The sequence below is a fragment of the Suncus etruscus genome, chromosome 19, assembly GCF_024139225.1.
Source record: "Suncus etruscus isolate mSunEtr1 chromosome 19, mSunEtr1.pri.cur, whole genome shotgun sequence".
Taxonomy (NCBI): Eukaryota; Metazoa; Chordata; class Mammalia; order Eulipotyphla; family Soricidae; genus Suncus; species Suncus etruscus.
Genome location: NC_064866.1, coordinates 8,710,834 through 8,855,012, shown reverse-complemented (window position 1 = coordinate 8,855,012; position 144,179 = coordinate 8,710,834). Strand labels below are relative to the sequence as shown.

At 39.8% G+C, this 144,179-nt stretch overlaps 1 protein-coding gene and 2 non-coding genes across 3 annotated transcripts; 2 read left to right on the top strand and 1 right to left on the bottom strand.

Annotated features, from left to right (window-relative positions):
• The first annotated feature begins 37,826 nt into the window (after positions 1–37,826).
• On the top strand, positions 37,827–37,933 carry LOC125997661 (U6 spliceosomal RNA). The gene has a single exon (XR_007491700.1). It is a non-coding gene; the product is annotated as a U6 spliceosomal RNA (small nuclear RNA).
• Positions 37,934–59,822: 21,889 nt separating this feature from the next.
• Positions 59,823–59,927, top strand: LOC125997687 (U6 spliceosomal RNA). The gene has a single exon (XR_007491724.1). It is a non-coding gene; the product is annotated as a U6 spliceosomal RNA (small nuclear RNA).
• Positions 59,928–81,321: 21,394 nt separating this feature from the next.
• On the bottom strand, positions 81,322–139,666 carry NGF (nerve growth factor). The gene is made up of 3 exons (XM_049765800.1): positions 139,645–139,666; positions 90,751–90,874; positions 81,322–82,102 (listed from the first exon to the last, which is right to left on the bottom strand). Exon 3 carries the CDS (start codon positions 82,088–82,090, stop codon positions 81,362–81,364), a length of 729 nt encoding a protein of 242 aa, XP_049621757.1. The 5' UTR covers positions 82,091–82,102; positions 90,751–90,874; positions 139,645–139,666; the 3' UTR covers positions 81,322–81,361.
• Positions 139,667–144,179: the final 4,513 nt, after the last annotated feature.

The window sequence follows — 144,179 nt, the reverse complement described above, 5'->3', positions numbered from 1 at the left end:
CCTTCTAAAATAATCTCACACTCTTGCCAGCTAGTCTCTAGACAAAATATCATGTCTGATTATTTTTCCAACCTGATACCTCTTCCTAATCCCATTTCACTGATGGTAGTCTTCTTCTGAAGTTCCCAAAGCAGAATACCTCACTCCATTCAAGTTCTGTGTAGATCAGGGAACTGAATTCTTTTGCATTAGAAAATGTTTCCAAAGTGAATCTACTTATCCCAGTTCCTGTGACTTGTTCCTTGGATTGGAGTAGGGAATCAATTGGCTTCAGCCAAATAAGTTTGGGAAACCTGTAGATTTTTATCCTTAGAGACTTCAAGAAGTACAATTAGTAGTGTACAAAAGGGTAGAATCTTTTTCTTTGTAGAATCTTTTTATTTTCTTAACCTAATGGAGAAGTAGTGGATGATAAGAGGAAAATCAATCGGGTATAAAGGAATGAGGGACTAAGCTGGAATTGTAGCAATAGAGACAGAAAGTCAAGAGAAAATGCAAATACTTTATAAAAGAAGAAATGGCATCATAGAGTGACTTTGGAATCCTGAACAATAGAATTAGAAATGCTTACAAAACTCTCTATTTTAGTTTAGAAGGCAGACCATGAAGAGAAGTTGTGGGCAGGGAGGAGAGGGAAGACAGTATGTATGCTTATGTCCTTGTTGTCAACCAGTAGAAGATAACCCTGGGGATAAAACATTCTGAGCATTTAGAGTTGGTCTAGGGCCATCTGTGGTTTTTTTTTTTTTGTGTGTGTGTGTGTGTCAAAAATTTCTGGATGTGGTGCAATTAGCTCATGTCGTTTATATGAGCCAGTCTAATAGAACAAACACATTTTTTTGTGTGTTTTTTGGACTCAGGAAAGTTCAGGAAATAATTATTAAATAAGTAGCCTTGGAGCCAAATGGCTTGAAAGGTTTTGTCTTGGGGGGTTGGTTTCCCATTGTGAACTTTTCAAATGTTTAAACACCATAGCTCCTGTTCTGGGGCTGAAGTGGGTTGACATTCAATCTATAAAGGGCCCTAGATTTTACCCATCGGTTGACTTTTGCTCTTCTCTGATGCCCTAGTGTCAATGAATCAGCTAGACTATTTTATAAATAAAATAAAATATTTTATCTAACCAAATCAAATTTTATTAAAATATCAGCTGTCTTTAGCTCAGGGATTGACTTATTTTTTCTTGCAAGAATATTCTGTTTGTTAATTTATTGTGGATCCTGTGAGAAGAATCAGCTTTTGCTTTCTTTGGGTCATTTCTTGCTTCCCCCTTGTCCAATCTTTTACCTTTTTATTTTTGTCTGATTTCCCATCAGTTTTTATTTTATAAATGGGAACCACCTCACAGGAAGTTTGAATGGTAAGCAGCAGGATTGGGATGATCATCTGTTTCTGCTGTCATGCACTTATCTCCTCTTCATTCCTAAATATCATTCAAGGTCATAGAAAATCATGAAGCTGCAATTTGGTGATTAAAGACTGATGGGGAGTTTGATCAGTTCTCTCTGTTCTTCTTTTCTCATGAGAAATTTCTGGCTAGTTCTATCTAAGCCAGTGCTCCTTTTAGGAGCAGCATCAAGGGGCCAAGGTACTAAAAGCACCATAGGTAGAAGTAGTAGCCCCATGATTATGACTCCTCCTCCAATTCCATATACTATTATCATCCGGATGATCAGACCCAGCCACAGGTGGGAGGGGTCTGCAGTTGGGAATAAAGGTGTTACCTGGGGAGGATGGAAAAATTAAAAAAAGGAAGCAAGGGATCATGGAGGGCAGCAGGAAAGAGACTGCAAGAAAAGCTTAGCTTAGAAGCCATGTTGAGAAATGCATATGGCGGATAGGGCTGTCTCCTGAAACTTCATCTGACTGCTTGTGAATCTCTATGCCATTCTCCTGCAATCTTCAAACCTGCTGGCCAAGGGACTAAAAGTGCTATGCTGAGAAAGACTTCACCCCAACACTAGGACTTTATATTTTATATTTATACAACACATGATCTCAGCAATAGTTCTTTAGCTAGAAAGATGCTTTGTATACTTTCTCTTTCTGCAGCCTCTTCCTTCACGTTTGTTCCCTGTACTAAGTCCTGCTGTCCAGATAAACAGAAATCTTGAAGAAATCTGTGGGACTTCTTGTTGATGATGATAGACTTTCTCTGTAACTCTGCCATTTTAAAGAAAACAAATCTTTTTCTGGTGGATATTTAAGACAGTAAAGAAAACTTAATATAAAGTGACTAAACATTTGAGTGTGGATTTTGTCTTGAGACACACACAAATCCCCCTAAATGAAATAGTCGCTATGGTGTAGTGCTTACCAAGTGAAAAGATCTTTACCCAATTTCACTTAATTCTTAGAAAAACCCTATATGATGAATGATCAGCCCTATTTTGCACATCAGAAAAGATAAAAGAGATAGGAAAAAATTGAAAGCTTCCTGGAGGTTCCCCAGCTAGAAAATGAAGGAGCATGACTGCCAATCAAAACTTGGTCACATCAGGGACTTATTTTTAGCTTTTACACATAGAACTAGCAGCACATATAAGCTGAAATGTTCCCATCTAACTTCCTAGAACACACACCTGGGTTATATCCTGCCTTTCTTTTTCCTTTCCCTTAGGGTTACCCTTCATTCGCAACATCTATTACCTTCGAGATTACTTTCCAGGTCCAGGTCTTGGAAATTTGGTTAAAAGCAAAATTGAGCAAAAACTAAGAAAAAAATCTTAGTTTCTTAGCTGATAAACTTATAGTTAACGGTTCAAATTCTTATCCTTCTCAAGCTAGAATCCTGGGATTCGGATTAGTATAGAGCTAGTTTAGAATTTCATTGAGCAAACTAGACTCCAGTTGCCCAACTCTGTAGTTAGCAGGGGTTTAGGTTGGTACTAAAGAAACTGTTCCTCAGTAGGTAGTGACAACCTTGGATCTTTTTTATAATTAATATCTTTATTTAAATACCTTGATTACTAATATGATTGTACTTGGGTTTCAGTCATGTAAAGAACACCCCCCTTCACCGGTGCAACATTCCCATCACCAAGTCCCAAATCTCCCTCCTTTCCACCCCACCCCCACCTGCACCCTAGACAAGCTTTCTACTTCCCTCATTCATTCACATTGTTAGGATAGTTCTCAGTGAGAACCTTGGTTCTTGATATGACTAAGCAACCAGACAGAACTCTCCATCAAGAGTGAGAATGTGGAGCTGGAGAAATAGCACAGCAGTAGGGCGTTTGCCTTGGATGCAGCTGGCCCAGAAAGGACAGTGGTTTGAATCCCAATGTTTCATATGTCCTCCAAGACAGGACTGATTTCTGAGTGCATAGCCAAGAGTAACCCCGGGGCATCACCAAGCATGGCCCCTCCAAAAAAAAAAAAAAAAAAAACAAAGAAAGAAAAAAAAGAAAAAAGAGTGAGAATGTGCTTTTATTTTATTTATTAAACACTTAAAGATTTGGAGATTCCTTATGCTTTCAAGATGTCAATTGTTCTTAAGTTAAGGAAATAAAGAACAAATTGACCTGCTTTAATGCCACTTGGGGATATTTATATAGTTGATTGGAGATGTGTTTGAATGTGGGGCTCAATGCAGAGGACCATGGGCATTGAGCTCAGGGTGGGGTCTAGATATGGAGAACTGAGTGCAGAAGGGGGTGCAGAGAAGGACCTGGGAAATGAGTGCAGTCTAAGCCAGGAGAACCCAAAGCAGTGCCCACAGTACCCGTGAATGGATCCTCTGCAGCCAGTGCTCTCTAAGTGAGGACAGACATCTCCCTATGTACGCAGCAGATCGAATGCTCCTCGGAGACAGATGGACAGCCAGGGCCTTGTGAGTCATATAGGCCCTGGTCTCTCAAGAGTTCATGAGGAATCGAGCTGTTTCCCCAGGCCACCCAGCTAGTCAGGGGCAGAGTCAGGCATACTTCACCTTCTCAGACTCCTGGCTTCATGAACTCTCTTTGGACCCTGGCGAAACCACACAGAATCTTTTTTTTTTTTTTTTTTTTTTACATACCAGAAATAATAGTTTATTGAGGAGCCATCAATGCAATAACATCCACACTTGGAATAAGCACAGAATGAAGCAGCCAGAGTTACAGAAATTTATGTTCTGGAAATACAATAGTGGCATAAAAATAATAGCATGTTATCTACCTATATAAGCAGAAAATTATATCACAAAATCCAGATATATACCAAAATCTTACCACCAATACTCCTGATCTCAAGGAAATTTGCATTCAGAGATTTTTTAATGGCTACTGAAATGTAGACTGACCTTGAAGTTTCTCAGCCTGACCACACAGAATCTTAGAGTGGCATTTTTCTCTCTCTTTATCTCTCTCCCTCTCACACACACATACAATCACACACACACACACACACACACACACACACACACACACACACGTGTTTGAGTCATCATTTGCCTGGTTGGTGATCTTGGTCTTTGTCTGAAGTCCTCTCATATCTATAAAATGAAGGTAATAGGACAGTAGTGAATTCTGTGGTGACAGATTATTTAAACCAGGAGAAAAGAAAAGAAGGAGGGAGGGAAGGAGGGAAGAAAGGAAGGAGAGAAAGGGAGAGAGCGAGCGAGAGAGTGAAGACAATGCTTATAGATAGATGAGGTGCCCTGCTCTCCCCAGCCCTACTTCACATGACAAGCTGGCAGGACTGGCAGAGATAGCTAGACAGCTACCCGCAGGAACTTACCTTGAACTTGCCACTGAAATGGCAAGAAAGCCAATAAAAATCTGTGACAGGTTGTTTGCAAACCTTTAGACACAGCACAGAGCTCATAAAATGGAAGAGAGTAATTTCTGCCTCGAAGCTGAGTCCTGCACCCAGAAATCCATGCAGAAAAGGAGGTATTTAGCAGCCATCCTGCACTAGGTTGATCTAGTGCACCCAGCAGTGCTCCAGGTGAGGCCTGAATGTCAGCATTTCCATCTCTGCCTTCAGAAAACGATCACTTTTCCTAATATTACGTAGTTTGATTTCACAAGACATTTGTGCGTTATACTTTGTATCTGTGCCTCACTATTGATTTAGTTGGCTGAGCCAAAGGTTTTTAATTTTCATTTCTGTTTTTGTTTATTTCTTTTTTAATTTTATTTAAACACCTTGATTACATACATAATTGTGTTTGGGTTTCAGTCATGTAAAGAACACCCCCCATCACCAGTGCAACATTCCCATCACCAATGTCCCAAATCTCCCTCCTCCCCACCCAACTCCCGCCTGTACTCTAGACGGCTTTCTATTTCCCTCGTACATTCTCATTATTAGGATAGTCCAAGAAGTAGTTATTTCTCTAACTAAACTCATCACTCTTTGTGGTGAGCTTCCTGAGGTGAGCTGGAACTTCCAGCTCTTTTCTCTTTTGTGTCTGAAAATTATTATTGCAAGAATGTCTTTCATTTTTTTTTAAACCCATAGATGAGTGAGACTGTTCTGCGTTTTTCTCTCTCTCTGACTTATTTCACTCAGCATAATAGATTCCGTGTACATCCATGTATAGGAAAATTTCATGACTTCATCTCTCCTGACAGATGCATAATATTTCATTGTGTATATGTATCACAGTTTCTTTAGCCATTCGTCTGTTGAAGGGCATCTTGGTTGTTTCCAGAGTCTTGCTATGGTAAATAGTGCTGCAATGAATATAGATGTAAGGAAGGGGTTTTTGTATTGTATTTTTGTGTTCCTAGGGTATATTCCTAGGAGTGGTATAGTTGGATCGTATGGGAGCTCGATTTCCAGTTTTTGGAGGAATCTCTATATTGCTTTCCATAAAGGTTGAACTAGATGGCATTCCCACCAGCAGTGGATAAGAGTTCCTTTCTCTCCACATCCCCGCCAACACTGTTTATTCTCATTCTTTGTGATGTGTGCCATTCTCTGTGGTGTGAGGTAGTATCTCATCATTGTATTGATTTGCATCTCCCTGATGATTAGTGATGTGGAGCATTTTTTTCATGTGTCTTTTGGCCATTTGTATTTCTTCTTTGTCAAAGTGTCTGTTCATTTCTTCTCCCCATTTTTGGATGGGATTAGATGTTTTTTTCTTGTAAAGTTCTGTCAGTGCCTTGTATATTTTGGAGATTAGCCCCTTATTTGATGGGTATTGGGTGAATAGTTTCTCCCACTCAGTGGGTGGCTCTTGTATCCGGGGCGCTATTTCCTTTGAGGTGCAGAAGCTTCTCAGTTTAATATATTCCCATCTGTTAATCTCTGCTTTCACTTGCTTGGAGAGTGCAGTTTCCTCCTTGAAGATGCCTGTAGTCTCAATGTCCTGGAATGAATTTAGTTAGAGAAATAGCTACATTTTGAACTATCTTAACAATGAGAATGTATGAAGGAAATAGAAAGCCTGTCTAGATTACAGGCGGGGGTTGGGTCAGGAGGAGGGAGATTTGGGACATTGGTGATGGGAATGTTGCACTGGTGATGGGGGGTGTTCTTTACATGACTGAAAACCAAACAACACAATCATGTATGTAATCAAGGTGTTTAAATAAAAAATATATTAAAAAAAAAGATGTCTTTGTTTTCCAGTGATACTGAAATTGCCTTCCTGGTGAAAGTAAATTGTTAAAATGTCTTTTTTCTTCATGGACCATTTGATTTTTTTCTTTCAAATAATATCTTCATTTAATCACCTTAATTACAGACATGATTGTAGTTGGGTTGCAGTCATAAAAGGAACACCCCCCTTTCACCAGTGCAACATTCCCATTACCAATGCCCCCATCTCCCTCCTACTTCCCATCTGTATTCAAGACATGTGTTGTCCAGGATTACAAGTGGTTCTGTTAGAATTTAGATTTTGGAAGGATAGTGGTTTCATATATCTCCTGTCTCAGTGCTGCAGCTTTTATGGGAATTTAGTACTTTTCAGGTATTTCTTACCAAAATAATGAAACAATATTTTCCCTTTTATTTAAACATCATGATTACAAAGTTGTTCATGATTGAGTTTCAGTCTTACAGTGTCCACCACCCTTTAGCTATGAACATTTCCGGGCACCAATGTCCCTATTTCACACACACACACACACACACACACACACACACACACACACACACCTACCTCTTGACAGGCATTTTACTCCTCTCTCTCTCTCTCTCTCTCTCTCCATTTTTCCCTTTTAGACAATGTGGTTTGCACCATTCTTAATGAATGGATATCATGCACATCATGTTATCTCTATTCAATACCCAGTTATTGTCCAGAGTTATCAGTTCTATCAATGTCATAGTAGGACCTTCTTTACCCTAACTGAACTGCTCTACTCTCTGTCCCAAGCTTCCTACCATGGACTGCTGCTCTTGGCTCTCACCACTATATTGACTCTGGAAATTATAACCATGCTATCTTTTTTCACTTATATACCACAAATGAGTGAGCTTATTGTATTTTCATGTTGCCTTTCAAAAAAAAAAGACAATACACACACAACATGAATTAGTTCATTAAGTATTTAATTTAAGTATGAACATGCAAAATAAAAAGTATAGTTCTACTTTTGATATTATCTACAAACAAAAACAAAGCAAAACAAATTCTGTGCTCTATTGAGTATTAGGGAACTCCTGAGTCACAGAATGATTTTTTTCCCTGAAGATTCCTCTTGGGGCTGCTACCACTCTTGCTTTCTTCCATGTGCCAAATTGATTCTTGGTCAGTACTTTCAACTAATCCCAGAATTTAGCTAAGCATAGAAATGCTCTTATAAAATTCTCCACTTAGAGTTGGTTTAAGGCACAAAATAGCTTGCTATCACCTTACCAGTGTTCTCTTTAATTCTGGCTCAACTCCTTTTTGCATGCACCTACACAAGGCTAGATATATAGAAAGAAAGCCCGTTTCAATGTTTTCTGTAATTTTTTTTTGCTTTTATGATATTTTATAAGCACCTGCATTCTATGGTCTATGGCAGTTAAAGATTTATAAGGTTCTATTAGAAAAGTTCAGGATGAAATGACAATATTCTCTTCTTTTTCTATTCCCCTGCACATCATCAAGTCTGCCCAACTCATTTGATGAAGCAGATGTATGTTTGCAGTTTAAAAAGAGTATCTTCACATAAAACCTCTTTCCCAAATTTTGTTAATGTGCTTCCTTTCTTAGCTTAATGGTGTGTGTGTGTGTGTGTGTGTGTGTGTGTGTGTGTGTGTGTGTGTGAGAGAGAGAGAGAGAGAGAGAGAGAGAGAGAGAGAGAGAATTAGAGAGAAAGACTTAATATTTGGAAAAACAGAAAGAATGGTTATAGGTTTGTCTCTGCTTCCTTTCCCTTTCCTTTTTATCTCACTTCCTTGAATTGAGTAAGGGAGGTGGAAGGACAATTCTTTCGCTGCATGATGACCTCTGACCTTTAACTCAAAATTAGCTTGTAGTTATAGGCATTTTTTAAATACATCTATTTTCTGCCAACTGTTATAGAGAGAAGGTAATCACCACTGATAACTATAAGAAAAACACAACACAAAAGCACACTTTTTTTTAAGGGGGAAAAGTAAAAGAATCTGCCTAATGAAGGTGTAATTGTGTCTTAAAGTATTAGCAACAATAAACTACTGCTAGACAAACGGATGGATTAGGGAATATTACAAAAGAGAGGTGATAAAGAAATTTATTCCTAAGGGAATGGGATTCCAAAAAAGTGCCAAGGTTCACATTACCAAGAAATGATAATATGAGAAAAAATATGGGAGGAATAGCAGGGCCTTGTGAGCAGTAAATATAACATATAGAAAGGGTTTGCTTGTTTCATACTACTTTATAAATGTCTGTTTGAGAAAATTGGAATAAGGTCAATTATCATTCTGTATTTATTTATTTATTTATTTATTTATTTATTTTGGGGTATTATTTTGGGGGGGGGGCAAACCTGATGATACTCAAAGGTTACTCATGGATATTCGCTCAGAAATCGCTCCTGGCTTGGGGGACTATATGGGATGCCCGGGATTGAACCAAGTCCATCCTGGGTCAGTTATGTGCAAGGCAAACACTCTACTGCTGTGCTATCATTCTGGCCCCTGTAGTTAGTTTTTTTAATGTTTTATTTTATTTTGGGAAAATGTGTGGAAAATGCCAAGGGCAATATAAAAAATGAACTAATCACTCGAAGAAACAAATGTTACTATTTTTTTAGAAATTTGCTCTGGACTTAAGTGAAGGTGCCAACTAGTTCTAGGGGTGATGCGTTTCTAGTGTGCCTCGCACCTCAGTTCTCATTCCCCATCCCACCTTCTATGGGGATACTTTGTTTTGAATTTGGGGAGCTCTTCCAGTATCTAGACTCAATGTGATAAGGTAAGAAACTACATTTTGAAGATAATTATAAAAATTTTGAGGGAAATAGGCTTAGGCCAAGATCGAAGAGAAATACATGTCCTAGATCTGACATAAGTTACCGTTGTTGTCTTTGGGTTTGAGGCTATGGCTGACAGTGCTCAGACTTTACTCTTGGCTCTGTGTTCAGGGATTACTTCTGGCGGTGCTTTGGGGATTATATGGAGTGCCAAGAATCAAGCCTGGGTCAGATTTGTGCAAGGCAAGTACTCTATTTTTTGGTACTATCTCCGGTTCCCTAGATCAGAAGTAAATCTAGGATTTGGAAAAGGGATACAGATGAAAAGAAAATTTGGGAAAGTCTAAGATCTGTAACTATGACTATTAACATGCAAGTGAATCTGAATCTAAAAAATAAGAGAAAGGGAAACTACTTTTGTTTTATTATTTTTTAATTAATATCTTTATTTAAACACCTTGATTACAAACAGAATTGTGGTTGGATTTCAGTCATGTAAAGAACACCCCCCTTCACCAGTGCAACATTTTCATCACCAATGTCCCAAACATTTGTTTTATTGTGACCAAAGTGAATTACAATTTCACAGTAATATTTAAAGTACATTGTGATAATAAATCAGGGCCATTCCCACCACCAGTGTTGTCCTCCCTCCCTACTGTGCCCAGAAGGTGCCCACTTTGCACCCTGGACTGCTAGTGTAGCTGGTCCCTTTTGTAATGAACTTGTAAATTGGGAATCTTAATTCTGTTGTTGATGACTTTGGGTTTGGTGTTTAGATCTGATCATTTTTGAGGGAAATTACTTTTAAAAGTAATGTAGTTGCCCTGGGTACTTTCCATGAGTTCAGTTTCCCAAACAGAAGGAAGGGGCCAAAGTTTGCAGAGATGATAAGAAGAGTGTCAGCAGTAGGTAGGGCTGGAGAGACAACTCAAGGGTTGGACTGCAAATGTGAATCCCTAATGTGTATGTATTCCTGAGTAGTCCAGGGTCCTTGACCACTGCTGGTAAGTCCTTTCTTTTCTATCTCTCCTTCCAATCAAAATGAGTTGACTAAGAAGAAGTTTAAAAATAGTGCTGAGAGGGCAGGAGAGATAGCACAGCAGTAGTGCTTTTGCCTTGCATGCAGCCAACCCAGAACCAATGGTGATTCAGTTCTTGGCATCCCATATGGTCCCCTGAGCCTGCCAGGCTCATATATATAGTGCTGAGTATTAAACAACAAAATCCCGAGGGTAATATTAATTAAATCATATATATTTCAAGCTTATGTACATTTTGATATTTGCATATATTACAATCATCACCAAAAGTCAAATTTGCATCTACTTCCATACTACTGATATCCTTTATATATATATATATATATATATATATATATATATATATATATATATATACAAAAATTAAAGAAAAATTTGGAGCCACACCTGTTAGTGCTCAAAGCTTACTTCTGACTCTTCTCAGGGATCACTCTTGGCAGGCTTGAGGGACCATATGGAATTCTGGGAATGAAACCCATGCATGACAAACACCCTACTAGTGTACCATTGCTTCAGCCTCAATACTTCACCCTTTTTGGAATCTATTATGCTGAGTGAAGTAAGTCAGAGGGAGAGAAAGACACAGAATGGTTTCACTCATCTATGGGCTTTAAGAAAAATGAAAGACATTTTTAACAGTATCTCAGAGACAAGAGTAATATGAGGGCTGGTAGGTGCAGCTCATGACATGAAGCTCATCGCATAGAGTGATGAGTGCAGTTGGAGAGATGACTACACTGAAAACTATCATAACAATGTGAATGAATGAGGGAAGTAGAAAGCCTGTCTCGAGTACAGGGGGGGTGTTCTTTACATGACTGTAATTATACAACTATAATCATGTTTGTAATCACGGTGTTTAAATAAAGATAATTATATAAAAAATAAATAAAAAATACTTCACCCTTTTAAACTCAATTTCATTCTCCTATCCATGATTAGAGTAAAAGAAACCAGGGTCGGAGTGATAGCACAGTGGTAGGGCATTTGCCTTGTATGCAGCTGACTCAGGATGGATGTGGGTTCGATCCCCAGCATCCCTTATGGTCCTCCAAACCAGGAGTGATTTCTGAGCACAGAGCCAGGCATAATCCCTGAGCATTACCGAGTGTGGCCTAAAAAGAAAAAGAATAAAAGAAGTCACAGGCTTGCATTTAGGGGAATAGCTGGTAAAATGCGAATGTAAAACCTGAAGAACCCAGGTTCATAAATTTCTATTTTTGCATTTTTTTCTCCATCCAGAAGATCTTTTCTTCTTTCTTTTTACACAGATAAAAATGCAGAATACTCAATTACAGCCAGGCTGAAGACTGACCAGGAGAGAAGCGAGTTGATAAGAAAGCTCACAGCATCACCCAGTAAATCAAAATCCCAGAGCAAAACATGATGTCCTGGGAAAGGGACTCATATAATAATTCAGATGTGATTATGCAATCTTAAAAGCTTCAAATCATGGGATGGAGAGATGTTGACATTTTCAAAATGGCAGGACAAGCATATTCAGGAATTTAGAGAAGCTCTTTTTCTTTTGTTTTTTGTTTTTTGTTTTTGGGCTACACCCGGTGACCGTCAGGGGTTACTCCTGTCTATGCGCTCAGAAATCGCTCCTGGCTTGGGGGACCATCTGGGACACTGGGGATCAAACCACAGTTCATCTTAGGTTATCGCGTGCAAGGCAAATGCCCTGTCTCTGCACCACCGCTCTGGCCCTGAAATATGTTTAATTTCTTAAGCAAGAGGTATAAAATGTGGAATGCAGAGATGCCCTAGGGGATAAATTTTTGCTAATACGTTTCCTCCACCTGCATCTTCCAGTTCTTGGTGGCAGAAACACCAGATATGAACCCAAAGAGACAGCCCTCTGTCTCAGGGGGCAATTCAGCCTGGTACTGTCAAAGGGAAGTGATTTCAGATGGACTTTTTCTCCCAGTCTCTTAAAGATCCCTCCCATCTTCAAACTTCTTTATTTTTTTATAATAATTTTTATTTTGACCAAATTGAATTACATATCTTTCACAGTAATATTTTAGGTATATATTAACATTGACATACATGGAAGCTGAATTCAATAGATCCAGCTAGATTGGCAGGCTACATGAAAGGATACAATCTGTTGAGGTTCATATAGCTGATAATGGCCAGGGTAAGATCAGAGTCAAATGAAATGACTGACCCTTAAGAGCTTTCTCCTTTATGGCATCCATCTACTGCTTAGCATCAATCTTTACTTGTGCCCTAGATAGATAGATAGATAGATTTTTTTTTATCTACCCAACAAGACTGCATTCACTGAACATTTATTGAGCATTTATTGTATGACAGGTACTCTAGTCATAGCTTTATTTTTTGATAGAAAGATGTTTAAAATTTTGTTCTTGGAAGGAGTGATCTTGTAGGGTAGTGAGGGACATTACACAAAGAGACTTCATGACAAGAGGAACAGGCAGTTTGCTATGGGATCATGGTAGATGTTGCTGTTGAGATCTGGAGGATTGAAGAAGATTCTAAAAAAAAGGTAGATGCATTCTATGAGAAAGAACAAGACTTGGGGCTGGTGCGGTGGTGCTAGAGGTAAGGTGTCTGCCTTGCCAGCGCTAGCCTAGGATGTTCCCCTGGCATTCCATATGGTCCCCCAAGCCAGGAACGACTTCTGAGCGCATAGCCAGGAGTAACCCTTGAGCGTCACTGGGTGTGGCCCAAAAACCAATAAAATAAAATAAAATAAAATAAAAAGAAATAAAATAAAAAGAAAGGACAAGACTTATACTTTCTTTTTAGTCTTCATGGATCATTATGCATTATGACAAAATCCATCAGAAATCCATTTTCATAGTAATCCAAGTTCTTGCAGTTTCTGATTTTAAAATCTGGGCACAAATTTACCTTGCTTTTTGTCCTTGTTAGGAAAGATAGCAGGATATCTCTTTTCTCCTCCCTCCACCCTTTTGTAATTAAAAGTAAATTTCTCATGCCACTCAGTTCTCCTGGATTCTTCTTCAAAGATTCAATGCAGATTAGAATTCATGTTTGAGCTAGGTCGGATCACTCATTGGAAATGAGACACCAATGAATCACATCAAGAGATATAAGTTTCTGTTGCTTACCCCAGTTGAAGACTGGCTAGCACCCAGGCTCCTGAAGGGTTGACTGAAAAATTTGGGACAAGAATGATGGCATCTTGGGATGCCAGAGAAGCCTCTGAGACAACATGGTAGTCCCATAGTCTTCACAGGAAACTCAGAATGAAATAAAATTGCTATAAGAAGGCTATAAAAACATTCTTTTCCGTTTGATCTTGCTTCATGATGTATAGATTAGTGGTGGGGTAGAATTAATTTAGCTCCCTGGCTGTTTGTGCTGGATTGGTTAGGACTGAGATTTTATCTGGGATACCATCAGGTTAGAAGTACCAAGATATTGTATTTGGGGCAATATCTATGGATTACTTCCATAGCATCAAGCACCCATTAACCTATACTTGATATCTAGAGCAAAGAGTCTGGACAAAACCTGGTTATCCAGAAGAAGATTGAAGATAGCAGAGTCTTTGGAGATACTAGAATTTAAAATCACTCTTTAGATGGGGGGGTGTAGTGATAGAACAGGGGATAGGATGATTAATTTGCAAGTAGTCTAGTCAGGTTTAATTTCCAACATTTTGTATGGTCTCCTGAGCACATCAGGGAGTGAATTTTCAGAAAGGAGCCAGGAATGACCTGGAGAAAAATGGTGTGGTTCCCAACCCCAACCCTGCCCCGCAAACCACTATTTTTTATTAGCCTGCTCTCCTGTTAATTTATTGCAGAGGGACAGTCTTGTGGTCATTGAAACTAGAGACGTTGATGCAGAGTTCCTACTCAAAATGGCAACTTCCCTGCTAGTCCTGGAAGAACAGTCTTCAGGCCCTAATCATGTACACTTTATCTTTATGATCTTGGATCTCGTCCCTGTCACCCTGGAACCTAGGACTTAAGGAGCCTCAGAACTCGAGTCAGTGGGCAAGAGCAGTGGCACAGCAGTAGGGCATTCGCCTTGCACACGACTGACTCAGGATAGACCTCAGTTCGATCCTTGGTGTCCCATATGGTCCCCCAAGCCAGGAGCAATTTCTGAGCGCACAGCCAGGAGTAACTCCTGAGTGTCACTGGGTGTGGCCCCAAAACCAAAATCAAAACCAAAGCAAAACAAAACAAAAAAAGAACTCGAGTCAGAATGATAATTTATTTTTTCAGATAAAAAAGAGAGGGAAACAATCATCTTCTACCAGACACAATGTTCTTGTCTTCATCATGAGAAAGACTACAAGGCTGCAGCACAGTGTATAAAGAAAGCAACCAGGTTTATTAAAGCAATAGCACACCTGAGGCATGGATGAGGGTACTCCAAAAAGAGAGTCATACCTACCAGGTCTTCAGACAGGTTTTCATGAGTTAGTTTTGGCATGGAATATTCATGAATGGTTTAGTCTAGTGTGGTGTTCTCTGAGGGATGCTGAGGTTGAGCAGCCATGTTGGGATTACTTGCTTGTTCATTCATTACAAGAATCGTTAATATCTACTTATGCAACTAGGGAGCATGTGAAATAATATGCATTTTGGCCTCCATGAGGGGAAAAGGTGAAATCGGGCTTCTCTTTCTTTGCACTGCACTAATAACTAGTTTTGCTATTTCCTTATACAAAGCTGCCAACTATAAAAGTCACAAGGGTGCTAGTTCTGCAGCTCATAATGACCTCAGCTAGTAAAGTGAATGCCCAATTCTCTAAGGTGAAAAGGACTACATGAGGCTGACAGATGGTTGGAATAAGGACCCTTTAAAGCTCTATTTCAGAGTTCTGATGCTCCATAGAATGACTGAGAAAGTCCACTTTTACTTTTTCTTTTTTTGTCACTTGTCACTTTTCTCTGTCACACTGTAACTCTTAGGTTACTGTGTGTGGCCATAGGCAATTTTATCTTCCCTAAGGGTGTGTAAAAATTGATTGAAATAATAGATGCTAAAGTATTTGATCAAACTTCATATGATTAAAATTTCCTCCCTTTCCAGAACAGGGAGCTGAAAGAAGGTAAAGGGTTATGCATGATGCCAATTCAGTAACAATATTGTAAATCACAGTGCCTATAAAGGGAAAAGAGAGAGAGAGAGAAAAGAGGGAGAAGGAGAGGGAGAGAGAGAGAATGTAAAGGAAGAGGAGGAAGAGGGAAAGAAAGTAGAGGAGGAGGGAGAGGAAAAGGAAGTTGAAGAAGAGAGAGGGAGAGGAAAGAGAGGGAGGGGGAAAAGAAATAGAGGAAGGAGAGGTAGAGAAAGGAGAGGAAGAGAAAGGAGAGGAAGAAGGAGAGGAAGTAGAGTGAGAGGGAGAAGTAGAGGGAGAGGGACAGAAAAATGCCTGACACAGAAGTAAGTAGACTGGGCGTGGGCAGGAGGGAAACTGGACACTGGTAGCCAAGACATGCACTAACAAAGGAATGGGCGTTGTAAGGTTGTATGACTTAAACTCAAATCATGAATGACTTTGTAGTTGCATATCTCATGGTGATTCAATTAAAATGTATTAATAAACATACTCTCTTCCTTTAATTTTCTTTAATAGCTTACAAAAATAGCGACCCAGTTAAGCATAATAACCAGTCTTATATAACACAGATGTTACCTAGATGAAATAGAATTTAGAGGAGCTTCATTGCCCTACCTCAGACAAAAATTTTATCTTTGTATTTCGTGATAAGGACCATGAGAATGCCGAGTGTGGTGTCATTAGTCATTGTTTTGTCAGTCGCTATCATACTATGCAGATTAGTCATTACGAGCTTTGTAGGATATTTATTTTAAAATCATAACTTCTCAAGGTTGAAGGTCATTTTAGCATCTAGCTTACCAAAATTATTTTGTCAACACACTGACGGATGTTCATCCAGACTCCTTTAGACTCATTTTAATGTCAAGTTTTCTCTGTATTTTATGAATAGCCAATTGCCCGTAGTTCAGCTAAAATTGATTAGGCCTCTTGTGGAAGCCATAGGAAGTCCACCTTCCCCAAACCTTGTTTTCTTGCCTTGAATTCTGTGAAAGAAAGCAGACAGAGGTGATCTGTTCTCTCTTTCATTTGATGACACTTTAAATTTTAATTAATTAATTTGTTTATTTATTTATATAGGTATGTATGTGTATTTTGGGTCCAGACCCAGTGGTGCTCAGGGGTTACTTCTGACTCTGCACTCAGAAATCACTTCTGGCAGGCTCAGGAGACCATATGGGGTGCCGGGGATTGAACTTGGGTCAGCCACTTGCAAAGCAAATGCCCTACCTGCTGTGCTATCACTCTGGCCCCTACACTTCAAATTTTAAAGAAAAAAAAATTTCTTTACAGATTTTATAATCTAGAATTTCTGATGATTTTTACTCTAGCCATTACTAGATCTTCTATAATTCAGTTTGCTCTTCTCTAAGGTTTCTCATATTTTCCTATGGCCTCAAGATATGTACCCAAAAACCAGCTTAGAAAGGTTCTAATAATGTGGCACCCAAAGGCAAATACCTTCCTTGGTCTACAGTGTTTTATGCCATTCATGTAAATTAATTTGTAATGGATTAATGCTTTTTTTCATTTTGGGAATATGGAGTACAGTTAATTTTCAGGTCTGTTTTGTGCTCTAAATATGCCATTTCTACAGACCTTTTTGACTTAGTTCAAATGTAGGGATTCCAGGTTATAAAATATCAGAGTAAGTTTAAGTTTAGAAAATATATAGACTTGAAAGCCAGAGAAGTCTTAAGAATGAATTAGTCCACAAAACAACATTGTGTAGCCCTGTAGCTTCTGGTTTAGATTTGGTATATCAGATGCTATGAAGAATATTGTTTTTTTTTTTTTCTGGCAGTGTCCTGTTTTGAGTCTACTTAGCCAGTATTAGGTAGTAAAGGGGTATCATGAAAGCCATGACAACTTGATCCATTTGGAAGTTGAATGGTTTTTATGGTGATTTAAAAAAATACAAGATATGAAGAACCGAAAAGTGATGGTTGGAGTGATAGTACAGTGGGTAGGGAGTTTGCCTTATAAGATTCTGACCTGTGTTCAATCCCTGGGACCACATATGGTCCCCCAAACCTGCTAGGAGTGCTCCTGAGCACAGGGCTTGAAGTAAGCCTTGGACATCTCCAGATGTGACCAAAAATAAAAACAAGTAAAAAAGTTTACAAAAGCGATATAAAATTTGTAGTTATATCCATCAGCATGATACCAAATATAATTTAAATTTTAACCACTTGGGAACTAAGAGTCAGTACTATTAAGAAAACTTTCGGTCAGGTTAGTAATTTTTAAATTTAATTTACTTTATTTAAAGAGCATGTAGCATTGACCTCAGGGAAGTATTTTTAATATAGGCCTAACTATATCTAAAAAATAAATGGGGGCTCCCACATGGTGGTTCTCTGGGGCTTATCCCAATACTGTGCTTAAAATCACTTTCTGGAAATAGTGGGGTGGGGATAGGGCATATAGTGCTCAGGATCAAACTATATTAGTTGCCAGGGAATCATCTGGGTTGGCTGCATGCAAGACAACTTTGTACTGTCACTCTGGCACTCAAATAAAAATTTTAGCTGTGCTAAGTGGAGCATAGTTTATTGTTGGAATTAAATTAAAAGCTTGTTTATAATATAAAATGGATTAAACATTAGAATAAAAGGTCTGAAATTATAAAATATATAGAAAGAGACCTAGGTGATAAGCTTGTTGATATCAACTTAAGAGTTGTCTTTGGGGATTTAATTCTAATAACAGGAAACAAAACGAAGAATTAATGATTGGGAATGTGTAAAACCGAAAAGCTTCCACAATAGCAAAAGATACTATCACAAAATCTTAAAAGACAATCTGCTAAATGAAGATATTTGTAATTTATATATGTGGAAATGAATTAATATTTATGATATACAAAGATCTCATAAGATAAAAAACAAGAGCAATAATAACAGCAAAATAAGAAATGCAGGGCCAAGGAAGTATATTGAAGGATGGTGCAGGAACCTGTTTTAATCACTAGCACTGATGACCCCCCACAAGTGCTGAGCTGGTAGTAGTCTCTATATTGCAAGGTTGGCCCCAAAAGTAAAAGATAATATGCAAAAATATTCATCATCATTTATTATTAGGGAATGAAAACTAAACCACAATGAGATATTATCTCGTTCTGATGGGAACAGTCTATACCAAAAAACATAAAATGTAAGAAACAAGTGTTAGTGACGGTGTGGAGAGAAAGAAGCCCTGTACACTTTGTGACAATACAAAATAATATAGTTACTATGGAAAACAGTATGAACATTTCTCAAAAAATTAAATATAGAGGTACCATATGATTCAGCAAACCAACTTTTAGGTATTTCCCAATGAATGTACAGATAAAAATTAAAATTCATGTTCAAAGTAAAAACATGGAAAAGAATGTATGTTAACTGTAGCTTTGCTCAAAATACTACCAATATGATGACTGATAAAAATATGGCATGTCAATGAATTAAAAGATTTGTTATATACCCACAATAATATATACTCATCTATAAAAATGCAATCTAGTCATTTGTGTAACATGAATGAAACTTAAGGGAATTATATCAAGTGATATATCAGAGAAAGGCACTGTATAATTTTTTGACTTATTTGTTAAATGAATATGCAAAGCTAATGAACAAATAAAACAAAACAGAACAAACACAACTCTGACAACAGAGTGATAATATTAGAGGCAAAGATCAGGAAAGAAGGGGAGAGGGTTGATTGGTGGTGGTTGGGATGTGGTATATAGTTTATAGAAATGTAAAACTGCATTATTGAACTTACATTGTACTATAAACCAGTTATTTTATTTTGGGGGGTCACAGCCCATGGTGCTCAGGGGTTACTCTTCGTTCTGCACTCAGAAATTACACCTGGGCTCAGGGTACCCCAGGAATCAAACCCAGTTTGACTGCATGTAAGGTAAATGCCCTAGCAAGTGTACTACCACTACGGCCCTGAACAAAGTTATTTGAAAGAATCTCTCTTGGTCTGGATTCTAACTAACATTATATTTTATTTTTTAAAGTCATGGACTATTTAGTGCCAGATATTTCTATAAGAAAACCATCAATAATACCTTTCATAGATACTATTAATGAAACCATTAACTATTTTAATCTAAATAGTTTTATCCTTAGTTTAGAAAACTCTTCCTTTTGTTTGTTTCAGGCCACTGTTCTTGTCTGTTCAATGAATATTATTTGACAAGATACCCAAACAGCTTTGTATCATCAGTTTGTGCAAGTAGGTCCAACAATCTTTTATTCTTAAAATAGAATCTTATCCCTGAGTAATGCTGTGGAGTTTCAAAATTATTAATATATTCGTACTTGAAGCTGTAATCTTGAGAATTTCCCAACCTAACCACTTCCACACTGATTCAATTAACATAGAAAATTTTATTTTGCTAATAATTTAAGTGGACATCTATAGTACATGTACGTAGTATTAGCCAGTGAGAGGTTTCTGGAATCCACCTACCCGAGTGGACTGAATCAGCCAACCTTAAATAAATAATATACGATTTCATTGACTAGTAGGGACATTAGAAATTTAAAGGAGAAGTTTTTTACTTGCCTTCATGTCTAAAAAGGCAGAAAAAAGTTGACTGGACCAAATCTTTCTTTTTTTTTTCTTTAATTAAACATCTTGATTACAAATATGATTGGGTTAGGTTTCAGTCATGTAAAGAACACCCCCTTCACCAGTGCAACATTCCCACCACCAATGTCCCAAATCTCCCTCCATCTCACCCCAATGCCATCTGTAATCTAGACAGGCTTTCCAGTTCCCTCATTCATTCACATGATTATGGTAGTTCTCTGTGTAGTTATTTCTATAACTGCACTCACCACTCTTTGTGGTGAGCTTCCTGAAGTGAGCTGGAAGCTCCAGCCCTCCTCTCATTGTCTCTGAGGATTGTTGCAAAGATGACTTTTATTTTTCTTAAAACCCATAGATGAGTGAGACTATTCTGCATCTCTTTCTCCCTCTGACTTATTTCACTCAGCACGATAGACTCCATATACATCCATGTATAGGAAAATTTCATGACTTCATCTCTCCTGACGGCTGCATAATATTCCATTGTGTATATCTTTAGCCATTTATCTGTTGAAGGGCATCTTCGTTGTTTCCAGAGCCTGGCTATTGTGAATAGTGCTGCAATAAATATAGGTGTGAGGAAGGGAGTTTTGTATTGTATTCTTGTGTTCCTAGGGTATATATCTAGGAGTGGAATAGCTGGGTCAAATGGGAGCTCAATTTCCAAGTTTTGGAGGAATCTTCATATCGCTTTCCATAGAGGTTGGACTAGACGGCATTCCCACCAGCAGTGGATAAGAGTTCCTTTCTCTCTACATCCCCGCCAGCACTGATTGTTCTCATTCTTTGTGATGTGTGCCAATCTCTGTGGTGTGAGATGGTATCTCATCATTGTTTTGATTTGCATCTCCCTGATGATCAGTGATGAGGAGCATTTTTTCATGTGCCTTTTGGCATTTGTATTTCTTTTTTTTTTTTTTATCAAAGTGTCTGTTCATTTCTTCTCCCCAATTTTTGATGGGATTAGATTTTTTTTTGTAAAGTTCTGTCAGTGCCCTGTATATTTTGGAGATTAGCCCCTTATCTGATGGGTATTGGGTTAATAGTTTTTTCCACACGGTGCATGGCTCTTGTATCCTGGGCACTATTTCTTTTGATGTGCAGAAGCTTCTCAGCTTAATGTATTCCCATCTGTTGATCTCTGCTTCTACTTGGTTGAAAAGTGCAGTTTTCTCCTTAAAGATGCCTTTAGTCTCAATGTCATGGAGTGTTTTACCTATATACTTCATGGTATCAGGTCTAATATCAAGGTCTTTACTCCATTTGGATTTTACCTTCATACATGATGTTAACTGGGGGTCTATGTTCTCTTTTTTGCAAGTGGCTAACCAGTTTTGCCAGCACCACTTGTTGAAGAGGTTTTCCCTGCTCCACTTAGGATTTCTTGCTCCTCTGTCAAAAATTAGGTGATTGTATGTCTGGGGAATATTGTCTGAGAACTCAAGCCTATTCCCCTGATCTGAGGATCGATCTTTATTCCAATACCATGCTGTTTTGATAACTGTTTCTTTGTAGTACAGTTTAAAGTTGGGGAAAGTAATGCCTCCCATTTTCCTTTTCCCTAGGAGTGCTTTAGCTATTCAAGGGTGTTTATTGTTCCAGACAAACTTCATAAGTGTTTGATTCACTTCTTTGAAGAATGTCATGGATATCTTTAGAGGGATGGCATTAAATCTGTACAATGCTTTGGGGAGTATTGCCATTTTATTGATGTTAATCCTGCCAATCCATGAGCAGGGTATGTGTTTCCATTTCTGTGTGCCCTCTCTTATTTCTTGGAGCAGGGCTTTTATAGTTTTCTTTATATAGGTAATTCACGTCTTTGGTCAAGTTGACTCCAAGATATTTGAGTTTGTGTGGCACTAATGTGAATGGGATTGCCTTCTTTTTTTTTTTTTTTTGGTTTTTGGGCCACACCCAGTAACGCTCAGGGGTTACTCCTGGCTATGTGCTCAGAAGTTGCTCCTGGCTTGGGGGACCATATGGGACACCGGGGGATCGAACCGCGGTCCGTCCAAGGTTAGCGCAGGCAAGGCAGGCACCTTACCTTTAGCGCCACCGCCCGGCCCTGGGATTGCCTTCTTGATGTCCATCTCTTCCCTATCATTATTGATGTATAAAAAGGCCATTGATTTCTGTAGGTTGATTTTGTAGCCTGCCACCTTGCTATATGAATCTATTGTTCTAGAAGCCTTTTGGTAGAGTCTTTAAGGTTTTTTAAGTAGAGTATCATGTCATCACAAACAGTGAGAGCTTGACTTCTTCCTTTCCTATCTGGATTCCTTGATATCTTTTTCTTGCCTGATCACTATAGCAAGCACTTCCAGTACTATATTGAAGAGGAGTGGTGAGAGCGAACAGCCTTGTCTTGTACCAGAATTTAGAGGAAAGGCTTTTAGTTTTTCTCCATTGAGGATAATATTTGCCATTGGCTTGTGGTAGATGGCTTTAACTAGATTGAGAAAGGTTCCTTCCATTCCCATCTTGCTGAGAGTTTTGATCAAGAATGGGTGTTGGACCATATCAAATGTTTTTTTTGCGTCTATTGATATGATCATGTGATTTTTATATTTCTTGTTGTTGATGTTGTATGTGATGTTGATAGATTTATGGATGTTAAACCATCCTTGTATTCCTGGGATGAAACCTACTTGATCTTAGTGTATGATCTTCTTGATGATGCATTGGGTCCTATTTGTCAGAATTTTGTTGAAGACCTTTGCATCTACATTCATCAGGGATATTGGTCTGTAATTTTCTTTTTTTGGCAGCATCTCTGTCTGGTTTTGGTATCAAAGTGATGTTGGCTTCATGAAAGCTGTTTGGGAGTGTTCCCGTTTTTTCAATTTCATGGGAGAGCCTGGCTAGGATTGGTAGTAGCTCCTCTTGAAAGGTTTGAAAGAATTCATTAGTAAATCCATCTGGGCCTGGGCTTTTCTATTTGGGCAAATGTTTGATTACAGTTTCAATTTCCTCAGTTGTGATGGGGGTGTTTAGATATGCTACATCCTCCTTACTTAACTGTGAAAGGTTATAAGTGTCCAAGAATTTATCCATTTCTTCTAGGTTCTCATGTTTAGTAGCATAAAATTTCTCAAAGTAGTCTCTGATTACCGTTTAGATCTCTGCAGTATCTGTCGTGATCTCCTGCTTCTCATTTCTAATACGGGTTATCAGGTTTCTCTCTCTTTCTTTCTTTGTGAGTTTTGCCAATGGTCTATAACTCTTGTTTATTTTTTCAAAGAACCAACTTCTGCTTTTGTTGATCTTTCAGATTGTTTTTTGGTTTCCCACTTCATTTATTTCTGCTTTCAGCTTTGTTATTTTCTTCTGTCTCCCTATTTTTTGTTCCCTTTGTTGGTCATTTTCTAATTTTATGAGCTGTGTCATTAAGTTATTCAGGTATGTCCCTTCTTCCTTCCTGATGTGTGCTTGTAAAGCTATAAAATTTTCTCTCAGGACAGCTTTTGCTGTGTCCCATAGATTGTGGCAGTTTGTGTCTTCATTATCATTTGTTTCCAGGAAAGTTTTGATTTCCTCTTTGATTTCATCTCGGACCCACTGGTTGTTCAGTAGCAGGCTGTTTAATTTCCAATTGTTAAAGTTTTTCTTCTGTGTAGCTTTGTAGTTCACATCTAATTTCAGAGCCTCATGGTCAGCAAAGGTAGCCTGCAAGATTTCTATCCTCTTGATTTTATGGAGGTATGTTTTATATGTCAGCATGTGGTCTGGAGAATAATCCATGTACATTGGAGAAGAATATGTATCCAGGTGTTTTGGGGGGAGTGTCCTATATATATCTACTAGTCCTCTTTCTTCCATTACTCTTTTCAGGGCTAGTATGTTTTTGTTGGGTTTCAGTCTGGTTGTCCTATCAAGTGTTGACAGGGCCGTGTTGAGGTCTCCCACAATTATTGTGTTATTATTGATGTCTTCTTTTAGATTTGTCAGTAATTGTATTAGATAATTTGCTGGTTTTTCATTGGGTGCATATATGTTTAATAGTCTGATTTCTTCCTGTTGCTCATATCCCTTGATTAGTACATAGTGTCCATCTTTGTCCCTTACAACTTTTCTGAGTATAAAGATGGTGTCATCAGATATTAATATGGCCACCCCAACTTTTTTGAGGGTGTTGTTTGCTTGGATGATTTTCCTCCAGCCTTTGATTTTGAGTTTATGTTTCTTCTGACTATTCAGGTGTGTTTCTTGTAGGCAGCAGAAGGTTGGATTCATCTTTTTGACCCATTTTGCCACTCTGTGTCTTTTAATTGGTGAATTTAGTCCATTGCCATTGAGGGAGATGATTGTCAGAGGATTTAATGTCATCTTTGTAGATAAGTTTGCTGTGTTTGTTGGTCTCTCTTGTCTTAAAGTAGACCTTTAAGTTTTTCCTTTAAGGCTGGTTTTTCATCTGTAAAGTTTCTGAGCTGTTGTTTATTCATGAAGCTATGTAGTCTCCCTTCAAACCTGAACGTGATTTGGGCTGGGTGCAGTATTCTTGATGAGGCATCCATTTCATTCAGTCTTGTCACAATATCCCACCACTGTCTTCTGGCCTTGAGAGTTTCTTGTGACATGTCTGCTGTAAGTCTTAGGGATGCTCCTTTGAATGTAATTTCCTTTTTGATCTTGCTGCTTTCAGTATTCTATCTCTATCTGTAGGATTTGTCATTGTAATGAGGATGTGTCTGGGGGGGTGTGGGTTTTTTTTTTTTTTTTTTTTTTGGTCTCTTTTAGCTGGTACTCTTCGGGCATGCAGGATTTGATTGCATGTAGTTACCTCTGGAAGTATCTCTTTGATAATGTCTTTGACAGTTGATTCCTGGAGATCTCCTACCTGGGTCTCTGGGACTTCAATGATTCCTATGTTGTTTCTGTTGAGTTTATCAAAGACTTCTATTTTCATCTGTTCACATTCCTTGAGTACTTTTTTCATTGCCTGATCATTTGTCTTAAGGTTCTTTTCCAATTTCTTCTGCTGTGTTGAGTTTTTCTGCATCTCATCTTCCAGCACGCCGATTTTGTCCTCAGCTGCTGTTACCCTGCTGCTAAGGCCATCCACTGAGTTTTTCAGTTCAGCTACCGTGTTTTTCAGATCTGTTATTTCAATTTCGTGTTTTCTGATTTCTGACTTTGTGTTCTGTTCAGATCGATCTATGCTTTCTTTGAATTCTACAAACATCTTCCATATTGCTACTCTAAACTCCTTATCTGAGAGGTTAATCAGATGGTTGGGATTTTTTAGGTCATCCAAGCTATCGTCTTCATTCTCTGTGCATCGTGTTTGCCTGTGAGGTTTCTCCATTGTCACACTTGTAGTGTGATTTTTTTCTGCGTGCTGGGTGGGGTTCATGGATTAGAAAGAGTGTGCGGTCGTGAAGTGAAGCAGAGTAGTTGTGCTCTTCTGGAGCCTCTGGGAGAGCTATTTTTCTGGGCCCTTTTCGGCCCACTATCATGAGGTTTCGGAGACAGGAGAGTGGGAAAACACTCACAGGCAACACTCACAGTCGGGAATCACAGGGTGGGCATAGATTTTCCCAGCCTGAAGTCACAATCAGGGAACCTTTCTTTCTGCAGAATACTGCGGATAGCCGGTTTCCATGGTCAGACAGTTCCTTGGCTCTCTGGCCCTTGGGTGAGCCTCTGGGAGAGCTATTTTTCTGGCCCCTTTTCGGCCCACTCCCAAGAGGTTTCAGAGACAGGACAGTGGAAAAACAAGCACAGGCAACACTCACAGATGACAGGTTTTTTTTTTTTTTTTTTGGGGGGGGGGGGTGTGCTTCCTAGGCCTCTGAGGAGAGCTTCAAGTATTCAGGGAAGACAGACAAGCAAAGCAAAGAGTTCCCTTCAAATCGTCAGGGTCATCCAAGGCACAGCAGGAGGGCGAGCCAGCCAAGAACTCTCTGTAGCAGGCAGGATCACGGGCAGGAACCCTGATGAAATCCAGTCTCAGGCAACTGGAAACCGCATGGCCCAAGATCCAAATTTTTCAATAGAAATTTTTTTTATCATCATTACTATTATTATTTGTTTTTTGCGCTACACCTGGTGATGCTCAAGAGTTATGCAGCCATAAATTATAAATAATTAAAATTTATTTTATAAAATAAAATAATTTTTTTCTTTCTTTCTCCTTCCTTCCTCCTTCCTTCCTTCCTTCCTTCCTTCCTTCCTTCCTTCCTTCCTTCCTTTCTTTCTTTCTTTCTTTCTTTCTTTCTTTCTTTCTTTCTTTCTTTCTTTCTTTCTTTCTTTCTTTCTTTCTTTCTTTCTTTCTTTCTTTCTTTCTTTCTTTCTTTCTTTCTTTCTTTCTTTCTTTCTTTCTTCTTTCTCTCTCTTCTTTCTTTCTTTCTTTCTTTCTTTCTTTCTTTCTTTCTTTCTTTCTTTCTTTCTTTCTTTCTTTCTTTCTTTCTTTCTTTCTTTCTTTCTTTCTTTCTTTCTTTCTTTCTTTCTTTCTTTCTTTCTTCTTTCTCTCTCTCTTCTTTCTTTCTTTCTTTCTTTCTTTCTTTCTTTCTTTCTTTCTTTCTTTCTTTCTTTCTTTCTCTCTCTCTTTCTTTCTTTCTTTTCTTCCTTTCCTTTCCTTTCCTTCCTTCCTTCCTTCCTTTCCTTTCCTTCCTTCCCTTTCCTTTTCTCTTTCTTTCTTTCTTTCTTTCTTTCTTTCTTTCTTTCTTTCTTTCTTTCTTTCTTTCTTTCTTTCTTTCTTTCTTTCTTTTCTCTTTCTTCTCTCTCTTTCTTTCTTTCTTTCTTTCTTTCTTTCTTTCTTTCTTTCTTTCTTTCTTTCTTTTCTTTCTTTCTTTCTTTCTTTCTTTCTTTCTTTCTTTCTTTCTTCTTTCTTTCTTTCTTTCTTTCTTTCTTTCTTTCTTTCTTTCTTTCTTTCTTTCTTTCTTTTCCTTCCTTCCTTCCTTCCTTCCTTCCTTCCTTCCTTCCTTCCTTTCTTTCTTTCTTTCTTTCTTTCTTTCTTTCTTTCTTTCTTTCTTTCTTTCTTTCTTTCTTTCTTTCTTTCTTTCTTTCTTTCTTTCTTTCTTTCTTTCTTTCTTTCTTTCTTTCTTTCTTTCTTTCTTTCTTTCTTTCTTTCTTTTCCTTCCTTCCTTCCTTCCTTCCTTCCTTCCTTCCTTCCTTCCTTCCTTCCTTCCTTCCTTCCTTCCTTCCTTCCTTCCTTCCTTCCTTCCTTCCTTCCTTCCTTCCTTCCTTCCTTCCTTCCTTCCTTCCTTCCTTCCTTCCTTCCTTCCTTTCTTTCTTTCTTTCTTTCTTTCTTTCTTTCTTTCTTTCTTTCTTTCTTTCTTTCTCTCTCCCTCTCTCTCCCTCTCTCTCCCCCTCTCTCCCCCCCCCCTCTCTCCTTCTCACTCTCCCTCTCTCCCTCCCTCTCCCTCTCCCCTCTCTCCCCCCTCTCTCCCTCTCTTTCTCTTTTTTGACACTGTGGTTTGCACTATTGTTAATGGAGGGGTGACTTGCAGAGTGAGATACAGTTAAAAGAATAGTTTATGATTGAATTTCAGTCATAGAATGTCCAACACCTATCCCTTCACCAGGCACATTTCTGACTTCTAATGCCCCCAGTTGCCCTTTCCCTTCCTCTTCTCTCTCTCCTACCCTCCCCCAGTGCCTGCCTCCGTTTTCTCCTTTTAGACACTGTGGGTTGCAATATTGTTACTGAAGGGGATACTTTAGCTGGGCATAGCAAAGCAAGACAAGGCTCCAGTGAAGTCCCCCATAAAGCTGACTCTTGCCAGGCCCCTGGAAAGGAGCCTCAACAAGGAGCCATGCAGAAGAGGTCACCCCCAATGGGGGAGATGAACACTTACAGAACAGCACAAGCTGGCCTCCCGAAAGCAGTGCCCACACCCTGAGCACTTACGGAAACCCTAAGCCACTCAACACTACACATTGTGACCAGTAGCCTTCACTTCATTTTGTTTAAAAACTTCTCACATGTCCTACAGACCAGATCTCTGTATAAGTACCCTACTCTTATCTACAAATGAGTCATCTTCCAGAAGTTTTAGTTCGATTACTCTGATGCATTTGTTTTACCTTTTCCTGCCTTGTCCTCAGCTTTCCTGCTCACCCTGAACCAAGCTGTTCCTCCTGAGTTTGGCTTCGAACTTACCCAGAATCTGACACCACATCATAACAGGTATCATGCATATCACATCACTGCCTTTCAACATCCAGTGTTGATCCATAGTGACCATTTCCAATTATCATTGTCATAGTGGTTCCTTCTCTGCCCTAACTTCCACTAACTTCCACTCTGCCGCTATTTGAGACAAGCTTTCTACCTTAGACTTGTTTTTCTGGCCTTCATTTCTAGTTATCTTTGGACATTACTAAAGTACTATCTTTAAAAATATGTACATATATCCCACATCCCACAAATAAGTGTGATTATTCTATGTCTATGCCTCTCACTTTGACTTATTTCTCTCAGCATAATACTTTCCATATCCATCTATGTATAAGTCAATTCCATGACTTCATTTTTCTAACAGCTGCATAGTATTCCATTGTGCAAATATACCAAATTTCTTCATCCATTCATCTATTCTTGGACACTTGGGTTGTTTCCAGATTCTGGCTATATGAATAGTGTTGCAATAAACATAGATTTTTTTTTGCATTGCAAACCTAACTTTGTTTAGACAGTCCCTCCTGGGATCAGCCCAAGGGTGAATTCTTTGTCCAATCTGGCTCCCACTGGGCTGCTACTCTGCCTTCCTAAAAATGTGCTTTCCTGTGTTCTTTATCTATAAAAATAATACTTTCAATGTCACTATGTACCTAAAATATTACTGTGAAAGATTTGTAATCCACTGTGGTCAAAATAAAAAAAATATTTAAAAAATATAATGCTTCTTGTGGTCATGCCAATAAGATGATTATTTTGAACATAGGAGTCCACCATCTTCCAACCATCTGACTAGTTGCCATTTAAGCTTTCCCTTGACCTGTTACCTGTTTTCTCAATTGACAGGTCCTCATTGGCAGAAAGAATTAGACTACAAGTTGGTTTTACAAGACTATAATTTTTGCTTGATGGATTGAGTTATATTTATTTTTTATTAGCTGGTATGTATTGATGTAGACCAAAATAGGGCAGTTTCTATTTTCAAGTCTGATTTAGAAATATTTGGAATTCCTCAGCATAATAAAAAAAGCCAGTTATGATGGTCATAAATCTCTTAGGGAAATATTTAAAATGAACACCTGGAAGTAAAAGTCTCCTCTAAATTATTAGTGGCAGTTTTATCAATCAGAAACAGAAGGTTTTTACAAATAAAATATTTGGGTAATAATCATTTGGGTCATAGGATAGGGCTTCTTAAGGACTCATAGAAATTGTTCTATCATCCACCTTCTTCCCTCTTTCAGACACTTCCAGGATGACCAAGGTGGATGAAGAGAAAGGTGAGAAATTTCCTCTGTAGCTACTACTACCACTCTTGTCACCACTAAACATAAACCACTTGAAACAAGAAAATAAATATAATTTAATGTGATGACTATATCAGTGAATGAATTGGGGAAAGCTACAGAACCCTCATAAAATAGTTCCAATTTCCAAAATGCACAGGATTTGAGGGAAATAATGGATGTGAAAGAAACTAGTGGTGGAATATTTACTTTAATGGTTTTTCTTGAGTATGTAAGTTGGGCCTGAGAGAAGTACAACGATGATACTAGATGCCCAAAATGGCAGATCTTCTTGAATCATGTTTGTTCAAAGTAATCTTGTCTCATATAGTAATGATAATGGGAAAATTCCATTCAAACAGCACTAATAAACAATATACATAAGAAAAGACAACTGGTGTTGTAAAATATCAACCTAACTTTAGCTGTAGGATGGAGAAAAAGAGTCATTGTTAGACTTGAAATTATTGTGAACTAAAGAACGATTAATGTTTCCAGCTATTCACAAAAAACAGGATAGATCCACCCTATGTAGGATGAAGGGAGACAGAACTAATTCATGTAGATCAAAAGAATATCACAAGAACAAAAGTAAAAGAAAATTCCTCAAAGCAAGTAAATGATAAAAAGTTCTGGTTGCATTGACCAGGATATGTGAGTTACTATTGACTTAGAGTTTGGATAATAACTAAACAAAAATAGTCTATAAATCTGAGACTCCTACATAAATTCAGTATCACTTAAGGCAAAGTTCTTTGTGGTGAACTAGAAAAATAAACCCATACCATAGATAGATAAATAGATAGATAGATATTAGAATACCTGCATGTCTTAGATAGATACTGTATTTTCTGGCATAAAAGAAGACTTTTGAAACAAAAAAATGTCAACCGAAAATCGGGGGTGTCTTATACTCCGAGTATATCCTGAAAAATGTTTCAATATGCCGCTAAACAAAAATGTCTGAATATTGCCACAAAAGAAAATTTCTAACTCAATCCTGCACCAATCACTGCCAGGCTGCTGAGACTGCCTTCTCTAACTCAGCCAACCCAAGCAGGCTTTTGATGCATGCCAATTAGACAATGTTCTGGACCCGAATCTACACAGTCAAAAGCCTGCTCAGATTGGCCAGAATCAGAGAGGAAGTCTATTACAGTAGAACCTTTGAACCTTTACTTGTTGTGATCGGCTCACTGTGGTAACATACAGTTGTAGCACAGGAACGTTCTGTCTAATACAGTGAATATAGGCCTAAACCTATGTTTTAACTGCAAAATTAGCAGGTCATCTTATACGCCCAGTCATCTTATATGCTGGAAAATATGGTAGCTAGATAGGTAGAAATAAAGAAAGAAAGGTATTAAGAAGCCTTGCATGTCTTTATTCTGATTTGGGATAGAGGAAATAAAGCAAATATCTTCTAAAACAATGCCTAACCCCCCAATTTACCTTGACATGTATTTGGAACCAAAACTCATGATTGTTGTTTAAATTATAAAAAAGATTTTACAAGATGAATTACCTATTTCAACTAATACTTGTTTCAAGATTTGGTTACCCACTGAGATTGATAGAAGAACCAAACTAAAAGAATCTTTACTAATAGTTGTTTAAATTTAGTACTCAAAATTTTCTGTAGCTAAATTTCTGGGGGCTATGAACATATAAACATAGCACATGGTCTGTGCTAGAATCAAAAATCAAAATTTTCAGAAACAGGAAAAGTTTAAATATATTAAGATGAATATTAAGCTTGAAAAAATAGAACATATACTATATTTAATAAGATAAAAATATTTGAAATGTAACTAGAGTAATATTAGAAAAGCAATGAAATAAAACTTTGAATAAAGATTAGAAAGATACTGGATATGCAGTAAAGATAGCAAAGAGATAAAAATGTAAGTTAAATGTTGGGAATGATGGTATGTAAAGGTATGTCATTATTCTTTTTTTTTTTTTTTAATTTTTTATTTGTAATTATGAGAACAAGGATGCAAAGAAAGAGGACAAGGTAAAGTTACAGTGGAAGGACAATACATAACATAATTCTCAGAAGTCCCCTTGCTGATATCCCAACTTTGAAATTTCATCCAAAGAACATTAAGATTGTAACACACTATAATATTTCTTAACAGCACACAAGGCAATCTAAAGCCATAAAACTTACATAACTCCTTAAACATTACAGGCATAGCATTTTTTTTAATATTTCCATATTCATGCATATTAGCTTAAGTTGACCTCAAATCTTAACTGGGTTCTTTTTAAGGATTAGAGTCAAAGGAGCACAGCAAAAATGGTGTTAGAGTGGCAATTGTTGTTTGCATAGGCCCACCAAAATATGAGGGACATGGAAAGAAATAACCTTGGCCTAAATACAAAAAGACCCGACCCCTGAAGGTTCCTGGCACAAGACCAACTCTAGGCTCCAGGCAAGCTAGATCGTCCAATCCAAGACATTGTCTGTAGTGCCAACACACTTATATTTTTCACACAGTCTCTGTTGTTGGTATCAAGCTTCTGTATTTAAGATCCTGGAATCTGTATATCCAACATTGAAGTCAGGATGTGGAGCGTCCTCTGGTTTCACCTTACAATCAAAGGGCAATGCAGGGAGCCCTGTCCTGTAAGCAAATCGTTGTTGTTGTTAAGTCTTCTCAGTGTTAATGGAAGTCTCTTTTGAGCAGGACAATGTCTGAGCAGTGTAGAGTCTTCCTTGGTAGAGGATTGCTTCCAGGTGATGCTATAGACCAGCCTGGATGTTTTGTGGATGGCTTCCCTGGTTCAGGGGAATGCCCTTTCTTCTGAGGTCTGTGCCAGGTCGTTATGTCAATGTTCAGGGTGTAAGGTCCCTTTGCACTATAAGATTAGTCTGTACCAATCTCTATTAGATAGGATCTTATTTATATGTATAGTATTTTCCCATTTTAATGTGCCTATGCAAAAAAGGAGCAATGCCACGTGGTGTTCTTGGCCCATAAGGGGGTGATAAGAACAATTATGGTTCAATCATAAGCATTAATCTGGGGGACTCTTTCTCTAAGATTCCTTGTTAAACAGCTCAAAAAGAGAAGAAGAAAAGCGGTTAGAATCGTCACTATATAAGACAACATTTAGTAAGAATTATAGCTGTCAGAGAAAAAAAACCAAAATATTCTAAAGAAATACGTGTCCATTTTATGTATCTTGAAACAGTTTGGGGTTGTTACACACAATGCACGGCTTTGGTCTGTGATAACGCTTGTACACTACTGATTAAAAAGAGTAATGTAGATTAGAGATGTTTGGGGGGGATAGAGAGTAAAGGAATAAAAAAGAGCTTTGTAGGGATGTGGGAAAGGGCACGATACATAATAAAGATTCTGGATACGTAAAAAGTAACATAACAATAGGAATACACTTAATATATGAAGTACGCGCGGGGGCGCTAGCACCCGCGCGGTTCTGCAGTTTTGGGATGCAAAGGGCGGGATTTCTCCCCCGCCTCCCCCCAGGGCCCGATTAACCAGGCGTGGCCCTGAAGACCCACCAGGTTTGGGGGGATCTTGGCCCCCTGGACTAGGAGTTCAGCCCAGGGGACCTGTGGCTAGCTGTCCTGCCCAGAGCCCCCCACATACCAGTCAAACACCCAGAAATCCTGGCATGTGGAGTGGTCTGAGCCCAGCCGTGCCTCTGCAGTTTTGGGATGCAAAGGGCGGGATTTCTCCCCCGCCTCCCCCCGGTATGTCATTATTCTAATCAGACATTCACAGGATAGAATATAGTGGTAACAAGGTTCACTATAGACATGTGTCATACAGTGGTATGACAGGGTTATGTTCTGAGAAATACATTAGTAGGTGCTTTTAACATTGTGCAAATGTCAGTAAATAAATTTATATGACTTAGCCTGCTATAATATTAGGTTATAAGATATAACTTATTGTGATCATTGTTGCATTGTTATTGTGAGAAAGTGGCACATGATTATATATAAAAATAATAGGCAATAATTTTCTTTTTTATGTCTTTATTTAAACAGCCTGATTACAAATATGATTGTGGTTGGGTTTCAGTCATATAAAGAACACCCTCCTTCATCAGTGCGACATTCCCATCACCAATGTCCCAAGTCTCTCTCCTCCCCACCCTACCCTCACCTTCCCTTATTCATTCACATTGTTATGATAGTTCTTAATGTGATTTTTCTAACAGCACTCATCACTCTTTGTGGTGAGCTTCATGTAGTGAGCTGGACCTTCCAGCCCTCCTTTCTTTGTCTCTGAGAATTATAGGCAATAATTTTTTTTACCATTAATAGAATGAACCAATTCTTATATAATCAGAAATCTGTACACAAAATAAGCTTAAGTAAAGCACTCAAAAGAGAAAAGTCAATAATTTGCAGAAGAACACAGCTATATTTACATTTGATTTTTAAAATTATGCAGTAAAAATTTAGGAAAGGTAATATCTCTTCTAAATAAAAACCTAGCTTGCATACCCAACAAAATAATTTGTTGCCACAAAACTAAAATAAAAAACATTTTACTCAAACAAAACAGAGAATTTATGCTATAATTTCTCTTTTGATTATATAAATTTTTGTCTTTATAAAAACTAAACATTTACTGCCAACTCACTCTAATCAGAAATAATTCTAAATGTATGCTTCAGGAGGCAAGCAAATAAAGAGCAAAAAATTTAAGATCCATGAAATGGTGAGCAAAGGAAATTATTTAATAAAGTAAAATCATTAACTGCACCAAACAATTATAATATCAAATTTTAGATTAAAAAACTAAAACTAAAACCAGGAACAAATATCCATGTAGATAAATTGGGGAGGGGTTTGTAATTAGTGGTAAAGGATTCTTAGTTTCATTTTCTGCAGGATGGTATCATTAATTTGACTATATTAAGTTATATGTTCATGCTTAAAAATAATCAACAAAAAAAATGAACAAGTCACTGAGAACTATAAATAAGTTGTTAGAAATACTATAATGGCTACCAAACATTCACAAAGTTCAACTAATTTAAAATAAAACCACTAATTAAAGTAAAACATAAAAATAAAATTTTTTGTAATTATCTTTATTTAAACACAGTGATTACAAATATAATTGTAGTTGTATGATTACAGTCATGTAAAGAACACCCCCCTTCACCAGTGCAGGATTCCCACCACCAATTTCCCAGATCTACCTACTCCCCACCCCACCCACACCTGTACTCGAGACAGACTTTTTTATCCATTCATTAATTCACATTGTTATGATAGTTTTCAGTGTAGTTATTTCTCTAACTGCACTTATCACTCTATGTGGTGAGCTTCATGTCATTAGCTGCACCTACATGGGAAGATGGGGGGAAGTAAGGGTTGGGACTGAGGCAGTAAAATATTAGAAATGAGCTTTGTAGGGCAGTATCAAGGTCCCAATACAAGATGGATATTATGGATATATAGATATATGCATACAATACTATCAATATGAAAACAAGGAGAAAAAATTTCCACTGACTGTCCCAACATAAACCAGTGCTAGAACGGCCCGTCCTCCTCCCAGAGCATATTCCCATTAGTGTAGGGAGAGATAGGGAGAAAGCCTGTTGACACCTATAGAGTCCCCCTAGACCAGCGCCCAGGGAAGGACTGAAGTCCAGGGAAGAAAAAACCCTATACCTTGCAAGAGCTGGTCTCCAGAATCAAGGAGGAAATCGGAAGACAGATGTCTGCCCACCCTCCTCTCCATGCACCTCCCCCCTGGAGTACGGAGGGAGGGGGTAAGCCCAAGGATCACTAAGAGTCCACCTGAACCCAATTCTGGCCATCTGAGCTGGCACCCAGGGAGGCCTGGAGTCAGAGGGAAAAGACAAGGATGGCTGGGGGCCTGCCAAGCCTCCCAGCACTCCCCAGGCTAGGGAGAAGGGCTCCAGTATGGGGCCTCCCCAAACCCCATACCTGGCAAGAGCTGGTCTCCAGAATCAAGGAGAAAACCAGAAGCCAGATGTCTGCCAGCCCTCCTCCCCATGCACCTCCCCACTGGAGTACGGAGGGAGGGGGGAAGCCTGAGGACCACTAAGAGTCCACCTGAACCCACTTCTGGCCATCTGAGCTGGCACCCAGGGAAGGCCTGGAGTCAGGGGAAAAAGACAAGGACGGCTGGGGACCTGCCAAGCCTCCCAGCACTCCTCAGGCTAGGGATAAGGGCCCTGGTATGGGGCCTCCCCAAACCCTATACCTGGCAAGAGCTAGCTGTAAAATTACTCCATTGGTAAGGCTGTAGATTGCTTCTTACAATGTGCAGAAATGGAATTCAGGGGTACGCTCCATGGCTGCGCTTTTCGTTGGGCTGGGACATCTTACCGGGTGTGGGTCCTGGAAAGATTACAGTCTTTGGTGTCTGTAGGCTGGCTCAGCAGAAAAGAGGCAGAGAGCATGGCTGCTGTTCTTTATAAGTCTCTGGGTTCCCAATCACATGGCAGAAATTGGCCCCACCTTCGTTGCGCAGGGACATCTTACTGGGTGTGGGTCCTGGAGAGAATACAGTCCTTGGTGTCTGTAGGCTGGCTCAGCAGAAAAGAGCTGAATAAATAAAATTTAACAATCTGAAATTTGAGTTTAGATGAGGCCATACATGGTTGTACTTAAAGTTTACTCCTATGTTCTGTGCTCAGTGGTCACTCTTGACAGTGGTCAAATTGAACTGAGGTTGACCTCATACAAGGTACTTGCTTTACCCATTGTTTTATCTCTAGTCTCTTAAAAAGCAGTTTTATTTTGTATTTTGGATCATACCTAATGATGCTCAGGTACTATTCCTAGCTCTGTGCTCAGGGGTCATTCCTGGTGATGCTCAGGGGGACAAGATGCAGTATCTAGTATCTAACTAGAGCATGCAAAGCAAGTGTCTTAATACCTATACTAGCTTTCTGGCAAAAATCTGAAATTTTAATAAATTAATATATTGCAGTTTAAAATAAATTAAAAGGCAGAGTTACCCAAGGAGAAGCCAATGTCTAGATTTTAGGAAATAGGATAGAAGGAAAAATTTGGTTATATAATGTTTGTAAGGGATACATTAAAATTTAGAGATGCAAGATTAAACTTAAAAAATAAATACATATAAAAGATAATTATCAAAGGAATAGGGTATAATATTGCTCAAAAAGAACATGACTATAATCAGTTTAATTTACCAGGAAGACTAAGAATTCCAGATCAATAGGCATCTATTTATTATTTTAATTATTGTTATTTTGATATTCTAATGAATATTCAGGCTATTTAATATTGATTATTAAGCCAAAAATAAGTGAGAATATAAAATATAAAAATAGCAATTAATAGTCCACTTGAGAAACTCTTAATATATTTATTTTAAATGCTCATGAATATGTTACAGGGGTCCTCAAACTTTTTAAACAGGGGGCCAGTTCACTGTCCCTCAGACCATTAGAGGGTCTGACTATAGTAAAAACAAAACTTATGAACGAATTCTTATGCACACTGCATATATCTTATTTTGCAATGAATAAACAAAACAGATACAAATACAATATGTGGCCCGCAGGCCATAGTTTGAGGACCACTGTAAGAAGGTGAATCAGATAAAGCCAGTTTCAAGAAAGTTGTACCTAAAATACTACTATGAAAGATATGTAAGCCATTATGGAAAAAAAATGTGTTTTTAATTAAAAACTTTCTTTGACTTCCATAAATTATTATTATATCAATTATATTATATGTTATGTTATGTCACTATATTATGTTATGTTAGTTTACCTCATTATGTTAATCAATTTTGTCTCTTGAATAAATTCTTACAATAAAAAAAATAAAAAATAAAAAAATAAAAATAATTTTTTTTAAAAAGGCCCTAGATCAGACAAAAAAGAAGGAAATTATGGACCATTTGGAGCTGAGTAATATAGAAATGATATATATTAAAACTTAAAATGGGGACAGGAGATAGCTCAAGTGTTGGGAACATGTAAGTGGCCTAGGTTCAATTCCTAGCACTTCATGGTTCACAAGAAGCAATAGGAATGAGCCCCAGGTTCTGTACTGCTAGTAAACCTGCATGCCATTGGGTGCAACCTCAATAATTTTAGGTATTTATGAGAGGATGGTAGCTGGGAATTGGGGGTGGTAAGGAGGTGTGTCATGAGTCTCAGTATTTTCTGAATATTCAAAGAAAAGTTAGAGAAAATAGAAAATAGAGAACATTTGTAGCCAAAGTCAGTAACAAGGAGTTTCTGATAAATTATAAGTTTAACCACAAGGACCACATGGTAAGTTTGGTTGAAGGTGTATGTTCTTAAAAGAGGTTGAGTTCAATCCTTGCCATTTTGAAAGATTTGCAGGAGAGTTTCAAAACTTGAGTAGCTGTGCTCGCTTCGGCAGCACATATACTAAAATTGGAATGATACAGAGAAGATTAGCATGGCCCCTGTGCAAGGATGACACGCAAATTCATGAAGTGTTCCATATTAAAAAAAAAAAAAAAACTTGAGTAGCTGTATTTTTTGTAAGACAGAACTCTGTAGTGAGAAACCACTGGGAGAAGAATTAAAATATGGTAGGATAAAATAAAGAGAGAAGGCTCAGATAAAGGTAGAAATAGAAGGTAGAAATGGAAGCAGAAAATTTCACAGAACAAGTTGCATATATTTTTAAAATGGGATAAAGAAAAGATACGTGTGGAATTAGAAAATCTTTCTTGAATCACTTTTTTTGAAGTAGAAAAGGCAGACATGTATCTAAGTTAAATCCTATACCATAAAGGTGACCAATAGAAAAGCAACCAATTCAAAACTCATGAAATTATTATGTGAACAAATAAATCTGATACAAGATGACAACCAGTTACTCAAACAAATTAACATGCATGATTCCCTGTGATTTTTTAAATTTATTTATCTCTCATTTGTCATGGCATATACTGAATGCATAATAGAATCATGTTCCTGTGAAATAAAATATAAAATGTAATTTACTATTTCAAAATGAACTAATGTTTAACATTGACTTTCGAATTTTAATGGCTGTACTGTGATTAGGTAAACTACCATTTATTTATAGCCAGTGGTAGGGACTGAACCCATGTCTCACATATGAAAGGCATATACTTTATTGTTGCATTACATCCTTGAAAAAATTACTATCCTTTAAAAATATACATGGTAATTTAGGTGTTATGGGTAGATCAAGTTGGTGATTTATTCTCAAACTATTCAGGAGGAAAGAATCCATTCTAGTATGTACAACTCTTTATGTGCTTGGAGTTGTTTAAAAATAAAAATACTTATTTTTATAAGAATAATTTTTATTTTGACCAAAGTGGGTTACATATCTTTCACAGTATTATTTTAGATACATATTAACATTAAATCAGGGGAATTCCCATCACTAAAGTTGTCCTCCCACCACCCCGATTCCCAGCTTGCATCTCATATCCCCCACCCTTACCCCCCGGGGTGCTAGTATAAGAGGTCCCCTCTGTGTCTAGGTTGTTGTAGGTTGGGTATCAATTCTGATGTCGTTGGCTTTGGATTTGGTGTTTAAGTCCAATCATTTTTACTACTACTTAGTGCTCAAACAACTGTTTGGTCTTGGTACCCTCCATTATTTCCTCCTCAATTTGAGAGGCAGAACAAGATGGTTCAAGTTATGTGGTTCTGTTTGAAGAAAAGACAAGCAATAAAATGAGGTAAAAATCAAATAAGCCAAAAATAGACAGAGTCCTTAGAGCAGGGGTCTCAAACTCAATTTACTTGGGGGCTGCAGGAGGTAAAGTCAGGTTGAGGCAGGGCTGCATATGGAATTTCACAAAAAAAAAGTCCTCAAACGTCATTACTCACAGTTTTAATTATTTCTTCTGAACATGAATAGAATATTGAGTGAAGATCATGAACAGTTCTTCTGAACATGGCATCTTTTGCCTATTCCTTGCTGCCAGAGACTTGACAGCACTTCTTCTCACAAATCTGAACCACATTTGGCTTTTGAGACCCTCAAGCAGTTGAGACCCTCAGTATGGCTTGAAGACGATCATCATTCAGTCTAGACCTGTACTTTGACTTATTGAAGTTCAATGTGGAGAATAACTTTTCACACAAATATGTGCTCCCAAAAAGACACATGTTGCGCTTGAACATTCGGGAAAGCTCAGGGAAGCTGGGAGGCAATTCTCTCAAAAATTGCACATGCATGTATGCTTTTCCACTAATCTCCCTGAACTTGGCTTTGAGATCAGAGCTGCATTGCAGGTCAATGAGCTCCATTTGAAGCACAGGAGGGGCACCTTGCATATCAAAGGAAAAGGGGTCCACAAAAATTTGGAAAATAGCTCTGTGCTTTTTGAAGTCTGCAAATCTGTGATCAAATTCCTTCTCTAGCTTAAAAATAGCATCAACATATTTCTCACCACTGAATGGTATGCCTGCATCCACAAGTTCCTTGCATGTTGGGAAATGGCAAAGGTTTGTCTGAGAGAGCTGAGATTTCCATCACACAAGTTTTGTGGAGAATGCTCTCATGTTGTCATAGGCAGCACTGTTAAGCTGCCCCGGGCCTTGTAACATCTTGTTTAGTACATTCAGCTTATGTGTGATGTCAACAAGAAAAGCTAAGTCCATGAGCCATTTGTGATCACTCGACTCAGAAACAGCATTCCCATCCTTCTTCGTGAAGGCTTTCACTTCTTTCACTGAGTATGCATCAAAACATTTGGCTTTCTCACACAGTTGATGATAAATGCCACTTGACATGTCAGAAATGCGCTCTGCCACAGTGTTGGCAGAAAGGCTGATTTTGCTAAACTGACCTTTCTTTTCCGGACAGATAATACTTGCAGCTTGTAACATGCATTTTTTTAAACAAACTCTCCTTCTGTGAATGGTTTCCCTGCCTTAACAATCATCTCACTAACCATGTAACTAGCTTTGACTGATGCAACATTCTCTTTGGTTGCTTTCTTGAAGAAATCTTGTTGCCTCATTAGACATGCTTTAAGACTGGCAACCAGCTTGGCTCTCTCATTTCCTTGATATTTTGCACATTCCTCAGCATGTTTAGCTGAATAATGGCGTTTCAAGTTGTATTCCTTGTACACTGCAACTTTCTCTGAGCAAATAAGACATGTGGGGATGCCCCTGTGCTCAACAAAGAAATACTGCGTCTCCCACTTTTCCTGAAATTGTGCTCGTCATCAGTCTTTGTCTTCACTGCAGGCTTTGATGAAGTCATGATGAAGGTATGACAAAATCTAATTCTGTAATAAACTTCTCTCCCTTCTCTCCCTTAGGCCTCCAATTATGCAAGGGACAGCGGAAATGATGTCTGTGCTAGGCGTAAAGTATTCGCGATTATTCACTTACCGAATATTTGCAATAAAAAATCACATTAGTAAGAAAAAATTGCAGAAAATTGCATTAAACATTTGCATACCCCGAATGGAACTGCTCAGGGTATGCGAATATTTAATGCGATTTTTTCCTTACTAATGCAATTTTTATTGCAATTATTCAGTAAGCGAATAATAGTGAATACTGTGATATTTGAAGTCCAGTCACTGGCCACAAAATGTTGTACAGAGGGCTGCAAACAGCTCGTGGGCCACGAGTTTGAGACCCTTGCCTAAGAGGCTCAACATCAGTTTGAGAGATGAAAGGGAAAAAGAAAGAGAAATGCCACAACAATATAAAAAGAAAAATCAAACAAAAAATACAATGAACACTACAGTAATAAAGACAAGCATCACATAATAACCACTGCCCTGAAATATAAGCAAAACAGAGCACAAAAAAAAAAAAAAGAAAAATGAGAACAACAACAACAATAACAAAACCAAAAAAAAGTAAATAAATGAAAAAATTATTTTGTGCTGCTTTTTTTTTTTCCTGCATAGGCACAGTCAATAATGGTAAAATTAGAAAGGGAATGCCCTTGGCCTAAGAAGTATAGGGTTTCTCCGTCCTTGAAGTATACTGTCATGGGGATAACTACAGACTCCTTGTGTGTTCATTTACTCTCCCCTAGGTCCTTTTGTGGTGTATGGGAGACTTCTGCTCTATCAGAAATCAGACCTCTGTATCTAGAGATCTTGGTATCTGCACAGGTCAAGGAATGGTGCCTATGTTGAAGTCTTTCCTTATGGTTCTACAAGTTCTGTTCCTTCACTGTCATTTTAATCAGTCTTCTGTAATTGGTGATTCTAGGATGAAGCCTGGGATAGAGTCTAATTCTGTTCCCAGAAGATCCTTTCAGTTGCAGTTGTCTCAGTCAGGCCTCTGGAATTAGAGCTCTTGGTTGTTGGACAGATCATAGGCCAAATCCTAGGCTAGGGCTTTTTTTATTGGTTATGTGGACCCAACTTAAACTCCAGGTGATTAGACAGCAATCGTCCAACCTTGAACCCTGGATCCCAGACATAGAAACGACACAGTTCTCCATAACAGCTCCAGGAACCAAATCCCCTCTGGAACATTCTTAATACTGCTCTGACACCAACATGTGCCAGTTTTGATATGATATCCTGACAATGAGGAAATGGTAAGAACTTGATCTAATAGCAGGTTGTCTTACCTCACCATCTAACAACAAGACAAAAGCAGAAAACTCATCATCCTTTGATCTGTGCAAAAGCCAAGATCATTATCTACAGAGGACAGACTGTGACATCCATGACTGGGCAGAATGTATCCTGGGACCAATAAAAAAATACTTTTTTTTTTTTAAAAAAGAGAAAAATGCAGTTGAAATGTCAGGTAGTGTGTAAAGCTAGGCAAAGAAGATACAACATGAAAATAATAGTCCCTTAAAAAGTGGGGACTCAGAGCAAATAGTAAAAGTAAGTTAAGAAAAAATTTCTAAAATGAAACTTTGAAAATTAATGTGGGAGGCATATGCCAATTACTGGAGAATATAGATCTTGAATAACCAACATAAGATATATGCATATAGAATTTGATTGTATACCAATATATCCTTTGATTTTTAAAGAAATAATATTTTAAGCATCTGTGCAATGGGATCTTGTGATTTATTTGGAAACAAAATTAAAATTTTATCAGACTTTTGGACAACAAAGCTTTATGAAGAAACTTTGTGGGGAGCTTCATCATAAAGAAAACCAAGATACAAACATGCATATCAGTTTACAGAAATAAGGGGATTATAGTGATCTATAGCAGGGGAAAGGTAAGTGGTACCGCATTGATTTTTTAGTAATAAGGGGTGCGCTACATTGGTAATTTTATGTTCCTTAATATCAATTAATACAACCAATAACTGCTTATTAATTACTAGTATTATATTAATATACACAACAATAATCTACAGGTAAATTATTAAAAAGTTTATAAAGTTTCCCCAAATACAAGATAAAGCCTATTACACAGTAGCCTGTGGTTATAAATTGTGCTTATATTATTTTATATTAAAGTTTAGAGGCGTCCAATTATCAGCACTCTTTTTCTCAGTCTGATTTCAGAACCAGACCAAATGGGAAGCAGGGAGATACCGAAGCACTATCATTATTAATAACATTGATTTTGGAGAAGATAACTTACAATTTATACATAAGACTGATTCATAAGCCTGAATTCCAGAATTAGACAGCCTTATCCAATAAGTCCCTAGCAACATAGGATCTCCAAAAGCCTCTCCTATAGGGGAATAGAGTCTCTGTTAAGCTTTCTGCATGGCTTACAGTAATTAAGACCACATGTTCTCAGAGCTTGAGCAGCTCCCAGGAGGAAGGGAAGAAGGAGCTGGGCAAGAAATCCAAGTTTGTCCTTCCAAACCATTAATCAGATTACATGGCTTCTCCTCCCCCAGGAGCTGTGTGAGCAAGGATTGTATACAGGTCAGGATGGTTTTGCAGGTGATGTGCACTCCATGTGGAAGGAAATACTAAGCGGAGAAGCACTTCATCTCTCTTTTCTTCCAAAAGAGAATTTATATAACTATCCAGACTTTTCTTCCAAACGTTCTGTCTCTAGCAATAGATGTAATAAAAGATATGCGAGGCCTTTATGAAGAGGTACATAAAAATGTATTGAAAGACATTCTAAAATGGACCTACTTAAATGGAGAGATAGGCCATAGACCCAGGAAAGGAGCTGCAACATTTTAAAGGTATTCATTTTACCCAAATTAAGTCACAGATATCATTCTCATAAAATTATGGAAGAGGTCTTAGGGAGTTTAGTTAGCTTTTTTCTGATGTTCAGATTTATAAACAAATAGTCATAAATAGCAAATGCACTCCTGAAAAAGAAGTCAATGTCTTTCTCTGCTTTGGTCACATATTTTTTTAAGCTATATTAACTAAAATAGCATAATCTGAATGCAGGAACATGGAAGTATTTGTTTCCAAAAGGACCAGCTAGTGAACCCAGGGACAAACTTGTACATGTCTGACACAACCTCACTATATGAACAACAGGTCCTGAAAATCCAATGGAAAAATGAAACCATTTAACATGTGACATTGAGACAATGGGTTGTCCTTGCAGGAAAACAAATTGGATCTCTACCACTTAGTCAAATTATAAATAAGGGCAAAACTTTAATTAAAAAGGGAATTATTTAAATTTCTTGATAAAATACAAAGAATGTTTTTTTAACTTTGGGAATATGAAATATTATTTTAAGATCTGAAGGGGAAAATTCATAAAAATTAGATCAATAAATTTGACTGGCTGAGGCTAGGGACTTGATTCTGAAGTAGAGACCTTGACTTGTATGTATGAGATCTGGGATTTGATCCCTAGAACACAAAAATAGAATATTTTATTATTAAAAACATTAACTTCAAAAGAATTTACAAATTGTTAGAAATTAATTGTAACATTATGCAAACTTTAGTGCCTAAAAGGAAAAAAGAAAAAAGGGGGAGAGAGAGAGAGGCAGAGAGACAGAGACAAACAAAGACAGAGAGAAAGAGAGAGTCTGCCATAGAGGCAGACTGGGTCTGGGTGGGAGAGGAGAGAAACTGGAAATATTGGTGATGAGAAGTGTACACTAATGAAAAGATGGATGTTAAAACACTATGACTGAAACCCAAATATCCACAACTTTGTAACTTGCATTTCTCACACTGAATCAATTAAAAATATAAAACATGAAAAAGTAAATAATTATAACACATTCACCAAAATATTATCTTGTTTATATAATGTCCGGTTTTATATATCATTTAATCACCTATTAGGAAAAAAATGGGCCAAGATGTTAACCAATTTATCATGATAAATGAGAAGAAACAGGACTTATTGCTAACGATGAAAGGATGAACGTTCAACCACACAACTGTTATGACAATTAACTAGCTCTTCATATCATCCAGGTTTGTCCAATGAATAAATCATACAGCATTAAGTGCTAGCAAGAGTGAGGAACAATGAAAACATTCAGACATTGTTCATTGGATTATAAATCAAAGCAACCACATTGGAAAACCATTTGTCATTCTTTGAAATAATTTGAGATGCAGTTATTTTGCGAAACAGTAAATCCACACTCTATTTCCTAGAAAACTTGCCCAAGTGCACAGAGATAAGATTACTAGTGGAAAATCTGGAAATAGCCCCAAATCTATTAATGCTGACTGGATCAATAAATTGCAATACATACAAGTGATACAATACCAATGTGAGAACAAATGAGTTATAATTACATGCATCAATGCTAATGAATCTTATTTGAATAAAAAGCCCATCAAAGATGACATATAATATTATTCTCTGTCCACAAATATTACAAGTCAAATAGACCAAAATGCTATATAAAAATATAAAGAACATGAAGGGACAATTCACAGTAAACTCAGGACTGTAATTGCCTCATGGGCAGGGTTAGGTGAAAAACTCACCTAGAATTTCAGGTATTCTAATGTATTGTTTTAAAAATAAGTGGTGGCAAGGGACCAGAGAAATAGTACAGTGGTAGGGCATTTGCCTTGCAAGCGGCTGACCCAGGACCCACAGTGGTTCGAATCCCAGTGTCCCATATGGTCCCCAGTGCCTGCCAGGAGAGATTTCTGAGCACAGAGCCAGGAGTAACCCCTGAGTGCCACTGTGTGTAGCCCATAAAACAAACAAACCAACAATAAATAAAAACAAGTGGTGAGTACATGTGTTCTGATTTAATAAATATTCTTTACGTAGTACACATAAATTATACACTGATTTATTATACAATCTATTTTATTTAAAGATGAAAGACCATGCTCTGAAAATGATACCCTAAAGGGGTTTCACATACAAATTTTAGCAAATTACTTGGCATGTTTGGGGAAATGCGAGAAGATGAGATTTCTATAAGAAAGGAACAGAAAAAGTCTAAAGAGACAACAGGCTGTAAGATGTGTTAAAAACAACACCAAGAAACAAACCCAAAGAAAAGTTTTTCAAGCCCAACTCTGCTAGTCTTAATCAGTAACCTAATTACAATTTTTGCCTCTCCCCAAAGTGGAATATTAAATCAATCGACTGGGATTTCCTGGTAAGCACTAGTGAGGCAAACTACAGAATAAAAAGCCCTGCCATCCCCAAAGGAGAGGTAGCTTTGTCTGAAATTATTTTTCTTGTTACCCCATCTTTTTTGGGGTGGGCACAGCCAGTAACACTCAGGGGTTACTTCTAGCTATGCGCTCAGAAATCACTCCTGGCTTGGGGGACCATATGGGACACCAGGTGATCCAACAGTGGTCCATCCTAGGCTAGCACGGGCCAGGCAGATGCCTTACTGCTTGAGCCACCACTCCGGTTCCCCATCTTTTTGTTTTGTTTTGCACTATCGCTCTGCCCCCATCTTTATTTGATTATAAAATTTTTTATTTTGTATAACACTTTATAATGCCTTTTTACTTCCTAATGAGATGTTGCCCAATTTATGGGCCATTTAAAAAAGCCAGTTAGATCTCTAAGTGTATTCAGAAGAGTTATGCTTTTAGAATAGATGAGAAGACAGAAATTTGAGATATCACAAAGACACAGCAGATAAAGACATACATTTGGAGGGGTGAGATAATTTAAAAATTAAGAAAATTAATTTGCAATTGCTTGGTCAAAATTCATTTGGAAACAATCAGGAGATGACTTTAGAGTTTGAGAAACTGAACCAACAATGTGAAGAGCAAATGTAAGACCTTCCAAAAATCAGATGAAAGAGACAAAGAAATAAAATTGATGTGAAGCGATAGATGGAATAAGTGAGGTTTCCTCTTTCATTTTTTTCTGGGTTTCTTCAGGAACAGTATTGGTATCTTCCTACAGAGCTTTCGTGCCAATCTATACATGCATTGAGGTATTTATCACACTGGTGTCATTGTTTGCCTGCCAATTTCTCCTGTCTTTGAGGTTGGCTTCTTTCTTTTCTTTTCCACCCCTGAGGTTAGTTTCTAATATATAGAAACTTTTATTTGTGATTTATTGCTCAGTGCATGTACAGGGCTTGCCACATGGCAATCTGTTGTCCTTCAGGATGCAGTCTTTTGAGTCTAGTGGAAAGTCATCCTCAAAATAGCTTAGACTCACAGTCAGCAAACTAGAACCCACAGACCAAATCCACCCCCTGTTTTGTACATAATGCTTCTTTGGTCCGCAGTCACTCTAATTCATTTATACACTATTTCTGCTTCATGCTACAATGACAGAGATGATATAGAGATCCTATGATCTGCGAAACATATTTACATTCTGCTCCTTTACAGATAAAAGTTGGCAATAATGGGATTTACTCTATTAGAGATAATGAATTCCAGAAGTTTTATGGTTATCTCTACCATAATCAGGATGTTAGTTATATCTCTTGGTCAATAGTTGGCTGCCAGTGTGCCAGGCATGCATATCTAGAAGCAAAAAAGAACTCACTCTTTCCTTGTGTCTCTTTTAAGGGATTAATACACACACTTTACCCCCACCCCTTCCAGGAGACATTACCTCATTTTTCATGGGTCAAAGGTGACTGATTATATCACCCCTAAATAACTCCCTAAGTCAATATCAATCAGGATACGGAGAAGTCGTGATTACATCAAGCAGAACTGATGGAAGAACAGATACCAGAAACAAACTGGGATTCTGTGACTATTAGAAAAAGGAAATTGTCTATTGGTTATGCGATCACATTATGTGTTGTAAAATGTAATATATGCTTATTGCATTAATTAATTTTAATGTAAGTTCTGACATTTGAGTAGTTGATATTTCTAAGTAGATGAGGAAAAAATAGGAAGGTATAATAAAAGAGTTGGGGCCAGAGTGATAGCACAGCAGGTTGGACATTTGCCTTGCATGCAGCTGACCTGAGTTTGGTCCTTGGCATCCCACTGAGTTTCCAGAGCCTTTCAGGGGTAATTTCTGAGCTCAGAGTCAGGAGTAAACCCTGTGCAATGCTGGATGTGGCCCCCAAACAAACAAACAAACAAACAAAAAACCCAGAAAGACTATTTTTGCCTGGGAAAAAACTAGTGCATCCAAATTACAAAAGTTTATTGTGTTCCAGGAAGAGAAAAACAATAGTGTTTCTTGGTTAGATACTTCTAATTAAAGTTTTGAATTGAAGAATAGTAAAGAATACTATAAGTAACAACAATGAAAAACAATATGTTGGGGCTGAAGAGATAGCATAGCAGTAGGACGTTTGCCTTGCATGAGGCCTACCCAGGATGGACCTGGGTTCAATTCCTGGCATCCCCTGTGGTCCTCTGAGCCTGCCAGGAGTGATTTTTGAGTGCATAGCCAGAAGTAACTCTTGAGCACCCAAAAACAAATCCCAATATGCTACAAATACATCATGATCAAGCTGTTTCTGATTTTCCTCGACATCAGTTAGCAGAGATAGTGAAGCAATATGTAAATATATAAATAGCAGAGCCTCAAAAGTATTTTCTCAGTCAGATTTCTTCACATAGAAAAGCAAAAGAAAATAATTTTTCTGAGACTTGAGATCTCTTGGAAAGGAAAATATGCCTTCTTGAAAAGTGATTTCCAAAGACTATTCCTACTGATTAAAAAAAATTAAGTGATCAGGATTGTAAATTATAACATAAGTATTGTATTTGAAATATGCTTGGACATCTGTGAATTAGTGAGCATATCAGAATAATTTCATTGTTGAATAGCTGTGTCCTGGCCTCCATCTTCTCCCTGAGAATCAGAATACAAGAGGGATGATACGGGGCTGGAGAGATAGCATGGAGGCAATACGTTTGCCTTGCATGCAGGAGGACGGTGGTTTGAACCCCGACATCCCATATGGTCCCCTGAGCCTGCCAGGAGCGATTTCTGAGCATAGAGCCAGGAGGAACCCCTGAGCGCTGCCGGGTGTGACTCCAAAACCAAAAACCAAAAGAAAAAAAAAGAGGGATGATACTGTAAATCTATAGCTTTCTAAGCTGGTATTTCACACTGTGAAATCAAAGCCGGGAGTCTAAAAAAAAAAAAAAAGATATTGGGCCAGAGAGATAGCATAGTGGAAGGGCATTTGCTATGCACGTGGCCAACCCAGGTTCGATTCCCTGCATCCATATGTTTCCCTGCACCTACTAGGGGTGATTTCTGAGCTCAGAGCCAGGAGTAGCCCCAGAGTGCTGCCGGGTGTGACCCAAAACTCAAAAAAAATCTTTAAAAATATAGATATAAGTGCTGGATCCAACCTTCAAAAAATTTTTTTCTGAGATGTGACCCAGACATATCTATCTATCTATCTATCTATCTATCTATCTATCTATCTATCTATCTATCTATCTATCTATCTAGGGGCCACACCCTAAAATCTGAAGTCACTCACTTTGCACTTGGGGAGCCCTAACATGCCAGAGATGAACCCAGGGTGTTCTGTATGCAAAACTTGAGCTTTCCATTGAGCTCTGGAAGCTGTGTGTCTCTTGAGGTCTTGTGCATACATTTCTTCTTGCTGGCTGGCATGCCTTGTTTGACTTAATCATATTTCTATCTAGATAGTAAACTATAGAACTGAGATATAGGTGGAAAGAGGAAATTGTCAACTATTTTTTTTTTTTTTTTTTTTTTTTGGTTTTTGGGCCACACCCTGTGAGGCTCAGGGGTTACTCCTGGCTATGCGCTCAGAAGTTGCTCCTGGCTTCTTGGGGGACCATATGGGATGCCGGGGGATCGAACCGCGGTCCGTCCTAGGTTAGTGCAGGCAAGGCAGGCACCTTACCTCCAGCGCCACCGCCCGGCCCCGAAATTGTCAACTATTAAACTTGTGCTGGGTCTAGGCCCCAGGCTGAGTAGAGTTTGCTGAAGCAGTTCACTGACTGGTGAGTCAACTTTATTTGAAATTGAAAGCTAGGTTTTACCTGTTTAAATGAATGCTTCACTGTCAGGAGGAAAATAAAAAATATAAGAAGGCAGAAATGCCTTCTGTAAGTAAACTAATACAAGTCTTTATAAGAAGGTAGGAAATCTGTAAAAAGGGAAGGTTGCTGCATACTAGGAAAGTGTCCTTTTTGAAACTAAGTTAAGACTGGTAATCTTCATCACATTTTTGTGTTTGTTTGTTAGTTTATTTGTTTTTTGGGCCACACCCAGTGATACTCAGGGCTTACTCCTGTCTCTGAGCTCAGAAGTCACTTTTGGCTTGAGGGACCATATGGGACGCTCAGGGATCGAACCTAGGTCTGTCCTAGGTCAGCCGTGTGCAAGGCAAACGCCCTACTGCTGCCCCATCTTCATCACTCTTTGAAGAAATTTGGTGGGTGTTTCCATTCTCTGTGAATTGAGATGTTGGAGTGTTGGTTTATTGATGATGACTCATATGCTCAAGGAATTGAGTCATCAATACAGTCGAGAAAGACAGACATTCTGCTCCTTTTTATTGCTTCTCACTCCATGAAAAGTTCAAATGAATTGTCCCTTTAATTCAAGTTTAAACTAACAAAAATTAATAATACAGAGTAAATATGGTGAGATAGTACAGCAAGTACAGTTCTTGTCCGGCATGTGGCTGACCTGGAATTGGTCCCCAGGACCCCTTCTAGGAGTCTATCGGGAATGATGCTTGAGTACAAGATCAAAAATAAGCTCTGTAAAATACTGGGTATAGCCCCCCAAAACCAAAAATAATGTGTAAATTTAGGATTTTTTAAGAAAAATTTTGAGGACTCCACAGTGGTGTTATTTTCAGTAGAGACTGGGTTCAAGGATTAAGTGTCAGACATATATCCCAAGTCTTAATACTATCTCTCCGGCTCATGCCTTTATTAATTTTAATTTCACAATTTCTCTGGCATCTTCAGATCACTCGATCTGCATCAGCCATATTGGCTTCCTTGTTGTCTTTAAATACCTCTTAACAAAATCCTCAGTTTAGGTAACAAGTTTACAATAGTGTTAAAATCTATGGATTCAGGGCCAGAACAGTGGCGTAGCAGCAGGGCATTTGCCTTGTATGCGGCTGACCTAGGATGAACCACAGTTTGATCCCCAGGCACCCCATTTGGTCCCCCAAACCAGGAGCGATTTCTGAACGCATAGCCAGAAGTAACCCCTAAGTATCACTGGGTGTAGCCCCAAAACAAAAAAGTTAATAATAAAATAAAATCTATGGATTTGCTATATAGTTACTGCCAAAATTCTCCATAAGAACAAAAGTCTTTAACCTTACTGCGGGTGTTGGAGTGTAAAATAAAGTGGTTATCAAGTCATTTATTTTCTTAATAGTGTGATATTTGAGCAAGTCTTGAAAGTGGGGTAGAGGCAAGAAACAAAACAAAACAAAACATGGATTATGTCTCAGTGAAAAACACAGAGACAAGGTAAGGAAAATTAAAGCTCCATTTAAGTGCAAAAAAGCAATGACTTGATTTTGCCATATTTTATTTGACTTAGGGAAGAAAGTGAATTCAGTCCTCCAACGACCAAATTTTCCTTTTTTGGGGGGAAAGAAATCACAGGAATTTGCACTTAATAATTATTCTTAGTTCAAAAAAATTTTTTTGTGGTTTTTGGGTCACACCCGGCAGTGCTCAGGGGTTACTCCTGGCTTCATGCTCAGAAATTGCTCCTGGCAGGCACAGGGGACCATATGGGACGCGGGGATTCAAACCGATGACCTTCTGCATGAAAGGCAAACGCCTTACCTCCATGCTATCTCTCCGGCCCCCAGTTCAAATTTTTAAGCCCAGAGAATATTCAACCCAAACAATTTAAGAATATGCATATAGAATCATTCATTCCAATGGAGTCACTTAAGTATCATTACTGTTTTTTAATAGAAAATATATATTCAGGTTCTTTCTCTGTGTCTTTCAGAGAATTTAAGAATTCTTTAACAAACAGGTCATTATAAGCATTTAGACAAGGAAATAGCTACCCATGTCATATAATGTGCCTGAATAGTCTTATAGAATTATGTTTGTGATGTTCATGCAGAACAGATTCCACAATCAACCAATTTGAAATTCTACAAAGAAAATCATTTTATCTAGAAATTTATAATTAGTATATTGAGGATCATAGTAAATGAACTGTTTTAATATTTTTTAAGCTGAAGAAAAACATTTTTTTTTTTTTGGTTTTTGGGCCATCCCCACTGATGCTCAGGGGTCACTCCTGGCTATACGCTCAGAAATCACTCCTAGTTTGGGGGACTATATGGGATGCTGGGGGACTGAACCTCAGTCCATCCTAGGTTAGCATGTGCAAGGTAAATGCCCTACCGCTTGCGCCACCGCTCCAAGCCCCAAGCGCAACTTCTTGAAACAAAATCCAAATTTGATGGAAGATGTATCTCATAAAACACACTTGTAGATTTAGTACATGAGAAAGAAGGATCAAAGATGGGATTAGAATGACAAGGAATTAGAGCAGGCAGAAGAGCAAGACCTGACTGGACTAGACTAACATTACCAAGAAAAACTCTGTGAAAACCAGGAGTAGCTGCGGAAGGGAGAGAAATAGGGGAGCCAATAGATTTAAAGAAGTAGAGAGAGCCAGCCTAGATTCTACTACCAGTAATTTGTTTCAAATAAAATAATTTACTTTGAAGATTTATCAAATTTAAGTATGGAGGCAATGCTACAGATAAAGTAACTTTTTGACCTTAGAAAAAGCACTTGGCAGAATCCCTAATAATATTCTTACCTAAGCGTGGAAAAAAATAGATTAAACGATACTACAAATGTGGGACTTTGAGCAGATTGGTTCAATTATAAAAGAGCTTTGATAGTCATACTATTGAAGCCAAGGTAGAAATGTCTCTAGATGTCTTTGACCAGGGGCAACTAATAGAAGTGTGTGAAGCCTCAGGCTCTGGAGACATATTGTTTGCTCTCAAGTTTTACCATCGTGGTGCTTAAATAAAGATATTCTTATTTAAAAAATAAAAACAACCTTCAGAAATTAAAAAAAATTAAAAAAAATTTACTTCTGCTAATGTCCTAGTCAATAATCCTGGGCAGTGATTTAACCTCCTTATGGGCCTCAATTTATTAAATAGTAAAGTGGGGATTTCTTTTTAAATAAACTTAAAACAATTTTTAACTAATTAATTAATTTTTGGGTCATATCTAGTAGTGCTCGGGGCTTATTCCTAGCTTTGTACTCCGGGGTCACTTTTGACATGGTTTGAGGTACCATATGAAGTGCCGGGGATTGAACCTGGTTTGACTGCATTCAAGGCATTCAAAGCAATTCAATGCTCTACTAGTTGAACTATTTCTCCAGCCTTTAAAGTGGAGATTTTAACTGTACCCATCTATTAGACTTAATAAGATAATTAAATCAGTTAACCCAAGTAGTATGCTTAGTATAGAACATGGGATTTGGCAAAATATTCAATATATATTTTCAACTGTTGTATATTCTGTCCTAATCCTGTGCATATAGACATTCAAAAATAATCTTTCACTTAATTGGTTTAATATATAGAAGTCACTTTCTTCCTAAAGGAGATGGATAACATAATATATAGAAGTCACTTTATTCCTAACATAATTAATTTTCAAATAGATTTTATGGGTTAAATGAAGATATAAACTGCGAATGTCAACATTGGATAGGTAAAGTTGAAGACCATCTCTATGCTTCCAAAAAATCAACACAATCCAGAATGAGGTGACGATGACTTAAAAGCCAGTTACAGAGGTTTGTTTCCAACCTCAGATCAAACATAGAATGCTATGATCTCATTTTTCAAGAACAAAGGATAAGAAATCCTGGTTCCAGCCTCCTCAGTTCTCAATAGACCATATCCAGAGGATTTAATTCCTTTCTGGGAGTTCCCAGCATGCCTTTGAGATATCTTCAAGCAGAGGTGTGGCCTGCTTGAGCTGGGGTGCATTGCCTGTGGGTCATTTTCAGAAAACTGGGACTCTTTAGCCCAAAGAAGGGAAGACTCAAATGAGGCCGCACAACTGCTTAAACATATTTGAACGTCTGCCATGGCAAAGAGGAATTTTATTTATCCTTTGAGGCTTCATAGGGTAGAAAAGATCTGATGGTTTGAGTAAAAAGCAATTTGGGGTGGAATATAAAAACTTAATAACTAAGAGTCCTGGATTGCCCCTAGGGGTGGCAATTTTTTGTCATTGGAAGAAACCAGCAGAGAGTAGATTGAGGCTGAGATTACTGATAAGGAAGGAATACACACACTAGAACTTCAAATACATGCTGCCTCTGAGATGGACCATCTGAATCTGGCAGGCTTGAGAGTATTTTGTGTGATTAAAAATAATCATAGGAATATTGAGTGAAAATAGAAAATGATCAGACTTAAACATCAATCCCAAAGTCAATGACAACAGTATCAATACCCAATTTACAACAAGCTAGACACAGAGGGGACCAGTTACACCAGCAGTCCAGGGGGCAAAGGAGAAAGATATGGGATGCATGCTGGGAACAGGAGTAGAGGGAGAACAACACTGGTGGAGGGAATGGCTCTGATTCATTGTCACTATGTACCTTAAATATTACTGTGAAAGATTCATAATTCACTTTGGTCACAATAAAAATTATTAAAAAATAAATAAATGAAATGAGCAGGGACTTAGAACCTGGAAACCACTATTCAAATATTATGTATTGATGTTAGCATAAAATCAAGGGAAATAAAAATTTTGATCTACTAACAGAATAAAATATTCAAAAGTTCCCTTTTTTAAAAAATAGTCACATTGATAAATGATGGAGTATTTAGGGGAGAGGTTAATTGGCTCCTGGGAGGATGATGGTGAAAAAGGCTAATGCTCATCATCATATCTCAGTCCTCTCACCTACAGACCACCTTTTCCCATCTGGGGCAGAACATCTGGAATTGTCTGGATGGGAGGTTGGAGGAAGTATAAAAAGACACAAGAAGCAAGTGCATGCTGGTTGAAATGGTGCTCTCTTGCAGTTCATGGTCTTTTGCTTTTTCTCTCTTTTATTAAAGGCTGCCTGGCAGCAGACTATAGGAGACAGCTTCCATGCTCTGCATTGTGACTTTCCAAGCATTATAGGCACAGATGTTTTGAAAATCTAAGCAGGCTGTCTGAAGCTGCTTTTGAACGTGTAGAACTGTTTTCAAGTAGTATGCAATTTGTTTCAATGGGATTTTTTTTAAAAAAAAATCTATGTTTATATAAAAGAACAGTTTTAGTCCCTGGCCTGACTCTTAACTTCTTCATGGAGATTAATAGAACTTCTGTGCTATTAAAATTTGAGACCAGAGAGATCTGGTCTATAATAAAGGAGTCCTCTCTCAACTACCCTTGAGTTCCCTCAGTGAGGATATTCTTCCACTTTTCTTCATTTCAGAATGGACTTAAGGCTCTGGATCTCTATTCCTAAGGGACTGTACAGCTAAACATAAAAACAACAAACAATGATCCAACTCTTCCAGAAACTTACAGTTCAAATTGGGAATAAGTTTTGCACAGAAAGTGATTCAAAGAAAATTGTATAGAAATTAGTAGACCTATCCATGCAAATAGGGAGACTAGTCACACTTATTACCTTATATTTTAACACATTTTATTAATATTTTTATACTTTTATATATATTTTATACACACTATAGCAGCTTTTCTAGAAAATGAATGGGGAGATTGTTCTAATATGAACTCCATAAATATCAAAGTGCCACCAGCCAACACAACTGTTCTTAGCCTCTTGTCTTCCAGGGACAAGTTAGGGTAGCATACCAGGAAGGAATTTGAAATATTTCTTGTTGTCAGTAGAATATGTGCATTTTGCTCTTAATTTTGAGTAGGAACAGAAAGTTCAGACAACTGCACTAACTGATGTTATCAGATGTGTTGATATATATTGTCATTCAACATTTGAGTGTTACTATCTGTGATAGAGGAAAGAATTTATTCCCAGGGAGGAAGCAGATTTGTGAACGAATATTCTAATATGTCAAATAAATGAAGATCTCCAAGTTTTTAGCCATCCATCAGAATATTCCCTAGGATTGCCTTACTTGTCAAGTATTCAGCATGAGAACTTAAGTTACTCGAAGTTTCAAACTTTGAGTATATGGTGATAAAAGAAAAAGAAACTCAAAAGAAGCAAGAAAACCTTGACAGGACAAGAAGTGACAAACACCCTGTTTTATTTAAGGCTGAAAAACTAAGATTGTCTTTTGTCTTTCTGGTAATAATTATCCATCTGAAAGGATTATGTCATTATTTGTTCAATCTTCCTGAACTTCACTAATGACAATGTTTTCCACAAAGAGAAAATTATGGGAAGGGAGGAAAATTGCATGAAAACCATCTATTAACCCTTACAGCTTTTCCTACATCTCTTGCTTATAGGATAAGGGGTAGGGGTGTTGGATTTGATTAACCAAATTCATCTAATCATTATATTTTGTGAAAGAGTAGAAGATTAAGGAGCCATTGTCTCTCTATTATGAGAATTTTTTTTTTTTTGTTTTTGCAATGATTTTCACTTCTTCAGACAGTACTGGAATCATACTCTATGGAGTAATACACAACCCTTTCACAGAGAGTCTACATGTTTACATTGATTCTACAGAAGATGGTCTCACTAAATGTTGAGTGAGCATGACATCACATACAGTTTTTCAACTAGAAAACCTGAATTATCTTTCTCTTTCCCTTTATGTTTTCTCTCTAAATTAGTAGGTTATATGTGGACTTAAATTTCTCTGATCTCAGCCATCTATTTGCATAATGAAAACTGATTATCAAAATAAAAAGAGTATTGGTGTGAATTCTAAGATTCTTTGAGTTATAATGGCCTCAGTTTTCAGAGACTGTATATAAGGCAAGTGACTTACCTCCTATACTATCTCTTCATCACTGAATTCCCCTATAACCTTCTTCAGGCAACTAGAATAATGGGTTTTCCCTACTGCTCAGACAACTCTATGGATGACGTAGGGGCAACCTCTTTCACTCTCTAAGCTCTAGAGCTAGCCATCAATGTAGACCTTCTTCATATCAACTCAATTATCCTGATTTGTTAGTACATGCTCTTTGTTGTGGAAGAGAGAATATATTTGCCATTACTAAAATGTGACTGTGCCAGCTTGTTTTTTTTTTTTTTTATTCTGTAACTCATTTTTTCAATACAATGCTTGGCAGTGTGCTCTCTGCAAGGCAATTCTGTGGAATATGAAATACCTAGTTTGCATCTTGGCTCCCCTATTTACTAGTTGTGTGAAGCTGAATAACCTTTTGACCTTAGGCTTCTTAGCTAGTTTTGTGAAAAGAAAAGATGACAATGTGCCTGAATTGCCCATGTCACTAACTTTCCATAAGGATTGGGTATTATGATCATCATTATTTCTATTAACTCAGGACAGCCAACTCCTACATCTAACTCATTTTAAATAGTTCATTCAGGAAAGCAATGAGTGGTCTTACATGCAGTAGGCAAACAGACTATGTTTAGGAACATAGGTAAACTATACCCAGGTAATGTCATGAAAAAATTTAGAATTCTTTGGTGAGCAACACTAGTTTATTATTACATGGAACTCCATGTAACTTTATTACTTGCCTGAGAAGATTAGGGGCAAATCTCTCTTTTATCTCCTTGTCTCTTTTGCATTTAAAGCTCATTTCCCTTCTAACACATTGGATGTCTGTTTCTGCCATGAAACAGTAAATTCCACTTATATTAAATTGTAACTCTTTTCTTTGATAAGATTATGTAAGCTTCTAGAAGGCAACAAATATTTTATTACTATTTATGCCTCTTAAAATCTTACATAGTAGGTACTCCAGAAGAATGTTTTATATCCTTCAACTGAACTTCAGTAACTCCCCATTGACTTTCTTATCAGTTCCAAACTCAGCTCTCGGCCAAAGTCCTTCATCAACTTCATTTTCTGCTATCTCTAGGGTTGTTTTAGACAATCTAGTCTCCTCATGGTCCTGGGAAAACATAATACTTATCGCTTTCTGATGGTAGTATATAAAATTTCATAGGCTTTCAAAATTAGGCTATCAATGTTAAAGACCAACCTTGTACTTATGGAAGGTATTTTGGGGAAAGTACACTTCTTGACCAATCTGAGACCCAGCATCATCTAGAAATGGGGATAATAAATGTAAAACTTACCATGAATATTTGGAACATGATAGCTTACATGTCAATTTTTATTCCATTTTAATTTTTCTCGATTGTTCAGACCTTTTCTGGAAATACATTTTTCTTTTCTGGATCTCAGCTCTACTTGATTCCTCATATTTAATATTCATATCCTACCATACCATGAACTCTATTCTTATTGTTCAATTCACATGGCTTTCTTATTATCACCCACTTCTTCCATTAATATTAGCTATCTATTAAACATACTTTTATTCCATTGTCCCATATATTGGGTTAGGACACACAGTCGTTCTACTCAGTATTTCTGGATTTCTTACTTATGGATATAGGATTATATTTCCTCATCTCTTGAAGTTAATCCTGCCTACTGATTTATTTAAATCTATCAGGTAAAGCTGAATGGACACATGTCGCATTCAGGCAGAAGCTGGATTCAGTGCATGACTCTTTCTCTTCTGTTGACAAGATAATCCACAAGATTGGACCTTCCTCCATCTAGATCCCTGAAGGAGAGAATCCTGTATCTTTGTGATTTAAAAGAGGGTAGCCTGAATGTGAATTTAAGTACTGATCTTTTTGTGAGTCTAAAAATCAGTAGAACAATGAGTGCTACATGGTGCAGTTACTTCCCATGAAAGCCTGAGCACAAGCCTGAGGCTTCACTTACTTCAGCAAGGTCAACAACTTCAACAACTCCTGGGACCTCTAGAAGAGTAGCACCCATACTAATCAGGTCCTTATAGATCAGTAACGAAGCATATTTTATTCCAAACATAATACCCTTTAGTTGAAGTGATGGCTGAGGTCATCTAAAATCACTCATCCTTTGTTTGCTTGAATCTCTTCTATGACTTTACTTTTCTGCAGGATGTTAGGTTTATTTAAATTATTCCAGTGGCAGGAGATTAATTGCAATAAAGATAAGTTATCTGGTTTGGTTTTTATTCCCTCTACCATGCCCTTTAGAGTTGTGATTTCCAGGTTTGTACATACTCCTGAATTGTGATGTTTGCTGAGGACTCCTTTAGTTTTAGTTTTTTAGTTATGTTACTTCCGCATGTGCTCATGGGTCATACTTTTAAGCTGTTCTTACATCTAGTCTCAGTTTAGGACATGCTAGGCGGTCACACGTATTCCTGCCAACTTGTACTTCTTGCTCCTGGTGTTGCTGGATCTTGTTTGGGATATATGGCAACACCAGGGATTGAACTCTAAATCTTCTGCTTGCAAGATAAACCTGACTATTCCCCTGGGCTTGACATGATCTGTTTTCAAAGTTAAAACGAGACTAGAACACTCTGTCTTACATCTATCCAACATTGATCTCATGCGGCAACCTGCCCATGGTCTGAAATCTCTCTCAAGCTGTCAGAAAAAAAAAACTGATTTATGATTCCTGCTCCTTATCCTATTGGCACAAAGGAGAGGGGTGTGACCCTCTTACCTGAGCAAATAGGCATAAGTGAATTCCATGAGCCAGACAGAATCTTTTTCCTGTCCAAGGAAAGACTTGAAAGGCCACGGGTCACAGGCAAAACAACTTTGAAACATCCGGCTAAGGCTCAGTCATTCCCTGAAAGGAGAGCCCGGTCTTGGTCATCCCCAAATTATGTGACACTTCGGTGGAAGTTTGAGGAAAAACAGAAGCATTCTGTGGTCATACATTGTTTTAGTGAAATCACAATTTCATTGATTTGTCTCTCCACATTGATAAAGCAACTCCAAGTATTGGCCACAAAACCATCATGCAGAGACACTCACCTCATCAGACCTCAACTGGGCCACATCTGGCTGCAGACCCTAGTCTTCCTCCAGGGAAGGATCCATGATTAAAAGATTCACTTCGGCAGCACATATACTAAAATTGGAACGATACAGAGAAGATGAGCATGGCCCCTGCGCAAGGATGACAAGAAAATTCGTGAAGCGTTCCATATTTAAAAAAAAAAAAGAGAGAGACTCAGGAGGGTCCCCTTGTAAGGAGGCTGTTGACATCGATCTGAATAGAATCTGGGTGAGTGATTGACTCTGTGAGTTCTGCAGGCTCATAGCAGGCTGCACAGAGGAGCAACTCTCTTACACTCTAGAGTCCTTGGAGCTTCAGAGCTCTTGCAGACTCAGAGAAGTTTCCAAAGTTGAAAGCTCAGCGGAGGAAAATCATATCACCAATTAAATGGTTTGAACCTTAACAAAATAAGTTTTCCTTGGAAGCTGTTTTTGTTGCTTTAAATCAAAAACAAAGCCTCTCAGACTGCAGATAAACAGGACTCAGAGACTTAGGCAATTTGGGGAGCTGTGTGTTTCGCTCTGCCCTCTGGTCCCTTTCTCTCCATTTGTTAAGTTCAGAATGGATGGAGCAGGGTCAAATGTGACATTTGTGAGAAATGACTTCTTGACAGCTAGATAACCTCCAGAAGAGCACATGACTTCTTCCAAATAAGAGGTTGAACTTTCTTTTACCATGGAACAGAAGAGAAAACATGACACATTTATTCAGTTCCTCCCCCAAATAATTAGTTAGCCTGTCTCTACTTTCCAAGCATAGAGATGAGAAAAGGGTAATATTCAGTTCCCATGAAGGTGGAAGAAATGGCTATTTAGTATATCATTATTCTTTTGTTTTATCAATGTATTTAGCATCTATCAATATATCTGCCACTTTATAGATAGAATTAGGTCCTATCTAATAAGAATCTTGCTTATAAAAACAGCTTCATTCAGAATAAATAATATCTTTCCAGGGCTACTATATATACCAATGACTCAATATTTTACACTCAAAACATTGGAGGTGAAAGTACTCTTATGATTTTCTTTATAGATGGGGAAACTAGAGTGGAAGTGACTAAGTCACATAGTCAGGTCACACAGCAAGAGGTGACACCATGTCTAGAAATCTGTCTGCTTTGTCACTAATGGATCAAAGCATGGAGTTATGTGCTCATAATTTATTTAACCCTCCCAACAGAACCTAGCAAGGAGGAGTAAACATCCCTGTTTTACTAAGTGAGGAAAAGAAATCACTTGCTCACAGTCACAGCTAGTGAGGGGGTAGGGTCAGGACTTGAACCCCGATTTGTTTTCATTTTGTAACTCTGGAGGATAATTCAAGGCAGCTGGAATCATGCTATCAAGTAGAGAAGGGGTGTTCCAAATTAGTGACCAGCACGGTGCCAGGCACATTCTCTGTTATTGATTTTGAATAAAACTGAACTTTTACCTCTACTTCAATTCCCTTGACAATGAAGAAACAGAGACTCAAAGAGTTTGCAAAACTACTACATGCAATTCATATAAACTGAACAGTAGGGAAGGCTTTTGAACAAAGATAAATGCATGATTAGTAGAAGAAAGACAGTGTATATGACTCAAGACAGGCTAAGTGTATACTCGTGTGTTTGTGTGTTTCTATAGTTATCAAATTTCAGTGATGGGAAGATTTATGAACCAAGATTTACTTTATTCATGTTTCAGTCCTTTAGATTGAATTTAGTTCAACGTCATGATGTAGAGTTCAGGATGGCAAGGATACTACCATGTTATGGCTCACTTTCTTAGTACAAAGCTCTTGGATTGCTTGCCATAGGAAAATGAAGCATGGAAAATGCACACTGGTACTTCAAAAACAAAAACAAACAAACAAAAAAAGAGTGACCTGCATTATCTCCACTCACTTCTCTTTACCCACTCTTATAAGTTATTCTTAATATTCAGAAGACCAGACATAATAATCTTCTTCCATTCCTGGAGAGGTAGGAAGCTGGATATATTGATGAGTAGTAGAACATATTCAATGCAAATGGTTAAGTCTTTTCACCTTGAAGTTAAGTAAAACATTTTTGAATTCTAACTGAAATTGGTATTGGCCATATGATATTAATGTCTTAACTTTATCTCTCAAAGTTTCTTTGTCTTATGTTAATTGGTGACTATAAGATAAACATGTAAAGCACTTTATTGCTGGGTTGGACATCATACAAGTCTGTAAGTGTGGAGTTCACATTTACAAGATTAAAATCTCTTGGGAAGCATTAGAGAAACATATATAGTTTAAAATGGATTTACTAGTTCTGAAAGAGTTCACTAGGATAGTGATGAAATGAGATAGTTTATTAATGAGTAAGAAATTATAAAAGTACCTGTGAGAGGATGAGGACCCAAAATAGATCCATGGTTGCAGAGAATAGTAACTGATTTGAGAAAAACGGAGAACATTAAAATGGTTGGTAATTTTGAGCTGTATCTTGGTTTTAGATTTTCTCTGCTACCTTAGTGGCCTATCGCTGGTGGCTATAAGAAAGTTGGAGTGAGGCACCATGAAACATTCTAAATCTAAAGCCAACAACAACAGAATCAAAACCCAATTTGGGGAATATGTGATGCATGCTGGGAACAGGGGTGGAGGGAGGACAACACTGGTGGTGGGAATGCCCCTGATTCAATGTCACTATGTACCTAAATATTACTGTGAAAAATTTGTAATCCACTTTGGTCAAAATAAAAATTATTTAAATTAAAACGATAACAACAACAACAAAAACATTTTAAAGCAGAAGAGAGTCTTGCAGAAGATAAAAGGAGTGATGCTCTATCAGCAATGTTGGGGCCAAAGTCCACTCCCTCCTCTCCCCCTTCTTCTGGGACAAAGTTGGATTGGAAGAATAAAAAACCTGGGAAAGGGTGGCAGGAGTCAGGAGTTAAAATTTGCAGGAAATGTCATATTTGGTTAAGGCTAGAGGGACTTGTAATAGATAAGGTCAATGGATTGACTGAAACTAGTCACCCTTGACCTCTAGATCCCTCTACCAAAGATCAAAGCCTGGAGGCATGGGGTCTGAGGACAGGTAATGCATTGACCATGAGATCTGAGGATAGAAGGGGACTGGAAGTATGTTGACCTTAGGGTCTTGTCTACTTTCTTCCTCTGATTCTAGGATCTGACACCATGTTCATAGTCTGAACTACATTAATAAATGGGGATGGAGCCTCCTTCTGGGAAAGGAGTTTGAGAAGTCCTTTTCCCAGTGCCACTGGAGACTGTTCTATTACTGATGTTCAACTGAGGATAGTAGGCAGCAAATGTCACCACCAACCAAAAGTAGAGACATTTTTAATTCTATTCTTGTAAATTCCTTTTCAGAACATTAAAGTCTTTCATTTTTAAACTAGGTTATGGCTTAGTGGGAAACCACTTACTTCATAATTGTGAGGTCTTGGGTAGGATCCCTAAAACCACATACACAGACACACACATATTCAGCTAAATACTATCACTTTTGTCAGTTTGTTTCTGAGCAGTACAGGGAATGCCCCTAGGTTGCACTTGCTTGGGCAGACTCTTGGACACAAAACTTAGAATAGATTATAAGTGACTTGTGGAAACTTTTGATCCTTCTGCCAGAGTACTCAGTGCCTCTTGTTCTGTCTTTGCTTCTTATTGGATGGAATATGCCCAACGACCAGGCAAATATTCTCAAGGAAAAATATCAAATCCATGTGGGGATCTAAGTTACAGTTCAAAACCAAATAAAAATGGTTCAGGATCATTGTGCCATGGCCCATCTTCCTCTGCGTAAGTCATAAAGAATTTTATTGCTTTCAGCTTCCCCACACCCCTTTTTCTACTTGCTCATTTAAAAACAGATTATGATTAAAATATATGTATATAGCAAAATTTACCATTTGATCCATTTTTTTTAAAAAAAAGAACCAGCTAGTGGCATTAAGTACATTCAACTGGGGTTACTCCTGGCTATGTGCTCAGAAATTGCTCCTGACTTTGGGGACCATCTGGGATGCTGGGGATCAAACCAAGGTCCATCCTGGGTTAGCTTCATGCAAGGCAAAAGCCCTACCTCTGTGCCATCACTTCGGCCCCTACTTTTAACTTTGTAACCTATTTTTCATCTTATTTCACATACAAAATTTTTATTATCAAGTGACTCTGTCATCTCTGTGGATACAAACCATGGCAAAAAATGGCTTATGGAAATCTCTCTAAACCTACTCCTGCTCTGTTAGAATGGGCACTTCTAAATTTCCCATGCTCTGAAGAATCCAGTGCCTATTGGGTGCACCTATTTTTTCCCTTGGCACTTCGTAAATGATTGATTTTTCATACTGTGGATCCAGATACCCCCTTTTGTGTGGGAAGATGATTAGTACCAAACTAAACCTTTTCTTGGTCATAGGAGTTGAAAAGAACAAAATAGTTTCAAGTAACACAATATAGCATTTTTTTACAGTTTATATTTCTCTGATAAAACTGTAGACTGAAATGTCAAATGTGATCATAAAAAGTTTTTAAAAACCACCCCTAGGGAACTCTCTCTGGAGCCTGTGTTTCCTGTATACACAGCTTCCTAGAGTTGGAATGGATAGAAAAAAAGAAGATGGAGAAGAGTATTACTTCCATCAATGTGGGTGGATATTCACCATCTTTGCCCACTGCCCCTTATTATTTATTTATTTATTTATTTATTTTTTTTTACCATGTTTCTATTGAGTTTGGAAGTGGACATCTCAAGGAGTATGCACTCTTCAGATATTTCCACTGGGATTGAGAGGGCCACTCTGAAAAGAAATTCTACGGCCAGGTAGAATTCCTTTTGGAATGTTCAGGTCAAGGCAGCTTGATTGTATGGATCATTAAAGCATCTAATCAATCCTATGTTCAGAAAAACCTGACCAGAATGCCTAGAGCTTTACCAGTGCTTCTCAATTATTTTCTGTCATGCCCCCCTAGGAAGAAGAAAACATTTTTCACGCCCCCCCCCCCTGCACGACTGTAAATAGTATTCTTATTAAAAATCTTTAACCTGCAAAACAAAAATATATAAAATAATTTGAGCTGATTTTTTTTAACCAAAGGTGATGTCTGGATTAATAGCTACAATGAGCATGTTTTGCAATGCAGAGCTTTTCCAAGCGGGGTTTGAAGCAGGACAAAGTAACTCTCAGCTTCAGAGACATACAGAGACATAAACACGGGGCTTAGCTTGTTCTCACAGTGTATGCCGAGGTCAAATGGGCCCTCCTTTATGGAGCCTCGCACCCCCCCTGGGGGGAGGGCCCCACTATTTGAGAACCACTGATTTATACCAAGTTCTGTGGGAAGCTGGAGTAATTGAGATAAGTCAGAAGATTCCTGCCCTGTAACTTAAGAGTCCAGAAGAAAGACTGAAGTTATCCGTGTGCGAGTGACCAGCTAAGCAGGTGCCATGCCGTAAAGCAAAGGGACACTGTCCCCCCAACTCTGTACTACATACTCAAATCTCAGAAGATAATTATTTGAGAGGCAGGGAGATTGTTCAGAGGTCAAAGATCTGAGTTCTATCCCCAACAACTCATTCCCATCACTCATTCCCATATCAACCACCATCTGGTGTAACTTTGTTGACCCCCAAAACTACTGGGATAGAGAAGCACCTTGTTGCTTTACTCCACAATCAACCATCTGGCCAAATTGGCTAAGTATCATTGCGAGGACCACACCAGGCTTCTGAACACCTCTTGGTAGTCTCTTACCTCCAACCTCACACATTCTCCTCCCATTAAAAATGTTCTGAGCACCCATCATCATTTATGGAAAAAATATACATATATATCATTTTCACTCACATCCTAATCCCAAACTACTTACTCTGTCTTTGCTTGATTTCAAACCCAATCTTCCACTGGATCTTTTTTTTCTTTTTTGAGCCCAGGAATGACATTAGATTCAACTTCCTTACCTTATTTCTCTAAAACTCTCCTTCCACAGAGTTTTACATTCATATCTTGGAACTCTCTAGTTTTCTCTGCCCATCATCACACTGTTTGCTTTATCCAAAGTTACTGATTATGTTTTTGCATTTGGGGACATACCCAGCAGTGTTAGAGAAATACTCTTAGGTTTATGCTTGGGGGCGACTCCTGAAAGTGCTTGGAGGACCATGTGATGCCAGGAATTGAACCGAGAGCCTTACATGTACAAGACAAATGCTCTATCACCAAGCCACATGCCCAGCACTCACCCCTATTTCATATTTAATCTGGCCTCTTGAATACATTTCTTATCTTGATTAATTTACTTTACACCATCTATCCATCCTAGTCCTTACTATAGGAAGTTTGATAGCAATATACCCAATACTTAAATTAGAAATTCATCTTTCTTATTGTCCAACTCAAGTTGACACCATATTTTTTTCTCTTGTTGGAAGCTGTATGTGTGCTCAGAGAATGTCAATGACACTGTTTTTAGTATTAATCTCAGATCATGACACTAAAAAGAAGTCAATAGTTAGAGCTTCATGTCCCATTTATTATTTTTTTAAGAAACATGGAGGTACTTTTCTGCTTTGTGTTACTGATAAGGCCACTTCACTTATAGGTAATAGCCTAAAGAATCCTAAAATCCTAGAATCTACTGTCAGATAGTCTCTTTCTACTTTATTCTATAATGTCTCATAAAACTGGTGTTTTATGGAACAAACTCTTGGAACAACCCAATCAAGTCTGTTTCGATGCTTCTGTCAAACAAATAAAGATAATATATGCAAATATCCAAATATAAATGGACTGACCAGTTGCAATGTCAGATGAATTACATTCTCTTTGGATCTGCATCATTATGCGTTATCCCTGACATGGATGTCTGGGTGACCTTTTTAAAGTATAAGTTGGCATCTTGCAGGTTTGTCATTCCTATGATATAATAAATAAATTTTAGAGACGAATGTTCAGAGCTTGAACTGAGTGATTCCTACCTGGGTTTCCAGTATCATTTCTCTCCTGACTCCTAAAGACATCTTGAATTCCGTTTATTACTTTTCTTGCATTACCCTTTCTTCCATCCTTTTCTTTGTCCCATAACTTTGCAAATACTGTGGCCTCTGTCTGGGATTTATGTTTGCTTTCGGAATGTGCTCTTACTCATTCTCCAAGCCTCAGTTCAACTGAGTCTTTTTGCCTTTGTCTACAGACTATCACTAGGTGGGTTATCTTTCTCCTTCACTACAAAGTAAGCCTCATTCTCTTATTCCACTTACTGTTCCCAACAGGTTTATAGCCATTGACTTGCTTGAATAAGCAAATAAAATTGAAGGTTAATGTACAAATTAAGCAAATGGGAGGTCTGGAATCAGCAATCTGGAGTCTTAATCTTTCCGAAACAAAGGGAAGAGGTAACTCTAATGTTCAAAGTGCATCTGCAGTGGTTCCTTGGTCCTACACCAAACACATTGATATTTGTTTTTGTTTGTTATTTTTCTTTTCGCACTTTCTGGTTTAGCATAACCATTTATTATGTCAAATCCTCTGATAATTCAGTAAAAACGATCCCTTGTGTTGACTGTTTCTCATCAGTCTTGGGCTTGAACCTCTAGGGGGAGCTCAAGGCTTCCCCCTCTTCAAGGATGACAAGTAAATGGAGTGGGATTCCTATTTGGAGAAAAACACAATCATAAATGGAACTGGACTGAACAAACACTCTTATAGTCATCACCTTCCATTTCATAGTTTCTAGTTCTTCTCTTTTCTTTTTGGTATTTTACATCATTTGGGTTTTCTTGGATGGATTCATAAAGGCCTTACAAAGGATTGAGCTTGGAAGGGTGGGGTGGGTGTTATAAGAATTCAGGGCCATTGCTCTAAATAGGAATAAGATCAAATGCATTCTTGGTATCTTTGTTTCTTAAGTTCTTATTATGGTGGGAGGCAAGCTTCTAGAAACTAGAACACAAGATCATAATTCAGGTACTATGCTAGACTCTGGACTGTCATGAAGAGTTAGACATAATTCTTGACCACAAAGACTTTACGTCTCAACATTAAGCCAGTCACATTCCTGTGTCTAAGCAACAAAAATGCAAGATGGAGGAGTTCTGGTTTAATAATAGTAACAAAACAAAACAGAAAACCAAGGAGCTACCATTTATCATCAATTCAAAACGAAAATTCAGAGTGATGTGGTTGTTGAAAATGTAGTAATGTTAGGCTCTATTAACAGAAATATTCTCTGTAGATCAAAGGAGTTAATTGTCCCACTATAATTAGCAGACATCGGGAGTATTGTATTTCCTTCTAGACACCACAGTTGGAGAGGAATACGGACAAATTAGAGTTTATCCGAAGGAGGCTGGCCAACATGGTGAGGGGGATGGAAACCCTATCACACAGAAACAATTGAAGGACCTGGGAATGTTTAGTCTGGGAAATAAAAGACTTAGGTGGTGAAACATAATAGTTATTTTCAAAGATTTGTCATATGGAAAAAGACATATTTGCTCCATGTATTGTTTCCAGATAATATCTTCTAAGGACAGTACTTGGTTGAATGGGTGGAAATTCTGGGGAAATATTTTTAGTTCAACATGAAGAGATTCTTCTAGCATCCAGGCTTTCAATAGCACATTAAGTACTCTTATTCTTTTTTTTTCATCATTTTTTTAATTGTGACTGAAGTTCATTACACAGAATTATTTACATTACATAGTGACAGGAATGAAGGGCATTCCCACCACTAATGTTGTCCTCCCTCCACTCCTGTTCCCAGCATGTCTCCCACATATTCCTCCTTTACCCCCCAGAATCCTAGTGCAACTGGTCTCCACCTTACAGCTTTTACAGGTTGGGTATCTATTCTGTTTGGTGTTCCAGTCTGGTCATTTTTTATTTACACTACATGTTCATATGACTGGTCCTGGTATCATTCTTTTCCCCCCTCAATTTATGAGGCTGTATGATTCAAGTTATGCTATTCTGTTGGAGATAAAAAGGTTAAGGAAAAGAGAAGAAAAAATTTGGTATCGACTACTAAAAAAGAAAAAAAATCACCGAATAATATCCACAAAAGTGAAAAAAGGAAGAAAAAAGTGGAAGAAAAAAAAGAGAAGAAGAAAACAGAGAAGGAAAATAATATCAAAAAACAAACAAGATATAAAACAAAACAAAAGCAGAAAAAGTGCTGCAGTGGTAGGGTTTGCTGTTACCACACCTTTTTTTTTTTTTTTGTATAGGCACAGTAAGTATTGGGGAAGGAAGGAAATTTCCGTGGCCTAAGAGATTCAGGGTTTCTCCACTCTTGAAGCATATTGTCATAGGAACAACCATTGGCTCCATACCTTCTGATTGCCATATCCCAGGTTTTTATTTTATTTTATTTTATTTTTTTTTGTGGTGTTAGGAACCTTCCCTCTCAGTTGTGGATGAGAAAATAAGGCCACTGTAGCAAGCAATCTTGGTATTTGCGCAGGTCCTAGGACAAGGCCTAGGATAGAGTCTTTAAGGTTCTAGAAGTACTGTTCCAACATTGTTGGTGTATTCAGTTTTCTGTATCATGTGCTCCATTATTTTGCTCGTTCTCTAAGCTGAAGTCTAGGAAATTATGGTTCCAAAGGTTCTGCTCAGTCTCTGTTGTCAAAATTGGGCCTCTGTACTAAGAAATCTTGATTTTTGTAAGAGACCTGGGCTATAGCCTAGGGTAGGGTTTTCCTTAATGGTCTTAAGGTACGTTCTGCCCAGTCACGGTTGTCAAAGTCAGTTTTCTGTAGTTAGCGCTCTTACTTTTCATAGTTCAAAGGACGAAACATCTTCTGATTTCCACTTAGTGTTAGGTGATGTGGTAGGACCTCCTGGTCTTAGGTCAAGTTGTCATTTCCTCATTGTCATATTAACACTGGCACAAGTATATCTCCCAACGGAGCTTAGTTCCTGGTGTTGTTGCAGGCGGTTGTTTCAGTTCTACGTCTGGAATCTGGGATTTGAGAATGAACTAACACTGTCCAATCTCATGGAGACTGAGTTGAAGTACTCTTATTCTTTACTTAATAACTTCTCACTACTCCTCAAGATAGGAACTAGTTTTCAGATTTCCAACCCCACCCCACACACCATCTCAAATCTCTGAACCTTCTTGGTATCTCATTGAAAGAAAAGCCCCAGAATTCACTTCTTTACAAATGAAAGGTGATATAGATAACTCACATAATTTAAAGAACTTTACAGAAGTGATTTGCAGTGTCTATGCAATGCAGAGAGTAAATATCATTGTCATTTCATCTGACAAAGAAAAGTTTAGATGACTTGCTCAAAGTCATACACTTTGTTATGAACTGAAAGGTGTTCCCTGTAATTCCAGATATTGAAGCCTTCGCCTTCAAGGTTACTGCGTTTGGAAATGAGGCCTCCAGGAAGTAATTAAAGTTAAGTGAAATCATAAGGGAGAGGTCCTCATTTAAATAGGATTAGTGTCCTTATAAGAACTTTCTCCTCCTTATTCCCATTGTTTCTCCTCCTTGTATGAGGACATATTGAGAAGGCAGTTGTTTTAATAAGCCATTAAGAGAACCATAACTAAACCCCTCAAATAAATTTCTGTTGCTTATGTCAGCCAGTCTATGGTAATTTTACATGGCAAACTCAACCTGATTAATATAGCCAATAACTTAAAAAGCCAGTATTTAAACCCTAAAATTCTGTTTCCATAGCACTTTTTGTTTTCTGATTACCCAGCTGATACTTGGCTTTTTACTAACCAAATATAAATTCACTGAAATCTGATATAACTTTGGACCAAAATGGGCAAATGAACTGGGGTTTCTTTTGGGGGGAAGATGGAGACTCTCAAGCAGTCATTTTTAGGGACCACTCCTGGTTGTTCTTGGCCAATTATGCCATTCAGGTGAATGATAGGATCCAAGGATATGGTTTATGTTGGCATCTCAAGGTCACTGCATTGGTGCTCAATAATCATTGCAGTACCTGGAACAAAAGTGGAGTGTATGCAACCCCTATAACTAACCCTTGTACTACCTCCTGGTCACTAGAGATATTATTTTTCTTGTAAAAAGTGGTAAAGTGTTGGGTATAGATAAATAGGTAGCGAGCATGGTTGTGTTGGAGGCAACCATGCTCAGTGGTTTTTCCTAGACTTATTACTACTCATCACCTAAAAACTGTGTGTTTGTTAAAAATAAATACTCCTTAGATTATCCTACAGCACCCTCTTTATTCACTTGCACAGCTAAGAGCTTAATTCAAACAGTGTTTTTTTTTTTTATCCCTGTCACTCTCTTCTCATTCTGGTGGAATCCAAGTTTTTTATTTTAATTGTGTTTTTTTATTGCCTTGTATAGGACAAATCCTTTTATAATGAACACACTAATCAAAAAGCCTTTTTTTTCTTAAAAACTTCTATGTCTCTCCAATAACATACAAACCACAGTGCAATAAAGTTCCGATTAAAGTCGATGTAGAATAAATCTCTCAATGAGTAGAGTTCTGCATTCTATTATCACAAGTCATCCACGTCCTTTGATGTAGGTTGGGCCATCTTGCTCATGGACCTCTATCCTATCATCACTTTCTCTGGTCATGAATCTTAAGCTTGTGTAATTTCTCAGTGGAAAAGAGTTCTAACAGGAGGTACAGAGAAAAAGCTTCCTGGAACATGAGAAAAATCAGAAAAATGAACCAAAAGAAAGATAAGTCCAGAAGACAAAAATCAGCAACAAATAGATAGCTTTCCCAGCTGGATCTTTTGTCTGTGCTGAATGCAGAGGCTGTTGTAATCAGTTGAGTAAAGGTTATTTAAAGGAAATTTTGACCATGTTTTGGTCTTTGGGCTCTCGTTCTGTGTAGAATCATGCTATTAAAAAAAAAAAAGAAGAGAAGAAAAAGAAACAAAAACCAACTTCAAACAGTCTTTGAAACAAAATATTTTCCAGAGATAAATTTACATTTACTACCTGAGGCTGCAAGTCTGTGAGACTAACAATCTAGATGTAAACCAAAGAGATTCATTGAGTTATCTTAATATATATTTTTAGCGTACACACACAACATTTGCTTTGATTTTTAGAGCTTCCAGCAACTATTAATTCAGAGAACTAACTGGCCATCTGTTCTGATAACTTTAAGTGGCTTGAATTCTTTGCAAATTTTTATTTTGGCAAAGCTTCTCTGAGGGCAATTGAAGTCTCATTTTGTATGTGTGTGTTTATGATATTCTATCAAAACTGTGATATAGAGGAAAGATTGTGATTACAGCGGCAACTGCTGTAGGTCCAGAAAGAAGCCGACTAAAGAAGGAAGGAAGAACTAGAACTGACTGTTATTTTTAAATGCCATTCTTCAAGTGTGACCAATTGTACAAAAAATCTGTATATGGCCCTTTAGGAGGGAAAAGTCAGAGGTGGAAACTCCACTTATGGTCATCATGGAATCTTGCCTGGAGTTTTCAGATACTTCAAGTGACTCCTGACATGGCTTGGCTATGGAATTCATCCTCTTAGAACTTGAAGAGACACAAACTCTGAGACTGATGGAAGCTACTTGTTTTACACACTTAATTATGACATTTTTCATTTTCACAGCAATTTCCCAGAGCTCTCACACGTATTATGGAAACTGTCCTGGTTTAGGGAAAACAAAAAAATCCCTGCACTGGGCAGTCTTAGGCACACCTGGAGTGTATGATTCTAAAGAAGGTGTCTTTCCATCCCTCTGCTAGGGAGATGAAAAAGCAGAGAAGAAAAGAAGATAGAGCAAATTGGATGGGGAAAGCTTTGCATCCAGAATATCTTCTGGTGTTAGGCTATTAAAAATATTTTTAATAACTACACTAACAACTACCATGACAATGTTAATGAGTGAGAGAAGTATAATGCCTGTCTTGAATACAGGCAAGGAGAAGATAAGGAAGGAGGGAGATCGGGGGCATTGGTGGTGGGGACGTTGCATGGGTGAAGGGGGGTGTTCTTTGTATGACTGAAACCCAACTACAATTATGTTTGCAATCAGTGTTTAAATAAAAACATTATAAAAAAAACCCTTATACTTTTGAATATGGAACTTGTATGTCTTCTTTTGATCCTGTTATTATGTTACAAAAGAGTGAATGTCTTTGTTAATATTCACCTGAACTTAGAATATTATTTTGAACCATTCTGAGTAAGTTAATAACAATTACCTGTATACTACAAAAATTTTTGTTTGCTTTGTTTTTGTTTTTGTGTTTGGGTCACATCTGGCAGCACTCAGGGGCTACTCCTGGCTCTACTCTTAGAAATTGTCCCCGGCAGGCTTGGGGGGACCATATATGATGTCAGGATTTGAAACACCGTCCTTCTGCATGCAAGGCAAATGCCCTACTGCTGTGCTATCTCTCTGGCCCCCCAAAATCTTTTTTTCTTATTAGAAAAGCCAAGCTGGTGGCACATGACTTTTCTCTATCTTTGTTGTTGACTACATTTTTGGACAAGACACCTCATCTCTGCCTCTGGCTTCCCCTTGGGATAAGACTCCTTGAATCTTAGATGGTACTTCAATCACTTTCTCCCCAAAATAAGATGAGCTAATTTCTGACATCCCCTTATAAAGAGAGAGTAAAAGGCTTGACAATGTTGAATTCCCAGTGGCTGGAGGCAGAATCAAAATTGTTGTACTCAGGGTTAATAATACTTCTTAGAACCTAAAGAGGGTCTCCACAAAGTTCCTAAAAGGGAACGGAGTTCAGATCACCCTAGACAAGCCATGAGTGGCCTGTGGTCTTGCTTGTTGTTCATAGACTAGCTTGAGTATCTCACTTGGGTTCATATTAGGAACCAAGTTTTCAGCCACTCATCCCTGTGGTATCCCCTGAATGGTCAGACCCACCCATGTCTGGAAGGGGTCTGGGGTTTGGAATAAAGAATAATAGAGTTTGGCTGGGGTAGGGGCGGAAGAGAGATGGAGGGAAAGAGCCAGAGGAGTAGCAGGATAGAAGAAGCTGCTTGGAATGAACTGAGCATAGAAGCAATGTGAGGAAATGTTGTAAATCAGCCCTGGATGGGGTTGGGTGGTGATGGGATGGATGGAGGGGCCTTTCTCCTCCAGCTTAGACCATGCATCTTCAATCCTTTTCAGCTGCTGGGTGTGAGGGTCCAGTATAGCAGTGGGGTGAAAACTCACAGGCAGTCAGGTTTTAGGAGACATCAACTTTATTCAGGCCCTAGCCAACATGTGTGGCCTATTGCAATGTTTCTTCGCTGTTAACTTTGCTGGGTATTTGTGAATCCAAGAACAGTCCCCAGAATGAGAAATTACTTCCCATCCCCTTGTCCCCTTTCGGGGGAAGACCTTGGTAATATTTATCTGCAGCAAATAATAATCCACACAGACAAGAACGATAGGGTTTAAAAGATCGGGCAAGGAGAGCCAGAGAATCCTCCTGCAGCCAGCAGCTTTTCACAGGACCCCTCACTCCTGTCCCTCAAGCTATTTATTCCCAACTCCACAGCGCCCCACCTGGAAGGGTTAGGTGGGGCAAAAGTCACAGAACAATCTTAAGGAAACACTTTTATATACAATTCCAAGAATCATCTTATGGAAACTTTTTCATATGCTACAGCCTATCATAACCTTTTATGCTGGATTTATAATCAGCCCTGCATTCAACTTCTTTCAGCCATCTCTCCTCCTGCTGCTTCTTCTTCCATCCCTCTTGCTGAATCTCTCTCAATCCATCCTCCAAATCCCCTTCCTGCCCCTGAGGTAAACCTTTTGTTACCTCCCAAAGACCCCTTCCAGAAATGGGCAGGTCTTACTAACAGGTAAGGTTACACAGGAAGAATGGGGGATGAGGAAACAAGGAAATGCACATGGCGGATAGGGCCATAGAATAAACGGAGCTGTCTCCTATGAAAGTTTAACTGTCTGCTTGTGAACTAATCTCTCCGCCATTACCCTGCAATCTTCAGACCCATCCACTGAAGGGGCTAAAGGCGCTGTGCCATCCAGAGAAAGGCCTCACCTCAACACTAGAACATTAGACTTTTTTTTAAATATTAAAATACAACCCCACTACTGTGGAAACCAGATATCAAGGATTCTGGTAAATATTCAAATCAGAGAAGGTCTTTGCTAAAATATCCAAGGCAGAAACAAGGTCAGTGGTATAGGATTGAGAGTTGGGAACAAAAGGTATGAAATGAGCATGTCAAAACGAATGGGGTCTGCATGACTGCTGCCCACAGCAGGAGTATTGGAAACTATGGCTTGTACTGTGAATGTCTGACATATGGCTGCAACCAAGATTGAAAGTTGAACGTGCCAAATCTGTTCAGCCTCCAACTTGAATGAGAGGTTCTCTTTGGCCTGTACAGGGCCACACAGAATTTTTTCATGTCAAAGGTCTGTACTCAGTGATTGCCAAGTCCATAGATGGGGCCACCTCAGCCTCTCTATCAAACAATTTGTGGAGCTTAAACAGTCATTCACTTTGCATTCCCCACAGGAGTTTCCCGGTGAGAGAAATTCAGCTAAGTAATTTCTCATAAAATTTGCACTGCTGAATTAATGAAGATCCCACATTTCATCCCTTGAGAATCCAGGCAGCTCCCTATAAAAACTGGAGCCTTTCCTCGATTTTAACCTGTCAATGTGCCACTTCTATTAAATGGAAAATGGGCCTGTTGAGTCTTGAAATTAAAGTTGAAAAGACAAAACTTGTACTTTATGTCCAGCACCTTTGCTGTCCACTTGGGCATCATCAATGCCAGCCTCTCTACTCGCTGGAATGAGATCTGTTTGCAGCCCCTTCTCCTGACAAGAGTTAACACTAAGGTGCAGCTGGAAGAATGTAAAAGCTGGAAAAGTCAGCTTGGGGGATTGCTATTGCAATCAGAAGACAGCCCAAGTCAGAGTGTTAGAGTTCTTTGAAGGGGTGCCAACTCAGACACATGTTTCCAATTATCATATGCAACCTCAAGACAGTGTACAAGTCGCACTCTCATGATGTTAAAGCGAAAGAAACGGTGAGGGTGAGGTAAAGAGGAAGAGGCTGACTGAACAGGAGATCTCACTTAGCTGTGGCACCAATTGTTAGCCAAGGTGTTAAGCAGGTTTGACCCAAGTTGGCCTCAGAGCCAAGGGCACTTGCTTCCCACTCTTGGGCCTTTCTTTTTTTTTTTTTTTTTTTTTTTACTTGTGTAGGTAGTAAAGCAAAAGCCAGCAGATAAGTTAGGAAGAATTTCCATCTTCAGAAGTCTTTTGATTAGATCCTTGGTATTTGAACACAAAGATGTTCTCTGTCTACCCACAAAGTTTCACACAATTGTGTCCTTTTGAGTGTCCCAAGGTGTCAGGAGAAGCTGGTTCTTTTGCTAGTTTGTAGGTCAAAATGAAGTGCAAGAAGAAAGAAGAGAACATTTCTCTCTCCTGTTGTCCAGGATGGGCAACCTCTTGGGTGGAATTGACCTTGTTTGTAAATCTGAATGCAGTTTCAGTACAAACAGTAATATCACCAAGCTTCTTTTTCTTTTTTCTTTTTTTTTTTTTGGGGGGGGGCACACCCGGCAGTGCTCAGGTGTGCTGTCTGCTCAGAAACAGCTCCTGGCAGGCACGGGGGACCATATGAGACACCGGGATTCAAACCAACCACCTTTGGTCCTGGATTAGCTGCTTGCAAGGCAAACGCCGCTGTGCTATCTCTCCGGGCCCAAGCTTCTTTTTCTAAACATTGTTCTAAGTGTGTTTTCTGCAGAAAGTCTTCCCTGGTTTACCTTTTCCACCCGATTGCTTCTTATGACTCTAGACATAAATCAGAGTGTTTACTTGCCCTGATTTGTATGTGATTCTGCGTTTTGAAGTCAGTGTGTGGGTGCCTGTGAATATTGAGCATGAACTTTCTGCTTACTTCTCAGTACTCTGGGTCTCCTTGTAGACTCTATGTGGGAACATATGTTGTTGTGTGTATATTTAGATAGATTTTATAAAACAATTTATTATGTGCCAAGCTCTAGACTAAGTGCCTGACAAGTCAACAAAGTAGGCTTTAGTATAATCATTCATTTTCCATATTAGAGAACTGAAGTGCAGATAATTTGTCTGTTATCATTTGGCCTAGCTAGTAGGGTGATTGGGGTTTGAGTCCAGTGTTGTGCTCACTCATTTTACCTGTTATCTTGTCTTGGAAAGCCATTTGCAAGAGCTCTGGCAGAAGCCTCGGGAAGAACTCAGTTGCCATCTGTCTCCCAGATCTTAGATATATCCATTGCCAATGCAGGCGAGACATAAACTGGAGAAGGGAGTAGAAAATACGAGAGGAACTAAATTCTGTCTCATCTGTCCTGAGAGATGAACTGTATTTCCTCTCCCTGCAGGATTGGGTCCAGGTTTTGAGGGGACCCAGATGGAGCATACAGCAGTGATTTTAGAGAACAACCCTGGGTCAGAGAGAGTCTTTTTCATCTGCTTCTGGGGGAGGGCCCTCTTCAATTCATCTTGGCTCTGGGTCCCCTGAGCCATCTTCACAAACTCAGGTAAACTCTGAGAAGGTCAGAGCTTGTCAGCTGCAACCTTAGTAAATTGGAACAAAATAGAGGCCACGTGCTAGACACGTGGACAAGCTCAGAGCCTCTGGGCTATTAACTTGCCAAGGACTGGGGGAGTCAACACTTCTCAGAGAGCCCTGGAGCAGTTGTCTGGCTGCAGAGCAAGTTAAAAGCAAGCACATTCTTCTGGCACTTTCTTTAAGGTGTTCTCAGTTGGAGAATGAAGAGGCTTGCTGAGACCATAACCACATACAGTATTGTCATGGGAAAGTACTGGGGAAATGCTAATAGTCAGACTTATTTCTTTTTTGTTTGTTTGTTTTTTTGATGAATATTATCTATACCAATTAGACTTATTATTTATTACTATAGAAGGAAACTATAAAATTTATAAAATTTATAAAATTTGTCTTTTTGAAAAGCACTTTCCTCCAACATCCTTTCAGGAATTTTCAGCATATTCTATTTTTCCTTTTGGGTCCACATCTACCATGCTCAGGAGCAGTTCTACACTCAGTACTGGGGTCGTGGCTAGGTAGATGTCATTCCAAGCACTACTGAGGGACCATGTAGTATTAGGGCTCAAAGCAGGGGATTGCATGCAAAACATGACTTCTAGCTCTTTAAATCATCGTCCCAGGCCCAAAAATACTTTCCAAAACTAAATGTATCTTCTTGCATGCTTCTTCCATACTAGAGTCTCATGACATACATCATTTCATTTAAAGATTTTTCACCCTCAGGAGAAAAGTGCATTCTTCTTTCTAATTCACTGATGAAATAGAGAAACATGAATTAGAAAAATTGAAATGGCCAGTAACTGGAGGTCACAGTGTCAAGAGAAGCTCCCTGCTTGTTTGACTCCTTAGCTATTAATCACCAGGTTAGAACGTCAAAATAGAAAGGCCTTTTTTTGTTTTATTTTGTTTTGTTTTGTTTGGGGAGGTTACACCTGGCAGAGCTCAGGGGATACTCAGAAAATCAGAAATCACTCCTGGCAGGCTCGTGGGACCATATGGTGTGCTGGGAACAGAACCAGTGTCAGTCCTGTGTTGGCCACATGCAAGGCAAATGCCTTGCTACTGTGCTATCACTCTGGCCCCCAGAAGGGCCTATTTCAGGCAAGCACAGGTATAAGTAGATTCTGTAGCTGCAAAGTTGTCTTGTTCCTCCTTAGAGCCTGGCTCTGCAGTGTCAAGTCTCATGATATCCACAGACCAGAGAGTTTTCTCTTGCCCATTCTGTATGTCTGCCAATAAACAGTGAATGATGCCAGCAGTGTTGATGCTCTGCTGTAGTCAACTCAAGACTTCAGCATGGAATAAATTGCTTTGCCTTACACTTGACTAATCCCTTTACAATCCATAATTTTGCTTTGTGGTCATAAACGGTGGCTCTGGGAATGATTGCTTTTACTTCCCACTGTAGGAACTGAGGTCAAAGAGAGCTTCCGTTTGCCAACATTTCACAGATAGGAACTGGAGACTTGGGTGAAAATGAACTCTGGTCCTGCAGAGTCCAAGTTTGGATCTTCCTAGCACCATTTCCTCCCATTTTGGAGCACTATTTCCTTCTGGTTTGTTGGAGGGGCCCTGCAGTGACTGCTGGGAAGACCTTAGGGTCTTCCCTCACCTACATCCACTGACATCCCCAGTCAGCTGACTCCTATCTCCAAGAAGCAGAAAATTAAGTGACCTTTGGAGTTCTGGATGTCAGTAGGGAAAATTTCTTTCACATATTACAGGGAAGAAATTTGGTCTGTGGTACAAGTGAGGAGAAATAGTCATATGTTTCATGGGAATAAAATAGCCTTTGGGTGGTTGGGAAAGCAGAGAGAAGAGAGGCTCAAAGGGACATACTTTGACTAAAACAAGAGTCAGGCACCTTATTGTCCAAATCAGTGCAAAGGAAGTCAGGACAACCTGTTCCCACAGTTTACATTCAGGTTCTCTGGCTTGTCTGGGAGACAAGCAAATGATGCAGTTGAGGGTAGAGAGATCTGAACCTACCAATTGTACTTTGGGAGAACTGGGCAGGAAAACTCCAGTGGGTCAGCAAATGTAGCTAAGGCACATCGCTGCAAGGCCCCTCTACTGAGCTTCAGGCGTTGGGGTGAACTGTTATGTCAGCGTTCAGGAAACTGGGTACTCCTGACCTAAGCTGGCCTCCTGGAGAGGCAACACAAATAGGTCTGACCTCCCCCCCACTGTATTGGAGGACAGAGTTCACACTGCAGTCAGCCCCAGGTTTGGGTTGTTTTTGGATTGCTCTGAGTTATTCAGCCAAACTGATATTCCCTCATGATGTGTGAAAACCTTGGCTCCCACACTGCAGCTCTGAGGGTTCAGCCTAGAGCAAATGTTGCTTTTGGGCAGGCTGGGCTGTGGTGGAGCAGAAACACGGCCTGAAGCTTCCTCTAAGCTGACCAGAAGATGATGCTTTGGTGTCCTCAGCTGGGGAGAGATCACTTTTAGGGATGATCCTTTCTGAAGTGACTATAAAGTCTTGGGCTGAAAGCTCACAGAACACCTGTCTTTCTCCTTATTCCAGGATCCAGTAGGTCTGTCCAGCCCTTGGAGAAAGGAGCCCAGGAAGTGTGTAGGAGGGTTCAGGAAGCTGAGGCCATGGGTGTTCCAACCCGCCAAAACCACTCACATAGGCCATTGTTGGAGGGGTGTGTGTGTGTCTCCCTCTACACAGCCTTTATCTGACCAAGCATCTCAGCACAGAATGTTCTGGTTGTGGTTTCTTGTACATAAATCTTGATTCCAGTTAAAGTATCCTTGATAAGAAAATCGGCACATTTCAGCATGCTATGACCCCGTTCAAATCTCTCTCAAACCATTTCTAATTTGTCCTCTTTGGGGAGGGTTGTGGTGAGTGCCACTGAGAGTTTCAGAGGAATGAATGTAACTGTTGGCTTTTTTTTTTTTTAAATTAGTGATATAATTTGAGTCTGTGCTCATAAAAATAGGATAGTGATTTTATATTGGAAAGAAAAAGTAAAGAGAAAAATTTATATTTTAATATTGCAAATAAGTTCTCTGACCTGGGAAGGGATAGGGACAAGAGATGATTTCTTCAGGAAAATAAATATATACACATACGCAACCTTACTTCATTTATCTTTCATCTTTTCTCCTCTAACCATTGTATCTGGGGCCCCAACTACCTTGTCTACTTCAAGTCATTCATCTCAGCCTTACAAGTAAGATTCATTTCCAAATTATTATCTGGATTCCCTGAGCATAGCAATTGGAAGTTGCTGGGGGTGAGGAGCTGGGCATGGGAGGACAGGGAGGCTGGATATGGGAGGACTCCCTATGTTTCCTCAGGTAATAAAGTCTTTCTTTTAGAACCCTATGGAGGAGAGATAGAAGAACAGCCATTGGCACTAGGGCACTCTTAAATGGAAATCAGACCATCTATGACAGGTGTGCCACCATTATTTGATGTCAATTCCTTCCTCTTCAGCAGAAAAGTGAATCTGTCTTCTAGATACAACCAAGTTGGGTACACGTTTCTTGCTATCTAGAGATTGATCCCCCATAGATTTGTGAGGTAGCATGAAGCCCCAGGCACAACAGAGATCTGCCTTCTGTGAGGACCCCCAATTTCCCTGAGTGTACCAATAAAGCTGTGGAACCAGATCAATGTAGGTATTCAAGAGATTAGGTAGCTTTGCCTCTGGAATTCAGACTAGAGCTACAATCTGGCCTACTTACCTTCCTAATCTGGTCCCACATAGGCTAATAATACCTGACAAGCTTTCCCTGAAGTGGTAGCCCCAGCTGGGCTGGACTAAAGGTGCCAGATGGGGTACTAGGGAAGATTCACCCGGTTGCTCCACAGAACTTGCAGAAGGTCAATCTAAGTGAGGTAGTCATTGAGGGGAGAATGACTGGAGTTCTGGCCCACAAGATGCTTCCAAAAATTTAATAAATAATGATTTCTTTAAAACTGTATAAACTATAAATTACCATGCAATCATTATAATTTAAAATAATTTACAGGTTGAGGTAGGGAGGGGCCCAGGAAGAGTGTGGAGGGGTCAGGAGGAGGAAAGGGCTGGCATGGGACTCAAGCTCTTCTTGCTGTCTTCCTGCTGAGCACACACACGCAGGCTGTGTCGATCCGAATAAACCTCCAGGCTGCCTGCTTGTCGTCCATGGTCAGTGCCCTGACGAAGGTGTGAGTGGTGGTGCAATAGGAGTTCCAATGCTTGGAGTCGATGCCCCGGCACCCGCTGTCTGAAGGGTTGGGTGCTTGGCACTTGGTCTCAAAAAAGTACTGCTTGAAGACACTGTTGTTAATATTCACTTCTCCTAGAACCATCACCTCCTTGCCCTTGATGTCTGTGGCAGTGGTCTTGTCCCCAACCCACACGCTGACACTGTCACACACAGAAAACTCACCCCGCTGATGGATGGGGTGGGTCGTGGAGGAACGTTTGCTCCTGTGAGTCCTGTTGGAAGGGCCAATGTTGCCGATCTCCAAGTCCAGATCCTGAGTGTCTGCAGCCAGGGGTGGAGGCTGGGTGCTGAATAACACGCGTGGGGAATGCAGTCTTCTTTTTTTGAATAGTTTGGGATCCACGGTGATGTTGCCACTCTGGCCAGCCACCCGGGCAGCTATGGTCCCAGCTGGGGCACTGCGAACTCTGCGGAGGGCTGTGTCAAGGGAATGTTGAAGCTTACTCCAGTGGGCTTGGGGGATGTCGTGCCCCACTGGGACATTGCTCTCTGCCAGTGGTTCTGCCTGGATGCCAATCAGAAGCGCTGTGATCAGAGTGTAGAACAACATGGACATTACGCTATGCACCTGGAACCAAACAGAAATGGATTATTCCAGTGGGCACTGTGTGTGCATGAAGATAGACAGGGCTATGGGCTTCCAGAATGGATCTTCTGAAAAGACCATGAGGTAGTTTTAGTTGGGAGTCTATGAGCAAAGAGTATCTGCAACTGGCCTAGCCATCTTGGATGCTTCTGAGAATGAAGGGAGTGCTTGCAATGATAAAAGGCAGAAAGAGGGTGACTGTGGTACCCTCTTTGGAGCTATGGTGCCCCATCAGGGACACTTTAAGGCACTGTATTGTTATGTGCTAAAACCTCAGGTAAGGCATTTTACCTTTCCTTCCTGCCCACCTGGGGTGATGCTGGAACTTACATCATCCCAATGTCCCACCCAACTCCTCTCCAAAGACCTGGGAAGTCTGGCGTGGTCTGCCAGCTCCAGGTTCTGCCCTCTTCAGACTGTAGAGGGGTACAGCTCTTTGGATTCCTGTCATAAATCTACAACGCATCCTGTTGGGACTAGCATAGCTGGGTCCTGTCTTAGGGCACCTATTCAGCCACCAGTCTCATATGGAAATGGAACACTGAGAGGGTTTTAGGATTGGGGGGCATCTTTGAACCTTTCCAATGAATTTCTTTTAATATCTCAGCTTTTTATTGAGTTATGTAATGTTAGTATCTCTCTTTTTTTCCTTCATAAATAAGGAAAGTGATCCATGGAAAATTAACTTTTAGGTCCAGTGTCCCAAACACAACTCTAGAACAGAAATATATCTCAGATTTGCCATCTTGTTCAATCAGTCCATCCATTCTCTCACTCTATCTTGCTTTGTTTTGATTTTGTTTTACTTTTTGCTGATGGTACTCAGGGCTTACTCCTGGTAAGGGAAGTTCTCTAGGAGGACCAAATGTAGTGCCAAAGGTTAAACTGGAGTCATATTGCAAGGCAAATACCTTACTCCTTTTTTTTATTTCTCCTTAAACATTTTTTTTTCAGTATTTGCTCTTAGTTGAGTACAGAAAATTGACTCACATCTTTCTGTCCCCAAGAGATAATACTAACCCATTTTTCTTTGGTTTTTGGGCCACACTCAGTGATACTCAGGAGTTACCCCTGGTTATGAGCTCAAAAATCACTCCTGGCTTGGGGACGCCTTGAGATCAAACCACACTCCATCCTAGGTCAGCTGTGTGCAAAGCAAATGTCCTACCACTGTGCCACCGCTCTGACCCAAATGCTAACCCATTTTGAGCACTTTCATGACAGGCAGGGCTCCATGCTCCACCCCAGTAGCCTATCAATGATAATCTGCTTTTCCCAACATTCCTCCTAATCCTTAGTCTCTCCAGCAGGCAAGTAAATACAGAAATAGTTTTGTCTTGAACTCAAAATGGCTGGGGAGCCCCAGCCATGTGTAACTCATGTGACCTCTCTGAATAAGCTTCCTTAGATCTTTATGATGGTCAGAGATAAGTACTAAAGAAAATGTTAAACCCCTTCTTCTATCCATTATCTCATCTTTCTTACCATATGCAGGTCCCTTTGTTTTCCATTTCCAAATTTTCCTGGAGGCCTTCTCAGACCAATCCCATTAAAAGTGTATAATGGTGTGTGTGTGTGTGTGTGTGTGTGTGTGTGTGTGTGTGTGTGTGTGTGTGTGAGACAGAGAGAGAGGGAGAGAGAGTGAGTTTTATTCTAAAAATCACTGTAATGAAAATAATTGCATTGGTCTAAGGATCTGGGATTTGTAAACCTATAAATTTCTAAATCAACTACTCAAAAGCAGAGTGAAGTCCCTTAATGTTTCTGAACCTAACTTCTTTCATTAATTAAAAAAGGCAACAAAATATAAATATCAATTCATGGGATGTGGTTATGATTAAATTGACAATGATTTCAGTTAAGTTTTGGTTCTCCTACAAACTCCTTTGGTCAGAAGCTTTACTGTTTTCCTTTACTTTTCTGCTTATTCCCTGTTCAAACACACTTCATCCATCTTTTTGGCACAGGGTTTGTGTGTGTGTGAGTACATGTAATGTGCTTGTGAATGTGCATTTGTATGTTTACCTCCACAAGGGTTCTTTCATGCCCTCCTGCCTTCCCACTAGCTATGAGATTCTGCAGGGCAAGGCTGTATCTCATCTGCTTGCACAATGAGTCCTCCCACTTTTGTCATCCAGGGAAGTTTGTATATAAATAATCCTTTAATATTTGTCTTTTTGAGAAGACTTTAGAAACATTGTGATTTGCATTTTAATATATTTATCTCAATAAAGGGCCTGGCATATAGTAGGTTCTCAAAAATAAAAAGAAATGAAGAAAGGATGGAGGGAAGAAGGAAAGAAAAAGTGACTGAAAAACAAAGATAGATAAAGAGAGAAAGAAAAAGAAAGTGAGGGAGAAAGGAAGAGAGAGGATGTAAGGGAGAAAGAAGAAGGAAGGAAGGAGGGAAGAAAGTAAGGGGGAAGGGAGAAGAGAAAAAAGTAACAAAGAAAATAGAAAAAAAGAAAAGAGGAATGAAGTAAGGGAAAGAAAAGAAGGAATGATGAAAGGAAGAAAGGAAATAAAAGAAAAAATGGAAGAAGAGAGAAATGGCCAGTGTTGACTAGAGAAACACACCATCTGCCTTCTTTTCACCATGGTACTTGGTTTCTTCTGGAATTTGTGTGTTGGCTACATAACTACATTCTCAATGTGTTTTAGAATGATGCCTGCTCCTCTTCAACACTGCACTTTTATTCAGTGGAATCAGACAGTTCTTTGGTGAGACACCAAGAATAAAACCACCAAATTCTTTTCCTTTTGGCTACTTTGAAAAATATTTGTGTTTGCTGCATTGCTGCAGCTAGTTGTGCAGAGGAAATGGTGGCACATCTGAATTCTGCCCACTAGCAGTTCTATTATATGACAGGCCTGATATTAATGTGTAGCCAACTCTGAGGACAGAATGCTCAGTTGACAGCAAACAATCCCTTTACTTCTGCTCCTTGTTCATTTATTTCTTCTCATGAGTCTAGACTTCTCTTTCAGGTTGGGGAAGGAAAAAGAAATAAAACTAAAATTTGTCCCTTTGTATTCAAATTAGCTACTCAGTATTTGGAGTTAAAAAAAAAGAGCCAAAAAAAAAGGGGGGGGGACCGGTGAGATGGCGCTAGAGGTAAGGTGTCTGCCTTGCAAGCGTTAGCCAAGGAAGGACCGCGGTTCGATCCCCCAGTGTCCCATATGATCCCACCAAGCCAGGGTCAATTTCTGAGCGCTTAGCCAGGAGTAACCCCTGAGCATCAAATGGGTGTGGCCAAAAAAAAAGAACAAAAATTTAGAATTTGGATGATAAAGGATATCTTCCTGATTCTGATGTCCAGAAGTTAGAACATTCATTCAAAAGGCTTAAAGTAGCAAATGAAAAACTAGAGAAAAAATAGAACTCAAACTTGACTATTTATTCTTAGATAATAAATAAGAAGTCTCTATTTTCGTCTATAGTATTCTCTTTTTCTAAGGAGTCAACTAAAATTTGTGTGAGATTGCTGCTGTACCAACTTAAAAAAATCTTTAAGCACTATGATTGCAAACATGCTTGTAGTTGGGTTTCAGTCATAAAAAGAACACCCCTTCACCACTGCAACATTCCCACCACCAATGCCCCCCATCTCCCTCCTCTCTACTTCTCTCACTACCATTGTCATGATAGTTGTTAGTGTAGTTATTTCTCTAACTGCACTCACCACTCTTTGTGTTAAACTTCATATCATAGGCTGGTCCTTCCAGCCCTCATCTTTATTGTCTCTGGGCACTATTACAATAATGCCTTTATTTTTCTTAAAACCCATAGATGAGTGAGACTATTCTGTGTCTATCTTTCTCCCTCTGACTTATTTCACTCAACATAATAGCTTCCATATCCATCCATGTATAGAAAAATTTCATGACTTCATTTCTCCTGATAGATGCATAATATTCCTTTGTGTCTATATGTACGACAGTTTCTTTAGCCACTCATCTGTTGTCAGGCATCTGGGTTGTTGCTAGATTTTGGCTATTATAAATAGTGCTGCAATGAACATATGTGCGCCAACTTCTATTTAAAACCTGATGTCGAATCTATAGCTTCACAGTGAACACTGATATATTAAATAGTAGATATCCCAAACCATAATTTTTATGCTACAACCTTCATTTGGATTATCAACTTTCCTCTACTCACCAATTTTCTCCTCTATTCAATAGCAGGGATTCTCTTCAGGACCACATGACAATGTACAAACTTGTTTTGGCATTGGTCTTTCTTGTAAGCACTTCTATGCAACTTTCTAAACATTGTTTTTTTTTTCATGTGCTCTCTTTTCTGCTACTAGAACCACCATTCCTTTGTTTTCTAACTCCAAACATCAGCTTATTAATGGAGTCAAGTCCCCCATTCCATCATTCTGAGGGGTTTTGCTTCAGTAGAAGTTCTTGTATAAAGCAGATAATGGTCTTTTAGGAAGATTTCCTGAGGGATATATGTACATGTATCATGGTCTCACTAAGCAGGACATGTGCCCACCATGAGACATGTCCCTGACCCTTTCAGAGCACATCTTGAAGCAATTTCTCACTCTCTATGTTCTTGGTTCAGGTCAAGAAAAGTCTCCCAAGTGACATCCTTCAATTTTTACTCTTTTTTAATGCCTTTTTTTTTGCATGGTTACCCCATTTAATTTTTAAGGGTTCTGTCCTAAAGGTGTCTTCCTGTTTGTGCTCAGAGCCACAATCAGGGCCTTACCTTCCTTCTCCTCCTCTCACATATTTAACATTCCAGGCACACAGAGCTCCTGGCAGATAATGCTTACTCTCAATTTTCCCACCACTACCCTGGGTCCAGGCTCTTCCGTACCAGGCATTCTCCTCCCTGCCCTTCCCTGAACTTTCTCTGCCCATCAACTCTATTATTGGAATCCTTCCTGTTCTCTGAACACCTGACCAAATGGCACCTCTGTAGGCAACTTTATTTTCAGTTTCCAAAGAGACAAGAGTTTTTGGTTTCCAAAAACATTTCTAGAATGCTTTCCTCTGGGGAGCTGTGTTCTTGGAGCCTCCCTCTTTATGGGAAAACTCCCTAAAAATGAAAGGCATCCTGGTGCTCTTAGTGGGATGGAGATGGCTGAGCACATTGAACAAGGTTCTTGTGGACAGTCTTCGACCTTTTGGGCTCCTTACCTTCCTCCATTGGAGCCGCCATATTGGCTATTTCTTTTAACTCTATCAGTCTTAGGATTGGAGCCAGTCTAAAGTTTTCTTCTTTGTCTAACACTTTGTTGGTTCTGCTGAATAGATCTCCAAAAGGTCAGAAAGTTGAATATTTTTTCTTAGTTCTCTGTCAGGATAGCAAGTGGTCTTCTTGCTATCTGTCAAGGTGCTGGCGATTTGCATCATAGCTAGATTGTTTCAGGAGATTGAAAATATACTACATCTGCATCTTATTTAGGGCTTTGATGAAAACTGACTAAAATATTTAACTTATTTATAGTAATGTGCTCCCTATTGCTTTTAAATCAAAGTTTTTCTTTAAAAAGAAAACCATCTGATAGATGGAGAGAGAATCCAAGTTAAGGTACATGGCTAATAAGCAACCAACCCAAGGTCAAACCCTACTTCCACATGGTTCCCTGAGCATCACTGGATGAGCTAGCCCCGGAAGCCCCCAAGTAGCATCAGAGTCAGCTAAGTAACTGCTGGCTCTGTACCCACAGATCTTCATATTGAACCAGTGGATGGTTGGAAGAAAATCACCAGGAGGGAGTCTCTGGGCTTTCTGTGTATCACCTGGAAGATCTCCAAAAACTAAATAAATAAAAATAGAAAAGTATGTAACTAAAAGAGACAAATGTGTCTTTTAATCAGTGATATAATACAGACAGTTTACAAAGAGATATTCTCTCCCCAAGTGAAGTGAATGGGGGAAATTTATATATATAGGTTTTTCGAGCCATACCCGTTTGATGCTCAGGGGTTACTCCTGGTTAAGCGCTCAGAAATTGCCCCTGGCTTGGGGGGGACCATATGGGATGCTTGGCTAGCGCTTGCAAGGCAGATACCTTACCTCAAGCGCCACCTCGCCGGCCCTCTAAAATTGATATATTTTAATGATTAATTTTTGTTCTCAAGCTCTTGTTTAAAATAAGGGCATCTGAAACATTGCTCTGTACTCAGGGAGTAGATGGAAGGAAGGGATGCATTGGAAGAATCTTACTCTGTTGAAGGTGTGAACATTCTGTGTTTGTTCTGACTCCCTGCCCAGAAAGAGAGACAAGTTGCCTTGTATCCATCTGTTGTGGCCAGCTTCTGTCAGCAGTGGTGCTTTCTATGCCTTTCCAGTAGTTTACATGCCCCAATTAGAAAGAGAAACAGCCCCTGACCATCATCTAGTTTCTGGCCTTCCCAAAAAGGTGAGGAAGCTGTTGAACAGAGAGTTCAGAGACAGGGTCAAAGTGGTGGTTGAAGGTTTGGGCACCCAGCCTCTGGGGTGCATTGCATGAGGGAAGCAAGAGAATCCATTGGCTTATAGGGGTTGCTGGCAGGAGCTGCGAGAGAGCGTGGGTGGAGAGATTGGGATCAGCAAGCCAAGGTCATTTAATGTTATCAGAGAGGAAATTCTTGTGGCGGAGGAAACGCAAGCTCCTCCACTTCCATTCAACCTCACAGGCCACACTGGGATAGTGGGTCAAGGGGCCCTTCTTGTACCCTTGACCTCTGCTCTGAATAGAAAGAGCCATCTGCAGTTGTGAAGATGGAAGAACTTAGGCTGCCGGGGTGTGTGTGGATCCTTAGAGGCAACTGGTGGCTTCTCAAATCTCTAAAGAAGCATTTTGGAGACAGCAGCAGAGAAAGGCTTGAAGAGAATAGAAACCAGGTCCCCTCAGGCTGCCCCCATGCTGGGCTTTTGGAGGACATAAGGGAAGGCTTCCATGGTCAAGTGCAGGCATTAGTGTGCCCCAGGTTCCTGGAGAGTTTCTTAAACCAGTCTGCAGGTCTACCCCAAATTTCTGATTCAGTCTGTTGGATGGGGTTGAGGGAATGGGTGACCTGAGAACTTACATGTTCTTAAGTTCCCAGGTGCTATTGCTGCAGCTGGTCTGGGAAGCACATTTGAGAACCATTTCCAGCCAGTTCTTGAGTATTACAGAGAAGATGAATGACCTTGGAGTTGCCAGGTGACCCGGGGTGACAGACTTCACATATGGATGCTGAGGGGATGCTCAGCCTGCTTTCTTCCAGAGGAGAGAAACCTGACAGGTCCTAGACTGTGTTTACTCAACCTCAAACTTCAAATGGAAAAATATCCCTTAGACAAATTGTAGGTTCTACGTTTCCTGTGCCATGAATCCAGATTCCAGGTAAACTTTAGATATTCCATTGGTTTTATATTTGGTTCATATGGTTGGATTAGCTTGATGAAAAAGCCCATAGTAGAGTCATGCAACCGGAAGCACCAGCAGAGACAGTGCCCCCTATGGTTTCTTTGGTTTATTCCAGGGTAAATGGAGAGAATTGATAAATCCAAATTATTTTTTTTTCCTTTTCATGGACCATCTAGTAATTCGAAGCTATCAGGGCCACTCTTGGCAATGCAAAAATATAGCTGTGAGGGTCTGATGGGTTTATTGATCAGGGATACCATAGTTATACTTAGTGGTGCTGTCAGACTGGCCTTGTTGTACTGGGAATCAAGATCAGGGTCTTGCATTTACATGCTAGTCATGGGTGAGCTCTGTAAGTTAAGCTCTCTCTTTGGCTCTGTCAGAGTTTTTATTATTTTTTAATATATCCAGAGATATTACTGACTCTGCACTCCTGACACGTGGCAGTGCTCAGGGGACCACAGGCCAGACCATATGCCTGGGGATTAACCAGGTTCAGGTGTATGCAAGGCAAGTGTGCTATCCACTGTATTATCTCTTCAGCCTTCTGGCATGGATTCTTAAGAGACACCTCTGAAAATGACTTGATGAAATTCTAATTATCTTCACTGTGACTTACAGGGCATAGCTGTCATTAACAAGGCACCTAGAGTAGGATATTATTATTAATTATTATCATTATTATTATTATTTGTTGTTGTTGTTGTTTTTTGGGTCACACCCGGCGGTGCTCAGGGATTACTCCTGGCTGTGTGCTCAGAAATAGCTCCTGGCAGGCACAGGGAACCATATGGGATTCGAACCAGCCACCTTTGGTCCTGGATGGGCTGCTTGCAAGGCAAACACCGCTGTGCTATCTCTCCAGGCCCTATTATTATTATTTTTAATTTGCAGATGAATAAAAGAGGAACAGGAAATATTCATAACTTAGTCACAAGTACACACTTAGGGAGGCAGAAGGTAGAGTTGGTCTTGTCCTCTAGCTTGGTCTCTCCCAAATTCTACTGGTGACCAAGGGCATGTGGATTGCACAAGGTCACAAGTCAGACTTCCCCAGGGCCCAGGTGAGTGTCAGACTGGGATTTCTGCCAATCAGGCCTTGTGTTGTGGTACCGAAAGAGTCCTGGAGCTTTCTCTCACCAGAAGCTGAGAGACCTACAGGTGCTGGACCATTAGGAGGTATCCTTGCCCTCCCACTGCTCAACCGTTGTATCGTCTTCACTTTGGGGCTCATTTCTGGCCCAAGAACTGTAGAGACAGTTGATTGCTTACCTCAGAGTGGCCAGGACAGAAAGCTGCTCCCTTGGAAAAGCTGTTATTGGGTCCGAACGCTGAGCTGAGCTTGGGTCCAGCATGCCATCCAGTCCTCTGGACTGCACGACCAAGGGCCAAGACTCTGTGGGAGGAAAGGGCAATCATGATTTGGGTATGTCATCACCTTCTCTAGTAGGTGGATAGCTTTGCACTGGGCAGGAAGGAAGGGATGTGCCAATAGGACAAACCCCACTACCCCAAGGTCAGGGATTTTACCAGCATCAGGGCTCAGGAAGGAGCCCCATGACCAGCTGCTGGCATTGTCAGGGAACTGACCTTTGACCGACCCACGGTGGCACCCGCCTCTTGCTCTGGGGCACGGCTCCTGGTTTCTGCCACATGGTGCATCTTATGTGCAGATGGTAGCTTTCAACCCCCATCCAGAATCCTGCTTCTAATCCAAACGGAATTTATTTTATGTGACACACACTCAGATATAGTAGGTCCAACTCTGGAGCAGCCTACGATAAATTATATGGAAGGAAAAGTCTCACCAACAGAGAATTGGTTGGTGCTTTTGAAAAATATCAAGATGAGTAATGGCAACAAAAAAGACATCCCAACCTCTGGGCAAATGTTGGATTGCTTTTAGAGAATTTAGGGATGAGTCTCAGAGAACTATGTCAAAGATCAAAGTTTAGGAACCAGAAGTTATGGAGAAGATAAACAAAGGAAAAGAAATTTGATTCTTCAATGAGAGAAATCAATATCTATCTCCTTCTGACTGATTTCAGTCAGCGCAGTATCCTCTAAATTACATGATTTTGTCCCTTCTTAAACAACAAAATTGTAGATATAATATTCCATTGTGTATCTATACCATAACTCCTAATCCATAGCAAGGTAGCAAAAAAGTCCAAAGGCAAGGTAATGGGATGATGACTCATCTAACGAGTTGATTGGGAGGGGTGTTTGGGAAAGAGGGATAAACTGGTGATATGCAGAGTTGAAATTACATGCATGAGAAACCATTATTAATAGCATGGTAAATTACAGAATTTCAATTGAAATATTCAAAAAAAACCTCATTCTATTGAAGCTCACCTTTTCTAGAAGCCCAGAAAGGTTCCTAGTGTTCTCTCATTTTAATAAACATTAGACATTTCATTGATTCATTCATTAATGTTTCCTGAGTGCCTGCTAGAATTGCTGGAATACCACAGTGGAGAAAAAAACCAAGCTCTCTGTTTTCACAGAGTTTGATGTCTTCTGGAAATGCAGAAGCTAGCATCTGACTAGTTACATAGCCTGAAGGTAGGGCATGATGATAGGGACTCTGACAGAGGTGTCACTAGAGACAAGCTTTTCACAGAAGAGTTCTATGAGGAAGTGAACTTCCAGTTGAGATATGAAGAATGAGAAATGAATAAGGCCAGAAATATCCCAGGAAGAAGAAACAAGTGCAAAGGCTTCCAGGTTGCTGAACAAGAAACTTGGAATGAAGAAAAGCTTGAGAATGAGTTGGAGAGGTAAGGAGCCAGGTCTAAAGAGATAGCACTAGGAACTTTTTCCTTTAGGCTTTATCCTAAGAAAGTGGAGCATTTTAAGCAGATAATAAATAATATCTAATTGTTTTTAATTCTTAGGCCATTCCTAGCAGTGCTCAGAAGCTTGTCTTGAATTTGTGCCCAAGAGTTACCTCTGGTATTATTGGGGGAAACTTAATACAGTTCCAGGATCAATCTGGGATTGATGGGTAAAGGCATGTGCCTTGTCTCCTGAACTACCTTGGTTCTCCAAAGACATTGTTATGAAATCATAAAACATAACTCCCCAAAGCAAATGCTCAAGAGGTGAGGGCAAGCAAGCACATGGATAAACATTTAAAGCATAGTGTGTTAAGAAGTTCATAAGCCATCACATTAGAGTGGAGGGAAGAATTAGTTTTATTGAATCAAGTCTTATTAAGGTCCTCTTAAGTCTACAGTAGAGGCAAAGGTAGTTGATTGCAATCTTCCATCCAGAATATACTGAAGCATGCAATGATTTTCATATATTTTGGTCATTGGTTTTAGTCTCCTGTTAATAAGGTTCAAATTTTAAAAGTAAATACATATTAGACATTACCAATTTCTAATGCCAAGATATTAAGGACAGACACATAAATGTCTATGTATTTTTGAAACTCTGCTCTCATGGAACAATCACTGAAACAGTAGTTCACTATCATATTTTTATAAATGCATGAAAATAAACATTAGCTCATCTCAGGACTATGTTTTATTCTTTTGTACAGGGAATGAGGGAATAGTAATAAAGATTTCTTGAAATTTTCTAGTTCCAATAATCCTGGCATTGGTCTCAGGCCTTAACATAATGGGTCACAAAATATGGTTCATAGTTGTGTCAAAAAAATCTCAGTATGTGCTACAAATGAAAATTGTCATGCTTCACATGAATAGATCTATTCAAAAATTAGTAAAACACAGACACTTGTGGCTTAACAAGCCCTGCAGATGATTTTGAGGTGCAACAAAGTTTGTAAACCACTGATTCAGAGGATTTCCCCCCTCTGGTCCTCTTTCAAATACAATCTCTTCATGAATTTGGGGTTCTGGGACAGGAGACAATGTCACTCCAGAGTCAGTCTTATGTTGAGTCTCCCTGTTTGCTTATAACTTCCCAAGCTATTACCCATGTCTTGTAATCCCCAAATTTCCAGCAGTTACCACTCAGATACCCCTTCTGTCCAGATCTGATTCTGGAAGTTTTGAAGCCTGTCAGTTCATGCCCATGTGTGTGGCTCCCTCTATGGATGCTTGCCTCAGTGTCCCCATCCATTTCATGAGGTTGGAGTATGATTTTGGTCTATTTCAGCCAAGAAACTGAGACTAATGGTAAAATTTTCCAAATCAAATAAATATACATTTAAAAAAACGACTTCTGATAGTTTGTCAGGGAATAAATCTGTCACTATCAATCCTCTTCCTTCAAAATCCTGCTGGCAAGAACTTTGTGGAGAAGGTATTTATCTCCTGAATCACACATTCTGCCATTTTTCCTGACTATGAGATTTGCTAACAAGGCGTTCTTTTCTTCAGGCAAGGAAAAGTTAGGTCTGGTCACTTTAAGATGATATTTTCAAGTGTTGTTGTTGTTGTTGTTTTTAAACTATTTGTGGTTTGGGCACATCCAGTTGGAAAATCATGCATATTAGAAAGTCATTAAAGTAGAGCAAAACTATAGTTCTTTTGGACTGAAAGTTTGGATGCTAATGATCCTTGCCACATTTTCTCTGGAAAGACATATGGTCCTTGGAGATTTTATTTTATTATTACTATTGTTATATTTTTTAGATTCACAGTACTTGATAAGACTCTTTCTAGCATTTCCCCCAGAGAGGCATGCAGCTCAAGGAAGAAAACATTGTGGTTGACTGCTCTTGAACTTCAGAATAAAGGAGCATCTGGAACAAGCATATGCATGACTTCCTGGAGAACCATCAACATGGCATTTACAGAGTGGCTCCAGGAGCTATACAAGGAGTTTTGCCGCATAACCCATCCACTCAGTAATATTACTGCTTTATCTGTCATCTACTTTAAGTGCCAAAAACAATCCAATTGTTTTTCAAACTTTTCTGCAACCCTAAAACAACATCTCTTTGGTTCCAACTGACCAACCCCTAAACCACAAAGAAAAAAAGAACCATTTCAGCTCTGTTTTGGGCCTTCAGTTGTCTATTTTTCGCATACTTGGGTCTAAGAGCAGAGGAGAGGAAGGCACTCTCGGGCTGACTGTCAAAGAAGACAGCCCATAATTGATGCACCTACTGTGGTCTTGATTCCAGTCCTCAGATGACTACCTGGGATATAATGCATGAATAAAACAAAACATTGCCCGAGAATTCTATGTCCCCACCAAGCCCTTTATTATATTTGCTTTATAGGATTAAATGCCCTCAACTCTTCCTGAGCTAACCTTCCCTCAGTGTGTGGTATGTTTTCCCAAGGAAGAGGTCAAGAAATGTTACCACACATAAGTCTCTAATGCAATTCAGATGTAACTTCAGAAATTAAGACAAGTGAAAGATCCACAGTCCTGAAAAAGACCCAGAAAAACATCCCAGCTTAAGACGCAAAGTGTTCCAGGGTCTTTGAAAGGTCCAACAGACAAAGTTGCCATTGAAGGCGGATGAAAGATGAAGAAGCAACCTGAATGGAAGGATCCCAGAAAAATATCACCCTTAAGTGTCTATAACCTAATACCATTTCAGCGTCATATTCGCATACCATGACTTTCCTCAATCATCCTGAATTCATAAAAGCCCAAATTTCAAACAGCCAGCATGGAGGAAACTCAGGGGTGGGTGGGACTGAATTTCAAGGACACGATGAAGAGTGTCTCAAAGCATACCACCCTGGAGTGACAGCTGCCACCTTCTGCAGCTTGCTGGCTCTTCTGCAGTGACATTTCCTGGCTTGTCTGCTGTCTTCACACCCAGAAAATCTGACTCAAGGCATGAAAGAGATAACTCAGCCAAGCATTGCCCGGGCATGTAGTACATGCATATTCATAATAATCTGAGGCTAAGATCAATTTATTTTCCTGTGTTTGTTTGTCGGGGGATCTGGTACTATTTTAGCTGCTTCCGGGATCTGATGGGCTATTTGACAGGCATTTTAAAGCTATTGGTAAGGGGTTTTATCTAACTCTTTCATATCTCAGGAGGAAGGGTCAGGGGTGATAAAAAAAAAAAACCTGTTACCCTGTCTCAAATCACTTGATAGCCAGATTGATTTCAGAAGATATTCAATCATCTTCTCTTGCATCTTTGGGACTTCATTTGACTATGACATCAAAAACAAAAGAAAAATTGTGCCCTGGGAAAATCTGCTTCTGTGCTATCAAGAGATCTGCAGAGTCTATCTGCAGGGGACCAGAACATTGTGGAAATTACAAAAGACGAGGGCAAAGAATTTTCTCCATTCAACCCCTCCCACCCTCACCCTTAGAGAGAGAAGTTACTTATCTTGTTGCTTCCAAAGAAGTAAGTTTGAATATCCAAGAGTCAAAGAACTATATACTACTTTATTTTAGAACCTTGATTTTATTTTATATAATTGCTGACTGTCAGCGCTGTCAAGAAAAAAATTGCTAAAGGACTGCTAAAGTCTGGCCATCCAGTTGTTTGCCTTGACAGACTAGGACCAAGTGGAACCCTGAAGTCTCGGACCCACCAGTTACCTGCTGTGTGACAAGAAGTGAGTGACTGAGTATCTCTGAGCCTCTGAATCTCCTCTTAAAAGCATTAGTTAACTACACTGAGAACTATCATAAAAATGTAAATGAATGAGGGAAGCAGAAAGCCTGTCTAGAGTACAGGCAGGAGTGGGGTGGGGAGGAGGGAGATTTGGGACATTGGTGATGGGACTGTTGCACTGGTGAAGGGGGGTGTTCTTTACATGACTGAAACCCAGCCACAATCATATTTGTAATCAAGGTGTTTAAATAAAGATATTAAAAAATAATAATAGCTTAGGTAGAATAAACATTTTTAACAATTAAAAAAAACAGTAGTTACGTTACCTGCCTTTGTTGAGAGAATTAGGCTATACATGTAGACCCATGCCTGGTTGGGACTAAGTTTTAACCAGCATTATTATCAACATAAAGAGCTTCTGCTAAAATCTGGCAACCAGTTAACAGGCAGCACTAGTACAAAATGGAAAGCAATACTTCCTGTGTTAGCATCCCGGGCTGCCGTTGGTTCAGGGCTGGCAAAATCCTCACTCAGGCTTAATGCATCTGTAGACAGCTCCATGTGCAGCTGTGGAATGATTATCCACAAAAATCTGCCAATAAAGATGCTGAGTAACAAATCTAAATGTTTGTTTTTGAAATGGTCCTTTTCCTTCATCCATGCCCTAGACAGAAGGATAAGCAAGTAATTTCTCAGTGACTGTTTAGTTGTCACTAAACTGACCAGACCTTGGAGCCTTAAGACATCTTTACCAGGAGAAATATTTCTCACCGGAAACTTTGTTCATGAAACAGCAGCACTAATATATCTCCCCAGTAAGTTCATGCTTGGTTAATTTGGTATAGATTCAGGCACCTGTTGATTTGTGATCTGCTAAAGGTCTTAAGTAATTGTTTAGGAAGTATCCCACAGAAATATTTGCTAATGTATATTACCAGAATAGAAAACTCTTCACAATTGATTTTCAGTCAGAGTAAATAGTTATTTCATAAAAAGCTATTGGGGAATAGCAAGTTGTCCTGGTGTATATTCCTAGATCACTGGGAGAGTCCCCATTTCATCTGATGATACATTTGGTTTAAGAAGAAAAGTCACCTCTGGGTGGGGGGGATGACAGGTGCACAGCTGGAGGAACAAAGTTCCCAGTTGCCTCCATTTTACCTTTGTGACAAATGCTTAAAAGTCCATGCAGGTGTTGGCACCATAAATTCCTCCCTACTTTTAGCTTGGCTTATTTTTCTTGTCCAGAAATTTTTTGGAGAAAGCTCTGCTCCAGTCCAGCACTGGTTACATTGCACAATTCACTGGGATGGTAATCACCTCATTGTTTAGTTACAGCCCATGAAAAGATGAAAAAAAAAAAAAGGAAGAATAAAGCAAAATGCACTTACAGAACAAGGGTGGAGGCTGTGTGATGATAATGAAAACCATTTGTTAGCATTTCACTCCTTTCTTTGTGAGCCAGTTGAGGTTCTGGCACCAGGCCTGTCTGTGCAAGGACCTGCCTTCCCAAGGCCATAGGGGGTGGAGGGCTGGGGAAACTTGTTTGCCATGTTCAGGGAAGTGGTGCCCTCTGTGACCAGTAAAGAGGGTTGTGACTTACTGCCTCAGATCTCTTTGGGTCACTATCATCAGACCAAGCTGTAGTGTGCACCTTTGTCCCAAGATGCCACATTATCTGTCTGGTTGGTCCCTGACCTCAGTTCCTTTCATGCTCTGCCTAAACCAGACTTCCAGTTCATGTAAGAGGCCTCTTTTCTGCCTGCCTTGCAGCCACCCAACCGTGTCCAGGACTTTCAACCCTAACTTCCTTTTGTACTGTTTCTCCTCATCTTTTCATGTAACTCACTGCCACATTTCCAAAATAGAGATCCAAACTTTAAGGGAGCTCCTAAGCCAAAAAGAAAATTGGGGCAAGTCAAACAAATAATTCACAGCCAGAATAGCCAAAATCTGCTTACACATGTCTGTTTTAATTGCATTGTCCCAGCATCACCTTGAGAGACGGGTGTGGTTACAAGCTAAGAACAGTAATCAATACTCCAGATATGTGTGCTCATTAAGTCAGTCTTTATGTATTCTCTCTGTCTGTCACTTCTCAAATTTCTTACTATAGTGACACACATTTAGTCTAGCATCCAGAGCCACAGAGTTTGGCAGAATGATCCCTCTCCACCTTTATTGTTACTAGCATTACTTCCTGCATCTCTTTGATCACCATTGTGCTCTCAGAATTCTTCAATAACAGCGTAATCATTTCTACCATCTTCTACCACCATTATGACCCCTACTATCGGTACTGCTGCATTATTATTACCACTACCATACCACCATTACTCCCATTACTATTCATTCGCATGGATCTTTACCATCACTCCACTGCCAAGGATTAAAGAATTTTCTGGAGTTAGGGAAGTTTGGTTAGTATTCTCCAAGGAAACTGGGTCATCAATAGAAATAGTAAAGCTGGAAGAGAGTCCCAGTCAGTTTCTTTCCAAGGAGTTCAATAAATTGTTTAATCCAACCAAGTAGCTGAATAGAGCTGGGTTTAGAAACCATATCTTTCCCTTATATTCCAGTATACTATCTTTTGTCATTCACTTTAGAAGTGGTTTCTTCCCCTGGAAAAAAAAAAGTGTATGTGCGTATACGTATTTCTAATAAGACAGGTGGCATTATTTAGGTTAAACATTTATTAAAATTTTCTCAAGGGGTTGGAGCCGTGGCACAAGTGTAGGGCATTTGCCTTACACTTGCTGACCTAGGATGGAATGCGTTTCAATCCCCCGGCATCCATATGGTCCCCCAAGCCAGGAGCGATTTCTGAGTGCATAGCCAGGAGTAAGCCCTGAGAGTCACCAGGTGTGGCCCCCCCCCAAAAAAAAAACCAACAACAAAAAAGTTTTTTTTCCTCAAAAGAGAAATGTCCTTGACTCTTGCAAGATCTCACTCTTCTCTCTGCACCCTCCACATACATACATACTCCACATGGTGAATATGGAATGCTGTAGATTTAGTTTTTGAAACAAGACAAGTTCTGGAGCCATAGTAATAGTACAGAGTGTAGGGTACTTGCCTTGCATGAAATGACTTTTGTTGAATTCCCAGTATCTCATATGATCCCTAAGCCCACGAGGAGATATTCCCAAATGTAGAACCAAGAGAAACCACTGAGAACCACTGGGTGTGACCCCAAAATCAAACAAGACAGGCTATTACATTTGTCATGAGACTGCCCTTCTACATATCCTTCAAGTAAACCTTAAATCATATTCCTGCCTCACTCTATAACCATTAGAAAACATCCTGAAAGGAACCACTCCCCTCCTAGAAAAAGGGACTTAACAAAGTAGATACTTAGAATATGCAAATTGTACTGTACAAGCCAAGGGAATTAAGGTAAAACTATTTTCTTGTACTCTCATAAATCTTCTGGATAAGATTTTCTTTTCATTGTGAAATCATGAAAAAAGTCGTGGGCAAGAGAGCATTGCTTATTCTAAAATGGAATGAGATTCTATTGGTTGGCTTTTTTGTTTTATTTATTTAAGTGTTGGGTCCACACCCAGTAGTGCTGAGTGCTTATTTCTGGCTCTGTCTTCAGAAATCATTCCTGGGACCATAAGGAATACTTGGGATGGAACCTAGGTTGACAATATGGAAGGAAAGCGCTTTTCCTGCTGTACTATTGCTATGTTCCCTATTGGTTGGCTATTTTGGGGGTGTGAAGATGAAGCAAGAGGCTGATGGAGCCAAGAGGAGTCTGTTAATATTTCCATTCATGGGCATGCAATAGATTACCATCTCATACATTTATAGGAAAACACTGAATATAATATCTTTGTTAAACTTAATCAAAACCAGAGAAAAATTCCAGTCACCAGGAATAGAAATGTATCTTAATAATTTCATTTTTAGTCCAAAATAGACAGTGTTTTCTCAGCCAGCTCTGTTTGTCACTTTCTGAAACAAAAAATTACCAAGTTATGACTTTGGTTTGAGGGACAAGTAGAGATCAGTAAACACTGAACAGAACTGCAAAATGATCAAACGCCAGGGCTGTTTGGAGGGGAAGCATTCAGAAGTGGATTCAGTTTGTGAGTTGTTAACTTTATTTCTCAAAGTTACGTGATTTACTCAATTAGAGTTTAATTCTTCAGGCTTCATGGTCTCTTAGCAGTGAGTATTTCATATAACAGAAATGAGTTCAAGGTAAAGAGCAGGATGATACCATTAGTGTTTTTGTTGTTGTTGTTGTTGTTGTTATTGCTGGTATTTTCATCTTCTTGTTTGCAAGCAGACACTGGCTTTTATTATTATCAAGTAAAATGGTCTTTTCCTGGACGTACAAAAATATTACACTGAAAAATAGGCATAGCAGACAGAAAAAGAACTGCCTTCTTCTGAGGCTCCATACTGAATCAAGTAAATGATTTAACAACTGAATCTTGCAGTCATGCATGCAGTAGATTTATGGTCTTCATTTCAAGATCTGGGATAAAAATTTGGAAGTTTCTTTAGCCCATCTTTCTTTTTCTTCCAGAAATGCCTTAAAAAGTCACAGGGTCTTCTTTAAACTTCTAAAGAATAGCTTGCATATGAAGGCTTCCCCCACCTCAATAAACAATGGCTATCACCTACAGCTTCACAATGACATGTGCCAGCACTGACTATGGTTTATATGGCATGGTCCTGTCCTTTCTGGTTCACATGGAGGATCTGTGCAATGCTGGAATAGAAGATGTTCATGAAGACTGGACTACATGGCATTCCTATCAACAGTGAATGAGAGTTCCTTTCTTCCTTCATCCCTGCCAGCACTGATTTTTTTATTCTTTGTGATGTGTGCCAGTATCACACAAAAATATAATACAAAAATACTTCCTGCACACCTATATTCATTGCAGCACTATTTACAATAGCCAGAATCTGGAAATAACCCAGATGCCCAAGAACAGATGAGAGGCTAAAGAAACTGTGGTGCATATACACAATAAAATACTTTGCAACTGTCAGTAAAAATGTAGTCGTGAAAGTTTCCTATACATGAATGTATATTCTGTATATTATGTGTATATATTATACTATTATGCTGAGTGCTATAAGACAGAGGGAGAGAGATAGACATGGAATAGTCTCACCCATCTATGGGATTTAAGAAAATAAAAGACAGTATTATAATAATATCCAGAGACAGTAGAGATGAGGTCTGGAAGGACCAGCCCAAGGTCTGAAGCTTATCACAAAGAGTGTTGAGTTCAGTTAGAAAAATAACTACACTGACAACTATCATGATAATGGTCGAAAATGAGAGAAATAGAATGTCTCTAATACAGTAAGGGTGTAGGGGAGGAGGGAAATGAGGGCCATTGGTGGTGGGAATATTGCACTGGTGAAGGGGGGTGCCCTTTGTATAACTGAAACCCAACTACAAACATGCTTGTAATTATGGTGCTTAAAGAAAGATATTAATTAAAAAAAAAGATGTTCCTGGCTCTGGGGATATATCTGATGCTTCTAATTTAGGGCCAGGCTGGGGCCAAGACCAGATGGGGGGATAAAGGAGAAAACAATCTCATTTCCCATCAGTTTGGAGCTTGCTGAGTGTGGCATGAATGGATAAGTCTGAACAGCTGGAATAAGACCAGCCCCACACCTGCAGACACTGACAAAATAAGTGAGTTGGCATTCGCCCTGCCCTTAGGGATAATCTGATGTCATCTAAGAAGGAAACAAGTGGGATAATGAAGGAGGAATATAGGCAAAAAACAACTAAAAAAAAGGGGGGAGGGAGAGAGAACAAGCAAGGATAATAAATAAGAGGATATCGAGGGCAATAAAACTATGAAGAGGAAAGAGCAAAGTTGAAAGATGAAAAGGTAGACCTGATACAAGGAAGCAAATATAAGGGGAGGAAAAGACCCAAGAGAGAAGAAATGGAAGAGACAAGGCTGAGAGAAGATATTGAAGATGCCTTTGGCCTCAGTTCTAATGAGATCAGATAAATCGGTATAAATGACAAGCTGTGTTACTTAGCCCATGTTGACAAGATGGCATTTCTAGTTTTTTTAAGGAAAAGCCTAAAAAGGCAGGTGATCAAAACTATTAATATTAGTGATTCATTCTAAAGAACCCAGGTCATTGAATCTGCTCTTCAGAAGATGATCCCTCTGATAGTTCAGCGACTAGTCTATTAGAATGTGATTTTTGCAGAAAAAAAATCCTCAGTTGGAACCCAAGCCCAATGATAACATTGTCTTGGCAGAGTGATAGAGTGATTTCATTCCATAGGTTAGAACAAGGCCACATTCCAGGGCACAGAGCATCTTCAACACAAAAACACCAAAGGCCTTCATCCTAGAGCTGCTGTGTTGGGCGTGCCAGACTGACCCCTAAAATAAATGAGATAGGATGACATCACCATGATCAGATTCAAAGAGAACGACTTGGAAGAGTAATATAAATGGAAAGAAAAAAATAGGATACCACTAGGGCAACTGGAGTTTCCCATTGATGCTGAGATCCAGCTGGAGTTGCTTATAGTGTAAACTTTGTTTGATCAAATCTTCTGTCCATAATAAAGTCCTAAACCAAATCCAAACACAATGACATGACTCATGACTCTTGTTTCATGTCTCTCTTGCATTGTGTTTGGATTTTATTATTTTGTAACCCAAGGCCTTCCTAACAGGTATATGAAACTAGATTCGACTATTCTTCAGAGCCCTATTATACACTGATTTTTAGATCAACTCCTGCCAGAAATCAGCCAGGTACTTGAAGGAAGAATGCTGGAGAAGAGAATACTATTGGTTGGACAGGAAGAAGGGGAGGGAATAAGCAGTTAGCCTTGAATAGAAGGTAGAGGAAGTGTGCTAAGGCTGTGGATACCAAAAATGTCATGCCTTACTGAGCCATTCTAGATGCTCTAACAAGACCTCTTTTAATCTGTTGACTACAATTACTCACCTGACTGACTTAAATGAGGTTATTATCCTGATCACTTAGGGAGCCTAGTCATTAAAATATTAAAACATAGAGCTAATATTAAATAGACACATATATTAAAGACAGGCATAACAGAGACTGGAAGAAATTATGATCAACATTAGCTACAGTTGGGTTTCAGGATTATTAATGATTTTGTTTTATTCTCTATACTTATCTATATTTTCTAAGTATTTTGGAGTGAGCCATGAATAAGTTTATAGTTAGATGTAGTTTGATAATATTATATTTTAGACCGTAAATATGTCCAGATGACTTTACAGTTTAAAGACTTAATACCAAGGAAATAAGACTCAAAGGAGAAAGGCTTTACCATTGAAAATTTTTTATGTTGGCTAAAATGATTTATAATAGCAAAATCGGAAGCTGAGCGTTCCTCGAGAATAGAGTAATGAATGATTTCCTTTGTGGAAAATCTGTTTCAAGAACTTCGGTCTAGTCACAGAGAGAAAAACTGCAGGGATGTGAACCAGAAATAATGCTCATGGTCTTGTGTGAAAATGGGGCAAAACAAGTCAGAGAAGACCATGAATGAAATCATTGCAGTCAAGGAAAATCACAAGTGCATAAGAAACAGGCTTAGAAGTAAATATATAAAATGAAAACAGTTGTATGGAGTGTGAAAGCTTTGGGTGATTGCCTTCCTCTCCATTTTCTTAATGTTGTTATAATGTTTTATAACAAAAATAAGATTCCTAAGCCTTTCCATATGTTGCCTCTCTAAACCTGGCAAGGTTGAGGCAATGCCCATCTCCGTATGTTTGAGCTCTGGGCCTCCGCAGTGCCTGCCTTGCTCATCCCTTTTCAGCAGGGACATAGTAGAAGTGGTTCAGGAGGCCACTGAACTTATTCAATGACTGGGGTGGGTGAATGTGAGGAACATATTGTCCTTCAACATGTGACAAGTTCACCTAAGTTCTGGTTTTACTATATTGCACAGAGAAGACACTGTTCAATGATTCCAATGTGTGTGACATACTCTCTCCAATTGGCAGTTCTTTTTTTTATTATTTATTTATTTTTATTTTGGGGGGGGTCTTGGGGTCACACTGGGTGATGCTCAGGGGTTACTCCTGATAATGCACTCAGAAATAGCTCCTGGCTTGGGGAACCATATGGGATGCCAGGAATCAAACCAGGTCCCTCCAGGATCGGCCACATGCAAAGCAAATGCCCTACTGCTGTGTTACCACTCCAATCCCTAATTGGCAGTTCTTGAGGAAGAGTGCAAAGTATAGAGGCCTCAACTTTTTCATTATTTATGAGGTTGGTGATTCTGTCCTCCAAAGCCTACATTATTAGGTTTGGATATAATGTTGATGCCTAATTATCTGTGATCAGGAAAAAATAAAAACCTGTAAAAAAAAAAAAACAACCCACACCATTTGTTGTGTATATCTTTTTGAGAGGTCTTGAGGAGGATGATAGGAGTAGGGAAAATAGGAGGAGGAAACAATGATTATATGCCTGCCTCTTGTAGCACATTATACTGGGGTTTTTCAAACTATGATTCATTTACACTTACAAGACAGGGAACAGAGACTCTGAGAGGTTAGTTACTGCCTCATACCACATGGGCTTTTTAAGGAAAAGCTAGTTGTGAAGTACAAGAAGCAGTGGGTTTGAGGCACATACTAGCATATAACACACACACACTTCCCATGATCATTCATCTGGGACGGAGTTAATCACGAGGTATTCTTTGATCATCAGCACTTCTCAATCAAGGGTGATTTTGAACCCCCAATACCCCAGAGGATATCAAATATCTGGAGACTGTTTGATTATGGTAACAGAGTAAGGGTTTAGCTACTAGTAGCTAGTAGGTAGAGGTCATGGATCCTGCTAAACATTCTATAGGGCACAAGACTCTCTCCTACAACAAAGGGTTTTCTGGGTCAAAATGTTAATTAGTTGGATCTGTTGTGGGTCCAATCACTGGGTCAATTGTTGAAGTTGAGAAGCTCTGTCTTATGATAAGAGAACCCATGTAACTTATCCCCATTTAGAACGATTATTCTCTCCTCTTTTCACTTATGAAACTAAGTTTCCATGGTTCTGAACAATTTTCAAATAAATATTATATTATGAACTTTATATTATAAACTTTATATTGTTATAAACTTTATTTATAAAGCATCTGAGATGCTGTGTGTTTACTGATCACACAATTAGGAACCAGTCAACATGTGGAATCCCCCCCAAAATGTGCATAAAATCTGATGACAATGCCAAGTTTAAATCTAAAATTTATGACTGAAGTTTACAGTGAAATTGCCAGCAAGAAGTTAATGACTCCCCAAGTGTTGCCAATTGTGGCTAACCCTAATCTGTATTAAATTCTGCTATGCATAGCTAAACTTTCACTTAAGTGTCAGGATTCCCATATGTAAAAACACACTTAACAGTTCTCCGATAATAAAGTCTTGGTATTACCGAGTTTTTAACACTTAAACTGTTCTTAGAAACAAATAATAAATTGCTTTGGTTGCTGCTTACCTGTTGGAGGGGCAGCGCACATTATTTTTGTTCCTACCTTCAGTAAAACCATGCCTGAAAATTTAGAATTGATGAATTATTCAATACTTTATGGTCCACCATAGTTTTTGTAGGCAGAGTCTTGTACCAATATTCAAGAAAAACTCTTAAAACCACAAAACGAAAAGACTTAACAGAACATATTCTTTCTTTTGGCCTACCAGGTAGCACTTAGGGGTTACTCCTGGCTCAGTGCTCAGAAATCACTGCTGGAAGGTTCAGGGGACTATATGGGGATTGAATTCGGGTCAGCAGAGTGCAAGGTTCTATCGCTTTGGCCCCAAATCATACTATTTTTAATCAAGTAATTAGTAGTCCTTGGATGGCCTACTATATGTTTAATTTCATGCTAGGTTCTACATGAGCTTTGTCCTAAAGTAATCAATATCATAGGGAAGCAAATAAAGAAAACCCACAGAAAATAATGTATAGACCATGAGAAATGATGAGTTCAAAGAAGTCTATAAAGATAGTTTATATTTATTTACATGTTCAACTCTCCTGTTATATTGACAGCTACAGGGCACAGGGACCTACAAACCACTTTGTTTTGATGCTAGGAAAGCTGAGCCTTTAGAGTTCACTTTATCTTAAAGAGCCACTTGGTAAAAATTAATGAATAATCTCAATGGGAAGTGGAGCTTGGTTTTGACTTGAAGTCAGCAAATGTCTAGTATAAGTTTTCCATCCTTGAGATGTCAAAAGAGGTTATGGGTTCCCTGATCTACCACCTTTGAGAACTGTTGGGTTAGACATAAATGTCTTTAGTCAGAACTTTCCCTCAATCAATATGCATTGGGAATTTCAGTTCAAACTTACTTGATTTTGTTAACTTTTTTTTTTTTTACCAAAGACCTGGTAACATAAATTTGACTTATATCAAAAATTAACTTTAAAAGTTAGTTGAAAGCAAATGACCTATTGAATTGACAGTACCTTAAAAGAAGATGTTAAAGCAAACGACTTATTAAATTGACAGTGCTTTAAAAGATGTTTGTAGAAGTGTGATTTGGGGTTTTTCTAAAGAGAAAATGGACATAAGCCTACATGAAGGATAAATTAGAATATTTTTCTTAAGAGTTTTCATAAGTGGCCTGTTAGCTGCTCTGGTTTTGACCTACTATAATATTAGGCTTGAAACTTAGGTATATGTTAAAAAGAAAGAAGAATAATCTGATTTATTTATTTTTTGCTTTTTGGGCCACACCCAGTGACGTGTAGGGGTTACTCCTGGCTATGTGCTCAGAAATCTCTTCTGGCTTATGGGACTCCAGGGGATTGAACCTTGGTCCATCCTAGATTAGCCACATGCAAGGCAAATGCCTTACTGCTTGTGCCACTGCTTCGGCACTGAATAATCTTTTCTTAATAGCCCCAATGAATTTGTAATTTTATTTTTTAAATGTCTTTTGCACTGAATAATTCAATTGGACCTGATAAATCTAGGCAGTCTGCTGGCCTCAGAGTCCCAAGATGATTTGGAACAGCTGTTTGTTTGTTTTTTTTTTTTTTTATAAATGTGCATTTTCATTAATTTTGGTGGGTTTCCATGCACAAGTTAGTTTCCAAATACTTATGGGCACCATTACACTAAAAGGATGAAATCAAAAATATATATCATGTGATATTTTATTGATGTAAATGTTTCTTCTATTTTACTATTTCTCAAGTTGTTTATTCTTTTTTGATCAACTCTTGAAAGAAATCTTTCAGTGTGGAACAGATTTTTTTTTAAAGAAAATTAGTTGAAAGATAATTGCTGGTGAGCTAAAGAGTTGAATATCATTATATAGTTATTAGGAGAAAGTGCAAGTAGACAATGACTTACTAAATATATAATTTATGTGTAAACACTTGTGCCTTAGGATAAAGGTGAAGGTGGAGTTATATATATATATATATATATATATATATATGTTTGCAAAGAGCTTTGATTTTAAGATAACTTTGTCAAATGACTCCTTGTATACTGTATTTGACCCCAATTTTGCACCTGGGTTCTTTTTATTTATTTATTTGTTTGTTTGTTTGTTTATTTTTGTTTTGTTTTTGAGTTTTTGGGCCACATTCGATGATGCTCAGAGGTTACTCCTGGCTATGCATTGAGAAATTGCTCCTAGCTTGGGGGACCATATGGGACGCCAGGGATCAAACCAAGGTCCATCCTGGATCAGCCGCATGCAAGGCAAAAGCCCTACCACTGTGCTATAGCTCTGGCCTCACCTGGGTTCTTTTTTAAAAAGAGCTTGCTATTGTGAAGGAGACTTACCATAGCACAACCTCACCTGTGCCAGGACTGGTACAGAGAATTGGGAATTTGAGTTCAAACTTACTTGATTTTGAAAATATATTTTTTTTTACCAAAGACCTGGTAACATAAATTTGACTTATACCAAAAATTAACTTTAAAAGTTAGTCTAAAGCAAATGACTTATTGAAGTGACAGTGCTTTAAAAGAAGTTTATAGAAGTGTGACTTGAGGTTTTCTAAAGATAAAAAGGAAACAAGCCTCCATGAAGAATAGATCAGAATACTTTTTTTTTTTTTTTTGCTGTTCTTAAGAGCTTTCATAAATGGCCCAATTCATCAATTCATCAAATTCTTTGATGACAGAGAATTCTCAGGGCATCACCACACAAATGAATATAATTCCAAAGCCAAAGAGCAAAACTGTATGTTCCTGAGAAAGGTTTGCACAAACCAACAGGTGAAAAAAGCCCTCGGTGTGCCATTTTTCCAGGGTTTGTCCATGTGGTGATGTGGAGACACTTTCCACCAAGACACACACCGTGGCCTAGTGGCTCATGTCCAGTCAGCCCTGTAGTCACATTGACTTCGGCCACTTTTCCCAGAGCTTAGCTCTGAATGTCCAAGCCTGGTGAAAGGTCATTGTCAACAGCACTTCTCTGACTGAACCCCCTGTTTACTCCCTTACACAAAGCTCTTTTTGTTCTGTCCCTTCTCCCTAGAGATGCTGCCTAAATTCTAATGAAATGTTGGGACCATCTCTCAGGAAAATTAACAGACCATCAGGGTACAATGACTCTTGTAGGAAATGTGAACTACATTGTCACATAATTTTTGGCTCGGGCTGGGCAATTGTGTGATTTAATACAAGCATGCAATAAGCATGGTCCCATATGGAGATTATGGAAGAGAATGCGACTGGCCTAATAGGGATGCAAGGTAAGTCCATAGTCAACTGACCTGAAATGTATTATAAAAATCTATTTTGAATCATTTGCTTAACTATAACTATTGAGTAGATACTATGAGCCTAAATTTGATTTTAGGTTTGCGGATTCAGTAGAAACAATAGAACAGGAGGTTGTTAGCTCTTGGAATTTCAAGTCCAGTAGAGGTGAAGAGAAAGTGGCAAGAGTCAACACAATGTAATTGCTCATGAGTGTTGAAAAATATAAAGCAAATTAGGATTTAAGAATCCTAGAATTGGTCCCCCAAGCCAGGAGCGATTTCTGAGCGCATAGCCAGGAGTAACCCCTGAGTGTCACTGGGTGTGGCCTAAAATCCAAAACAACAGCAGCAGCAACAACAAAGAATCCTAGAATTTAGAATTTGAGTAGGGGAGTGCTAATTTGGTCAGGGAAAGTGTTTCCAATGAGATGTTTGCAAAAATCTGAATGAAACAACGAAGAAAGTTAGGAAGAATTTCACAGGAGCAACGTTCTGTACAAAAATGAAGGTCAGTTTACAGAAGCCTGCTTGGTTGGGAACACAAAGAAAATGATGGCCAGGGCAGAGTAATCATAAGGCGAGTGGTAGAAGATGATGACCTTACAGGGTGGAAGGTCTCTTGTGAGGATTTTACATTTTATCTAGAGGAAGGATGACGTCAGAAGTTTTGCAGCAGGGAAGTGACATATTTGATATATTTTGAAAGGAAAACTTTGATTCCATACATGGGAAACAAGAGAAGAAAAAAGGAAAATCAGTATGTTGAAGTAAATAGGAAATAGGAATCCCTATGGATTTTTGAAGTGGAGGAGTAAGAAGAAGGGAATCAAGAAAGACCCCAAGGTCTTATTGTAAAGCCGGATGGATGTGTAGATTATCGAGATGGAGAAACCATGGAAGGAGAAAGTTTCAAGGACAGAATTAAGCTGGGAGTGTGGCACCGATGGTAGATTATAGGCCTTGCATATATGGCCCAGAATTTGATCCCTGGCAAATGCACAAAGGAGTGTACAAAGAAGTACAGAGGCAAGTATTTACATTTGGACATGGTAAATGTGACAATCCAAAACAAGTAGAGAATTCTACTGGACAGTTGGTAGAAAAATTCCGAGTTAAGGAAAAGGCAAAAGCTATAAATACCGATTTTAAAAATAAAAGGTCTTGGAAATTGGCTTAGACTAGAAAATTGAGTCATGGAGGTTTATAGTGTGCTTCAGTTTGGGGTCTATTTTTCTTCTGTATATAAAGTGTATACATACATTTCTTTTTCTTTGACACATGCCCCACTTTCCTGCTGTGTCTTTCCTTCCTATATCTCTGAAAGCGAAAAGTATCTCTCTTAGTTTTCTTTTCCATGTAGTACTGACTTGCAAGTACCTAGCTCAACAATAAACGATTATTGAATGGAAGCTAGCAAACCATTTATCCCGCCATGCTCTGGGCTATACTGCTCCACACTGTGATACTACAAAGTAGTAGAAGGCATCAATGAAGAATCAAAATCATTATACAGCAGCCAGCAGAGGATCCAAAGAACACCATCAGAGTAAATACATAGGCAAAGATGGCCAGAACCCTAAGCCTTTGTTATTCTGTGACATTGGCTAAGACATATCACATCTGTGATATAGTCATATAGTTACCTTCTCTGTAAAATTATCTGAATCAATTATTTCTGACTCCCTTCCACCCCTAAGTTCCTGCCTCTTTTTTTTTTTTTTTCGACTTGTTTATTTTTGGCCCACACTTGGCAGTGCTCATGGGTTACTTCTGACTCTGCGCACAGGAATCACTCCTGGCAGGCTCAGGGTACCATATGAGATGCCAAGGATCGAACCTGGGCCAGCCATGTGCAAGGCAAAAGCTCTACCCACTATGCTATTGTTCCAGCACCAATTTCTGCCTCAGTAAATCCATCATTACTCAATAGAATAGCTAGGATGAAATACAAGCCCATAGGAGGCTGAAATTCTTCACACAGAACCACAGATCTGCATTCAAACTCAGAACTGTCTTAGGGCAGTTTAGAAAAGAAGACAATTTATAATTTTACATTTTTCTATTAGGTTTTTGTAGTTCTTGGTGTCAGCTTTAAAAGAAAATGAAATATATATTATCTTTCAAAGGAAATAAAATTAAATATATATGTACCAGGTTTTGTTTATATTTATAAGCACATGTGAACATAAGATATTCATATGTTTTATATGTATAAAATAATAGTCAAAATATATCTAATATAGTGTATGTGCCAGGAAATTTAGGATTTTTTAATATAATTTTTATTTTGATCATAGTGGCTTACATATTGTTGACAATAATATTTTAGGAACATATTTACATAAAATCAGGGGGGATTCCCATCACCAATTTGTCCTCCCTACACCTCCATTTTGTCCTACCTTCCATATGCTCTTCCCTCACCCCCAGGGCTGCCAGAATATGTGGTCCCCTCTGTACCTAGCCTACTACTTAGTAGTCTTGCGCCTGTTTGGTCCTGGTGCCTCCCTGATTTCCCCCTCTAACTGGGGAGCAGGACTAGCTAGTTCAAGTTACGTGGTTTTGTTTGGAAATTTAGGATTTTTATATTTAAATATGTGTGTTTGTATGTGTGTTTTAGGGTTGACCTAGTCATGCTCAGGGGTCAGGGGTTATTCCTGGCTCTGTACTAAGGAATTAATTCTGACTGACTTGGGTACCAGATAGGATTCAAACCCAGGGATCAAACCCAGGTTTGTTGTATGCAAGTCAAATGCCATACCTACAGTACTATGTCTTCAGCTTTTAGTAAATATTTTAAATGAATGAAGGTTACAGTAGTTATCAAGTAACTTTGTTTTCAGAGAGGAGGAAACTGAAGATACATGCATATATATCATATATACATATATATTTTATTAGAAATATCTCAAAAAGGACCGGAGCAATAGCACAGCAGTAGGATATTTGCTTTGCATGTGCAACCTGAGACAAACCTGGGCTCAATACCCAGCATCCCATATAGTCCCCCGAGCCTCCCAAGAGCAATTTCTGAGTGCAGAGCCAGGAGTAACCCCTGAGCACCACCGATGTGGCCCCCAAACAAAACAAAAACAAACAGAAATATCTCAAAAATGACCAGCCAATTCAACAAAGCCTTTTGAATAATTTTACCCAGATTACAATATTTTAACTTATAAAATATAAATTAAGACCATATCATCTCAAACTCTTACATTTTAGAATGTAGATGCAATTTATTAACTAATTTTTATCCTTACATACAATATCCTTGTAGGATATTGCAGATTTCAACAAAATATTGTTATAATACCAGGATTTATTTAACAAGTGGAGTGATGATTCAGTGTAATTTTCTCTAATGTATGTGTACAATTCCAGAGAGATCATTCTGTGCTTTTCTTTTATCCCACCAACTCAAGAAAAATACAGTTAACACTGAAAGTCCTTTCTTCTAGAATGGTCTTTGGTATTTACAATATGACCTTTCTTTAGTTCTCTAGAAGCACTATATATCCACAATGTAGAGGGGAGGCAGGAAGGTTTTTCTCTTCCCTGCTGGTAAAAATAAAGTTCCTCATGGAGGTGAGGAGAAAGTTGGGCTCTTGTCTTTTTACAGAACTTGCACTGTCTGGTCATTTCGGTGTAGACTAGCTCTGGGACTTGCCTTTGGGACTTGGCTTCATCTATCACTTAGTAGCACACTCCAGAAGCAAAGCATAGAGTTGAATAAGAGAAGACCATGGTTTCTGTTGGAGCCTGCTCTGTCCATTTGGAGGTCAGAGCTTTGGGAAACATGGAAGTCAGGCACTGTGTTAGTCTTGTGTTGTCTCCATTGAAGATAAAGAAAAATTCTATGAAGTTTGGATGCATAATTCTCAAGTCTGGAATTCCTCCCACATATGGAAAATAAGATACTTAAGAGAACAATGCCACTATGTTTGTCACCCACATCTATTGGGAACCAACCAGAAGAAATAAGTCACTCTTTCTCCTGGCACACTACACCTGGATTCGATCTGGGGCCACTACCAGTGACGTCACCATCAGGCCTCATGCTCATGGCCCTGGTCCTTGCTGCCTAAATAGAAAAGGTATCTCTCCCTGTCTTTGGTTGGGGTCTTAGGCCGACTGAAGTGTTGGACTAATGTTTTTTTTTTTAAATAATATCTTTATTTAAGCACCATGGTTACAAACATCATTGTAGTTGGGGTTCAGTCATAAAACAAAACAAAACAAACAAAACACCCTCCTTCACCACTGCAACATTCCCATCACCAATGTCCTCCATCTCCTTCCATTCCTTCTGGACTAATGCTTTCTTGTTGGTTCGTTTTGTTTTTGAGTCATACCTGGCGGGCACTCAGGGGTTACTCCTGGCTCTACGCTCAGAAATCGCTCCTGGCAGGCACCGTAGACCATATGGGATGCCGGGATTCGAACCACCAACAGCTCTAGATTGGCTGCATGCAAGGCAAATGCCCTATCACTGTCCTATCTCTTCAGCCCCCTGGACTAATGTTTTAATGCAATGTTCTCATTGAGAAATACTTAGACATGAGTATTAGAACAATAGCAAGTTTGTCATTTCTAAGGTAAGAAGGAAATTGTCCCTTTGTACTCAGACAGAAAACATTTCAGAGGACTAGATGGATCCATGCTAGCCAGTTCTAGGAGATTTTACATAGGAGTCATCATAGATCTTTCCCATTCCTTACCCCTACCTTGTCCTTCAGCTAGAGACTCAGTACAAAACACATACTACAGTATCCCCTGATGAGGGATGGACAGGTCTCCCCAGGAAGGAGGCAGTCTGGGCCAGGATCCCCAAGTTGCTACTTTCAGAAGTCTGTGGATTCTCTCTGGCTCCGAGAAAAGACACAGGGAAAGCAGTCGGGATCATGTTTACATACATTCACATCATTTCTTACTTAAATTTCTGGCTGCTGCTCCCTTGTCCTCATCTCTGCCCTGCATCTGTCTGTCACTTACATGCACTGTTGCTACACCGGAAGTGGACACTGCCCAGTGCACTCTGGAAGGTGGGAGGACAGCGAAGAATCCAGAAATAAAAACCAGACTGGAAAATGAGATCCTGGGCAGATAGATGGTGTGGTCCCTCTAAGAACCACATTATCCTCTCATCAAGAAAAGATGTGGGGCCAAAGAGGTAGCGCAGTGGTAGGGCATTTGCCTTGCATACAGCCTACACAGGATGGACCCCAGTTTGATTCCGGGTATCCCATATGGTCTCTCAGCCTGCCAGGAGCGATTTCTGAGTACAGAGCCAGGAGTAACCCCTGAGCATTGCTGGGTGTGACCCAAAAATCAAAATAAATAAAGTTTTATAAAAAAGAATAGCAGATGGGCTGAAGCTATTGCTTTGCATGCAGTGAATTTGGGTTGGATTACTAGAATCCCATATGGTCTTCTGAGCCCGCCAGGAATAATTAATTACTGAGTTTAGGGCCCGGAGAGATAGCACAAGCACAGCGGTGTTTGCCTTGCAAACGGCCAATCCAGGACCAAAGGTGATTGGTTCGAATCCCGGTGTCCCAAATGCCGGGTGTGACCCAAAAACCAAAAAAAAAAAAAAAAAAAAAAGAAAAAAAAAAACTAAAACGAAATAATTACTGAGTTTAGAGCCAAGAGTAACTTCTGAACATGGCTGGGTATAGACAAAACAAAACAAAACAAAAAATAAGAATACATCATTGGAAGTTTTGCCCTTTCTTGTCTAATCTGCTGTACCCTACTTTGCCACATTTTTCTCCTAACTGACTCTTCTTTCCTACAGAAATTCTATTAAGATCATAGGTTGCCCCCAACTTGTGAATGAGTGTGAAGGAGCTATCCCAAGAGTTTCAGGCAAAATTTAACTTAAACTGAAAGCTGGAGAGATAGTACAGAAGGCTGGACACTTGCCTTGCACACAGTGGGCCTGGATTTGATCTCTAATATCCCACATGGCCTCTTGAGCACTGATCCTTGAGCACAGAGACATCAATAACCCCTGAGCACTGCTGGGTATGGCCCCAAACTAAAAAGTAAATAAATTGCAAAAAGTAATTTGAGCCCATTCATCAAGAATAAAATTCTGCATGCTAGATTTAAATCCTAAAGGTATATTTCTAATATGTTTCTGTAAAGGAAATCCATGAGAATGTCATCTGATCACCGAAGACATAAAATTCAGAGCTAAATTCAGCAGCTAGGAGGGCTGCTCTCGCCATTCTCACTGACCCTTTTAAAAAAAGGGCCTTCCCCAGCTCTAACATGATATCCTGACAACGGGGAAAATGCGATCATCTTGACCTTAGAGCAGATTAGCCTACCTTACCAACTAACGACAAGACAAAACCAGAAGTCTTGGCTCCCTTTGGTAGGACAAAAACCCAAGATCGGGATTTACAGATGACTGGCTGCTTGATCCACGACCAGACTGTATACATCTTGGGACCAATAAATAAGCCCTAGTTTAGGGTTTGAACTATGACCTGCACAAGAATCATGATCCCCAGCCCCAAAGATCCGGCAGAGACAATTGTAACGGAATGGGGCTTTTGGGAGCACAAAGAAAGACGCTATCCTAAGGGCCACCCTAGGCTCAGTGCAAAGACCAAGATCATCAACCACAGAAGATGGGTTAAAATGACACTGAGGTAACAGAACCTCTAGAACCACAAAGACTGACTTCATCATAAGTCCCACCTCAGGATCTGTACAGATACTGAGACCTCTAAACACAGAGCAGAAGTCTTCCACACACCAAAGGAAAAAAAAAAAAGAAAGAAAAAAAAAAAAAACACCACCGGGAAAGTAAAGGATCCTGAGCAATGTCTAGAGTTGATCCCATGACAGTATGCTCCAAGGACGGAGAAATCCCATATCTCTTAGGCCAAGTGAATTCTTTTTCGAATGACCCCAATATTTACTGTGCCAGTGCAGGAGGGAAAATAACAAAAATACAAAAAGCACAAAACTTTGGTTATTTTTTTGATATAAATATATATATTACCTTCATTTATTATTGTTATTATTATTTTTGATTTACCAATCTATTTTGGTCGATTTCTCTGTTTGGGTGTGATTATTGAAAGTGTAGTCCCCAATTATACTTATTTTTTTTATTTATTTATTTATTTTTTTTCTCTTCCTTTCTTCTCTTTCGTTATGTGCTATGCCATGTTTCTTAATTCAAGACCATGGCGTGATTTTTGTTTGTCTGTTTTTGTTTTATTTTTTTTTCTACTTGTTTGTTTGTTTGTTTTGTCTGCTCTGTGTGGTGCTTATCGATATAGCTGGAGCCCTCACTGGATATTTGACACTTCTTTTGGTACTAGTGGAGTGTTTCACCTCCTTTTTCTCCATCTCCCAGATTGATGATGAGAGCCTTTAGAAGGACTCCGCCCATTTTCGGGGTATTAGACTCTTACCCCAGTTTATTGCTTTTTTCTCCTTCAAACAAAACCACGCAACTTGAACTAGCTAGTCCTGACTCCAGATAGAGGGGGAAATAAGGGAGGCATCAGGACCAAACAGGTGCAAGACTACTAAGTAGTGGGTTAGATACAGAGGGGACCACATATTCTAGCCGCCCTGGGATGAGGGAAAAGGAAAAGGGAGGTAGGATAGAAACGGAGGCGTAGGGATGACAATTTGGCGATGGGAATCCCCCCTGATTTTATGTAAATATGTACCTAAAATATTATTGTCAACAATATGTAAGCCACTATGATCAAAATAAAAATTTATATTAAAAAAAAAAGGGCCTTCAGGGGATTCATTTTTCACCAAGCAGTGTTGGCTAACATAGGGGTTGGGCAGATAATACTGAGGGGTCGTCACAGGATCCCCTAAATAATTCCTAATCTATTTATAGCTGGTGCTCACTGGGAATGTTGGCACAGAGCCTTACCGCCATCACTCAGCTTGCAAATCTGACTCCAGGTCAAACTCAGAAAAATGCTAGATCTCATCTCAGTCAGACTCTGTGTATGATCATGGACTCCAAGGAGTAAGGAGATGGTAATAGAGATGAGAATGATGTCTATTGTAAGACTGAAACTCAATCACGAAGAACTTTGAAATGGTGAAAACAAAAACTAAATGTGATATGAACAACCTTGTAACTATGGTGTTTAAATAATGCAGTAATAAAAAAAATAAAAAGGAATTGGGGCCAGAGCGATAGTATGGTAGGCAAGGTGTTTTTCTTGCAGGCGGCCAATCATGGTTTGATCCCAGCATTCCATAAGCCCACGTGCCCCCACACCTCCAGCCTGTCAGGAGTGATTTCTGAGAGCATACATAGCCAGGAATATCTCCTGACTGTACTGGGCATGACCCAACATCCCTCCAAGAAAGAATCATGATCAGTTCAAGGGCCCATCTGAGCCTATGGTGCATGTGAATCTTTTCCTTCCAGATGTTCCTTTTCATTGGCCTGTTTGGGTGTCTGCCTTGAGCTCAACCTCCATACCCCTCTTTGAATTTCAATCCATTAGTTGCTAAGATGCAAGCACCTATAGAGGAACAATGCCCTGGAAATAAAGGTTTATCCATCACCAAACCACACTTCTGGTTGGTACCTCCCTTTCTTGCTCTCTGCCAGTCTTTCAAGGAAAGCAAAGTTCAATATTTTGGGGGTAGATCTTTTCAGAGAGAAGAATGGAAGGGTAGAAGGGCGGAAATAATGGCTGCGTGCAAAATTTGGCCAAATGCATCTATTGTGAGCTTGGTCCTATTCACCTGCTCTTTCTTGGTTAAAATCTTTCTTGGGGGTGCTACTAGACCATTTCATAACGCAGGCCCCTCCCATAACTTGGATCTCCCTTTTAGAGGCTTAAGCTATATTAAGAAAGAACAATGTCAGCCTAGCAACCTCAGCCAGGCTCTGAATTCTTGAGGAGTCAAAGCCTGACTTGAGAGTCTCAAACTGCACATGGTAGATGTGGGTGTCTGATAAATATCATTTGATGGGAAGGGGGGTGATGAGGACTATAAGAACAAGCTCTTTCTTCCTTGTTGGCTCATCTGGGTTCCCTGAAGAGCCAGATGGCCCCAGGCCTGACATAAACAGCCCCCCAGAGACCCAACCACTTGTTCACAGAGCCTTTGGGAGAAATCAACTCTTGGGAGAGTTTCTGCAGAAAGGCACCAGGCATTTGGCTTAAAAGGGCAGCGTCTCAACAGCCTGCAGCCACACCCACAACCTCCAACATAGAAAGAACTCAGCTCCACATGGAATCATATCAAACTATTAAGCCACCAAATTGTTTCAGATCATTTTTTTTTTTATTTTTGGGCCACACAAGCGATGCTCTGGGGTTACTCCTGGTTATGCTCTTAAAAATCGCTTCTAGCTTGGGGGACCAAATGGGACATCGGGGAATTGAACCGCTATCAGTCCTAGGTCAGCATGTGCAAGGCAAACGCCCTATTGCTTGCGCCACCACTCCAGCACCTTCAAGTTAATCTTGAATTGTGGTAACACACACTCTTTTTTGGCTGTATTACACTTTAGAATTTCCTAGTACCTTCAGCTCAGTAAGATCTCATCGATGAGAAAGTTACATAGAAAAACCACCAAATTTAATGAGCTTAAGCAATATAGCACAAAAAAACTTAACTAGCAAGAACCAGCATAGTAAATCTTCAATGACTTTTTTTTTTTTTTTTTTTTGTGGTTTTTGGTTCACACCCGGCAGTGCTTAGGGGTTATTCCTGGCTCCAGGCTCAGAAATTGCTCCTGGCAGGCACGGGGGACCATATGGGGCGCCGGGATTCGAACCGATGACCTCCTGCATGAAAGGCAAACGCCTTACCTCCATGCTATCTCCGGCCCCAAATCTTCAATGACTTTATTAACACAATTGAGTGATCTAACGATGATCACAAATTCACTTTTATTGATATAGGTTTCTCTTCTGTTTGTTTATTGGTTTTGGTCTGGGGCCACATCTGGCAACACTCAGTGGTTATTCCTATCTCTATATTCAGAAATTCCTCTTGGCACAATATGAGATGCCAGGAATCAAATCAGGGTCTGCCCTGTGCAAGGCAAACATCTTATCTGCTGTGCTATAGCTTTGTCCTGATCTATGTTTGGTAGTTACATTTGCAAACAATATTATAAATATATTTGTTTGTGCCTGAAAAAGGGTAGGCTATAGTGGTCAGTGGGAAACTGGGGATATCAGTGGGAAGATTGGTGTTAGAATATTTAATGCCTAAAAACAACTGTATTATGAACAACTTGGTAAATCATGGTGTTATAATTAAAATATTATAATAAATGGCCAGAGTGATAGTACAACAGATAGGGCATTTGCCTTGCATGTGGCTACCCGGATTTAATCCTTGGCATTCCATATAGTGCCCCAAACCTATTCCATAAATAATTCCTGAGTGCAGAGTCAGGAGTACCCACTGAGTGCCACTAAATATGAGACAAAAACGAACAAATAAAAAATAAATATATAAGAACAGTGTCTCTACTGACCAAAGTTGGGGTACAGAATTCAGAAAGCCTGTGGCAGTTGGGCATTTGTAATATCTGCCACTGTCTGCAGTGTAAAAACTCCCATCACAGTTAGCTCTGAGCTCCTGGCATGTTCTCACCAAGTGTGGAGCTGGGAGAGACACTAATGATACAGTTGGGGGATCCCCACATGAGCTGAAACCATCTCACCAATGTATGAAAGGTTTCCCTGTAGGGTTTCCCTCCCCAGCTCCCCCTATCTGTCAGATCTCCAACAAGCCAGGCCTTCCTCTAGGAAGCCATCTTTAACCTTCTAACAACAAATTGCTTTAACACTCATGACAGTGGACAGCATGAATACTTGTGTTTGATAATTGATTTCTGCCCCCTGGAAGGCCCAGATGAAGGGATTTTCATATTATTTGGCAGCACTTGGATATCTGAAGACTAGAAATGCTGCTGGTACAAATGAAGTAGTTGATCAAAGAATGAGAAGAAAAATGGGTGGGACTGGCAATATGCCTCAAGTATTAGAGTACATGCCTTGCATACGTGAGGTCCTGGGTTCTACCCCCAGCACTGCAAAAACAGAAGAGAAAAGAAACAAATAGAGCTTTTCTGCTAAACCTGTGCTTTTGCATTTTCTTTCCTTCTAACCCTGCCACTGTCCCCCTCACCCCCCATTGTTTACCATTGACACTTGAACTACTTAAAGGTCCAGGGTTAGAGTAACATATCCTCATGAAGCTATAAATCTATGCATTTCCTTCTTGAAAAGTAGAGACTATTCTTAGCATGACCTGGCCAGTCTTGGAGTCCACCGGGGCTGTGGCATGCCCTATTCTAGAGGGTCATGCAGAGCCAGGATTTAAACTCAGAGCTTTGAAAAGCTAAACTCTACCCCTTGAATTATCTCCCTACCCAGGAGTATAATATTTGACTCCCCCAAACTCAACTATAGTTGGTCTAGGGGTGTGTTTTCAGGAACCCATAGATACTAAAAACCACAGATTCGTGCTCAAGTCGCTGAAACATGACTCTGGTATCTATGCATTGGTTAAATCGTTGAATATAGATCCACTTCACAAAAATCTACAGCTATCTGTGCTAATGGGAGAAAACTTACATGGAAGAAAATAATTACAGTACAAACTCATGTTGTTTAAGACTTAATTCTTTATATATTAAAACAAAGAATCACAAGAGTTTTTTTTCTTTTTTTTTTTTTGGGTTTTGGGCCACACCCGGTGATGCTCAGGGGTTACTCCTGGCTATGCACTCAGAAGTCACTCCTGGCTTGGGGGACCATATGGGTCGCCGGGGGATCGAACTGCGATCCGTCCAAGGCAAGCACAGGCAAGGTAGGCACCTTACCTATAGCGCCACCGCCCAGCCCCAGAATCACAAGAATTTTAATGATTCTTTAAGTCTAGGTATCCATGAATCTCTCAATTAGAAAGGCTGTGCAGTTTTGAATATCTGCAACGGTCTCAGCACTTTCTTCATTTGTTTGGGCTAGATATGTGCTGTTATGTGAACCTACAATATGTGCTTGTATGAGGTATTGGTATGTGTGGCTATGTGTGCATGTGTGTATGCTTACATGATATAAGGTATAGTAGCAAAGTTAAAAGTACATGGAAAGGGGGAGAAGAAAATGTTTTCACTAAATATTTCATTTCCTTTCAGTGAAAAGAGGAAGGAAAGGAAGAGGAGGGGAGAAAGGAGAATGGAGAGGAGAGAGGGAGGAAGGAAGGAAGGAAGGAAGGAAGGAAGGAAGGAAGGAAGGAAGAAAGAAAGGAAGGAAGAAAGGAAGGAAGGAAGGAAGAAAGGAAGGAAGAAAGAAAGGAAGGAGGGAGGGAGGAAGGGAGAGAGGGCAGAAAAGAAGTCTGGAAGGATAGAGGAGGGAAAGTAGAGGAAAGAAGAGAAAAGAGGAAGGAAGGAGGAAAAGAGAAGAAAGGAGGGAAATGGTGGGAAGACAAAGCAGGAAGGAAGAAAAAGAAAAACAAAGGAGAAGAAAGAAAAATGAAGAAAGAAGAGGAAGAAGAAAGGAAGGAAGGAAGGAAAAATGGAGTATTTCCTGCCTGTGCACAGCATGGCATTGACTTTCCATGTATCAAAATCTCATAGAAGCAGGCCAAAGTGGATCCCAGAGATTGGTGGTAGTGGTTTTAGTTGGCTTTAAATCATTTGGGAGAGAATTATCCTCCATAAATTCTGAAATTGTGCTTAAAACCCAGGCTGCAGCTCTCAACAATATTTTAAGAAAGCCTTGAGCAAGACTTAGTAGCGGATCAAACATAGGGACAACAGGTTATGAGAAGAGTCATAACAAGAAAGCTAAGTTTGGAGCCAGAGATATAAAATAGTGGGTAGGGAGGCTGGCGAGGTGGCGCTAGAGGTAAGGTGTCTGCCTTGCAAGCGCTAGCCAAGGAAGGACCGCAGTTCGATCCCCCCGCGTCCCATATGGTCCCCCCAAGCCAGGGGCGATTTCTGAGCGCTTAGCCAGGAGTAACCCCTGAGCATCAAACGGGTGTGGCCCAAAACCCAAAACACCAAAAAAAAAAAAAAAAAAAAAGGAGTGGGTAGGAAGCCTGCTTTGCATGTAGCTGCTCTGGGTTCAGGGTCCCCTGGGCCCCATCATAAATGATCCTTGAACACAGATCCACAAGTATACCTTTAGCATAACCTGTGTAGCACAAAAAAAGGAAAATAAAAACTAAATTTTTGGAGGCTTGTGTACTTGGTGCTGTGCTACTGAAACCATTTTATCAACATTAATGCATTTAAGTAGTACAACAACTTAATTCCTACTCCCATCTTATGAATGACTAAACTGAAGTTTCCCCACTAGCTATGAACAGTAAGTCCACACAGTAATACCATGACATAGAACTTCTGCTTTCCTTGTTCTAGACTTCCTCCCTCTGTTTTTACAAGTCATTTCACAAGTCATTTCCCTTACACTTTACAAAGACCAAATATCTCCATGAGTCATGGACTAATGTTTAAAACTTGGACTTTCAAAGATTTTAATGATATATGAATAGCTAACATTTGTGAAATAAAGAGTATTGTACCATTCCATAGATTCTCTTTTCAACCACCATTGTTCTAACTTAAGGAAAATTGACACACTAGTGATGGGATTATTATTGGAACATTGTATGCCTAAACTCATTATCAAATATGGATAATGTTGTTATCTATGGTGCCTTTATAAAATATTAAAAAACAACCTCTCACCAAAAAAATAAAAAAAACAACGCAAAGGAAACTATAATATTGGATTTCCTCTTTTACAGCTCCAAAACAGAGACTCAGAGAGGAGTTTACCTAATTTATTTCAAGTCATACAAATCAGTAGGAAGAAGGACTGTAGCTAGAAGTAGCTAGAAGGTCACTCTCTAGCTAGCTCTGTTGTTAGTTTAATTGCCTTAAGACCAAATGTTTGCTGGAGCAATTCCCTGGAACAAGCAGCAGTGTGAAGACTTGATCACCCGCATCTTTCAGAGAATGAATGAAGGCTGAGGTCACTTCCAAACTCAAGTCTCTGAGTACCAGGGAAATCTCATGAAGGCAAATGGCCCTGTGACAAATCATCAGGCAACTTTTGTGAATGAAAAGTCCGAGTGACCCATGAGGAAACTGGGAGATGATTTATGGCTTCTGTAGCCCAATAACAGACAAGTTCATCTCTTTCCCCTAGGAGACACCCTGGACCAGGGCCATTCTGAGGTTACATCTATGGGGAAATCCATATTTCTATTGACTGAGTCAGTCATTAGACATGAGGGTAATCCAATACATCTGAATTACATCACCATTATATTATTCTTTAGACCCTATGAATGTTCATAGTGATATTTTTGGTAGGTTGGAGGAGTAAATAGTCTACATCTGAGGTGTATTACTTTAGACCTACATGAATAGACCCATAAAATGAAGTGTTGGCTGGTAAATTTCCTATAGTCATAGCTTCAGAAATATCCAGGCAGTGAGACAAACTGGAGTTTTGAGTATTTATCCTGAGGTGGCCCTGTGAACATAGACTCTGACTATACAGGGTCATCTAAAAGAGAAGTTGGGGTGAATGCAATGCTAGGGCCCAGGCATTTCCCTACTGTGTGAGCCTCTGGGGTCTTCGTGCTCTGGAATCCTGGGGTCCTTAAAACAGTAATTTATGAGCAATAAATATTCCCCCTTAGGCCCCCCCCAATTTATCCCCTCAGAATTGCAGTTATGTTCTTAAGATGGGTAGCTCAGGGCTGACCTGGGCTAAAAAAACAAACAAACAAACAAACAAACAAAAAACAACAAAAAACCCCCAACCATATCACACCTTCCCTATGACACATATGGATCAACATGCTTTCAAATGTGGCTTGACAGCCATGATTTCTTACTAACTGAATCATATATTTTTTTTGTTTGATAATGGATCAATGTTTCGAATCAAGATTATCCTAGAACCTCAGATTTCATCATTGTCTTTTGGATTGGCATATGCAACTCCTTCTAGTCAGAATGTCCCTTCAGAACAGTTTCTGCTTCTCTATGGGAGTGGTTTGCTTCCCTACTCATGACCTGGCTAATGTCTTGGACCAGAAATCCCACAGCAAAAGACCATCAGTTCTTTTCTCCAAAAAACTACCATCGGTCCTTTGGAATAAATTAGCCCACAAAGTTCCTCTGGAGTTTTAGTTCATCCTTTCCAGGACCCTACTTCCTTTCTTTTGAGCTTTCCTAATCAGACCCCATTTCTTCTTATTACTCTTGCTCTTCTTTTTGGACTCCCCATCAATCACCTGTCTTGAACCTCTGATTCCCCAGATTTTCTCTCTATTTTATAAAATATTCAACTTCTATAGTTGGCTTTAACACAAGAAAATTTCTACCCCCACCCTGGTATACTCATGCCAGAGAGAACTATCCCATAAGGCCTGTCAACTTAGCTCAAAGAAACTTGTCATACAGCCCATATTATACCTTTCTCCAGTTTTGGTCTTCCCCAAATACTAGATTCTACTGGTCATCTCATTTCCAATTCGTCTGTAGTAATCTATGTCTGTGTCCTATTGACCAACTATTCAACTGTTCAACACTTTGAACAGATTAAATCTCTGCAATGTGACGAACCCAACCAAGTTCCAGTCCTTATTCCTACACTCTTATGGAAGAATCATATGATACCCAACTCACTCTAGTATATATGGTTCAATGTCTAAAGTGTGTGAGTGGGGGAAAGTGCCCAAAACCCTAATAGAGTTTAAGAGCTGATAGAGTTCTTCAATTAGAGAGATGAAAAGGTGAAATCTCAGCAGACCTAAATACATATAAATACATATAAATAAATATAAATAAGTAAATATAAGCATGTGAAAAGGCCTATGGATAGAAGTGTCCCAAAGAGAATAAATAGTCAGTGCTTAGTCCTTGAGGAAATCGTAAGATCAATGTGCTGAAGAAAGAGTAAGAAGGTCACTATAGCTACCACAGAGCAGGCATGTAGAGGAGAGATACAAAAGCTGAAGACTGAAAATGTAGATCCTAAAACATAGGTTTATCAATGTCAACCCTATTAACATTTTGAGTCAGATAATCCTTTGCTGTTGGGGCATTGTGTAATGTTTAGTTGCATACTTGGCATCTGCCCACTAGTGAATTTTAGGGATAGATTGGCAGGTTAACCACTCCAATTAAGGGTTAGGCCATAGCAAGATGGTAGATTTTATCTAACATATGACAAAGTCATTCATTGGAAATAATGTGACGTTATTTCTCATTTTTACAAGGACACTCTGGCTACAACAGGGAGGCAAGAAGGGGGTAGGAGAAAGATCCATGAATTGGTCCCGATAGCAATCAAGGTCAGCATGGTCTGAGATTCAAGGGGGCATGAGATGGTGAGAGGTGATTCAATTGGAATCTTGAAGCCATCAAGATTTACTAGTGGAGTATATTTGAAGTCTCCTGAAGAAAGAAAGAAAACTCAAGGATGATTTCTCAATTCCAGGTCTAAGTGGGACTAATAATTCCTTCACTGCCATTAGAAAGACTGAAATAAGACTTTCAGAAGAGTAGTTGGGGGATCAGAATAATTTAATTTGAATAATAATAAAAATTTAATTTGAATTTAAATATCCAAGTGAGAAGGCCTCAAGCCCAGATGAAAGGTCCAGACTGGAAAGAGATATTCAGAAGCCTGGAAAGAGAGGGACAGGAAATATGGAGGGTAGCAGGCCAGAAAGAGCTCCTAGAACTGCACAATTCATAAGTAGGGAGGACAAGAGGACAGCAGAGGTGAGTAACCACCAGGACAGCTTTCTCACATCTTAAAGTCTTCCTGGGACTTATAAACATCTGCCCCCAATCCTGTCTTCAGAGGGTCACAATGTAGCTCAGAGCTCGTCAGACATCCAGCTGTGTTCAGCATTAACACACTCTAGGAGCCAGGTTTAGGACAGCCAAGTGACTTATTTAATCCTAAATAATAGATGCAAATTGTGATTAGGGCCATTTACAGCGGAGGAAATTAGAGTTGCCCAGCTGGCATTTCCAGCATCACTCCTGGGTCTGGCCACCCGAGAGTCTGATCCTATATTCCAATTCCCATAGAGTCCTTGGCTTCTGCCTGGCAGAAAGATCTCACTACTGTCTAGACTGAATCAAGTGTATCGTATCTTGCTGCAGTTGGATTGAGCAGAAGGCACATGAAGGAAAATGATGGTCAAAGTTCTTTATGAAATGCAGGGTAGAGTCAACCATCCTGTCTAAAGACTCCTCTCCTCGCTCAGGTCTCCCCTATTGAATATTGGCTACTCTACCCACAGCTAGTGGCCTTCACCAAGTATAGGTCAGCACAATTGTCCGAGCTGGGCAGGGTAACTACTATTATTAAAATAATCCATTTGGGTTGAGAAGGGTTGTGTTGCCCCTCTCCCAACTTCCTGCTTATCTCATCTGGAAAGGAAGACCCTCCCACAGTTGGGTGGGGTCTGTGGTTGGTATTAAAGTGGTCTGGGGGAGAGGTGAGAGACAGAAGCAGCAGGAAGGAGATCAGAGACACAGGTTAAGTGCAGAGAGGCTGGTTAGTTTTAAGGCACATGGCAGTTGGGGGCCTTAATAAAGCTGGATGACTCCTGAAACTTCATCTGACTGCTGTGGATCATTTCCTCACTGTTATCCTGATACCTACAGACCCACCAGGCGATAGGGGCTGCAGATGCCAGGTTGGGCCAAGAAAGACCTCACCATCCATCCATCCAACCATCCATCCATCCATCCATCCATCCATCCATCCATCCATCCATCCATCCATCTATGCACCACTAGGACTTTGTTGTTGTTGTTTTTGGTTTTTGGGTCACACCCAGCAGCTTTCAGGGGTCACTCCTGGCTCTACACTCAGAAGTTGCTCCTGGCAGGCTTGGGGGACCATATGGGATGCTGGGATTCGAATCACTGTCCTGTATGCAAGGAAAACGCCTTACTTCCATGCTATCTCTCCAGCTCCCACCACTAGGACTTTATAATTAATAATTAATACAACAGGTTGGGGCAATATTGGTACATATCAGGACTTACGGAGCACAGGAATTAAGCAGATTGATGGTGTTCAGGGACCATATGTGATATCAGGATGGAACTAGGATCAGCCAAATGCAAGGCAAGAGCCTTAACTTTTGGATTCTCTCTTCAGTCTTGAGGCAATGAGGTGCTGGGGGGACAACATCACCATTCTGAGGCTTGAATAAGAAACTCAGAGAGGTTTTGTGATTTTCCCAAGTACAGAATTCGAAGAACTCTGAGGCAGGAATAAATTGTGGTCTCCTTGAATTTAGATACTCCTAGGTGGAAATAAAGAATCTATACCAGGTGAAAAAATTTTTTTCTAACACAGAAACTGCAAAGATAAAAACTCCAGGGAGGTGAGTGAAATGTTCCTAAGCATAAATATTTCCTCTAACAATTATGAAGCAGACCTGTAATCATTAAACCAAGTTGAGATAAACATTGTTTGGGGCTGAAGCAGTGGCGCAAGCAGTAGGGCATTTGCCTTGCAGGCGCTAACCTAGGACTGACCAAGGTTCGATCCCCCAGAGTCCCATATGGTCCCCCAAGCAAGGAGCTATTTCTGAGCACAGAGCCAGGAGTAACCCCTGACCATCACCAGGTGTGGCCCGCCTCCTCAAAAATAAGACTCGAAAAACATTGTTCATAAAAAATTACTCTTTCATTTCATGATCATAGGGATGCTTTACACAGAATCTTTGAGACATCTTTGGAACTTTTGTAAGACTTTCACTTTATAATGTGACTTGTTCTTTAGAAAAAAATCTTAAAAACAAAAGACTGCACTGAAAGACTCAGCTAGTCTCATTTTCTAGTCTCTCATTTTCTAAATCCAAAGTTGCTGACACGAGTATGAAGCTTACAGTCTGACCTCCTCCAAGAAAGACAACGAAAACATTTCTAAGTGTTCACACTTTCCTTTTGAAAGTACAAACATCATACTGGAATCCAGATGAAAAAGGTAATTCATTTCATGCATCAGAAACATTCTTGGTTGTATGTTGTGTTTTTGGACAATTGATTCCATTTGTGGTGCAAGTTTTAGAAAGGGTAGGAAATGATTTTTTTTCTCCTACTTCTGGACACAGGAAAACAGTTGGCATTTTCTTTTTGCTTAAAATTCATTTTTTAGGGAAAGGACTATTGGTCAGTGTGAGGTCCAGGGTTCAATTTCTGGTACTGCACAAAAATATAAATGCAACAACAAAAGCAAAAAGAATTTTAAAAATCTACATGTAACAATGAATAACTTAACAGCTATTTTATTTCTAGTTCACTCAGGTCCCTGGTACCATGCTCTGTGTATGGTATTCAGCTACTCTTGGGACTGGGTCTGATGCAAATCATTTCTTTCTTCTGTTGTGAAAGTTATTGAAAATTCAACTGGCCTGGTGACATGAATTTTCCAGGTGAGAGTGGGATGAGTGATGGAGAAGAGAGCAGGATTCATTTACAGAGATGAAGATGAGCTCTATAATAATATCCAGAGACAATAGAGATGTGGCCAGGAGGATTAGTTCATAGTAGGAAGCTTAACACAAAGAACAGTGAATGCAGTTAGGGTAGAGAAAGGTTACTATAACAATGATAGTTGGAACTCTGATCATTCTGGACAAGAACTGGGTGCTGAATGGGAAAAAGTGATATACATGGTATTCTTTCATTAAAAATAGTGCGAACCACAGTGTAAAAAAAGTGGTGTGTGTGTGTGTGAGAGAGAGAGAGAGAGGGAGGGAGAGAGAGAGAGAGAGAGAGAGAGAGAGAGAGAGAGAATACCTGCCCTAGAGATAGGCAGAAGGTGATGGGAGGGAAAATAGGGGCAAAATAGGGAAAATAGGGCCAAAAAATTGGCGGCAGGAAATGTGTACTAGTTAAGACTGGTGTACATTCTATAACTGAAACTCAATCATGAACAATTTTGCTTAAATTATAAAAGAGCAGAACTCCCTCCCAAAATAAATAAAAACTAAAAATGATTGAACATTCTACTAAAAAATGAAAGAAAGAAGGAAAGAAGGAAGGAAAGAAAGAAAAATGAGCTCTAGAACCAGCCCATTTTCTCTCCATTTACCCAATAGCTTGCAACCTCAGATAGAAATAATTTCACTATCTGGGAAGGGGAATGAAATCTTGGATTGGACAGGAATTGTGCCTTTGATATGACATATCACTAATTATTCTCCTTGAGACTTCATGGTATAAATGGGGCCCCGTGTGGGAGTTGTGTATAATAGAAGAGTTGGAATAAATTTTGGGGAGCACAAGAAAAATTCTGAAGTAGGGTAAGAAAAAGTTTCCCTTTCAATAAATGATCACCAATGATCATTTTTCCAGGGCTGCATTATTCCTGTCTGGGAAAAATCACAACTCATTGGATCTGTAGCCCAAAAGGGGCTCTTGATGTGGGGTACTCTTTTCCACCCACCCAGCTAGAAAAGGGAGGTGTGTGGTCAAAGAGAGATGGAGAGTTGGGTCAAGGCAACCTAATGAGGCTTTCTTTGGCTGGCTTTAGTTATCAGTTCCAGTATCCCCATTAGGAACTTTCAGAAAAAGACCTTAATCTGCCACTTGGGACAACAGGAGAGTAAAGCTCAGGCTCTCTGTTCTAGACCTACAATTATGACACTATCACCATTGATTGTTGCTTTAGTCCTGTTGCCCTTGTAAACAGGGATTGGAAAGTAAAGATTAGATTTGTGGGTACAGAAGCTCCTTTTAGAGTCATGGCCCCCTCACTAGGACCCCATTATTGAACCTCATTGCAAGTTCTTCAGGGTCTTCAGACTCTTTCCACAGATCCTAGCCAAAAAGTGAAGGCTAAAATGGGTTTTCTTTGCATCCCTGTCACATCTATGTGGCCTCAAGTCGTGGGAGAAAGAAAGTGGAAGGTCATATTGCTGGTGGGGCAGAGACCAATATGATCACTGTTTTGTTTGTTTGTTTGTTTGTTTTGTTTTGGGCCACACCCGGTGATGCTCAGGAGATACTCAGAAAGCACTCCTGGCTTGGGGACCATATGGGACGCCAGGGGATCAAACCACGGTTCGTCCTAGGTTAGTACGTGCAAGGCAAACTCCCTACCACTTGCACCACTGCTCTGGCCTCAGGATCACTGTATTTTGATGTTTGCTAGGGAATCAGCAGATCTTGGGGATGGGATAAAGTTTTGAGGAAAACCATGGTTGTGAGGAAGTTGTCTACTTTCAAAGAAGATAAAGAAGGAGGAGGAAGAGGAGGGGGAAGAGGAGAATGATGACAATGATAATGATGACAACGATGAGAAGGAGTAGGAAGAGGAGAAGTGAAGGAGAAGGAGGTGAGTAGGAAGAAGAGAGAGCAGTTCTTACTGAGGCAATTATGGCGCTCTGTGTTGTTGCTCATTCCATCCAATAGCACAAATCAGGAGTCATGCTTTGACCTTAGAGGTGGAGGACATGATGCTAGGAGTACTAAAGTCATCCTCCAATCACACAAACAGGGGTCTCTCTGACCTTTGTAAGAGTGAGACCCAAGTTCAGAGACCCCTATGTCTCTCCCATGGATTGAGCACAAGCCCCACAGTTCAGCTGTCTGGGCACCCTGAGGCCACCTGAGTGTGGCCTTTCTAGTGTGTGTGAATACCACAACCAGATGTGGAACTACCAGCAAATACCACAACCAAACCCATGCCACTCCCAGCCACTGCAACAGGGCAAAAGTGGGGGGAGGGAAGACTATGTGCATAGATACATGTATGTGTTTGCGTGTGTGTGATCACATGAGTGGGACTCGCAGACCTGGGATTTAAGCCTAAATCTCTGCTTCAGAGAGCTGTGCTATTTTCCCAAACCAAGCTATTTCCTCTAACAGCAGTTTTCAACTTTTAAAAATATGACTGTAAAGAAAAAAATACAGATGTGCCAGTTTGCACATCTGTATGAGTGACCCACATAGACAGTTAAACACAACTCTGATGAATAGTGCTTTCTCTTGTTCCATACCAGGCATATTTGTCTTGGAAAGTATTGACTCTCTCATTAAAGAAATTAGAGGGAGAGGGAATTGTACCACTAAGTGGACGACCCGTCTCATTTATGGGTCTCAACCTATACTTTGAGAATCGTTTTCCTTGCCTCCACTTGATAGCCATCAGTCCAAACCATTTTTTGGTTTCCTGATTGAATAGAGTGACTGCTCGGTAGTGTCTTTACTTCTAAGACATACAGCTATGCATGCACTCTGAAACCATCCTGATAGTGGAGGGGACATCATTAGTCAAATAGTTCTGAAATGACAAAGATCTGACAAAGCTGTGTGCTTGGAAAAGAGTCAGTCCAGGAAAACAGCCAGAAAACATCATCGCTGATTTCAGGCATCCAGTAGTAATGCTTTAAGCAGCGGTAGATGCATGGTTTTGCAAAACAAAACAAAACAACAACAAAAATCTCTTTGCTTTCAGAACCAAAAGAACCCAGGGGTTTTGACTGGGCAATGCACATTCAGTACAAAACAAGTGAAACCAGAGAAAAAGATAATATCCCGGAGGCAGCGGCAGCTCCAGCAACTTTGAATTTGTCATCGAGAATCGAGCTGTCTCTCTAGATTGTGGGTGAGTACACCCAGATTCTGAAATTAGACCTCCTTGAAGGGCTGCATGCATATCTCTACCAGGGTTTAGGGGTGGGGTGCTTTGGTTTATTTAGGCAGCGAGGGGCAGCAGCAGGGTTGGCTGAAGCTGATTTTGAGGTCATGGAAATTTAGGTCTGGACCAGGTGACCCCGTGCGAGTCAGATCCGAGGAGCCCTGGCTGGTTTCTGTGACTTCACTCTGAGCAATGTGCTTTCTAATTGAGAAAACATGTTCCTAAGATGGCCTCATGCAAAAATCCAAATAGACAATTTTTTTTTTTATGCCTAAGAATTCCTTGAATATTTGCCGTGCGTGTCTCTGCAACTTCCCTGAGTACTTTTCCTTCGAACTGAGTAGAGCGTTGTGCTGTGGTCCAGGTCATATTTGTAAATGGGATTCTGACAGAAAGTGGGCACACTGGGAGAAATAGAGAAACAATCCACACCTCTGGGCTATGCCTTGGGCAGAGAAAGCAAGTACAAGACAGACAGCTTTCCACAGCACCACCAAGGTCTCTTCTGTGGCTTTCAATTTAGAAACTTTCTTGCACCCAGAATTATAGTACCCCAGCATTAGGAACTGAGTTCAGAATGACTGGGCACTGGCTACATAGCAAGGTCTGGAATAAACCAGGAATTTTCAGAAATTTATTTTCTCACCCTCACAAATGGGTGAGCGAATTCCTTTTACAGCTGAGAAAACTGAGGCTGGGGAGACAAAGAAATATGACCCCAAAACCAGCCAAAGGCAGAGCTTAAATATGAAGCTAGTTTGATTTGATTTTTTATTTTTTATTTTTGGTTTTTGGGTCACACCCGGCAGTTCTCAGAGGTTACTTCTGGCTCTACACTCAGAAATCGCTCCTGGCAGGCTCGGGGAACCATATGGGATGCCGGGATTTGAACCATCGTCCTTCTACATGCAAGGCAAACGCCTTACCTCCATGCCATCTCTCTGGCCCCTTGATTTGATTTTGATTCAAGGTTATTTCTACAAAATTTTACCTGCCTGCAAGATACCCCCTTTTTCCATATAGCCCTCCTAGCCCTCTCAACCCTATTAGCGTAGTCCTGTTAGAGTATTTGAACAACATGGGTTGGGGCAAGCTGACCCCTGCACCTTTAAAAATGCTTGTGTGATTTCTGACTCCCCCCACAAACCAGACTACTGAAAACTTGCTGTTTCCTTGAAGCCTGGTAGAAAATAAGCAGTATTTAAACATATATTTTGTGTATTATTTTCCTACCGTAAAGCAAGTTAGAGAAAGTATCAGGAAGGACCAAAGAGCAACATTATACTGAGGGGGGTACTTGCCTTGCCTGTGTGACCAAGCTGTTTCCCCAAGTGTACCAGAAGTGTTGAGAAATTCCGGATGTGCTACACTGACACCCCAAGAAAGAAAATCATAAGGAAGGGAAAATTCATTTATGGCACTGTTTGGATGGAAGTTCACAAGGAGAAGGAGAGGCCAAATTCAGGACATTAATGGAGGCAACAGCACTTTTTCAGCTACTTCCCCTTTTGGTACTGCTCTCAATTGCTCTTGATTAACTGGGGTAATCTAGAGGAGACTTTTCTTGAAATCTGCAGACAGATTTTGTGTGACCATTATAGTTGGTTTGAAAAGCAAGAAATTCCAACAGTGTTTTGACTCTTGAAAAATGTCAAGACATGGCCACATTTGTCCTCCAGTATTATGGAGCGGCAGGTAACCTGTCCCTATTCGATGGGTAAACATCCTCTCTAGTTTGCTGTCATCTCCCATTCCAGCGTGTGTGTGTGTGTGTGTGTGTGTGTGTGTGTGTGTGTGTGTGTGTATGTGTGTGTGTGTTGTCTGCTTAACCTTTAAACTCTTATAACTCGGACTTCTGAGCAAGCTCATGGACTGGACCAAGATTAATATGATTGTGAGTCTCTGAGTGTGTCCAGTAACCTGGCTAGCAAATCAATTCTGTGGCTTGCTAGCCATGGAGTCTATCCTAAGAGTGGGCTAGGGGCCATCAACCCACTAACCACTCACTATTCAAAACAATTCAGCAGTGGTGGGTGCCTTAACCACCAGCTCTTAGATGGGTGAGTGCAAAGGCCACAAGAGGTTTGCTTCATTCTTCCTTTGTAAAGAGACAAGACACATAGGATCCCAGGGACACTATTTGCAGGAGGAGAAGATGGTATTATGTGGGGTAAGAAATCAAAACATTCTGGAAGCTGCCAGTACAAATGGCCATGCTCAAGGAATGCCTTATTTAGAGAACATTGCAGCACGTATCTGAAATAAAAGTCAGAGAAGTTTGTCTCTAAAAGAAAATTATAGGACAATATCCACTAGTCTCCTTTGACCTGGATATTATGGGACAAAGACAATTTAGAAGATGACATGTTTGGTTAAAGTTTCATCAAAGTGAGAATGTTAATGGTTCAAGGTTGACAGAAAGTTAAGTTCCCAGGGAAGGCATCAATGCTACATAACCTTGATTTTATTTTCTCTCTCAGTGCTTCATAGCTTTATAACACAGAGACAGAGAAAGGCAGTTTCTGGGTTCAATCCCTAGTACCACATCATATGATCTCCTGAGCCTAATCAGGTTTCATCCTTGAGCACAGAACCAGGAGTAATCCTTGAGCACTGCCTGAGTGTGGTGCCAAAACCAACAAAAAGTCCAAACAAAAAAGATGATGCAGTACATCCTGAAGTACAAAAATCATGAAGGGAGGAGGGAAGAAGAGGAAACTTACTTTTGCTTAGTGTGTGCCCATATGCAGGTCAGGTTGGCATCCTGCCCACCCCACACATTTGCCATACTCCTGAGGGGTAAAAGCATCTTTGTTTGACAGAAGACACAACTGGTCTATAAGGATGCCTCCCTGGGTGTTCCCCAATTCCTCTTTGCTGCTCCTTTTGACAGGAGAATGCATTGCAGCAACTACATTAGAAACCACACCCAAGACAGAGACCATCTCTCTGGTCATTCCCATTGGGAAGGGTTTTCATTGGGAAGGGTTTTCAGCCCCTGTCAATTCAATACAAAGTTGAGAGGTACCAAAGTATGGTCATCTCTAGTTCTGCACTGCTCAAATCAAGATCATAAGTGAGACATGCAAGTGAGAGATACAAGCCCTCTAAGCAACCTGGCTCCACAATGAGGAAAGATTGATGGAAGGATCCCCTTTCATTCCCTGCCTGGAATAAGTTTTCAGGGTCCTCCCTGGACTACAGGAGCAGAGACAAGATGCCACCATCATCCTTCCCAGCACAGAAAGAAATAGGAGAAGACCCCCAAGCCAGGACTTTGTGGGGGAAACTGGCCCATGGTGGAGGCTGGAGGTGCCCTGAACTAGAAGAAGTTTTGTGAGAACTTCATTGACATTTGACTCCTTCCATTTGCTGAATCCCTCACTGCACAGGCCATTGTCAGCTGAAACAGCCATCAGCTCCGCCCAATAGGGAATTTTCAGGGAAAACCCCTGTCTGTGATGAATATGCCGACTACAAACAGACTTTCTGCGTGTGAAAGAAGTTAGACAACTCCCTAAGCAACTCAAAAGTCTTGCTATAGATTACACATCATTTTTTGTTGTTGTTATTATGGGAATGGAAGAGGACTACTCTTCTGTGGGTGCATAGGGGTTGGGACCAAACCCAACGCCTCCCACATGCTGTCAGTCACCTGCTGGTCCCACATCATCAGTGTCTCCCAGGTCTGTTATGATTTGGACTCAACCTCCAAACTTGGCCCCTACAGTGGTTTCTTCTTTCCTCCTATTTGGGCTGAGTGACTGGGTCAGTGTGTCTGTAATATTCTCCAAAGACATCACTCATTTTTGCCTCTTTTATGAGGAATAATGGTTTGGATTAAACTCACAAATGGTTCTATTTTGTGTTCTCCTGTGAGACCTTGGAGAAGAGGTAAGGAAACAGTGACTTGCTATGTTTAAGAGCTATCTTGCCCTTCAGTAGAGCATTTGGTTTCTTTCTGAATCTATTATCTATTAATAATTAATCAATCTATTAATATCATTTTTAATTCCCAGTTATTCTCACAGCATGGGCAAAGGCATATTCATTTATCATTTCACAGATACTCGTGTTATATGAAGTGCTGGGAAAGAGACTTCTTCCTTCTCTTCTCTGAAAAGGACCTACCTGCTGGGATGGGAGTATGATGACATAATAAAGGCAAGAGGAATTCCTTTCAGGGATGACACCCTCAAGGTGGCAGTCTGCCTATGTTTCTAATAACATATGGTGGAGAAAGAAGCAGCCATGTTCTTCTACCACCTGCCCCTATCATTTGTACTCATGTTTCACTGCCAAAAGCAAAGTGCTGGTAGAACCACAGCACTATGGGTGGCTTAGTGGTCCCTGCAACCGAATATGTGGGCTCTTGGAAGATGAAATTTAGGACCTCAATTTAGAAGCCCAATTCAGGGGCTGACAGTACCCTTGAAAAAGAAGTCACATTGGGAGTTTTTAGAGCCATGCCTGACTATGCTCAGGCCTAATTTCTAGCTCTATGCTCAGGAATCACTCCTGACAGGACTCAGGGAAATATATGTAGTTCTGGGGATCAAATTTGGGTTGATCCCATGCATTTAGGGCAAATGACCTTCCTGCTATACTATCAGTCTGGCTTCAACATTATCCCAAAGTATATAGCTTTTCATGTAGTGAATAGAGAAGATGGGAACAACTCTAGTTGTCACTGTATTTTCTGGTATCTAGTGCAATGAAACAGGGACATTGACTTCCTGGATTATGTAAACAGCTCCTTTTAGCCAAAAAATATCCCTAAAATGCAATAGCCCCACTGAGATATTAGATATTTCACAGATTAGTGTCAGGTTCAAGGTCATTCCTGTACTTTCCTTACTTTGCCCCAATTTATGGAAACACCAAAATCCAGGAGAAAACCATCAAGGGATCATTTCAGCATTTCCTTCTAACTCCTTCTATGCCATTGTCTGAATGTAATGGACAACAGAGACTCTTTAAAAAAAAAACAAAAAAACATGTCAAGTTGGGGCCAGAGAGATAGCACAGCAGAAGGGCATTTGCCTTCAAACAGCCAACCCAGGACCAATGGTGGTTCGAATCCTGGCATTTCACATAGTTCCCTGTGCCTTCTAGGAGTGATTTCTGAGCAGAGAACCAGGAGTAATCCCTGAGTACCTCCGGGTGTGGCCCCAAAACAAACAAAACAAAACAAAACAAACAAACAAAAACATGTCAAGTTTCCTAGAGCAGAATTAGAGACCCCAAGGAAGTTGTTTGTATTATTTAGGTCTCTGAGGCCAAAGGTTCTCTCTTGACACATACAGTGGTACAATGTATTTGCTTGCTATTTGGATAGTTCTAGAATGTTGACTATTTCCTAAAGGTCAGGAACTAGAGTCCCCCGAGCTGACACTTTTCTCTCCCCTTAGAAGCCTAGAACTGTCCTATGATGCTTTATAAAAAAGCTCTATCACTGAGGAATACCTCACAATGGACTGAAAGCTGAAAAGTTTACTGCTGTTTTGCAAGACACCAGCCAAAGAAAGAAAAGCCCTTTGGGAAAAATGGGTTGTTGCTGAAAATTAGCCAGAAATTTGATGTCATTCCTCAAAGACTCTTCCACTGCCAGCTCAGAGCAGAAGGTTATCTGTGGCTAACACCCATAAAGTCCTCTCTGAGGCCTGAGCTTCGCTCTTACTGGGAGGGGGAAAAATGGCTGAACCTCTGGAGCCTGCCTGGATGCATAGGGGATGGCTGGGAATTTCACTGGGGTCATAGTGTAGTTGCTGCTACAACCAGGCACCCATGAGTGTGGCTTTATTGTACTGGCTGAAAAGTGAAGTGGTAGAACTTTCTCACCAGTGCTCTCTGAGGAAGGATGAGAAACTTCCCTGGGGCTCCAGCCCTGCCCTGCCATGCCCTACCTCCCTGCTGATGTCGGCATCTGGGCCCCCTTCCTGGTTGCAGAGAAGATCTCTCCATGGAAGTTAGTGGAAGTTATGGAAATGGAATATGAGACCTGTCCCCTGCTTTGGGGACAGTAGGTGAGGGGGTCTCTTGTGATCTCCACTCCTGGAGAGAGAGGAATTGAAACAAACCAGCATGACTGGTCTCATGTTTCAGCTCTCCAGGGACCCCAGGGCCTTTGGTGCCACCCAGGGGCCCAGTGACTAGTTTGAGAGCCCCCTAAAGTCCCCTACAGCTTCATCACACCCTTAGTCCTGGGCTCTGAGACCTCACTTCCCACTGTCTCCAGGGCTCCCCACATTTTCCCTGCTGTTTTTTTTTTTAAATTCATCTGCATAAAAATTCTGTGGGAGGGGCCAGAGCAGTGGCGCAAGTGGTAGGGCATCTGCCTGGCACATGCTAACCTAGGATGAACCGAACCTCGGTTCAGTCCCCCAGCATCCCTTATGGTCCCCCCAAGCCAGGAGTGATTTCTGAGCTCATAGCCAGGAGTAACCCCTGAGCGTCACCGGGTGTGGCTTAAAAACAAAAACAAACAAACAAACAAACAAAAAGAAGAATTCTGGGGGAGCAGTGGGGAGGAATGTGAGGTGAGACTCAATCCCCTCCTGGGGTTCTGGGGCTCAGATATGAGGGACTTTATTGATTCTGGAGTTGTTGTTTCAGAAACCTGTCTCTATCTTTTCAAGTTTCAGCTCCTCTCTCTCCTGAACCTGCCTTCTGGACACTGGACAATGACTCTTTCAGGTAGGCATGTCACTGATTGGACACAATTGACCCCTCCAGACCCAAACTCAACTTTCCCCTGTAGATTCACAGAAAAAGAAAGTTCCAAACACTGAAGGAAACTGGAAGAGTTGTCTGGGAGAGCCTGCCGCTATCCTCTCTGCCCAGCTCTCTTAGCCACCTCAAACTGACAGACAAGACAGGCAGAAAGATAAACAGCTTCCCCTGCTTCAAGTCTCTGGCAGGGAAAGCGTCCTGGCCCTTGCAGGCCATTTTTGAATCTGCAGAATGCAGCTGGTTATGGATTTTGGGGTGGGGTGGGGGCTGGTGCTGATGGCATTGCCAGAGGGTGTGCCTGCCCGGGAAGATGAAGTCGGGACAATTAATCAAATGCCTTTTTTTTTTTTCTCGAGGATTTCCAGGGCCTCAATATGACAGCTGAGGCAGACACCCAAGAGAATACTATTTTGGTTTCCTGCTGGGAGTATGCTCTAAGTTTTCCTTAATACCCTATGCACCCAAAGGGCTCTGCCGTAACACACTTTTAAGGCACGAAACATCCATAAATTACCCTTCCAACAGTTACAACTTCCAACCTGGAATTACTTGGAAAAACCAGACTGGCAAGAGGCTCTTTTTTTAATCTCTCCAAATCACCAGCAGAAGACAAAGTTTAAGCAGCAAAATCTCTATCTTCCCGACAATCGCAGAGAGAGAGGTTTGGGAGGGAAGAAAAAAAAAATCGCCTTCAAACAGAGCAACCAAGTCTCTTATTTCTGTTTGTGCAAACACCCCAAACCTCATCCAGTTTCACCCCACCCTCCAATCTTCCTTTTTTTTTCGCACCGGGGGTCCCCCAAAGCTCTGCCCTCCCTCTCCCTCTATGCCAGCTTCTCCCACATAGCAGGATAGTAAGAGGTGTGGGGTGCAACAAGGGCTGACCAAAGGCCAGTGCTAGGTTCCCTGGAGGTGCTGGGCACTCCAACTTTTGGTGCAAGCCTGGACCCTGGTGGGGGAACTACAGCTCTGCTCCCCAAAACAGAAAAGAGCAAAGGTCCCAGATTCCATGCTCAGGGCCAAGTTCAGCAAAAGTCTCTACCTGGGAGGCCGAGAGGCACTTTTTCAACTGGACTCACACTCCACCCCAAACCCCTGAGACCGAGCATCCCCTCTCCGCTCTCCTTGGAGCTCCCTCATTTGCCCTTCCTGAAGCTGGCAAGCGGAGGGGGGACCGCCTAAAGCTACTGCAGACGCTCAGGCTGGGGTGTCTCTTGGATTTAGGCTATAGGGGGGACTGGAGGGGACTTGCACCCGGAGAGAGCGCAACTCCCCTCTATCCAGACTGGGCTGCGTCTAGGAGCCAGCGCGCACGCACCCATTCGGGGTGCTCCTGGCTGTACTTCGGGCTCAGCAGTCTGTGTCCCCAGGTTAAACCTTAAGCTTTGGCCACCACCAGCTTTCACCCGGAGAATCCCCCGATCACATAGGTCCCCCCCAGCCCACGCTGTACCCCTCTCGGGGTTCAGAGGCTCTCCTCCGGGCAGCCTGACTTACCACTGCACTCCCCTCTGGTTCCTCCGGGCGCTCTCTGCTTGCGGGGAGCTGAGCTGATCTAAAACAGGCTTAGCCCCTCCTTCCAATCTGACTCACCACATCCTTCCCCCAAACCCCAACCCTTCTCCAACCCCAGCCCCGCACCTGCTCAGGCTGTTCAGAGGTGCCAGGTAATAGGGGGTGGGGACCCCCTGTGACCTGGACTTAGAATCATTCCCAAGGAGTGAGTGTTAACCCCACTTGACCAAACCTTTACAGGGAATGACACACATTCAGTGATGATCTTAAAAGATGATTAAGGGACATAAAGTATAAAGAGTTTGAGATGGGGGGCTGGTCTGGATACTTGTGGACCCCTAAAGATTTAGGGGGTGGGTGCAGTGGGACAGAATTTCCAACTCTTCCTTCCTTGATCTCACCCTGATGTTAGCTGGCAGGGTCTGTGGTTCTGCCTTTTCTGGCAATCAGAAAAGTTTTCAGTCTTTACCCCAAAAGTAAAGTAGCCCAGGAGAAACCCCCAAGTTGTCTTTGAGGTTCTTCTGAACAGAAGACAAGCCAATGGCTCAGGGAAGCAAAGTGTACAGTACGCTTACACATCAGACTTTAGTATTGTTTTAGGACCCTACTTTCTGTATTCTGTAAGCTTCCTGGGTTCCCTGATCACCCAGAAATTTCAAGCAAATTTTTATGTCTATGTGCAGTGCATGCAACTGTCAGACAGACATCTTTTCAAAGTTTGGCAAGTGACATGAATGAGACTGGGAACTAGCCTAGTTAGCAAACATTTTGCGGCAATCCCAGGATGGACCCCAACTTTATTTGCTCTCCAGAAAAGTTCTTAAGCTGACCTGGAGAAGAGATCTCCTGGGTTGGGTTGTCAAACTCTTTTGAGTTCTGTTTCTTTTTGCATTTTGGCCCCATTCAACCAGGTAGATGCGAGTGATTTGCTTTAAAGAGAGATTTTCCACCTAATACACAGTAACTCTAATAGTGGACGTGGGAACTCAGGGATCTTGGAAAATGCACATCCCAATTATCCAATGTTGAGCCCATCAGATCTTCCTTACACTGCGTCTGGTGCCACAAGTGATTGAAAATAGGCACAGATATAAACCCAAAGTAGTCCTCTTGTCCCCCCATCATACAGTAGGGGGCACTAGAGCAGAGTAAGGCCCTACTAAGGCACCTCTCATTGCCTTAACACTACTAATAAGTTTGAGGTTCCAGTTCTATCATCTTCACCTTTGCCTCATTTCTAAATTTACAATATTTATGCATACATTGAGCAGAAGATTCCATAACTAAGTTATTTTAGTGTTGGTCTGACAACATTTTTCCCCAGCAAAGGCCTGTCCACCTCTGAGCTGTTCAGAGATTCTAGTGGGTATGCATATTTTGGGGATGGGTGTGAGCATCATGGATGACTACATCCATGACCCTTGTTACAGAAACAGCCTTAGAGGGTGACCCACGAGGAAATTTATCACCATCAATTACACATACCAGATTTCAAGACAATAGGACTAATTATGTATCAATCATATCATGTTTGGACTTGTTTAAAAAGCATCAGTCTTCCTAAGCCTCGGATAATAATTGCCTGAGAATTGAGGAATGAAAATAGACAATTCTACAAGAACAAAGAATTGGGTTGGTGGAGGCAGACATTTTATATGTGTCCTTGTGGCATCATCTAGAAGACAAAAAAAAAAAAAAAAAAAGATTGGGGACATTTGTGGGTTTTTTTCATGTGGTGTGTGAGAGGGAAAGACTTTTATTTTTAATGATGTAAGCAGAAGCTAAGTCTGGATGCCCCATCCCCCAAAGCTGTTGCTTGTATTCTGATGGCACATGTTGGTTTAATAAGAGCTCCTTTCCTGACTAGCTGTTTCTATCCCTGAACTTTAAAGAGCTGGAGAGAGAAAGAAGAATGTGTCAGTAGCAAAGAAGCAAGACTCCAAAGAAAAATTCTTGAGCACCTACTATGTGACTAGGAAAACTTCAGCCCCGATTTTCAGAGACATAGAGGGGAGGCAGACTAGATAAAATATGGCCCTGGTCATTTTCACCTAGCAAAAGATTTGATATAAATTAAATATTTGTTGCCTTTAGAGATGAATAGTCCAAGTAATTTGTGGCTTTGAGGACACATTCACGCTGGATTAATCTAGTAGGTTTGACATCAGCCCTGCCTTGGCACAGGGATCATTGTCAGGTGTCTCAGCTCTTGCCTTTTTCACTTCCAGAAAGGACTTCAAAAGGAAATCTCCTTCTGGATCACTGAAATAAGGACCTTTCTGGGCTGATTCAACCACATTCATTGGAAAGAAAAACAGCTGAGAGGGCAAGCCGGCTGCAGGAATGGTGCCGACAAGTAGTGGATAAACTCTTTTTTCTGCACTAGATTTTCTCGAAAGAGCTTTTTCATCCAGGGTATCAAAATAACCAGCAGCTGATGCCTTTGCTGCATTGGAGGACAGATTGTAGCATGTGCTGTAATTGTTGTTATTTCTGAGAATTCAGAAGTCGGCAGTCATGGAGGGCTCATCAACAGTTTCTCGATCCAACACCAAGCTTCTTCCTCTCCCTCTTCATCTCAGGAAGCCAGGACAGAATCAATGTGCTATTTAGAACACTAGCAGGCTCAGCAGTGATCTGTAAGGACCCAGAAAATTGTTGGATCTATTGACATTCATGAAGCAGAAATCTTGTCTGATGACTGGAGGAAGTGAGAGTTTCTACCCAAAGACTACCTGACCCTTTTTTTCTATAAAGGAAGGAAGGAAGGAAGGAAGGAAAACTTCAGAAGAGAAAATGCATCCTAATGCATCAAGAAAGGTCATGGTCACATCATCACAGAGAAACTCACTCTTTCCACATCATCTCCTCATGAAGACTTTCTCCCTCTCTGGCCCCTCTGTGACTCATTCTCTAGAGATTCTCTCTTTTCTCTTGTCAACTTCCACTCCACTCTTTTCTAGGCACCCATAAATTTCCTGCAATCTCTTTGCCATCTTTTTCTCCTCTCTTTCTCTCCCCCCCATTCCACACTGGTAGTTATTCTCTTTACCCATTGCTTAAATAAAGTCACTATCAACATCATTCTTGAGTTCTTGTTTCCCTTCCCTGGATTTGTTTCAGGGCCTCCTAGGAGATACCATCCAAGAATAAAGAAGGAAGAAGATGGTTTATGAGGCCAATCTTGATCAATATTATCATGAAAAATTCAGACAATGGCTGGGTAGAAATTTGATCCACCAGACCAGAACTGGGTAATGCCATCAACAGCCATTTCTCTTGGTCCTCTTCTTTTACTTCCTCCCAAACAACTTCAGCAGATTCGCCAATCTTATGCCTCCTTTCCTGAGAGTTTCTTGCATCATAAGACCTTCTCCTGTCTGTCATACACTTTGTGTCCTCCAGCTTTCTGTGACAGGATAGCTAGAAATAGGGGTGGTTTTATTCTTTACTTAGAGGACCAGCACAAGTCTGAAATCACCTTGGGTTCAGGACTATACCAGAGCTTTGTCCCAGCAAGGACACAACAGCTCAGAAAAGCCACCAGCTTATAACTCGGAGGATTGAGTTTTCTACCCAAGCACTCCTTTGAGGTGATATGACCTTGGGATAAAAAGCACCATCCTTTTTGGAGACTTGATAACTATAATTATGTCTAATTATAGATCTAAATGCTTTAAACAAGTGACTCCTGAGCACCTGGTTTATGCCAGTACCAGCCTAGGTGCTGAGGATCCATTCAGCCAGTGAAGAAAAGAATGAATAGAAACACGGAATTTCAATTGGAGTCAATTGCTTCACCCTTTGATAATCATCTCATTCATTGACATGTGAATTACAAAGAAGACATAGAAAAAGAAAAAATGTGGGGGTTAGAGTGATAGCACAGCGGGTAGGGTGCTTGCCTTGCATGAGGCCAACCTGGGTTCAATCCCCAGCATCCCCTATGGTCCCCTGAACCTGCCAGGAGTGATATTTCTGAGTGAAGAGCTAGGAGTAACTCCTGAGCATCTCTTGGTGTAGCCCCCAAACAAACAAACAAACAAAATAAATGTGGGTTGGGTGAACTTGTGAATGAGGAAGTGAGACAGAGAAAGTGATTATGGTGAGAGAGGCAGAAATCTCTTTTAGTGCAAGGAGTGAGATTTCGAAAGGATTGGAGACTCTTCTGGCTCTCCTGAATCAAATAGCCATAAGCCTCAGATCCTTGGACTGGCCTGACTCTTTTGTACTGGTCCTCCAATGTGCCCACCTCCCCCTCAATCCAATTTTGGCCTTCATGGATGCTCTTCAACACTTCATAGGAGGTTTTCCTTCCCTCCCTAGGGTGTATCCTTAGCAATCCCCATGAACTTCTGCAGCAAAATGCAGCTCCAGAGTCTTTATTTATTTATTTTTGTTTAAAATTTAGTTATTTGGGGGCCATAGAGAAAGATTGCATAGATGTAGGACGTTTACTTTGCATGTGGCCGCCCTGGGAGGGACTCAGTTCAGTTCCCAGAATCCCATATGGTCTC

What these genes read in the sequence shown, in the direction of transcription:
- NGF (XM_049765800.1), bottom strand. Translation starts at nt 82,090, where the DNA reads ATGTCCATGTTGTTCTACACTCTGATCACAGCGCTTCTGATTGGCATC.